Raw genomic sequence first — 144,179 nt, forward strand, 5'->3', positions numbered from 1 at the left:
TGCTGCGTAAGCAGTGCTCAACAACCGAGCAATGCCTTTTGCCAGAACTCTTTCTGGGAGAAATTTGCCACTCCAGCCCTCGTCCTTCAGCCAGACAATTTAGTCCCTCCTCATATGTCCCTGGCATCTTAGAGCCTGAGAGTTGGAGCTCAGAGCAAGTGCGTCTGTCAGTAAGTTCATACGTTGGCCCTTTAAGGGGAATGCCTGGGTCTCCAGCCACCCTCTGTCTTACTCAGCCACAGTCTTTGATGGTTTTCATAGTCAGAAGTTGTGGGAACTTTTCCTCATGGCACTGGAAACTTGAGCTTGGGAGCTTGGTGTGGGGCTGCGGCCCCTCACTCCTCAGGGGAGACCTCTACAGCTGAGATATCCATCCTGATTTTTAACCACCACATGTGGGTATGGAGACCATGATGTTCTTCATCTCTGCCCATCCTACCAGTCTCGACATGACTTCTTTTTTACATCTTTGTTATAGGTCTTTTGTTTGGATAGATTTCACATGATTCTCAATGATGGTTGTTCTGTAGTTTAATTATAATTTTGATGTGGTCAGCAAGGAGGCAAGCACAACATTTACTTACTTCTCCATCTGGACCAGAAACTGAGATATGTATTTTTTTATGTATTCATATGTTATGTATATTTATGTGTTTGTGTACTTAATCCAAATTAGAGGGTTAATAATTAAATATACAGAGGAACAAAATATGTTTTCCTGATTAATTTATTTGACATACGAACAAGAAATTTGAGAGTTAAAAGAGACTTTTGAGTTCATCTTCCTTAATCTCCCTTCTAATGTACTCAACCTCTTTATGTATGTGCATATGAGTGTACGTGTACATGTAGTTATTTAGAATTCAAGCACAACTCTTCAACACCTTTCCCTATTTTAACCTACACTAAGCTGTGAATATCTCTGAATGAGATTCCTACAGAGGCTTCATTGCATAGCTATATTACATCCCTGGTATTAATATTAGCCCATGGAGGAGATGGTCCTCAGAGTGAGATCCTTTTTTTTATTTTTTTATTTTTTATTGGGGAATATTGGGGAATAGTGTGTTTCTCCAGGGCCCATCAGCTCGAAGTCATTGTCCTTCAATGTAGTTGTGGAGGGCACAGCTGAGCTCCAAGTCCAGTTACCATTTTCAATCTGTAGTTGCAGGGGGCACAGCCCACTATCCCATGTGGGAATTGAACTGGCAACTTTGTTGTTGAGAGCTTGTGCTCTAACCTACTAAACCATCTGGCTGCCCCTCCGGAAGCTCAGCAGCAGCTTGTTTTGTCCAATCTAGTTTTGGATGGTGCAGCTCTCTGGCCCATGTGGGAATCGAACCAGCAATCCTGTTGTTCAGAGTTCACACCCTAACCAACTGAGCCATTTGGTCACCCAGAGAGAGCCTTTTAAATTGTCAGTTCATATGATTCTTCTCAAACTTTCTAATGGCCTCTCATCTCACTCATAATAATACTGATGAGACTATGATTTTATAAATGGTTTTAAAATCATCCCTCACATTATGTTTTATGCCTCATATTTGAATACTCTCATTCTCTTTCAGATATTCAGCTACTTTGGCCTCCTGGTTACTATTCCATCACACCATCATACAGAACCTACTTCAGCCTCAGGAATTTTGAACTTCATTTCCTACTTCCTAAAATGTTCTTTCCCCCGATATCTATATTCCTTTTTATTTATTTATTTATTTATTTTTTTAGGTTTCTGCTCGAATCTCACTTTACCTGAAAAGCAATTCTCATCCATCCATATGAAAATATATCTATCTCCATCAGATCCTATCCTTATAGCCTCTTTTATTTTTCTTTGTAACACCAATCCCCACCTATCATATTATTATATATTTTAACATTTGTTTGTTTAATAACAAGGGCCAGTGCCATATACATTGCTATTTGTAGATGATAGATTATATATTCAGCAGAATCAGTAGTGAGATAAATTTTGGATAGGAGAAGCCTAAGGTGTTGAATCAATGCATAACTTTATCCCTTCTACAAATGATTCACATTTAAAGGGCTCATCACACAAGTAATGGGAAACATTGGAAGTAATGATCCTTCCTTTAAAGCAGGGGTGTCCAAACTTTTTTCAACGTTTTTCACCAAGGGCCATATTCGGTAAAATACACAAACAGCCAGGCCACTCAATAGAGGTGAAGTACGTATTGCCTCACCTGGCTTATTTAAGTAAACTAAATATATTTTTGGAATTTGCTGCAGGCCAATAAAAAATGGATCGCGGGCTGCAGTTGGCCCACGGGCCGCAGTTTGGACACCCGTGCTTTAAAGTAAAAATTCTCTAGTCAACCTAGCTGGTTAAATGCTTCTTATGTAGTGAATGATCTCAGGTAGATATTAACATGAGACACAAAAATACACATATTTGTTAGCCACTTGTGTGGGTCCATTTATATTCCTTTTCTCTGATCTCATTTTTTCATATCTTTCAAGGCTCTGACCAACTATTCAACTCACTTCACTTCTCATTGTATATTTCTGTATATTTTGCCTTGGGCTAATCCTTTCTCTATATAAAATAAATAACCAAATATACCACTGATAACTCAAAATATCCTTGAGTAAAGTTGTAGAGCAACAGCAATACATTTTCAGACCCTTCAGTGAGCTGATATGTCCCCATCTACCCCAGAATATTGAGACAAGCATCTTTGTAAACACTGTTGTACAGAACTTCTGACTTTCACAGCATCTCCTGAATTGACACTTGATTGAACTGAATTTGTCACTTGTCTTTTTTTGTGACTTTTGAAAGAAGTTAACAAAGTAGTTAATAGTTAAAGCAATGAACAAAGTTATCAAAGCAGTTAACTAAGCAAGGCAAATAAAAGTTGTTCAAATGTATAATCTAAGGATATTCTTTCTCCTGTACTTTATCCCAATCTACTATAGATGAGTGTCTTGATGATTGTGTGAGGGATTATCATAATATCACTCCCCACCTAAAGCAGTCTTTCTTACTATCTAATTAGTGAGTAAAGCAGTTCTAGAATCCTTAGGGTCTGCTTGCTAGGGTTACCTCTATTAATAGTACCTTAGTTTGTGTACCAGAGAATTATTCAAATCATCACTGTGAGAGGCTTGTTTCAACTGGGGCCTTCTGAATCCAGTACTATTTGCCTTTTCATTTGCTCTTATTTTTTATTGATTGAGGATTGCCCTGGAAGGAGGCCCTCCAGTTGCTACAAGAGTCCATTGAGTAGGAGGAGTCCCAGGGCTGAAACGAAACAGTGACATACACATGAAGTGAGGATCTGTCAGCATCAGATGAGTCTTGGCCTGGGAAGGATGCATGATACCACTTACCCAAGTCTTGAATGGAATCAGAGATAGAGCCATAAGTCTATGTGATTGAGGCAACTGGTGTTACTATTATCCTGAGCCTCATAAATCAATTATTAGACAATTTGGTAAAAAAAAATTGTGAGTTATTGAATTCAGATATATTTATATAGTTTTCAGAATTTACTTCCACCCATTCTTTAATTAAAAAAAAAAAAAAAAAAATCCAGACAGTACATCCTCTCTCCAAACATTTTATAACTCAGTGATTTTACATGATCACAATCAAATTTTAACAGTGATTGTAGAAAAAACAAGGTAGCAGATTTAAGTTATAATCTTCAAATTAAAGAAAAGGAAAACTTTCTAGCTGTTGGTTGGGGCATGGATTGCAATTTCCGAATCTTCATTCCCATAGGTAGAGTTTTCCAAAATTGACAGGACTAAGAATCTATCTATGAACCATTGTTTTCCACCTCTCCTTTCACAGCTATCTTTCTGCTGTGTTGCAGAAGAAAGACAAGCTTATCATTGGCATCATACTGTGGCATGTTGTCCCAAGAATGGGACCCTGTTGGGGAACAAATAAAGGTGCAGTGAGGAATGCAATGCTCCTAAATCTGAGACCCACAGAAGTAAAACAAGAGAGATTTAATACGACATTTCGAGGACATTGACTTATTTTTCTTTTCTGTTTTAAACTTAGAATTCATAAGGAGAAAGTTTCCACAGAATAATTATTAACCTATTTATTAGAATTGCAAAATAAAGATTGTTCTGAAAGAAATTACTTCTGATTTAATTGGTTTGATGATATGGATGAACTTTTTCAACTTACATCTATGGCAGATAATTTCCAGAAATGAAATGAAATATCCAGCTTCAAGGTTTAATAAATATATATTTAATGAAATGTCACCACATATAATACAATGGGATGTAAGTTTTGAAGCTATTCAAACTTATGTTAAAATTCTGTATTTCAATTTAACTGTGTGAGGAATAACACAATTTTAAAAATAGATTAAGAGAGTAAATATGTTGAGTACAATTGAAGTTAGGGTTACTGATTACTATATTTGCATTTAATAGAATATTATCAATGAATACCTTAGAAATATTGGAAGAGATACTCATCTCCCAAGTTGCCCAGTGTAAGTGGGTTAAAATGAAATGTACTGAAGTATCCAGGATTTAAATAGGGAGGGAGCTAACATTGAATCCTGGCTTGATTTCTGCCATAACTCAAGAAACAGGTCATGGATCAAAACAGACAACTTATTGATTGAGAATATCCACCTTCCTACACAAGAGAGTGGATGGTTGAGGCTAAGCATTTATCCTCATCAGCGGCTTTGTTCACAGCTTTATACCATTGTGCACAATTTTAACTGAATGCTTAGGCGATAATCAGAGTGTAGCTTGGATTTCTTATATCTTGTCCATGGGGAACAACAGCAACAAGAACTTACTTCTTTTAACTTGGTCGTTTCCTTCTAACCTCTCTCCTGACTGTTGCAATCCTAAGCTTTTCAGCTAATTTTATATTCATGTGTTTGAAAATAAAGATGCTGAAACAGGATAATCTATGGAGCCATTACAATGTCATTAAGATTTGCTATACAGAGCTCTCTCTCTGTTACTACAATATAAAAAGATAATAATCCTACAATAAGATCATTATAAATTATTGATCATAATTTTTAGTAAAATAAAATTATTTTTATTTCTATTTTTTTGTGGGTTTGTGAAAGAACCTTGCCAAACAGCAACCCTGAAAGCAATCAGTCACTGTGGCCTGTTGACGCTAGTGATGGACTTTAAAACAAAACAAAACGGACAAACAAAAGAAAACTGACTACCAAGAAAAATAATTTTTAAAAGAATGCTTCTGATTTGGGGGTGTCTTTCTCCTATAGGTATTTGATATTGTAATCTAATGTGTATTTATGTGCATTTCAGAGCCCATACTTCTAACAAATTTTTATACGAAAGTGAAAGTTATCGTTATGTTAAAATATGGTTTTATTGACATATATGTGCAAGTAAGTGAAACATCCATTTCCAAAACAATGCAAAACAGTTCTTGATATCTCAAAAATTTTAGAGAAAATGGTACATAATTATATTAATACATTATATGTTACTGGTAAGATGCAGTAACATAGATCTTACTTACCATTGGCTAAGTTATGTGCTAAAGCATTCTATATACCTTATTTTATTTATCCTACAGTAACCTAATGAGGTGGGTTTTGTTAGAAATGTTTTGCACATGTAGAAACTGAAGGATATTAAATAATGTCTCCATATCGTATAATAAATGGGAGAAGTAGAATTTGAATGCTGCCTTGCTTGATTCCAAAGCTTGTGTTCTTAACCACTGTGTCGTAGAGTTTGTTCCACTATCTTGCACCTTCTACTTGAGGTTCCTTCATTAACTGGCCACTACTTCCTCATTCCTTCTTCTTTGGAGATGATCTTCCTTCTTTAATGCTTTGCCTTGAGAAATGACAAAGTAATCTAATTTTGTTTCTTCTAAGCACCACTGGGGCTGGCTGGAGTTTTCTGATTTAAGTTTGTAAATAGAAAATGAGAAGAAACCCATACGCACAAAATATGAGAAGCATAAACCTACCAATCCTGTATTGTGCAAATATTCAGGTGTTTGGACTGACTAGAAACCTTTCTCTGCTTCTACATTCTACCTGAGTATATAGCTGCACTCTGGCTTCTAAGAGATGATATATCGTATAAGATAAATGAGTTAGTTACCTTCCTTCCAGGCCATGCTTTGGATGCCTATTCACTTCTTACTACCTGAAAACAATCTCATAAAGCTCCTTTCAGATCCTACAGCTACACTAAAGAGTCCAGAGTCCTAACCACTCTCCTAGACCTTCCCTTCAATTCTTTGTCTGGTTCAAGAAGACTGAGGACTCTAGTATAGATAATTAGCTTAACACATCAATAGCTACTCATATATGCTTAGATGAGACCTCTCCCACTTGCATAGAGTGATGTGGGGAGTGGAAAGGATGTGCTACATATATGAGTACCTTAATAATAAAAAAATAAGAATAAATTTTTTATAAATAGGTTATTTTCATACAAGAAAACATTGAATAGAGTTATGTATAACAGAGCAGCATTTCAGTTATGCATGGACTAGAAGAAGAAGGTAGCTGGAAACCAATGCCATATCCTAATACTGTATTCTCTTAGTATTGGTGACCAATAGAAGACTTACTATGAATCTACTGAAGCTGAAATTGTGTCAACTATCTATATATTTATTTTGCAGTTATTTTCTAAAGCTTACTGTTGCTGGCTGGACTTTTTACACTTTCACATTTGATTCAGGATGTTTCTTCACTTATTTAGTCTCGTTACATATATTTAGTTTGCCGTGTGTGTGTGTGTGTGTGTGTGTGTGTGTGTGTGTGTTATGTAGAGAGCTTGGAGATACAATGATAACATTCGTTAACTTATCCATTAGTGAATAAATATTTAATTGAGTGTATGCTACGCTCAACACTTCAGTATATTGGGTATATTTCAGAAATGAAGACTGACAAAACCTGTGTCCTTGAAATATACATTCTCCTGGGAGATATACTCAACAAAATTAAAAAGAAAATACAATGTAATCAAACGCAGTAATAAATGTAATTTTAAAAAAAAGAAGCTGCTTAAATAGATGACTTGTGATGGAAGTTGGTGGTAAATAGTTTAGGAGGTAACAGTGACGTTATGGTTAATTTTATATGTCCACTACACCGAGTCATAGGGTGCTCAGGTATTAGTTTAAACATTCTTCTGAAAGTGTCTGGGTAGGTGTGTCCAAACGAGATTAGCATTTGAAATAGCAGACAAAGTGAAATACATTGTTCTACGTAACGTGGGTGGGCATTGTCTAATTCACGGAGGCCCTGAATAGAACAAAAGGCAGAGAAAGGGAGAACTCTATTTCTCTGCCTGTCTGGTTGAGATGGGACATCATTTTCTCCTGCCCGCAGGCTGGAACTCACACCATGAGCTCTCCTGGTTCTCAGTTTTTCAGAATTGGATTAGAGCTACACATCAGCTCTCCTGAGTCTCCAGCTTGCAGGGAAGGTCATGGGACCTTTTTATCATCATTGTAGGCAATTTCTTATAATAAAGACCAGTGTGATTGAAGCAAGTTAAATGGAAGGTGGACAGTGGAAGAAGATGACATCAGAAAAGTGGACAGAGTTAGCTGGTGTAAGTGGTAAATGATTAAAATTTTATTCTAAATGTGTTGAAAGATCAATAGACATGCTTATTGTTTTGAAACATTGCTCTGGTGATTGTGTGGTGAATGAACTCTTGAGAGGCAAGAATGAAAGGATCAAATGAATGGCCCAAGAGTTATGATGATGGCTTAGATTTGAGAGACCAGGAAAAGGGGACCAATTAGCGATATGAATATGAAGATAGAGTTGATAGGTATGAGTGGAGGATTTTACCTTGTGTATGAGGAAAAAAGCAATTAAGAATAACTTACACAATTATAGTCAACCTCCAAAGCAGGAGGAACCCCCGTTCAAAATTTGGTTTGGATGTCCAGATTGATGTCGCCAAATCCACATTAAGAGGGTGAGAAAAGTTTTATTGCTTACAAAATTGTGGTCTCTGGGGAGGGGAAGGTAGGCCTCTCAAGCAAACCCAAAATGGCTTAAGAACGCCAGAAAAGGACACTGGCTCAGGGTTTAAGTGTGGTCAGGTGTGGGCTGGTTTTTAGTTCCTATGCATGGTTTGAATCTCCCACCTATACCAAAGGAGAGAACACCTGGGGTTTCTTATCAGCCAGAGGGTAGGAACTACCAGAAAAGGGAGCTGTGTCTTAAAGCTGAGTCTTAAAAGCTGTCTATAAACATCAAGAATGGAGTCTGACTCCTTGTTATAAAGATCTAGACTGAAAAACTGAGTAAATGGTAGTGCTATTTCAGAAGGAAGGGAAATCTGAGGGAGGAACTGTATTGGCACAAGCTAGGGAGCCACATTTCCTGCTGTGGGCTATTAGGTCTGAGGTCTCCATTAGTTTTATTATTTTCCACTTCCTGTCTCTCTGCTCTCATTTCTCGCCACCTTCCCGTTCCATCTGTTATAATTAAATCTATTCCAGTTATATTAATAACTAAAGGTGTCTGGTAGAAATATGCTTAAGGATCTCATGGTCCAGTATGGTAGCCAGATAAGTAAACCAACAATCAAATCACAACATGTGTGAAAAATGCTATTGAAGCAACCATTATAGAATTCCAGAGGATCATGGGCAATTGGCACCCACAGCTATTATACTTGGACAAATGGGGGGAACGTTCCATTAGGGAAGTAACACTTGAGCTGGATCCTGAAGGAGTCAGATCCCTGGAGAAGGTGGAAGTGGGGTACAGCTTTCATAGGCAGATTTAGCAGCTTTTGCAAAGACACGAGAGTAATTATGAGTCAGTAAGTACAGAGCTTTGTCTCTTCCAATAACAGTAAATAATTTTCAAGCTGTGAGGCCATTTACTTACTGTTGAGGAATACTATTGGATCTCTATGCAGCTCTTCATCACAGATCTTTTTAACTCTTGCCTAACATTAATTTGGATGGTGAAAGTACACCAGATCTTTTTAAAATCTTAGGATCCATGAGCAAGGGGACTCTCTAGCGTGCTTTATACATGAAAGTAGAAATATTTGAGCCTCTGTTATTTGCACTCCAGGATATCTTGGGAATATCTGTGCATTCAATGTTGCCACACGCAACGTTTAGTATTAACAAAACTCTCTATAATTTTGGTAGGTCTATACTATTCAGTTCTATTCCTGGGCTAATAATCTCTGATAATACTGTGCCATTGATTTAGGCTAGACTTTTTTGTCTTGTTTTATTTTATGTTTCTTATTAACTGGGGAATGTTAGGTCAACTAAGTAGGTTTCAACTCATTTTGAACTATATTGAGCCACAAAAGTGACTCAAGAATTCTGGGTTGAAAAGCATCCTAGTTTGATGGGAAAGAAACGTTTGGTCAACTATGAGTCATAGTTGAAAGGTTGGGGTTGCAGTGATTTTGTGTCCCACATTTAGCATTCCTGATTTAAATGAAAGGGTAAAATAGGACAAATTCACCATTTCACTTTGTTCTTCTATTTCAGTGCCCCTGTTCTTCTAACCTGTTCTCATCCCCATGCCTGGTACCTATTCTATATCCACTACTGACATACGCTGACTGTCACATAAGGCTTAAGATCTCAAAATTAAAAAGAAAGAAAAGATGTAGCATCACCCAGAGAGTATTTGCCTTATAACACAGGCATAGAATTATAGAAATAACTTTATGTGTTATCTGAATAAAGGGATTTTAAAATATTTACATTGGTGTTTGGCATAGTGACCCTTTCATAATGATCTCCAGTCATCTGGTGGTGCCCACCAGTTTCCTAATAAGACTCCCTCTATCTCCTTAGACTTACTTTCAGATTCAAAGTTGTCTGATTTCTGGTTTGGTTACTCACAATTCCCTTAATTCCATTTTACTCACCTAGATTCTAGCTCCTATAGATCTTTTCCAGCTTTTCCAGCAATAATCAATTGATTATTATTTCTATTAATGCTCAGTCTCTGAACTAGCATGGATGCTTAATCAATATTAGTTATTAAACCAGTCAGAGTTAATACTTCCAGACACATAGGAGGGTTCAAGTTACTATTTAAATCTCACTACCAAATAGGATTGTACCATTTGAAATCTCTTACTCATTAGTGTTCATTATAACGCACAAAATATATTTCTTATCAGCAATCACTAATAGATAGACATGTCTTAATCCAGAGTACAATCTGTTTCTATACTAATTATGGACACAACTTTTTTTGGCAACAAAACAAATGTCCAAAGCACAATCTTAGATAATAAGTGCATGATGCCATTATATTAGTTTTTCATCCTTCATGTAGTCTTCATTTCTTTTATACCGGTAAGTGAAACTTCAACTTGTAAGGATAATTGGTTAAACTGAAATCTTTTCAAATATCAACATATGTTAATGAAATCTGCAGAAACACTCTAGCTGAGTAGAAGACCACTATGTTGTTGATTAAAGGAAAGAAAAGAGGCAATAAAGCAGAATAGATTGAATGTAGACATGAAAGAGGTAACAATAAATGAAAGATAGGATCCCATCACAGATATGAACTCAGAATCTAAAGTACTTTAAATTTATTCTGAAATTTATTTTTGTTGCTTTTGGACTGATGTTTCTTTCTCCTAAAAGCAAATGAAATAAATGGTTTCCTTCTACATTCTGACATTATTATAAGCTAAATTTTTAATGTATTATTAAATATGGTAGATATTCAGAATAAATATCATTATTGCCTAGATTCATGCAAACTTAGGTATGTTATTTCTGTTGAATAACGTTATTTGGGGGAAAAAACAACTTTTTTTTTTAGTTAAAAGTCTTTTCCTTGAGCACATTTTTGTATTAACTTTTGATTGGCCCCTCATAACCTTTCCCAAGGTTGTATTCTTACAGATGCAAATTTGTGAAAATCTCGTTTCAAAAACAACCAAGGATATATTAGTTTTATGATCTGGTAATAGAATGTCTAGTTTTACATGCTCAATTTTAATGAAAATGTGTTGAATGTAAAAAGCCTTTCAAACTGTCATCTTGTATGTCAAACACATGCAGTTACTGTTTGTATAGTAACATCCCTTCTGGCCTGACAGCATGCCTACACTTTTTTCTTTCTTTTTTTTTTTTTTTTTAATTAGAATACCCACTTCTCTTTACTCTTTGTCTTTCTGTGTCTCAAAGGGAACACTCTCAGTTACTATAAGCTCTAACCAGTTCTGGACATTACATCTTTTAAATTATCCAATTATAAGCATGCTGTTTTCATAGATATTTTCTTTCTCTCTTTCAGATGCTGTTGCATGTTCCATAATGAGGTAATAGGAAGGGCATTATCATCTACGTCTAGTATAATTTTGGAACAGTGAGGAAATAAGTAGAAGCATCTGTCGCTTTCCTAATTTTGACTAGTGCATAAAAAATAAGGAGAACAATAGTGAAGGAGAGCTTTTAAGGTCCCTTTCCCCATATCAGGCACAGAGCGTCTGGGCTGAGATTACTTTGTAAGCAATTCTTGATTTCTAACAGCAACAGAAAAAGATATATACGTGTATCCTTTAGAGGAAATTGATGTATAAATTTTGCTGTTTTAGGATTTAAACAAATGAATAACAGCATGTGTGGGAAAGATGTTCACAATTGGCCATTATCTAAATACAATGATATATTTCTCTGTACCAATTTCATATTACTTGGTGGCTCCTTTAGTTCTCAAGACTAAGAAGATGCTTGAAATTTTAAAAGTATTATATTGGTGGGTGGTGAAAATTAAATCCATTACAGGAAAATGAGTGGATATCCTTTGGTTGAAAAGCTGATAAATCAATTCAAACTTGCTTAAACCCAAATATTTTTTTAATCAAATAAAATAAGTTGATGTTTTAAACAACAAAAATCTGAAATGGATATTGACAGATTAGATTCACCCCCCACCCCTTCCTTGGAGAACTACTGATGAGCTTTCGAGAAGCTAGGTTAGTGTTTTATATATGTTTTAAATGTTTAGAAAACAAATATAGTATTAAAAGAGTACAGGAAGTTGTTGAAGTATACCATGGAAAATTAAATGAATTCAATTCCCAACTTACTATGTCTAAATTAGTAAGCCAAAGAAAAGAGTTATCTAGAAACACAGACCCAAAATGTGCTTCAGAAGAACAAGAATAGAGGATGGGAGAGAAGGTGAAGATAAACAACTCATTAATTTAAATTTTAATATGATACACAGAACAGCTACTGTAGGGTATACTATAGAATAAATTGGGACTACTGTGCACTCCTGAAAACATCTCTTCAAGAACAATGTATTCACATAACCTTTTATGACAAAAATAGGTATCAAACATACAAATGGTACTGGAATGCTGAAAAACATCAGAGGAGTAACCTCCTCTTATGGCTACTTTATTCTATTAGGAGCAGTGATCTTGAGTTTAGATTTGCAATCAGCCCCAAAGACAAAACAGGCTTCAAATAGTACCAAATTTCTTTAGTTTTTAGTTTTTAGAAAGGACTCTAGACAGCATACTATGGAACATCACCACTTAGAGCATAACGAAGATTTTATGACACACCCCAGGCACATCCTTGAATGTTTCAGTCCCTTGGCACTCCACACGTCAGAGGCACACAAGGAGTGCTTAGTCTGCATATGCAACCTCAGTTTAGAAGAGCCGGCTCCAGGGCCTCATTGTATTTATCGATAGCTATCTTTGTGGCCTCCCAAAGGTGTACACAATAGTGTTCATTCTTTTGTGCTTCTGCAGCTCACACATATGGGGCACATATGACTTTATAAACAATTTCACCAATAGATGCATGAATTTGATTTATTATATCTTGCTCAGATGCACTCTCATGTATCTTGGAGCTAGCATGAGTAACTTTCTAAAATGTTTTGAGTTAATATTAAAAGGAGTATTTAATCAACGATTAAATTCTTGGGCTTCCTTAAGGTTAGAGGAAAGACAACATAACAAGCCATTTACTTTCTTTCCTCTACTAGTTTATTTACTTTCTGCTTTTTAGGAGTTCAGCAATAATTTTTTGGAATTTCTATGTATTTGCTTAAATACATTAGTGCATCCTCCCAAAGCTTATTTTTGAACCATATAGGCCTAATGGCTATTGCTATTTTAGATTATTTGGATTTCATTGTTTCAAAAGTCAGCTACTACTCTTAATATTTAAAATTGATTTCTTATTTCTGAGGGGTGTGTGTGTGTGTGTGTGTGTGTGTGTGTGTGTGTGTAGACAAACAGAGAGAGAGAGAGAGAGAGAGAGAGAGAGAGAGAGAGAGAGAGAGAGAGAGAGATTCTCTTGAGATACTACCTGTATGAGTATTTTGAGATATTACCGGTATGATTTGCCCTTTAAGAGATCAGGCCAACCTAGCTTGAGGTCAAGTTCTGAAGCCTTGGATAAAGGGAAGAAGGAGTGAATCCTTAGGCCCAAGTGTGTGGATAGGAGAGTATGACAGGACAGCAATATGTATTTAAAATACTAAAGGGCTTTAATAATAATTTAAAAAAATAATAAAAAATAAAAGACTAAAGGGCTTGAAGACATTTCCACCAGTACAGAGGAGGCAGCCTGGAGAGCACAGCAGGCATTTTTCTGGGCATACTAATACACTGACTAGTCCCTAAATACTTTATACCACTCTTTCCTTCACATCCAGAGAGTATGGTACAAACATAGCTGCCATTTAACTTGTATACATGGTTTAGCAAAACCATTTTAACAGGGTTGCAAAAGGTACTTCCCTGAGCCCTATAAACACTCACTAGGCTTCCCTGCCCTTTTCTCCAGAACTCTGCTTTAGCACTCACTACGCACAGGGCCCATTCTGGTAGTTCGTCCCATCATATTTGTTCCCCCCCACCCTGCCCCCAGCTTTATTGAGGTGTAATTGACAAATAAAAATTACTTATATTTAAGATATACAATGTGATGGTTTGATACACATATTTCACATGATGAAATAATCACACAATCAAGTTAATTCACACAGCAATCACCTCACATAGTTACTCTGTGTGTGTGTGTGTGTGTGTGTGTGTGAGTGTGTGAGTGTGTGTGTGTGTGTGTGTGTGTGGTCCCATCATATTTTGAATATTCCTGTATCACTTCTGGAAGTTTCAGAAAAGGATCTGCTTTGTAGGATATTGCCCGTGTAGTATATCTCATCCCCATTCAATGTCCACATTCCACTTCAGCCCATCATGCTTTTTTATTAGTCTCTCCTTATTGGTGCTAAATTTCAGTGTCCCCCAGACTCTTGTCCTGATGTCTACCTATTCTTCATTTTCCTAACATTATTTCAGGACTTTACTCATCCCAAACTCTGTTTTTTGTTTTTTCTCTATCTTCCACTAGTAAATTATACAGGTGGTCTAACCTTAAATGAGCACAAATTTCAGGTATAAAAACAATAAAAATTTTAGAAAGAGCAGTGTACATATATAGTATTAGTGTGGCATTTCAAACTTATTGGAAATCTACCAATCTACCCATTTGATCTGATTACATCTCAGAAAAATAATGAACTAATATATAAATGAATACTTTTTTGGCGTACCTGATTAGCTGTGTAAATCAGGTTTGACTCCACAGTGGAGGGGATTGACTGTTTCTCTGAGATATGACTTTATGGATCTCAGAGGCTCTAAATTGCTGTGAGTAAATACACCTCAGTCTGGCTCTAGATGAGTCAGGCTAATTATAACTCAAAATCAATCTGATGCATTCTCTGTAAATAGGAGCATTTAACACAGCATTTTGTATATCTCTGGTTATCAACTGGTACCTCAGACTCTATAATTTGGGCTGCCTCCAAAATGTTGCCATTTTCAAGATCTTTTCTTAAGCTAGGTTGGGATTTCTGGTTTTTAACTGGGCAGGGAAAAATAATTAGGCAGTGTTTCTTTAAACACAGTTCTTCAAAGCCTATCATTTGTGCCTGTGAAGTAGATCTATTTAATCTATTTTCACCCTGTCATACTGAAAGCTTTCATTATGGTCCTAAAACTGATCTCTACACACTGGCTTAGGAGAAGGTCAAGAATACCAAATCAAATAGGTGGGTTGGCTCTGGGTGCAGACTTGTATTTTTCAGCAGAATGGGACTGTCTCCCACCTGTTTTATTATTAAGGCATTGTCTTCCATCCATTAGGGACCAAATGCAGCAATCATGATTGCATAAACCCTTTCGTGAAGAAAACTGAAGAGCTAAGGATAAGGTGACCTTCAATCTAATATAAGCTGGCCCTCTATAGTCATTGCTTTGTCACAGCCTCTTATAAGATTTAGGACAGTTATTTTTAAAAGAATAGTGGCAAGGCTTCCACTGAGACTAAAATCTTCATTTGCTGAATTCACTAACAACGCAGCAGGTAACTGTATTAAGCCATCTTACTAAACAACAAATTAGATTCCAGAGTCCAAGGCTTACTGAGAAAAACACTTCTCCCTCATTCATCTCCTTGTAGCAAACTGAACCAACCAAAGACCTAGGTGGCCTAATTTTTATAATATTGTGTTTTGTCCTGGCTGAAGCATCTGGCTCCTGACTTCATCAGGTTAGAAATTTTGAATTCAGATTACATCCTATCTTTGCTTGTCATTGGTAACTTCCTGTTGTATTTATTTTGGACCAAGTAGTAAAATGTCTCTGTTTATACTCTGTACTGAAAATTACCTTCACACACAGAGACTGAAAGTAAAGCCATGGGGAAAAGTTCATTAAAAATGGAAACAAAACAAAACAAAAAGCTAGGGTAGTAATACTTCTACCAGACAAAGTAGATGTTAAAACAAAGGCTGTGACAAGAGACAAGAACCCAGTAATCTCACTGCAGGGTATTTATCTCAAGAAATCCTAATGCTACTTCTAGGGGATATGTGCATCCATATGTTCATTGCAGCTTTGTTTACAATGGGCTAGATGTGGAGGCAGCCTGGGTGTCCATAAATGAAAGAATGGATAAAGAGGATTGGTACTTATATACACTGGAATATTGCTTGGCTATGGAAGAGAATGGCTTCTGGTCATCTGCAGCGGCATGGATGGACATGGAGGGAATTGTGCTGAGTGGAGTATGTCAGACAGAAAGACAGGTGCAATGTGATTTCGCTTACACAAGTAGTATGGTAATAATTATGTATAGTGCCAGGTGGGTACTAAACTAGTCAGGGGGATTGCTTCTTAAATTATATAAATGTCTACCCACTATGCTGTACACCTAAAAATAATGTAATTTTGAATGTCGACTGTAATTTAAAAATCAAAAATGGAGGTGAAAAAAGTGAAGAGGAATAAGAATTTTAAATTTCCAAGTATGAAACAAATAAGTCATGGAGATGTAATGTACAACATAGGGAATATCATCAATAATATTCTGATAGTGTGGTACGGTGTCAGATGGTTACTGGACTTATCATGGTGATCACTTCTTTAGGTATATAAATGTTGAATAACTGTACTGTTCATCTGAAACTAATATAGTATTGTGTGTTAGCTATATTTTAATTAAAAAAAACTTTTAAAAATTAATAGAAAAAAATTAAAAGGAAAGCAATACATGAGAGGAAATGTAATCACATTAAACTGCTTGGCTCTGCACTGAACAATATTTTTAGAAATCATGAAAAATGTAAATATTCATTATTATTTCATCAAAATAAATAAATGAACTAGGAGGACGTGAGAGAACAGTGGGAAACAAAAGAAGCTACATCCTCTATAAAGAAGCCAATATAATCTTTCTAAAATTGATAAACCATGAAATAACAATATAAACATATTATTAGAAATGTAGAATTTTAATTTAAAAAAAGGTGATACTCTCTTGGAAGCAGAACTGGAGGGTCAGAAGAGAAAGGAAGGGTCTTGTATATTATAATTACTATTTGATTTAATCGTAAAACCAGATGTGTTTGTTCCTTTGCTAAAAAATTATGAAATTTAAAAAATAGTCTGTGAGCTGCAGACACCGTGTGGAAGTGATCTTCTTTCTATTGTTTCAGTTCTACTTGTTGATATTTACAGCTAGTTGAGCTCACTGTGGACTCCTTACCTATCAGTACCATGCAACGCACAACAGGCTACAGGCTTGACATCAGTTTTCAGGGGCCAGAAATGGACTGGGAATGAACACACAGAGGGCACCCAACCCCATTCTTATCCACCTGGACCTCAAAGAAGCCACATCTAAATCACGCATTAAGGAGTAGTAGAAGATTTTGGTCATCAAATACAGCTTAGTATTCACAGATAATGAAATCATGCTATTCTCTCCACTACCATTCTCTTTCCTCAGGGTCAACCCAAATAGTTTATTCCTTTCAAAATAGAAATTACAAATCCAAAGTACACACTTGAAAATCATATGAACATATGTGGACGTTAGATTGGAGGGCAGACTGAGTTCAAATAGTCTAGAAGTCCTAAACATATGTAATCAATTCATTTTAACCATCTCTAGAAATGTATTCAGTGCTCTGTGGTTTAGCTCAGACTTTCATCATTCTCACCAGGATCCTGTTAAAACACACAATTGGACTCAATGCCCCCTGTAAGCCTTCCACATTGCTTCTAGAGAGCACTTTTTTTAAAGGCAAATGACATAATCCTTATTTAAAAACCTGAAATATTTCCTATTGCTTTAAGGATATTTTGTAACTTATTAGTTTGGAAAATTAAATCTAATTCATTTTTTCCCTTCTGTCTACCTTAGCTTTCACCATTTTTCCACTTACATTCAATACTGCAGCTAGAATATTTCTCTTCTTTTCTAGTTAATGTTTAGGCTGAAGCGTTTTGTTGGATAGACCCTTCATTTAGATGTTTGATGTCCTTTTGTTTTTATGTCTCTTGAGTTAGCTCCTAGTTCTTTTTCCACCAGTTTTCCAGAGTCAAAAGAAAATTGGATGCTTAAGATAAAATTTATAAAAACAGAAGAACTTTGGGTATCCACTGGCTGTTTGCAACTCTTCTCTTTGGGTCAGCATATGTATACCCTTGACTCTCTTCATTCCACACTCTCCCCTGCATACAAGACGACATGCTGACAGCCTCTCTGATATAGATCTCTGCAGCTACATATCTGCAGGAGTCTCTCTTCATGTTTAATGTCCTTCTCACTTCTCACCTTGATTGTTGCGTGGCTATACCTTTACTCTTGGTTCTTTTTTATTTTCTGTTCCATGCCTATTTCACCAACTTCATCTTCAGTCTTGCACTTTGCACTTTATTTTCCAGCTGTACTAAATTATTTGTTTTTGCCTATGCTGACTCCCTGCCTAATATGCTCTCTCTTCTTCATATCCCACTTGGATGGCAATTGTTCACCCTTTGGCACCATTCTTCTCCCTGACTGCTTGCAATGCAATTGGGGACCTTTTTAATGTGCTAAATCAGTGGATTTGAATAGGGAAAGACATTGTAGCCACATCATATGATTTTCTATTATTTGCTTTGTCTAGTGAGAGCCAGGGCTCTCACTAGAATATAAACTCCTGAAGGACAAGGCACAAAATGAATGTTGGATTTTTGGATAAACAAATATAATTATTAACTTATTCATCCACCAACAAATCCATGTACTAGACTCTTTTGCCTATTCCTGAAGCCTCAGGGAGATTTCCAGGGGCCTAGAGTCTAAACGAGTTATAGATCCTCTTCCGAATTTGAGCCCTATTTCAAAGAAAACCAACCTCTAAGAGCCCCTAAGCATTCACATTCTCTTGCAGTTTCAGCAAAGAAGGGTAAGCAAGATATACAATTACATGAGTTCATATCCACTCTATTAAGATCCAAGAACAAATCTCATATGCAGTTTCTGCCTTATACAAAGTTATAAAATTGGTTATCTGTTCTCAGTTTCCTCTTAACTTTTTCTTTTTTAGAATCTCTTACATCAATAAAAGAACAAAGGGTTAGTGCACACTATGGACCTGGCTCTCCTAAGTATCTAAAATACAATATTTTACTTATTACCTCCAACTGTGTTACTGTGAAATATGTGCTATGATTATAATTATTTTACAGGTGGGAAAACAAAGAGGTTTTTAAAGTCACCTGATTCCAAGTGATAGAGCTAGGATTTGGCCTCATTCAGTTGGCTCCAGAGCAATTTGCTTGATTACTAAGTTACACTTCCTTCCGCTTGTTATTTGCACGTCAAAACAGCCCAGTGGTGGACCCTCAGGCTTACTCATATTCCCAAGAATACTATAACATAATTATTTATCAACTGTGAATGACAACAACAAAAAAAGTAGAGACCATAAGGAGTTTTGTCAGAGGAGGGATGACAGTAAAGATCAGATCGCTATATGAGTGCCAGGCTCACAGGAAAATGCCCTTCTGCTCAGATATGTATGCTCCTTCCCAGGATGAACTGGGCCAGCCCATGTCTCTAGGTTTGGCTGATGAATAAATCAGCTTCTGGGGAAGGGTAGTTTGCCTTGGCCTTTCCTACAAAATCCATTTACAAATTGGAACAACAGATCGTTTTCAGAATAAAGGAGTGAATGGATGAATGAGCATCATTTATATTTCTGGTCTTTTTCAAAATTTCTATTAACACATTTAACGTCACCTTGTACAATTTGTTCTGCTGTTCCCTAAAAACAAAATGCCACATTGCCTAGAAGACCTTTGCTGAATAAACATAGTAAAGTTAAAACACAGCTATTGCATAGTTTTAGATAAAAGTTAATTTTAAATGTTTTGCTGAGATATTCTCTGGAAGAACACATTTCTTTTCAATTTTTGTTAGGGTATATTCCACTTTATTATTTTTAGGAAAAAAACTGTATTAGCTGATTAAGAACTTTTATCTTCTTAACTTACTTTTAAAGAATACTTCACTATTTCAAATTGGAATAAAACTATCAGTATATGAATATTTGTTAGTTTTAAACATCTATTTAATCTCCTCACTTTGAATGTCCTTCTCTATTTGTTTCATCTTATTTGAAATCACTTTGCTCCACAACTTACGTTATTTAACAAAATGCTGACTGTTTTATTTTAATAGTTTTGAGATGTAGGAATTTCACAGCAGGAGTAAAAGAATGACTTTTAGAATTTATTACACTCAGTGGGTTATAATGGAGAGCGTACACACTTCATATGCTGGGATGACCACTATAAACTCACCTGACACTGAATACTGGAGCTCAGTCTCGTGTTCTAAACTATCTGATTGACTTTTAGTATTTGCAATCATTTTTGTACTATGATAAAAAGTGAAAGAAAGCAAAGAAAAATGGTTGTGAAAAAATGAGAATTCATAAAATCCCAAGTATTAAACTTCTAAGCCCTGGGGATATTCCCCGTTGAGATTACTAATAAACTGTTAAGTTTAGAACTTTATTTGTAAATGGTTCTTGTCTAACCTCTTTTGGCATCATCATTCAACTGTTGACAATGTATTAATATTAATGGAGCATCATACTTATGATTATTAAGCTCATTTTGTACACATATGCAAACCACTGTTTCACGTGACAATGTTTCATATTCACTAAGAGTTTGATTCACGCTGATACCTTGGAACATGTTTTTTTTTTTTTTACACATAGTGTGATAGCAGTATTTTTCAGATTTATTGTGATTTCCTTTAAATACCTGGAAAGAATTGGGGTGGGGTGGTTTGGCTCCTAAATTATATTTTAACATTGTATGAATATAGGGCTGTCTAGAGAATTAAAGAAGCCACTTGTTTTGTAGATATTAAAATTTTGTGCACTGAATCTTACCACTTTTTTAACTCTATGAAAAATGCCCTTTCATAAAGACAAGAATGAAATGACAAAGATATTCTGGAGGTCGATGGAAATATCATGCTACTGATTAGCTCTTAGTTTAATTATTTATGAAGCCACTAAAATTTTATTTAGAACAGAGATAACTGATTTTATAAGTTGGCCCGTTAGCAATCAGGTGTTATCATTTGTAAACCTAGGGCAGAGTTTCACATTAGCCATGGACCTTGCCTTTAAGCTAAGGACACTGCCCTTAATAGCACTTATTAACACCACCAAGGTAGATGTGGGCTGCCATTTGCCAGGAAAATAGATCCTGTGCGTGAGATCCTGATTATTCATTTTAGTCATGTCACCTTTGTATACCCAAATTATAAATGACCTTTCATTTAGGGATTAATTATCTTATGCCTTGGCATTTTTGTGTTTGTTTCTATTTTCCTCTGTTACTACTAAATGCTGATGGCTGCCTGCTTTGGTTCAATATTCTTGTAAGAATGTGACAGAGAACAGCCTAGTACAAAGCTAAATGACACATTAGTATCCCGAGGAGAATAAGTGGCATATTGGCAAAGGGCCAGGGAAAACGGGATCCTTTGTGCTTTCTGCCTTTTAGAATATATGAATTATAGTGAAACAGGGACATCTGCTGTAGAGTAAGGATGTAAAATTAGCACACAAACAAGAGTAAGTTTCCTTAAAATTATAATAGGGTGTACTAAAGTTTTATGCAGATACTGCATATAAATCTTACTCCACAGAATATTAAACTCAATTTCATGTATATTTAAAGTATTTGGGAATAAAGTATATGATACACATAAAATATGATTGAAGGATAAATAGGCAAATATATCATGAAGCAACATGAAAATATAACAGTTGTAGAAAAGGTGGTAGGTATATGATATATTCACCAAGTGATTATTTTATCTTTTCTGCATGTTTGGAAGTTTTTATAGTAAGGCTTTTGGGGGAAAAAAAATAAATGTAAAAAATTCATTTAAAAATAAAATTAACTTCTGTGGAATATACAAATAATTAGTCAAAAATATTAGGTTGTGGCAAAAATAATTGCGGTTTTAAACGTTAAAAATAATTCCCAAAACCGCAATTACTTTTGCACCAGCCTATTACTAAAACTAGTTATAACTTGTGTACATAGAAAATGTTTTTATAAAATTTTCCTTTTCGATATGAATATGTTTTTGTCTTAGCTGTTTCAATATCTTCTGACATCACTTAGTAAACTACGGTTATGCTTTAATTATGTGCTTTTCTGACATTAATGTCCCATGATTTTTCTGCATTAAGAGTTAGAGTGAATATATAAAATAGATGAAAAAGTTTTACTTTATTCTATAAATAAATCTGTCTATCTATCTAGATAGACAGATATGGATGTATATATATATATATATATATATATATATATATATATATATATATATTCAAATTTGAGAATACTTTGAGATTTTAGAACTCACAGCAAAATCTCAAAATAACTTATGTTGGGGCGGCCAGTTAGCTCAGTTGGTTAGAGTGAGGTGCTCTTAACAACAAGGTTGCTGGTTCGATCCACACATGGGCCATTGTGAGCTGCGCCCTTAGATTGAAACAACTACTTGACTTGGAGCTAATGGTTCCTGGAAAAACACACTTAAATCAATAAAAAAGTTTAATTTTTTTTTAAATGACTTATGCTGTCCTATATCATGTCAAAATGTAATTACTGGAATTGCAAACATCTGGAACTTCAAAGAATGCTGTAATGATTTTGTGACAATATGTAAGACCTGGAATATTTTAACTTCAAAGTAAATCCATGAGGTAAAAAGCCTGACACAGTATTAACTTTTAATGTAATCTTTAATGCTATTATTTTTTCCTAAATTTTCATATTTCAGAATAGAGATGTGCAAGAGAATTTGGACACAGACAGTTTCTTCTGAGTGATTATGAAAGTCAGCTTTGTGCTCAGCACACTTAAAATACTTTACATTTTACATTATCCTTTAATATCTTTAACATTTAGACCCCATCTAAGGAATCTAATATTCAATTACTAATTAAGTGCCCCCCTTACTACAACTTCCTTCGTAACCCTATAAAAATTGAGAGAGTAAACACAAATTAATAAAAGTTGCTAAAAAGAGGTTCTGAAATTTGATCTGTTTTCATTAAGTGACATTCTGTTTAAGATCACTTGTCTTGTTCTAAAGTGGAGAAGTTTTTGAAAGTACCACTTTGATCCTGCTTTTCAAGCAGGAAAATGCATTTATTAGTCTGAACAATTATTGAATATTGTATTTTGAAAATATATAAAAGTGAATGAAATTGAGTTTTTATTACCATAAATGAGGCCATTTTCTACATGATATAATGCATAATATAATATTCCTCTTGTTTAGAACATTTTATCATATAAAATATAAAGTTATACAACTCTAAGTGACTGCTTCAGAACTTTGTATTCTTGTGCCCATTGAAAGTTTTTGAAATTCTTGAATTCTTAAAATCCTCATTTAAATACTGATTTCAATATAATTATTTTCTGTGTCAGGTGACTTGTTAAAACTATTTTGTAAAGAAACACCATGGGAAAGAAGTAGAGGAAAAAATCCTACTCCACCAGATATTTAAGAAATACTACAAAGCTTAGCAATTCAACTGTACAATGTTAGTTCAGGGACAGTGAGCGTATTGGAACATAAGGAGCCCAGAAAAATACAAATGTATTTTGTAATCTTGGTATAGGTAGGTCTGTGATTTCATATACCAATAGAAAAGAACTGATAAAGAAAATTATAATTAGCAGTCTTTTTCCAACCACATGAAACAGATGCCCATATTACTTGGAAAAATCAAGAAAATAAATATATGGAAATATATCATGAGAATCAAGAAAGACTCTTACACAAGATTCTCAAAGCACATAATTAAGTTATGTACATATGTATACATAGGTGTATGTGTATATATGTATATTATACATCAATATTAATTGACTAAATCCAAATGATTTCTCGTCACTGAAATAAATCAATAAAATTAGTGGAGAGAATATTTTAGGGAAGTTCACTGCAATATTGAAAAGCAACAATAGCATGAAGTAATATATAGAATAAAAATAAATTCCTTCAAAGGAGACTTAAATTGAAAACTGTAAAAAAATGGATAATCACTTTTTATAAATGGAAACTCATATGGTTAAAAAAATATGGAAAGATATACAACCTCAACAGTAAAGCAAATATGAATTAAAGCTGTAATGAGATACTATTTTATACCTATCAAATTGGCAAATATTAGAATATTGAATACCAACTGTTAATGGTATTAATAATTAGGCATTAATACCTAATGCCGTTTTGTATTATAGAACAATAGCACATTATTAGTGAAACCAATTATGGTAGTAAGTTTTTGGGTAAAAGTCAACCTCAAAAATCAGACACCTCTTAATAGGTTCAGAGAGAGTTCTATGGATATGCCCTCTTTCAGAATGGAGGCAATAGTTACTGAGCAGAAATGAAATGATCTAAAAAAAGCTGTATCTAAATATAACATGGAGATGTCATCACTAATGTCAAGAAAAAAGCCATAGTTGGAATGACTTAAATGATATTTTAAAGGCAGTTTATATTTTTAGAATATTTGTGTAAAAGCTCTTAAATATTTAATATTCATGAGATCATTTCTGTATTAATAAAAAATATGCAATTATATTTTTCAGTATTTAAGATAGACTGCTGTTTGCCTAAAGACTTCAGATTATGTCTCTTTTTTAGACGTTTAAAGAAACAAAATATGTTAGGTAAAAATGGTATATTAACTTTGAAAATTCTATAGGTGGTAAGTTTAATTCATGAATTTTAAGTGACAGAATTGTGTACAATTTTATGGAACAAATCTAATTAACATTAATTTTCGAAGATTTTGAAACAAAATGACAATTGATGTTTTCATTATCATCCCCTCCTCCAAGTCCTAATTCCTAATTTAAGAAATAGAAGAAAAAGGTTGTTATATAGGAACAGTATATGTTAAATTAAGTTTTCTACAAATGGAGTACATAACAACTCATTACGATTCTGAGAATCAATGAAGAATGAATAAAGGCTATGATGTACACCAAAAAAAAGTCCAGGTACAGTTAAAGTTACTATGGTTTCACTCAATGCAAATTAAAAAAAAAATTATATATATATATCAGCTGGAACTACTTAATAAAATAATGAAAGAGAGTCACAAGAAAGTAAAAATATAAGACTCAGTGAAATATTTTAGAACATATTTGTTATAATAAATATTATAATTTCAATAATAGCTAAGAAAACTAAAGTAAATATATATATATATATATATATATATATATATATATATATATCACGCAATACATTCAAATAAAGCTAATATTCAAACATGTTTGGAAGAGAGAGTAATTATGAAAATCTATATGCTATTATTATAGTTCATTTCCTTGGTATGACATAATATCCACTTTAAATCCTTTTTTTAAAGACATATTTGCATAAAATATCTCTCAGTGGATTCACAAGAAATTTGAAACTGTAGTTATCACTGAGGAGGAAATTTGGGAAACTGGGGTTGAATGAGGGGAGAGACAATTACATTTATGTCCCTCTTTTTTAATCTTTTGAAATATTTATTACCTTTACCTCTCCAAAATAAACAATATAACTAAACCAAGAAGGTAAAACAAAGCAAACTTTAAAAAATCCGTAATTAGTATAGAGAAAGCAGATTATGTAAGCTTTTATATTATTGATATACAATACTTGTTCTTGATATATATGAAATCTACTTACTTTTTAAAAGATACTTCTTTTAAATCATTGTGTTCACATCTCTGAAACTACCAAGACTAGGTGCATTAAAGTAAATGTCAGTCCAGTTGAAGTTATTCATATTCAAAAGGATAAAATTTTATAAGAATTTTTAAATATTATTAAATGTAAAGAAAATGCATCACTTATAAGTAAATACTGTATGTGCCTGTGAATCTGATCTCAAACACTATGAGGTTTGACTTATGAGCAGAGTTCCCCTATGTCCAAAGTAAGAATGCCAATTTTAAGGGCAGAGAGGCAAAAATCAGACTTGTGATATTTAAGAAAGAGTATAAAATGGCATGTTTGGTAATTCCTATACTTCTTTAGTGTAGTAAGAGCATAAGTGTGCTTGTTTTCCCTCTCTCCCTCACTTTTTTTTTTTTTAAAGCTCTATAACACAAAATGCATTTAAGAAAGAAATGCTGCCGTGTTTCCCCGAAAATAAGACCTAACAGGAAAATAAGCTCTAGCATATTTTTCAGAATGACATCCCTTGAACATAAGCCCTAATGCGTCTTTTGTAGCAAAACTTAATATAAGACTTGGTCTTATTTTTGGTGAAATATGGTAGGTAGGTGATTGGTAATTTGTATGTGAGAGATTGTCTGTTCACAGATTATTTGCCTGGGCTATAACATTTCTATAAGTCTCAGTAGAGTCATTTTTACTGTATAGTGCATGGCAAATATTCATTCTATGTTTTTCTTTATAAATTATTAAATTAATTGGTAAAATAACCTTAGGATAAATCATGTTTGTTTAACCTTATAATGGGGTTACAGTGATTAACTTTGACTTTCAAATGGAACATTGACAAATGTACCACAATATTTGAGAATTATAATGAAAAATTCAAACAGTTTTTTACAAATTGCAATAACAAAGTCCTTAGAATTCTAGTAGCAAAGCAAGCCTATATGCATAAAGGTAGAGCATGCATGCACTGATGCCCTTTCATTATTGCAGAGAAGATTCTAATGTTTCTGGCAGCATCTGAGCTCTATTTTCTAGGGGACTTGCAGAAGAATACATTCTATTTATATTTTCATCTTTTGAACTCAAGAATAAGAGCTTTCCTTTCTTTTCTTTTTTTTAGAGAACCATCTGATTTCACTGATATGTGGTATATAAACCGAAAACAACAAAAGACAAATAGCTGAAAGAACAACAACTCATAGACACAGACAATAGTTTAGGGGTTACCAGAAGGTAAGTGGAGGAGGGGGAGCGGGGCTCTAGAAGAGGGTAAATGGGGTCTAATATATGGTGATGGAAAGAGAACTGACTCTGTGTGGTGAACACACAGTGTGAGATATAGGTAATGTATTACAGAATTGTACACCTGAAATCCATGTAACTTTACTAACAATTGTAGCCCCAATAAACTTTAATTAAAAAAAATAAGAGCTTTCATGCAAATAAGCTCACGACCAGTTCTTGGAAAATCCATTTCCAGTTGTGACCTTTTGTGCTAATATAGAAGCCTTGTATTTAAGCATTTTACAGACCATGAGTTATCCTGTGTTCTGAAAACACTTTATTAAGAATGATGTATCTTGAATGAAATCTAAAAACCCTTATATATTTATAATAATCACGATTAATTTTAAAATTTATTCAGTGAGTTTCAAAACTCTTCAATGAATACTAGTTTTCCTTTGCTTTTCAAAGACCCAGGAACTCGGAAATACCCATTTCATTAACTTGATTGTGAAATTTACCGCCAGGGTTTCAGATACTATGAACACCTTATAAGGATTTTGCCATGTCTACAAATATTTAATTCTGCATCATAACAATTCCATCTTAGGTAGACCATTGTATAATATTAAATGCTTAATGATTTGATCATATAAGAAATCAGGACTACTTTTGAGGAAGAATTATATCAAAGACAAAATTATTGCTCTCAGAAGAGTAGTACAGAAGCTACAAATACACACACCCATACTTTGAACTATATATGTTTTAGTGACTGTACGAACTCAAAATATATTTCACTCTCTGTGACTCCATTTTTCAGGTTCCACATTTCAATTAGATTGTAAAAAAGCAAGGGAGAGTCAAAGGGAGAACAATTTAACAGGTGAAATCTCTGAGAAGTTTAAGGAGGAACAAATAAACGAGCTGGTAATTCAGAGTGTAGAAGAAAAACCAAGGTGATTGAAGAGCTCCCACAGTACCTGGGCAGGCTTTACTTCACAATTCACCAATTTTGTGCTTTTCCATCAAGGTGTGCAATCAGTGTTTGTTCATGAGAGAATTTTTGAGGAGAGATTCAATTATCTATTGAATATCAATATCAATTAATAAATATGTAAGAAATATTGGTATAAAGCAAAAGCACCGTTATACAGTTTTACAGATGCATTAGTAAAAGAAATGGTATCATACTAAACTGAGAAATATAGATTAAAATCACATAGAATTGGGATATGATTATTATTGTTTGAGCAGTTTGCAGCATACTGTGTTTTTAAACAATGGTAGAGTATGGATATGAAAATTAATCCAGGTGAAGTTTTTCCCCCCATCTAGAGAAAGAAGTGTAAAGAAAAATATGTTGACAATTACATTAGTGATTAATTTTACATAATAAAGTAGGATAATATAATTGAAACACAAATGAACTAGGTAGAATGAAGCAGTGGTGGTTCTTATAGTGTGTTCATTCACCAGACCAGAAGCACTAGCGTCACCAAAGAATTTCTGAAAAATGCTAATTCTCAGGCCACATCTCATAATTAGTGAATCTGAAACTCGACGTGTGGGAGCAACAGTTTTCTTTTAATATGTTTCTAATGCAGCTAAGCTATGAAAAGCACTAGAGTCAGGAGGATAATGGAATTTTAATAAAAGGGATGGTAGTCTTGTGGTACATCTAATTTCCTAGGGTAGTAAGAAAGACAAGATGGCATTTTGATGACTTTATCTGTCTTCATTTACTTAATCAAGGGACATCTATGTGCCTGAGTAGAGTTGTAAAGATAGTCTTCAGTTCATGACGTTTTAGGACAGAAGTAGTGAGAAATATAAACATTATTTTGCCAACTCAAAGATTCAAACTTTTTCTCTATTATTGCTAATGACGTTCAGACAATATTTGAGCTTCCACCTTTAGTCTATAGATCACGTATATAATGATATAATTACAATCCACTTCAAATAATTCTTAATAACTTCAATATTTTTCGTATTTCTTCATAAATTATGAAATTAATGTTCATTTTTGTACTTTCATTCAAGGAAATAGCTTAGGATGAAATCACTGGTATCATCTTTAGACTCTCACAAGGAAATGTGTCTTAAAGGGTTTAGAAATTTGGAAAAAGTTATGCTTTAGATGCTATACCTTAAAAAAAAAAAGTGAGATGTGGCAAAGGGGAAAATAAATTAGACTAGGGATTTGAAGCCTTAAGATACAATTTGGATTTTGCATTAATTATTTAATAACCTTAGGGAATTACCTGATCTTCTGAGTTATTCTTAGTTTATTTATAAAATGTGGATGGACTTTTAGGTCCTTTCTATGATTCAAATTTTAGTGGATTAGAATACCTCTATTAATACAGAATTTAGGATGGCATTGCCTGGAGATTGCATTAATCGAGCTGTTTTTGTTCTTCGCATTTCTGTATTCTTCTGTATTTGGTTCTGTCACATTCTCTGTGTATGTTGCCAAAACTCTATGTTCTTTACTAGCTCACATGACTGTTGCCTGCCTCCTGATTTAAGACAGCTATTTTAATTCACTTTCCTCAGACTTCAGGAAAACTTTGTTCGAAGTGTCAATTTGAAGAAAATAAATCAAACAAGTCCATTTAATATAAATCTGAAAATAAATCCTAAGATGTCTCTAAGGAATTTTCAAATGCCACCTTCTACTCAGCGATTAAAATTACAAGCGAGTTTTACTGCTTACCAAAGCTTCATTTAATTTATACAGCTATATTTGGTTTCTGAATTAATTATAAGGGTGGCATAAAATTTTAAACACATTACGTTTTTATATGTAAATCACAACTCTGAGCCTTATTTGGGCATCTCTTTATTTTTAACCACCCCATCGTATATGAAAAATGATTTGCAATACTTAAAAAAACTTTTGTTTAGAATGCCAGTGTTAGCTGAGTTATTCTTGGCAGCTCCGTTTTCCTTTCACATAACTACTGTCAGTCTTCTCTTTGGGCTGAGATTCTTCTCTGATATTGCGCCTGATTTCGATTAGCAGGATTTCTTCTTATATGGTTTTTGTTATGACATTTGTAGTTGGATAAATAGTTATAGAGATGGATCTTAGATAATTTTTTACAATTTCTATATTTATGCCACCAACAGAAATCAGTTTTAATGCTCTTATATATTTAAAATAACATAGATAGCTTCTGCATACTTAGGAAAGAATAAAATCAAAGCTGGCTATATATATATATATATATATAGCCAGCTTTGATATATATATGTGTATATATATATATATATATATATATATATATATATATATATCATATAGTGAAGTTAAGCTCATATTGGAATGTATATATTGGAATGTATATTATATATATATATATATATATATATATATATATATATATATATAGTGAAGTTAAGCTCATATTGGAATGTACAACCAACTAACTACTGAAAGATTGAATTATGAGTTTTGTGAGCATTAACAGTCAATTAAACAAGCAATTTTTGCCTATTTAAAAGCTACATGACTCAATCTGCTCAATTACAAATGTCAGACATTAGAAATAATTAGAATTTTAGAGAGAAAGAACTTGCTCTGTGTCACCTCTTAGAGTTACTTCTTTATTTATATGAGGACACTGCACCCTTGAATAGTTAAATAATTCACCCGGAGTTGTACATTATGGAAGTGGCAGAATCAACATAATCAAGGTCCTCTGATTCTCATTTGGCAGCCCTTTCTGCTAAAATGTGGCAATAGCTTCTAAATTAGGATATCCTTATTCCCGTAACACTTTTAATATGGTTTTTCTGGGGTTTTGCCCATCGAATAGTATTTTGGGTTTGGTACATGCAAGATCTGTGCTAAGTACTGATTTGTACCATTTAATGAAATAGAGTGCCTAGAATTTATAAGGTGGCCCTAAGAGTAGCACTGATTATTGCAGTAAAACACCAATTGTCATCTGTGTGGAACATTTCGGTTACTGCCTAGTGGTGGTTTAGGTCTCCTGGGACACAGTTTTTAAAAACTGAATCTTTATCTCATACATTTTTGAGAGTTTCAGTAACGATTTAGGCTATGTTAAATAGATGGTACTAATAGAAAATTAAGAATAATATAAGAAGCAAATTGGTATTAGACACCATATTAACTTTGCATCATGTCTGAAATATTTGTCTTAATAATGTAACAGTTTGGTTTGTACTCAAGGACACAAAGTGGAAAGCATAAAGTTTTTTCTTTATTTCCTAACAAATTTATTCTAACTTCCATCTCTGTGTAGGATATTATTAAAACTGAATAATATAGTCAATATATTGTATAAGTCAGATAAGGTAAAGTGGTATTCTAATGATATCAACTTGCAAAATACAAAGTAGACTTACATAATCCATCCAGATTTAGCTCATATATACTGGAAATTAATTTTAAATTTTGTGTTTGTATGATTTTTTTTAATGAAACTTTTATACGGAACTCTAACCAGTGAATAGTCCATTCAAAGTTAAGAGCTCTGATAATGAATGTTGGAAATTTGAAACATTGCAAGATTTGGAGTTTCAAACAAATATGTTTACAATAAAATATTTCTTAGCTGTCATTTTTTTTTTCATTCAGTATAGATAACTTGGGACCAGTTATAATAACTGTATTGACAGAGTGCTCTATTAATGATGTTTATTACCTTTCCTTAAACATCTTTTTAAATAAAGGTTTTTAAACCTTTATTATATTCTATTCAATCATAAGTTATGAACCTGATTCAGTTATAAATACATTCCAAGTAGGTCATTCTATCATGAGGCACAAGATAAGCTATTTGTCATTTACTTTTAAATATTAAAGAATTACATATTTGTGATATTCATATACGTGGGACTTTACAGAAGTGAAGAAAATATCATTTACTTAGAATTGTGAACATTTGAAATTCCAGTCACCTTTAAAATGAATTTATCACAAAAATAACAGTGTAGATACTTAAATCCTTTCTGAATGAAAATAAGGTGTGCATTACACTAATACAATTTTTATAGTTCATTTGACGATGAAAATTCATATTGTGCCCCAAAGAGACCAGAGTCAACCTTACTCAGTTGAAGTATTAATATGAGATGATATCAAATGTAATATTTAAGTAAATGCTTTTCTAACAAGGGAGATCATTTTTAGCCGAATGATTTAGAAACTGAGGAGATATGAGCCATTTCACAGTATTTTGAAAAATGAGTTTGTTCACAATTTAAGCATTGAAAAAGCATTATAAAACAGAAAAATATAATGAATTTAGGGAATCCTGGTTTCCATTATATTAAAAGAGTTTAAAATTATACTTTTCAGTCTTAAAAATATTAACTCTTCTTAGAATTTGGAAAATTAAATTCCACTTGTATATGGAATCAGAACCTGCTTACTGAAATACATATTACACTTTAAATACAGCAGTGGTATGAAAATCTTCTTAACATATTGGTGTATCAATTTTACAAATTATTAATGCCGGTACTTTCATTTTCTATTGCCTAAATTTATAAAGGGAGAAAGCAAATATTCTCAATTCCATTTCTTAGGTAAAATACTTTATTTGAAAGTCTGGGTGACACGGAAATAATTCCCTAAAACTTTTTCAACATTTAAAAATATATTGGAAGTTTAAGGAAAATTCTAAATATTACCAAAAAGGTCCAACGTTGTGGAATATGTAAATGCTATGCCTGCCTCCTCCCAGGATTACGAAAATTACAGCTAATTTTTAGAACAATCAACCTCAAGCATAATCTGAAGACCAGCTGAACAGAAGCCCTATAACTAAGGATATAAAGAAGAAGGATATCAAGACTGGTAGGGAGGGCAGAGATGTGAAATGGGCTGACCCCAAATAGTGGTTGATCACCTAGAGGAATACTTCAGCAGCAGAAGTCCTCTCTGAAGAGTGAGAGGTCTCAACCCGACACTGGGCTCCTCAGCCCACGGGTCTTGTGCAGGAAAAGGAATCCCCACAATACCTGGCAGTGAAAATTAGCAAGGATTCCATCCATCCACCCAGGTGAGACAGAAGGTGGCTGGAAATCCAGACGTTCTCTTAAAGTACCCCTGCACAGACTCAGTTGCTTGAAAGTACTCACCCTGGGATCTGGCAGAGGGACTGTGACTCGAGAGGCTCCAGATACACACAGGGAAAGACTGAGTTTGGAGCTTTAGGCCAAGGGCTAGAGAGACAGTTGCCTTTATCCCTGTGTGGAGCCTGCCTCACGTGTAACCTATAAGACAGTTCCATCTTTTCTGTGTTGAACTTACCCCTTTAGTTCCAAATCTGAGGTTGCATTGGTTTGGTAAAATCCATAAGAGCATTCACCATTTTGGTGACTCCCTTGGAACCTACCCAGCTAGTGGGGCATCACCTTAGGCACCCTCAGCTCCTGGGCAGCAAGCTCCATCATGCAAACTGTGGACAGCCCACAATAGCCTGGGAAACTTTCAGCGGCAAGTGGTCAGGCCTAATTTGAGCTGCAGCCCTTCTTAGGCAGCTCTTGGGGATCTGTGGGTCTGAGGCACATGGTGGGCTGTCCACAGTGTTCTTAGGGCATTTGGTGAAGCAGCCATAAGCTCTGCACTGGCACAAGACCTGAATCTGCGTTAATATAGTAAAACCACTGGGACCCCACCCCACCCTACTCAGTCAGCATCGCCGGGGACACTGTTAGCACAGGGTCAATAAGCCCAGCCTGTGACCTAAAGAAGCTCTTTCAACCTCTGAGCCTTATTGGCAGCTGGCAGGTGGCAACACCTAAGGTGACTCTGGGCCTTTTGCTAAGCTGCCCAGGCTCAATACAGTGGTACCTCAGTTTTCGAAAATAAGCCGTTTTGGAAGACTCTTCAAGTTCTGAAACTTTCGAAAACCGAGGTACCACTGTATTGGTGGCAGCTGACCTCAGTTCACAGTGAGGCCACCCCCACATGCCTCCAGATTCAACACAGGCAGCAACCAATTGCATATAGATTTGTAACCCCTACTGGGTAGCCCTGGGCCAATCACAGGCAAGGCTGAAATTGGCCTGCACAGGAGCCGCTTTCTTTTTTTTTTTTTTTTTTTTTTTAATTTTATTTTATTAAATTTATTGGGGTGACAATTGTTAGTAAAATTACACAGATTTCAGGAGCCGCTTTCAAGAAGCACAAGAAACAACACACTCAGAGGCAACCTCAGACCACAACAGAGCACTACCGACTTAGCACTACAAGCAGCATACCCAACAGGCATAAGAGCCCATAGGGAAAAATTCCACTTTGAGGGATCACCCCCAGCACAGCAGCTCAGACATTGTAGGCATTGCCATTCCTTACAGCTAGTTAGCCTGAGAGTCAATCCAACTCGCTGATGCACCAAAAGCAATTAAGGCTTAATTACAACAGGAGAATACACACAAAACACAAAAGGGACACTCCTGGGAGACACACAGGTGATGAGGGAGACTGAGCCACTGGACTAGACAGGACACCTACTACATAAGACCACCCAGCAAAGACCGAGAGACATAGATCTATCTAATACATAGAAGCAAACACAGAGAGGCAGACAGAATGAGGAAACGAAGAAACATGTCCCAAATAAAAGAACAGAAGAAAATTCCAGAAAATAGCTAAACAACCAACCTACCAGAGACAGTTTACAACAATCGTTATAAGAATGTTTAAGGAACTTAGTGAGAACTTCAGCAAGGAGAGAGTAAGAAGAAAGAAGGGCATAGAAACCATCAAAAAGATCTAGTCAGATATAAAGAACACAATAACTAAAATGAAGAATGCACTAGAAAGAATCACCAGCAGATTAGATGAAGCCGATGATCAGATCAGTGATTTAGAAGACAAAGTAGTAGAAAACACCCAATGAGAACAACAAAAAGAAAAAAAATAATAATTTTTAAAAATGAGGATAGTTTAAGAGACCTCTGGGACAATATCAAGTGTATCAACATTAGTATCATAAGAGTACCAGAGGAGAAGAGAGAAAGCAAGGATCAGGAACCTATTTTAAGAAATAATGACTGAAAATTTCCCTAACTTGGCAAAGGAAATAGACATACAAACCTAGGAAATTCAGAGTCCCAAACAAGATGAACCCAAATAGGCCCACACCAAGACACATCACAATTAAAATGACTAAATTTAAAGACAAAGAGGGAATACTAAAAGCAGCAAGAGGCAAAGATCTAGTTACTTACAAAGGAAGTCCCGTAATGCTATTACCTGATTTCTCAATGGAAACTTTGCAGGCCAGAAATGAGAGGCAGAAAATAGTCAAAGTGATAAAAAGACAGGGCCTACAACCAAGACAACCCTACTCAGCAAGGCTATCATTTAAAATTACAGGAGAGATAAAGAGCTTCCTATACAAGAAAAAAACTAAAGGGATTTTCTACCATCAAGCCAATATTGCAAGAAGTGTTAAAGGGACTTTTGTAAGAAGAAGAAGGGGGAAAACAAACAAATGAAGATCAAAAATATATTAGTTTCCCCCCTATATCTCTGAGACTATTTCTGTTTTATTTGTTTGTTTGTTCTGGTCTTTAAATTCCACATATAAGTGAGATCAGATGGTATTTGTCCTTCTCAGTCTGACTTATTTTATTTAGCATAATGTTCTCCAGGTCCATCCATATTGTTGTAAATGGCAAGATTTCATTCTTCTTTATGGCCAAGTAATACTCCATTGTATAAATGTACCGCAATTTCTTTATCCACTGGTCATCTATCGATGGGCATTTCAGTTATTTCTGTATCATGGATATTGTGAATAGCACTGCAATAAAAATAGGGGTGCATATATATATTTTTTGAATTAGTGTTTTGGATTTCTTCTGATAGGTACCAAAGAATGCAATTGATGGGCCATAAGGTAGTTCTATTTTCAATTTTTTTAGGTACCTCCATATTGTTTTCCTTACTGGCTGCAACAATCTGCAATCCCACCAACATTGCACAAGGGTTCTTCCCTTTTCACCACATCCTCTCCAACACTTGTTGTTTGTTGATTTATTGATGATAGCCATTATGACTGCGGTGAGGTGGTATCTCATTGTGGCTTTTATTTGCATTTCTCTAATGATTAGTGACATTGAGCATTTTTTCATATGTCTACTGACCATCTGTATGTGCTCTTTAGAGAAATGTCTTTCAATGTCCTCTGCCCATTTTTAAATTGGGTTGTTTGTTATTTTCGTGTTGAGATGTTCCAGTTTTTTGTTTTTTTTTTAGTAAATTTTGGATATTATCCTCTTATGAGATGTAACATTGACAAATATCTTCTCCCATTTAGTAGGAGACGTTTTGTTTTATTGATGGTTTCCTTTGCTGTGAAAAAACTTTTTAGTTTGACGTAATCTCACATGATGGTTGCAGGATGGGAGGGGGGTGGGGATGGGGATAAGGTAGAGGGATTAGAAAGTACAAATTAGTAGTCACAATATAGCCATGGGGATATGAAATACAGGTTGAGGAATGTAATCAATAATGTTGTAAAGATTATGTAGGGTGCCAGATGGGCACTGGATTTTTTGGGGGGATCACTCCATAGACTGTGTAGATGCCTGACCAGTGTGCTATACAACTGAAGCTGAATAATGTTGAATGTCAACTATAATTATATATATGTATATATTCACAGGATATGGAGTACAACATTGGTAATATAGTCAATGGAATTGTAACAGTTATATTCGATGTTAGAGGGGTAGTAGATGCAGGGGTTGTCACTTTGTGAGGGGTGTAAATGTCTAATTATTACATTGTTTTGTACACCTGAAACCAAAAAAAATAACAATAGAAAATATGTATGTTAAAAAGGCAATAACTAGTACCTGTCAATAATCTATTTAAATGTAAATGGATTAAATGCTCCAATCAAATGACATAGGGTACCTAAATGGGTGAGAAAACAAGACCCACACATATAATGTCTACAAGGGACCCACCTCAGATCGAAAGACGCATATAGACTGAAAGTAAAAGGATGGAAAAAGATATTTCACATAAATGAAACAAACAAAAGAGCTGGGGTAGTGATACATATATTAGACAAAATAGACTTTAAAATGAAAATTATAATAAGAGACAAAGAAGGACATTATAAATTGATAAAGGTATCAATCAAATAAGAGAACATTATCCTAGTAAACATATATGCACACAACATTGGAGCACCGAAGTGCATGAAACAAATATTGACAGAAATAAAGGCAGAGAAGAACAGTAACAGAATCACAGTTGGGCATTTTTTTTTTTTTTTTTTTTCGAGTCAGACCAACAGCTTTATTGAAAGATGAGGAGAGCCAAGCCCTCCTACCCCCACGATGCAGGTGGTGTCGGCCTCAAGCTTGGGACATCTGGGCAGCCTGCAGCCGGAAAGCCATATTAGGGGGTTTTAACACCCCACTGACACCAATGAACAGATTTTCCACCAAGACAGAAAATCATTTCGGAAATAGTGGCCTTAAATGACATACTAGACCAGATGTTATTTCATTATAAAAACAAATATATGAAGATACGGTTCATTTTTAAATTATTTTTTAATTGAGATATAATTAACAAATAACATTAACTAGGTTCAGGTGTACAACATAATGATTCTATATATTTATATGTTGCAAAATTATCACTATACGTCTACTTAACATCCATGACATCAAATAGTTATAATTTTTGTTGATATGACAGTTTTTCAATTCTACTGTCCTAGCAACTTTCAAACACACAACATAGTATTGGTAACTATAGACTCCATGTTATATATTACATCCCCCGAACTTATTTATTTCATAACTGAAAGTTTATATCTTTTGACCACATTTTCCCATTTTCCCAAGCCCTTACCCCTTACTTCTGGCAACCACCCATCAATTTGTTCTCTGTGTCTATGAATTCATTTTTGTTGTTGTTTTGTTTCATTTTATTTTTGTTAGATTTCATATACCTGTGAGATCATAGAGTATTTTTCTTCCTCTATCTGACTCATGTCACTTAGTATAATATCCTCAAGTTCCATCCATGGTGTTGAAAATGGCAAGATCACTATATCAAAGATGTGTTGAGGACATTACCACACCATCATTTGGGACATAGATTTGCTCAAAAACAACTTACTAGTGTAAACATTTGTGGCTTCTTCCTAGCTTTCTGCCCACTTGCATTTCTTTACTCCAGGATCATTTGCTTTTGATGCAGATTTACAAAACACTGAATATAGAACACCTAAGCTGACCTGAGTATGTTAGTTTCATTTACAGTCTGAAGTGATACAGGAACACTGTAGGACTTTATTACATTCTGTCATTTTAGGCTCATGTGCTATAGGAGAAACATGAGTTACAAAGACTACTTGGAGTTTGAAGGGTCATTTACTGAGTCTGAATCTTTCGCGAGTCACTTTCTCTACTTATAAGCTTGTAGTTTCTTCATCTGTAAAATGTCTACTCTGACTACATTAGGAGATAGCTAAATACAAAATTTAATAGAATTTTTTATAAGTTTTATACATATGCAACTTTGTATTAATAACATGAATTTTTTTGGTAAACAAATAGGACTATACATTTTGTTGATGGACGAAAGCTATCCAAAACTTTTATTAGACACTTCTAAATTACGTAATCTAGGCTTCACGCCTCGAGTTACATCCTTCTACTTCATCTTTTTGGACTGTTGTCACAGATAATAAAATTAAATCAACAAATGGGTGTCAATACAAGGAGAATATTAGGTGAACAAATTCTACTCTTGTGGACAACTTGGATAAAAAACAAGTTTAGAAAAGTCTTCAATATATTCACCTGATTGTTAGAGCCAAGGATAAATAAAGATGTTTGGAGAACTAAGTAAACCAGTCTTCCATAGTAACCAAATGAAATGGCTCTTTGGAATCCTTGTTTACTCACTTTGATAAAACAGAGGGGTGACAAAAATTCATTGTTGTCTTGTACAAAATTGTCTACATTGTATTTGCATAAAATTTCATTTGGATTCATAACACTCATTATGAATCACTTTTCTTTTTCTCTGCTGTAACAAATCTTCGCTAAGTAAAGCTAAACAAAAGGACAAAATAAGTTATCAGCCTGAACGCATATATGCCAGATTTTGCTATTGAAGAAGGCTATATTGCTCATACATAAATGCAAAATTAGCCACATCCAATAAGTTGGTCTGTATATTTTGAGCACTTATACTGTCCTGAATGAAATATTTTTAATTGTATAATATGAAGAAAAAGATTAAAAATGAAAGAATTGCTAGAGATTATATTAACATATACATTAAACTGTATTGGTTAATTTAAATTTTAGTAGAAAAAATGACTCATGCATCACTTTTTTCTATAAATGTATTACCCAAATACTTTCAAATCATTAATTTAGTATAATGGACTAAAACCTCAAATGTTAATAAAGATTTGAAAGATGAGTAAATACATATCAGTATGTTTTATATGATGTTTCATAAATATAAGCAACTTGCAATTTTTGTGGAAATGATTTTACCAGTCTTTCCTGTGTCCATTAGAAAGGACAAATCCTCACTGGCCTAAAAAGGAAACATTAGAATTTATAAATTAATAAATAGTACCTTAAGAATACCTCCAAAATAGAGAATTAGAAATAAAGATTTATTTTATTGTTTAAATACATTGATTGTGGGCCTTTTAATAATATGTAATATCACAAGTATGTATTTCCTTTTGTAAAATACTGTATTATCCTGTTGATTAAACAATACTAAGAATGTGATATGTGGAAATGATGTAAAAAATCCAGTTTCGAAAATATTTTTTAAAATTAGTATTTTTTTGGATTCATGACTTCATAATCAGTTCTTCCAAGATATCTCAGCTAAGAATATCTAAAGCTATATTTCACTTTTAATAGAACCGAGAAATTCTTCATGAAAACATGTATATTAATATTAATACTAACAGTAAAGTCATTTCCCTTCCACTGAATGTGTAAAACAGTAACAGATTATTTGTTTAAGCATTGTTTTCATATCTTTCTACATATAAGTATTTAAAGGGGATATTTTCAATATTTTTACAGCTATATCCTACATTTGACTAAAATCAGACAAGTAAAACATAATTAGAGATCAGTGTGTGTGACTGAAAATGAGTGTTAAAAACAAATAACATGGGGTTCAAAACTTTACTTTTAGTTTTGAGTACAAAATCTGTGTTAGATTGAGTCTGACATACAGGTTAAGCAAATCAATCTTTAAAATTTTGAAATTTGATATTTTGCTATGTTATGTATGATTTGCCATAGTCATCTTTGTTTTTTCGAAATTAGTGCAGCAGTACTCAAATCTGATAAACTCAACTTCAAGCTCTGGATTTCCCCAATTCAACCTAAATATGCTGTTGAGCTTGGGAAATCTACTAATGTTTTCTTAAGCCTCAGTTTTCTTCTCTATGAAATAAATGCAACCCTATCTACCATTTTAGATGCTACTTATCAGACTCAACAAAGAAATGCAAATAAATGCTTAGCATCTGATTGACATAATACTTTATCAATATTAAATATTATTATATTGTTTATACTCTCTGTACTTTGTGTCCCTCACAAAGCTCATTCATATGAGGTGTCAATTAGAGACTGAATGGGAAAGAAGCATAAATTATGTCCTGAATCAGATCAGGAGCACCAATCCTAGGTCTTCAAATAATGGGATGCTATTTTTTTCAGAGCAAATAGCTCTCTGGGTTTGTTTGTTTTTTGGTCATAATTTAACAGATATTTTGAATGAGATAATCTTTAAACTAATTTATAGTTCTAAGTAGCTGAACTTCTGACTCTTAAAAATGTATATTTAACTGTGACCACTTATCTCATTACTAACCCTAAATTTCCTAATGTTTGAATGCCCACTATTTCTTCAATCTTATGAAAAGTAAAGTTCAATTGATTCCAATGCCCAACAAGGCTTTTACCCCCTAATTCAGCATTTCTATTACTGTCATTTACATTCTGCAGTCACCAAGATTAAACATATTTGTCATTTATATTTTCCCCTTTCAAAACTCATATCTAGTCATCAAAACTATTGATTCATTCTTAAAACACAAACAAGCAAATAAAACCTTTCTGATTTGACCTTTTTTTTCCTTCTCCATTTCCACTTTTCAAGATAAGTTTAGATTCCAATTACTTTGTGTTTGGACTACTGTAATTAATTAGCATTAATCTTTCCACTTCTAATCATACACTGTTTGCAAAATTTGCTTGGCACAAACTGTACTGATTTTTTTTTGTCAGATTGAGATATAACTTACATTGTAAAATCCACTATGTTTAGATTTTCAATTCTATAGGCTCAGCAAATATATACACTTATAGAACCACTACCACAATCAAAATTTAGAATATTTTTATGATCCCCCAAATTTTCTCAGAGCATCATTGTTCAAGAAGCAATTCTGTCCTACCCCAAGGTTCAGGCAATCAAGGCACTGATTTCTCACTTGTTTTTATTGCATGCATCAGTATTTTTTCTTTTCATTGCTGAGAACTATTCTATTGTATGTAACACAAATTAGTTGCCATGTCAAGACAGGATATATTTGTGGGTTATTTAAAGCTTTTTATGAATATTGTCACAATGTACCTGTATGTACAAGTCGTTGTAAACACATATATTTTCACTTATCTTAAGTAAATACCTAGGAGTAAAACTGCTGGACATATGAGTAGTTTATGTTTAACTTCACAAAACAAGCAAACCAAAAAACTAACTATACCATACATCAGATATGTGCTGTACAAACTTTTAACACTATTCTGGCTTATATTTTCACTTTCTTAACAGTGTCTTCCAAAGATTAGAAGTTTTAAATTCTGTTGAAGTCAAATTTAATTTTTTTATGGTTAGTTTTTATTTTGCTCTAAGAAATATCCACCTAGTTCATGTTCACAAACAATTTTTCTCCTATGTCTTATGTATGAATATTTAAAGCTTTAAGTTTCATTTTTAGATCTATGATCCATTCCATGTTAATATTTTATATGATGTGAGGTGAGAATTGAGTTTCATCTTTTTGCTCAGGGGTGTCCAATTATTCAATCACCGTTTATTGAAAAGCTTATTATTTCTCTACATACTTACCTCAGAAGCTTGTCAAAAATAACTGACAAATGAGTGAATGTCTTTCAGCACTTTTTCTGTTCCATTGTCCTATAGGTCTACCTTCATGCCAATGACATACTATCTTAACTACAAAGCTTTAAAGATGTTTTAAAATCAGGTGGTGTGAATCCCATAACATTTTTTTTTTCAACATTATTTTGCCTATTCTCAGTTGTTGTTTTTTGACTACTCATATAAATTTTATTTGAACTTTTTGAATTTTAAAATTTTGTTTAATGTTTTAATAAAATCAATACATAGTTGTTGTGGGACATAAGAAAAAAACAAAGAATACAATTAGAAGTGATTCATTTGTGGATATCACTGTTGAATGTTGGCCTTTATTCTCCAATATTTTATGTAGATAATAGACTCTCTCTCTCTCTCTCTCTCTCTCTCTCTCTCTCTCTCCACACACACACACACACACACACACACACACCCCTTTTCTATCCATGAAACCCAGAAAAAACAATTAGGAACACACCTGAAATCAAACAAAGTTAGATTTATCCACTTGCAGCCACAAGAAAGGGTGAACCCCTGGAAAATAGTCTAAGTGACTCAAGGAAAGGGAGTCCATTTTGGCTAGTTTTAGCATTTGGTCTTGTGATAGGTGATATAGGAAAAGCCTCTAGGAAGTAAAAGTTTGTCATGCTTTAGGTGTTCTTCAGAGAGTGGGAAATTTGCAGATTGGAGTTTTGAGTATTTGTTTTATTTAAGATGTGGGGAAAATGAAGCATGACTAGAAATGTACTTTGTAAAGAAGTATTTACTAATCTTAGCCAGTATAAATGGAGGGTGAAGTGTTTAGAGTATGCTTTCTTTTGTTGTACTTTCCTTTTCTTCATCTTATATTAAGGCAGAATTACAGAGTAGTACTGTTTTGTGTGGCTTCACCATAGATACAGAATGACCTTTTCTAATATGGTTGCCATTCTACAAAATTGTTCATTTTTGGTAGAAAACAATATAACTAACCTAAGTGCCAACTGTCAGCTTCCATGCCATTTTTAAATTTTATTTTCCCTTTCTTAATACCTATTAAGGTAATATAAGTAATTTTCTCCACTGAAAAGAATCTCTTCAAGAATTTGTTTGCATTAAAATAAAATACAAATTTTATAATAGAATATTTAAAAGTAATGAAAACCTTTCACATAGATTTCCTTAAAATTTAGCAGCACTAGGGTTTTCAATGGCATATAGCATAGATCTTACTCCCAAAGCTTCACAGTCACATTAGAATTTAAACATCTCTCTTTTTTTTTTTAATCAGTTTACCCATGGCAATTTAGAATGATTTTTAAAGCTAAAAATCTTATATATTAAAATCCTTAGAAAATTGTTTTTATTTATTTAGAGATGGAATGGTTCTAAAAGGTAGTCTTAAAGAGATATTGTTTATTACCGAGCTGAGCACTCTGCTGGGTCATTGACTTAATATACAGGAATGAGTGTCATTACATACACAGATTACTGGGTAATGAGACTAATTTTAATAATCGGTCAGGGTTTGAGGAAGCAAGTTTAGAAATTCGGAAACAAAGTAGTCTAGGGAAATGGCATTTGGAGTAACTTACAGAAGTAACAAAGTCGGTAGAGATTTGGGTTTCATGTAATTGTCACTAAATAGCATCTGACACAGAGGAGGCACTGATCAACTAGGTGCCTCAATCAATTGAGATGATTTGTTCCATGAGGATTAAGCAGGCATTGTTCTCTATCAGTCCGGTGCTTGCAAATAAGTATATGAATATGATAAGCACCGTGGAGACTAAACATGGTTCCAGTGGCAGGGATTTGTCCCATTAAGACTGATCTAGCTGATGCCAATGCTTAGACACCTATCAGTCACCGCAGAGACTGAAGTGACATCATGATAGTGCACTTTTCGTTTCAGATCCTGGCCAGTCACTTTATCTCAAGTCAGCTACATTGTGCCCTTCCGTTCTGAATAGGGAAAGAGTAACACCCAACCCAGAAGTAACACCCAACCCAGAAGTCTATCACCTTACCTTTTTTGGCTCCTTATGCTAGTGAACAAGCAGGAAAAACTCACAAAAAAAGCAATTGCTACATGGCAATGATAATTAATTCTAATCATAAGATGAAACAAAAAGCGACCGAAAGGGAATAAATGTGGAATTGAGCTACTTATAGGGGCATCTCTGGGTCTTCCCTTCTGCTGATAACTTTAAGAGAGGAATTATGACAACAAATACTCTCAAAGTACAAGTCCCTCTGAAAAATGAAGATCTGGATAATTTCACCATGCAATCAATCTAAAGTAACTGAAGAGAAAGAAAAAAAGGTATGGGGACTCTAGATTGGATAATAGAGAATGCAGATGGTACATATTAATATTTGTCTTGAAAATAGCTCCAGATGTGTGGTCTATAGTTTATCTATTTAACCTTCCTTTCATCTATTATCTCTAATTATCTATCATCTATCTATCTATCTATCTATCTATCTATCTATCTATCTATCTATCTATCATCTATCTATAAATAACCACAACTGTAAAGAGTAATTCACATAGTAAATTTAATGTGAGGCATGAATGAATCTAAAGATACAAGGAGTGCACGAAAGCAGACATCTTCCCAACAATATTACATTACCTCATACTCCTGCTTTCAGCACGTCTGTAGTGGACAGTTCCCTGCTCTTTTCCCGCATGCCTCCTCAAGCATGCATCCTGAATTCTCCTATGTGCTATTTTTCTCATACCTTCTGTGGGTCAGGAATCTGAATATGGCTTAGCTGGGTCTTCTGCTTCAGAATTTCTCATGGGGATGCAGTAAAGGTGTTTATCAGAGCCGCGGGCATCTAAAGGCTTGATTGAGGGAGGATACATTTCCAAGATCACTCTCATGGCTTGTTGAACTGCAGACTTCAGGTTTTCACTAACTGTTCACTAGAGAACTCCCTCATTTTTTTTTGTTTTTTCTTTTAAATGCCACTTTGGTGTATCTTAGTTCAGCTCAGATTATAGCAGCTGGTTTCTATCAGATTGAGCAAATAAGAGGTCAAGAGAAATGAGCAGAATGGAAGGTAGAGATTTTTATACAATAATCTTGGAAGTGACTTATCACTTGTTTTGTGTACTATACATTAGAAGTAAGTTACTAGGTACATTTCCTTGTATTGGCTATAAAATAACTAGCAAAAACTAATGACTTGCAAATACAGTATTAGGATAGAATTAAGATAGCACTTGGGCATTTTATTGTAGTACCTATACACAAAAGACAAATCAGAACAAAATATATATATACATGTTTATATATAATTTAGTGATTATCCTCCAAATTGCCCCAACCTTGCTTGGTGAACAAAACAAGACTGTAAGGTAAATGGAGAAGGCTCCTAAGCCCTAATGATAGAGTTGACTTAACATGTTGGTGTCTTAATTTACCTGCTTATGTAATTAATATCATTCACATCTAAGTCATTTCATATAAAGAAATTGTGAACTATCACTTGAATTATGTTATTTTATAGTAAGTTATAATAATTTAATAAGTATAGTATTATCTTTGATTTATTTTTAACTAATTTTCAAAGTGGCTCTTTAGGTCTGCAATAACTTTTGCTGTTGCTTATTTTTAGCTGTATCGAACCTATTATAAATGTAATGTTTTGAGATTATATAGCCTGGCAGGTAAGTGTTGTGACAAACTCACTCATTGAATATAAAGTTCAAAAATAAATATTATTAGCTTTCCATTTCTTCATGCGTAGGAAGTGTATATGAGGCAATTTGATTTTCTGAAACAGAAATTAGGACATATGGTCCAATCTAGTGATTCAAAACAAAAATTCAAAATACTATAATCAGCTCTGTACTGGAAAATCTGACACATGTACTTGCCCTGTGCATATATGCAATTCTCTGAAAAATGCTTTTTGACCATTTTTCTTGAGTTATTTTCTGTATTTGCTGTCATTTTCTTCCCATTGAAACTGCAGTTAATTTTACTGAACTTGGTGCATTCTTAGGAATAAAAAATAGACAAAAAAATCTAAATTTAAAAATCAGTACTACAGTTCTACTAACGTATAACCATGTGTAACTTGTTGTGTTGGACAAGTGTTCAGATTTCAAACTGATGGGTTGTAAGAACATGAACTCATAAAACTCATCCTTTTTCTGCTCCCATCGTGCACTACCATATAATCAACATTTCATTTTCTTTTTTTTTTCTCTCTATCATTTCAGTACTTTAGAGAAAGAAAGCAAAAGTATCTGTGTTATTTTTATTTTTTGTTTTTTTCATGCTTCCTTCAAAGAATATCAGAACATGACTCATAAAGCCAGCAGCTTTGGAAAAAAGAGAGACTGGCACAATTAGAAATTACATTTGGTTTTATAATTTGCAACATAGGGGGCACTTTAGGACACAGTTATTTCCCCAGTGTCATTGGTTGTTATCTCTCTGCTTCTGTATTCCTGCCCTAAGGTCCTCCTAAAATTACTGTTACCTGAATTCTGTATACGTAGTTTTCTGCACAAAACGTGTTCTTATTGCCCCCAATATTTCTGATGTTTCCAACACTAAGTGTCTTCTCTTCATGCTTCTGAGAGAGATAGAGTTTACCTGTAGCCCTTGCTTTACATACTTTTAGATTTTTTATGTCCTTCCTACCCTCTCTTGGGAACAGGGATTGACCCCTCTTCTGTGAGTTTCTAAAGCAGTTGAGAATGGGGGACATGGTCTACAAGCTTTACATGCTAAGTATATTGATTATATAACATATTAGGATGAAGTATATTATAATATATTGGTTGGAACTTTGTTAAATGTTGAGAGTGTATAGTAAATTAGAGGACTTCAGAGTTGATCTAGGAAAAGACAGGACAACAACAGGTAATAACATATACGTGGCTCTATTGGGTGCTGTTTGGACAAGATTATATGAAAGAAGTCCCTTCCAATAAGAGACCTTCCAGACACAGCAACAAGAGGTCACCACCCAGCAGGGAAGTACGGTAAGGGAACTCCAGGAGAAGAAGAGGAAGTTGGAGAGGGGAAGTTATTGTCTAGGAGATATTGCTTAGCAGGTGGGAGTCCTTGGGTCAGAGAGCTCCAAAGGGGTGAAGAAGTTTGGAGTCTTTTATAGATATAGGATGTGTGTTACCTATGGCTAATAAATGTCAGATACAGTTGTGTGGGGTATACCACATAAATAGGCTAAAAATGGCTAAAAATATATCATTTGGACTATATTCAAAGTGATTAGATGTATAAGAATTTGTGGTTGGCACTCTGCCTTTGGGTTAACAGTCTGCTGTGAGGAAATAAACAGTGTGGGGGCCATTTTAGTCAAATACACGGCCCATTTGTATAGCGGAGTGTTTCAATAAAATAAAATGTTCACACAATAGAAAAAATGGAACTTTCACCACAGTATTGAAGGCTGGAAGGTAAAGAAAATACACCATATATTTATTTACGTAATGGATGACAAAGAAGGTGGAAAGTGAAAATGAATTCTGGGTACTATGACTGTTCTATGGGATTTGGGTAAATTTTGTGTTAGGTTGTTTGTACAATAAAGGATGAGGTCATTGTAACAGAAAGGGAAATACAATATGATGATTAGTAACTAACCCAGGTTACTAAACCAAGTCACTGATACTTTGTATCCTTATAAAATATCTAGTATAAGATACTATTTATGAAGCATACATATTATCCCACCTACCTACTCAGTCCCATGTGTTCTATTGTTCATTATCTCTACCCAAGGATACTGCAGTTTTATTGATCCTCTGTTACTACAACAGTATGAAATAAGAAAGGTCAACTTTAGCAAAAGTACAGCTCAAGAACACTATTTAATCACTGCGAGTGGGACTGGGCATGACAGATTGCTATTGTTATTGAACACCGAAGAACGGATCACGAGAGAAATTTAGAAATATATTGAGGGAGAAGTGCCAGTACTATAAGTTGACCTGTGCAATTCTGACATAGGGCACTTGCTAACAATTTCTGTTATGAACAAGATTCCTATGTAACTAAGGAATTGTCTGTATAACGGAGGGAACCCTGCAACAAAATATGATACGAAATATGATAATACATGAGAAAAATCTTCAATTATTTTAAACAAGTTTTATTAACATGGCCCCGAGGCTTTTAAGAAATATGTTTGTTTATTTGTTTTGTTTTGTTTTGTTTTTCTTGTGCTTTAGTAGTTCATTGTGCTCTCTGGTGCATGTGGAAACCCACAGAGCAGAATCACAGTGGGCTATTTGAGTTTTGGAATAAAGCCACGCCTTTTTATTTTATTTTTTTAATTGACGTATAATTGACATATAACATTATATTAGTTTTAGGTATACAGCATAATGATTTTACATATATATATATATATATATATATATATATATATATATATATATATATAGAGAGAGAGAGAGAGAGAGAGAGAGAGAGAGAGAGAGAGAGCGATGATCAACCCAATAAGTCTAGGTAACCTACATGACCATACACAATTATAGATTTTTGTTTGTTTGTGTTGAGAACTTTTAAGATCTACTCTCTTAGCAATTTTCAAATATGTAATACAATATTATTAACTATAGCCACTATGCTCTATGTTACATCTCCATGACTTATTTATTTTATAAGACTTATTTATTTTATAACTAAGCCACGCCTTCTTTGGGAAGTGGTTATTCCACTTCTGAGACAGTCGTCAAGGGTTGGTATTGGGTCCTGGTAGAGACAATGTTTAAACATGTCCTCCAAAGCACCTATATAATTTGAGCTGCTCTTTATAAAGTGGGTGTTTTCTTACTTACCAAAACATAAAGCTGGCACAGCCAGCAACATATGTATTCTGGCTCAAGTATGTTGAGAAATTACAATTAAGTTGTTTTAGCAGATGGATTTTTAATGCGTATATTCTTCGTAGTGGCATATGAATCCTTATCATAGAAGTTATTCATGTAAAGTGGGTGAATGAGGAAAAATTCAAAGCTGGTTTACAAGTATTTACAAAAAATACTATACTGACATTGGCTGAAATAGCACTGTTTTATGGTCACACTGATAACAGTGAGTAAGTAAAACTCTTTTCTGAATAGAACTGGAAATTGTACACAGGACCTGTTGTGAATGGAAAAAGAGATAGGCAGAAATTATAATCTATATAGACTAATAAGCAGTGATTAAAAGTTTTGCTGCATTAACAGGGAATTGAAAGAGAAGACAGGAAGATCAGTGACAAAGTGACAATATATTGGGAAATACATGGATGGACCTCTCACAATGGGCCCAGATTTTGAAATATTTGTGTAACGTGACAATACTCTCTCCATATTGCATTTGAATTAGATGACAAGAGGATCTGCCTTTCCCCAGCCACCCCAGTGTTTGCCTAATGAGCTCATGAACATGGAGGGATGGTTCCAGAAAAATTGGTGCTGGGTGCTGTCAACAATATAGACTCCCCCTCATTAAGGCCCATGTAACTGCTGCCACCACAGAAAGCCAAAGAACCAGTCACAGAGATCTATGTCAGATTCTTAATATGGCAAAATTCCACTGGTCAATCAGAGAGTCACTGGGTAGCATGTGATTACAGTGGACTTCCATCAATAAAAAGACTGCCATACTTCAGGTAACAACACCATCAAGGTTGTAACCCTCAGCTTTGTATCCAACAGAACATTGACACTGATAAAGGGATTGATTAGAGTAGCCCAACTAAGTAAAGCAATAGCTCACATTTATGTGACACTATTGCCATGTGACACGTTAGCAGAAGCAGCTGACCTTATGAAATGGTAGCATGGCCTATTGAAACCTCGATTATTGCACCCTCTGTAAGGCAGTGCCCTGCAAGGCTGTGAGGCCACCTACAGGATGCAGAACACACTTTCGATCAGTGACCAATATGTGGTGTGCCTTCTCCCGCAGGGGGAATCCATAGTCTGGGACCTAATGTGATGAGTCACTGGCAAAATATTCACCTTCATCCCAGAATTAGGTGCTCTGATGATTTAAATTCTCAGAAGCAAAAGGAGCCATCTTTCTACCAAGAAACACAGCAATGGCTTTATTGTACTAGACACCTCAATTACCATATGGCTTTTGGGACTCCTCATATCACGAGATCAGTAGGAAAGAAAAGGAGAATATTTTTATTTGGGTAAGGTGACTAATTTTTGTTACCAGGGAAGATAAGAATGATGCCACATATCGGATGCAAGGAAAAAAAATGTCCTGAACCCTCAATTCTTTGTGTCACCTCCTACTACTGTCAAGTCCAATGGTAAAAATTAATGGAAGACCATAAAGGAATATATTGCTACAAGAAAGACCAACTGATGTGTGCTAAAAATCAGTTAGTTTGAGAACAAACTGGTCTTCACATACTTCTAAAGAAACTCCCTCAAAACATTGCTTAAATACAATGAGAAAAATACTTCATAGTGGAGATATTTGGCAGGCATCACCTAGACCACACAATCAAGGTTTATATCACCTATAATGAGATGTATTAATAGATTGTACCCTTTGACATGATGCATTGAGAAGAGCACATTGCCTCTGTGGTATTTTTATAAAGACATAAGATCAATATAATCATGAGAAAATATCCCCAGAAAATATCAGGCAAACCAAAATGGATGGACCGTCTGAAAAATATATGCTTTAATTAGGTAGGACTATATTACTGTTACTATTATTTAAGCGTAAATGTGAGAATGACAGTGTGTATTAAAGTTGAGAAATCAAGAAAGGCGTACTCTGGTGCTTACTCTACTCTTGTAGTATATGATCCTCCATTCTTCTTCTTTGCTTATCTCTTGTTTGAAGGTTGGTTGATAAGTACCCTCCTGAGGTTTAGAAGCAGAGAGAAGCAATAAGAGACACCTGCTGAAACACTGAAATGTCTTGCAAATATGATAGAAGTATCTATTTCCTCTGGGTTCCTCCACAAACATCCACTTTCTAGAACCATAGCTGCAAAATAGTATGGGGTGGTAGGACTGGTGTTTTCTGCTGTTACAATCATGTGATATTGTTAGTAATATTTTTTTCTAGGTATAGTCCACTTGTTGCATTGCTTCCAGTTGTGTAAATTTACCATTAGATGGCTTTCAGAAGAGCAATTAAGACCTCTTGACAAGCCAGTATATTAATACAGAAGGTTAAATGTAGAGAATAATAATTCTAACTTGATGAAGAGTTTTAACTAAATCAGCACATAATGGTAAGAGCCCACATTGATGTAGCCCAGAGAGAAAGGGCACAGTGAACCTGGACAGCTTGTTGTACTTGCTCTGTGTTTACCTAGAAATTCTGTAATTACCTATATATGTGAATAGTTATAAATCCAGACTCTCCTGTTATATTATGAAAATGGAGTCTGTCCTAGTCATTGGCTGTATTAGCCAGGGTTCTCCAAAGTTAGAAAAGTGATAAGGATGTGTGTGTGTGTGTGTGTGTGTGTGTGTGTATACATGAAGTCTGACAATAAAATTTGCAAACTTGTTACAATGATGTTGCTAACCTTTTTTGATATTAGAGGGATTATTCATTATGAATTTGTACCAACTGGACAAACAGTTAACAACTTTACTATTTGATTAACAGCTGGGAAGACTGTGTGAAAAAGTGAGACGACCTGAACTTTTCGCCAACAATTTATAGCTCTTGCATCACAACAATGCACCAGCTTACATGGCACTGTCTGTGAGGGAATTTTTAGCCAGTAAACAGATAACTGTACTGGAACACCCGCCCTACTCAACTGATCTGGCACCCAATGACTTCTTTCTTTACCAGAAGATAAAGAAAATACTGAAAGGAATACATGTGATGACATTCAGGACATTAAGAGTAATACGACAACAATGCTGATGGTCATTCCAGAAAAGGTTTTAATATTGCTTTGAAGGGTGAATTAGGCACCAGTGTCAGTGCATAGCTTCCCAAGGGGTGTACTTTGAAGGTGACCATAGTGATATTCAACAATGAGGTATGTAGCACTTTTTCTAGGATGAGTTCTCTAACTTAATTGTCAGAACTTCGTATATGGTGCCAAAAAATATATACACATTTTAAAAAAGGAAAACTGTATTAAAAGTGTAATACTAAATATATACTGATAACAAAAGATGACAACAAGTCATGTTTGACTTCTGCAATTACAAGAGGTGTTCAAAGTGGTTACCATCAGTGTCCAGACACTTCTGATTACAGCAAACTGCTGCTTGAGCAACGTTGACCAAAGTGTCCACTTGTATAATTATTTATGAGCGAGAGAGAGAGGAGAGAATAGAAAGATTTATTTTAAGGAATTGGCTCACAGAATTGTGGTGGCTAGCAAGTCTGAAATCAGGGCAAGCCAACAGGCTGGAAGTTCAAGGAAGAGCTGATGTTGCCTTTTGATTCCTAATTCTTCAGGTCATGAGTGGCAGGCTGGAAACTTAGGGAAGATTTTTATGTTTCAGTTATAAGTTTAAATTCCTTCCTCCTAGGGTAAACCTCAGTGTTTTCTCTAAAGATCTTCAACTGATTAGATGGGGCCCACCCACAATATGGAGGGTGATCTATTTTACTCAAAATCCACCGATGTAAATGTTAATCGCATACATAACATACCTTCACAGCAACCTATAGACTGTTTTTTGACCAAACAACTGGGCATCACAGTCTTAGCCAAGTTCACAGATAAAGTTAAACACCACACAAGTCCACTAGATGTCTAATCCCATAATGCTGAGTGCTGGGTACACAATTTTGTGCTAAATTATAATGGGATTCTGACTCAGCGCATTTTACCTCATAGGCTAAAATCATTTGCAGACTAACTTGTAGATACATTTTGCCTGCAAATGAAGTCATATTTGTATATTAAAACCTGGCTAGACAGAGTAGAACTTCTTAGACTCTGTGCATCACACACGGATGAAGATAATATGTGAGACTTTTAGACTATAAAATACCAATACTGGTACCCAAAATTTCTCAAAGTAAACAATAAAAATTTAAAATTCCCTTCCAATTTCATGTTCTGAAGGTCTTAGATTACAGTTTGCTGGGAGAATATTACCTATTTCTGTACTAAAATTATCCACAAACCCTATACACTTTTTATTTGAGAACCTAGATTTTTTTCCCCCAAAAAGATCAAACTCCCCTTCTCTGGAAACATGGGTGGAAACTGATTGTTAATGATCGAGTAGAACTTATAATTTCAGAATAAAGAAAGGTTGAATTCTTTATTGTATGTAATGCATAGTTATATGGGTTTATTTGTATTTCTTAAGGACTCAGGTGATAGGTATTCTGAGTTGAAGAAAGTATTATAGACTGTGTTTTGAAAAACTCTAGGGCCCTTCAGTATGACCTGAAAAAATGGTGAGCTACAAGCATCAATAGTGGAAAAGGTTGTTTTAATGGAGGAATGAAAAGTTTAAATAAATCAATTTGTTACTGGTCATGGGGTCAATATTTGCATACAAATATCTGTATAGCTCTACTCATCAAGAAAAAAGTAAACATGTAGTAAAATCCATTTATATTCATAACATTTGATCTTATAAAATTAAGCTAGGGTATGGTAATTCTGTCTTTCTGACTTGCTTGACTTCCTCTATTATTGTTTTTGAAAAATAAAATTGGCTGTTAAAATATAATTGAGCTAATTAAAAATATAGGTAATTACAATAATCCCTAAATGTCTCTAGCAGTATTCTTTTTATAAGGTGAAGGAATGGAGCTTTGGCACTACGTAACCTCTGTCTGGCACGTGATACAGATGATTTAGGTGTAAAAGGCACGTGGGCAGTTTTATCATCTTGATTTAGAGACGTGCAGGAAGACACAAAAATACATGTTAGAAGAGATTAGTTAGCTGATTAAAATTCAAGCATAGGTGCATAAGAAAGAGGGATGGTCATATCCTTGATCCCCTTAGTTTTCATGGTAACAACATGATATTTTCAAATGAACTTAGCAGAAGGTAATGGGACAATCATTAACAATTTTGATTCTTTTTTTAGGTGAGGAGTCTTTGTTTGATTTAAACAAAACAGGTCAAACAAAAAGAGCACCAATGTAAAATTATTCAGTTAAATTTAGAACATATATATGAATAAAAGAGAAAAAGGAAGAATGATTCTTTAGTACCTCATATAGGAGAGCAGGTTATACACTTCGTAATTACTTTTCATTTTAGCTGAGAAAGTATTGGTTAGGTATTGCTGGGTAAAGCTGGGCAGCAAACAACCGTAAACTCCCAGCAGCTAGCGCAGCTCTTCCTTTCTCAGCTGGGCTCACGTGCCTGCCCAAGAGCTGGCTGTGGCTCAGCTGATGGAGGCTGATCAGGGCAGGTCATTTCTGCTTCAAGAAGCAGGTCTGACTGCGATTGGCTCCTCAGTGCTGTAGGCGGGGTTCCGGTCGGCTTCAAGTGTGTTCAATTAGGGAATTAAGGAGAAAGGAGCCATGGGCACTCAGGAAAGTCTTTCTCCTGGCAATGGGAGGGGTGCACGCGAGCAAATCCGACTCCATGGAAATATGTGAAGCCTCTCCTGTGTCACGTTTGGACAGGTAAATCCCACGGGGAAGCATGAGGTTGCGGGGTGACGAGTGGGAGTGAGGCTGTGCCTTTTGCCACCAGGAAGTCTGAAGCGGAAGGGAGTGAGATTTTTTCCACAATGATCTCGTTGACTGTATCCATTCCTCTTTTTTCATATTCCCTTTCCTTTCACCTGCAAAACCCACTGACCCCACTCCGTGATTGCCAAAAGTCTCATCCAATTACAGCATCCGCTCAAAATCCGTAATTTGGTGATTCTACATGTTTTCAGGTATTTGATTTTGAAGTGAAGACCTGCAACATCAACAGGTTGTATCTGTCTTCCAAAACCCACCACGTAATGTTAAAACAGAGAAGCTAAGACCGTGTTTCCCCAAAAATAAGACCTAGCCGGACAATCCACTCTAATGCATCTCTTGGAGCAAAAATTAATATAAGACCGGGTCTTATACAATATAAGTAAAATACTTATAGTGAAACAAGACCGTGTCTTAATATTTGCTCTAAAAGATGCGTTAGAGTGGAGTGTCTGGCTAGGTCTTATTTTCAGGGAAACAGGGTAGTAATGAAGACCTATTTTGAAAGAAGGGAAACATAGCAGCCACTGTTTTATGGCAAACCCAAAATCTCACTGAGGAAATGTTGATCAGGTCTCTCTACTATGATTTTAGGAAACTACCTTATTTAGATTTCTTAATAGTGGCTTCCTAGTCTATTTTTCTCCATGGTCCATTCATCTCCTTTTTTTGGGGGTGGTGGTGGTGGAATTTATTATGCTGCTTAATTATATCTGAAAAGGTTTTTGAATAGTATGTTCCTTTTGGCGATGAAGCAGCTTCTCAACCCGCGTCTTATGTAGAAACTTGGGTTCCAGAAGTGTTTTATCTTAATCTCATTCTCTTTTATTCCAGGCTAGCAGGGCTTCTGCTAATAAAGTTCTATCAAAAACGTTGAACTTTTCATGGCATTTTATTTATTTATTTATTTTTAGTGCAGAAACCACATGATAACTTTATTATAGACATACCTCTCCCTATATACTTAATTATGGGTATTTTAATGCACTAGGCTTTGGTGAGACCATGCCTTTAATCTTTCTGTAGCTAGTTTTTACCAGACAAGAAGTAACAAAGGAAAGATGTCCTACCGTTGGTTTGGTCTATGGCCATTTGTTATACCTTAATGCTCTCCATATTCTCCTGGGCTATTATTAATTAGAGAATCTTCTTGATAAAAAACACTGGTGTTATGAGTTGAATTGTGTTCCCCCAAAAGATGTTGAAGTCTTATCCTCCTGTACTTCAGAATGTAATCTTGTTTGGAAATTACAGAGGTAATTAAATTAAAATGAAGTCATTAAGGTGGTCGCTAATCCTATGACTGGAGTCCTTATAAAAAGGCAACATTTGACACAGACAGACATGGACAGAGAGACTATGAGAAATGACATAGAGAGAGAGAATGCCATGTGAAGATAGGAGTTATTCTCCCCCAAATTGTTGAATGTTTGGGGTTACCAGAAACTGGAAGGGGGAAGGAAGGATGTTTCCTCTACAAATTTCAGAGGGAGCGTGACTCTTTCAGAGCCAGTCAAGTGTCTGCTAACATTTTGCTTTTATTACTTCTAGCCTCCAGAACTGCCAGACAATAAATTTCTGTTGTTCTAAGTCACTTAGTTTGTGGTACTTTGTTACAGCAGCCCTTAAAAACTGATACAATTGAATATAAGAGGGGATTTAACTTTCTAACCTCTGAGGTCTGAGTTCTTTATATTTTTTCTAAATTCTGTGTGTTTCTTCTTTTTTTTACACTAAACAAGTACTTTTTCTAGGCTCATCTTTCTTTTAGTACCTGATCAAATGCAGCATTATTTTGAGGGGGGAAAAATGAAATAATATGATCAAGGGTACACAGAATCCCTAGTCCCAACATTAGTGGAGCCCTCAAAACTAAATGGAAAACATTTTAATCCTTTAATTCTTTTTGTTATTTTAAAGGTAATTCTATCACTATAACCTATGACCAAACTACTTAAGCCCTCTAACACACTGTTCACTAATTTTGAGTTGCAACCTGTTGTCCTCCTAATTCAGAATATAGGTTCTAGAACAAAACCCTACCACTTACTAAATGTATGGTCATCTGCTTGTTACTTTAGTTTTCTGTGTTCAGTTTCTCATCTGCAAAACAAAGATATTATGTATCTTCCTTACAGGTTTATTCTGAGTTTAAATGAACATTGAACACATTAGGTGTTCAATAGCTGTGAATTGTTACAATTAGTATTAGTGTAGCATATGTTCTTAGCTCCGACTTAAAAACATGAATAGAAGACACTAAACATTGAAGTTACTCAAAAATTGTATATAAATGAGTCTCTCCTCCCCTCCTTCCTTTCCATATAGGAAATTTTACTGTGCTTTTTATTTTTATTTGAACCCTTTGTATGTAAACATATTTCTCCTTAACTTTTAAAATCCCTTTTACACCAAGTTGGTAGAAAGGAAGTCTTGTCTCTACTTGCTATTTCATTTACTTCTTTTCTCCTCAGAATATTCAAGTCTGGCTTCTCCCCCATCTCCACCTTCCAAATATATATTACACTGCAGTTGATTTTCTAAGGCTAATTTCTAAATATAACTGACTTCTTTCTCTTCAACTTTAATTATTTTCTTTGTTACATTTTACACCATTTTACATTTTATTCTTAAATGTCACAAGAACATCATCCGTTAGCAGTTAAGGGCTGAGGAGAGACTCAGTAAATCAGCTAAAAGGAACATGATACACATTATACAGTAAGCAATACAGAGGTCCATGTGGCAGATTTCCCTGAAAAACAAACAAAAAGCATGTGTTCATAAGACAGTCAACATTTTGATTTATTTCACTAAGAGGGAACTTGGGTAGAATTATAACAGCATCTCTCTCCCTATCACCAATATATCCTCAACTCCAGTACTAGCGAAAAGTGCAAAAGTGGTATCCCAGATAAAAATTCTCTCCGATGAAGGATCTTGTTCTTTTAAATGTTGAGTATTTACTGAACATAAAAAGAGGAGAGCTTTCAAACTGATATCATGAATTTCTCAGTGTTCCTTTGTATTTGAGAGCTCACAATATTATTTACTAGTCTCTATTATGAAGTCCTGTTGTACCTTAGCTTTAGGCTTTATCTCTTTATCAGAATAGACTGTCTCTTCTCTTTGCTGCTCCATTAGCTTCTTGTTTTTATTGCCCCCTTTTCCCTGCAGCTGATCGATAACCATATTAGGCTGTGCACTCTAGCAACTTATCGTCTTTCTTTTAGAATTTGCCACTTAAAAAAAAAAAATCTGTGAGGGTAATACATTAGCCAAACAACATCTCCCTCCTCCTCCTCATCATCAAAAGCACTTTACTCATTACTATCATGGGTTTTTGTTCCTTGGAAGACAAGGCAATGATAGCACCCAAACATTCATGTTCACACAAAGAACTTGTTCCCATTGCTTGAACTCAAACCATTCCAGTATTTAAAGAAAAGCTGGTCTTCTTCATATTGGGACATAAAAAAAATCAATTCATTTTTTGTGGATTTCATGGACACAAAACATAATTCTTATTTCTATATACTTTTACCGCACATGAAACTAATAGACAAGTAAAAAGCTCTGTTTCAGAGCCAAAACAAGTGATGCTAGTTAAATCTAGCAAGTTAAAGTTCCAAGTTTAGTAAAGTTCCTAATATTTAGTAAGCAAAATGTTATTTTAGTGATAATTATTATATTTCAATGACAAATCCTGTCATTTTCTCTTATAAATGCTACCTTTCATCTTTTAAGTTTTAACCTTGAATATATGGCACTTTGTTTTTAAAACACACAAAAGCGTGTCGATTTTAAAAACTACATATTTTCTATTCATTCTTTAAACAAATTCTGTGTCAAGAAAGAGGAGGGATTTCTTCAAAAAAGAACTGTCAAGTTTGTAAAATTGCATAACTTATGACTTACTGTTTTTGAAGTAAAATGTTTTTTATCTTTAATGCACACCTGAGAAATTCTAATTCTGTCACAATATAGATACACTCCTCAAATAGTACCCATGACAACATTTGTCCTTTTGTGGTGGTTGTTAAATGAAAACCAGTACTAATTGAGGCACGTGTGAATCAAAGCTGAAATTTAAGTTTCCTGTTCCCCAAGTTCTGGTCTTTTATTATTCAAGACAAATAATAAATCTTCCAGAAGCATGAGAATTGTGTTAAACAAGCAACTCTGAAATTTTATTGTCATGAGGTTTATGATTTTGTCTTTTTCAAATCTCTAAATGTCTAATTTATCTTTCCTTCATTTCCCTTGATTTAATCACCTGCTACACTAACCATCCCCATCTCTATCCATAGATCTCTTTCTTGGCAAGCATCATAAATATGCTTAGGCAGCTTTCTATCACTACCACCTGTTTGTTCTAGCTTCTTGATCTTGAGTAGTTCTCTTTCTTTTCATTCTTATTTTCCTGAAATATATCCCATAATATCTTTCAATTAAAAAAATGTGAACAAAAATAACCTTTCTGTGTTGTTACATGTCTAAAAATATGTTCTGCTGTTCTCGCAGTTTCAGTTTGGCTGAGTACACTATTTCTAGAGTGAACATGTTTTCCCTCATCCCTTTGAAACCACCACTGTTGTTTTATTCAGTATTACTAATAGGGAATGTAATGGAAGTTCAGTTACTGATCCTTGTAAATGAACTGCTTTTTTTTTTTTTTTTTTGGTTTGTTTTTATTTTTTTCTCTCACTTTTGTAAGCACTTAGGATCCATTTGTCTTTGGAATTCTGATATTTCTCAAGGGAAATTATAGTATCTTTAATTTATCCTGCTTGCCATTTGATAGCCAATTTAAGTTTAAAATTCCTTGTCTTTCTTAACTAATGAAACTTTTTTCTTAAAATTTCTCCAATGGTTTTTTCCCCTTCTCTAGTCTCTCATCTCTCCAGAAACAAATATGCATGCGTGTTACTTACTACATCTGGAATTTTACATCTCTAATAGTATTATTTTATAGTTTTCATTTCTTTTTGTGTGTGCTAAATTTGGGGAGTATTTACAGATTTGACCTTTATGCCAAAAAAAAAAAAAAAAAAAAAAATCCCCTGTTCACTTAGGCCATCATGCTGGTCTACCATCTATTGAGAATATTATTTTTGTAATCAATATTTCTTCTGCTAAATATAGTAGATTAGTTGTTATAACATATTAGTACTATATCTCATTAAGATAATTAGTACTATATCTCATCAAGATAATTTGTACTATATCTTGACTAAATACAAAAATATTTATTTCTCATATTATTATTCACTGGAAATCAGTTGAGGGCTCCCTATTTCACACACACACACAAAACACTAGCTCTTTCCATTCTGTGGTTCAGCCATTCTTTGGTCCTGCCGATTCCATTGGGCCCACTGCATCTGTTTGGCAACAGTGAAAGAGAGACAATATGGAGTATCTCAAGATAGGTTTTAAGGGCCTACTAGAAATGTTGGCGTCATGGGAGAAGAAATTAGGTTTCTGATTAGGAAAGCCTTCTGTGTTACACTAACGAATTTGGATTTTTACTGGAGACATTAGCCTTGGAAATGTAGTAAGACTTTTAGTACCAACAGTTGTGTGATTTAGAAAATTCACTCTGGCTACTCTGTAAATGATAGATATCAGTCAAGTACAGACAACTCTTAGGAGAATGTCGTCCAAACCAGGTGATAAATCATAGTGTTTTGGCCTGAATATAGGTAAGAAGAGAAGGAAAAAGGCTGAAAAGATGGTATTAAGGCAACAACAGGTTCTGGTGATAATTAGGGGTTAGTGCTGAGGAAGAATTAGAATTCAAACAGTACAGATTAGTTTCTAATTCTCATAATGGGGTGGATGTGTTTGTTGAGATTGTTTTTTGTTTGTTTGTTTTGTTTTGTTTTTGTTTGTTTGTTTGTTTTGAGGAGCCCATTAGAAGAAGGATTTGAGTGTTTGTGGGGAGTAAATGGAGATGCTCAGTAACTCTTTGGGTTTGTAGTTTTGCAGCTCAAGAGAGACATAAGGGTAGAAACATAGACTTAGAAGGTATCATTTTATTGACCCTAAGAATGGAAAAAGAATAAATGGGAGTCAGGTATATTTTCATTATATTTACAGCACTTAGACAATTACAGTTATTAAATGTTTTTCTCTAAAAATATGCAAGATGATGGGAATAATGTTTATGGTGGGAGATTTTAAACATATTGAAATACTGATGAAGAGCTAGTAAAGAGGAAAGATTGTAATTAATTAGTAAGTAAACTAGTTGTTATTTGAGTGAAGACAGAACCTAAAGCAGGAGTAAAGGAATTTGTCTTGGAAGGTAGTGATGAGGGGACACATTTGCATAATAACCAATAGGTTTTAAGAATTAATGAAGTTCTTATGTCATAGTTGGTATTTCTCTGTAAAGTTGAGTGCAGAGTAGTAGGAAAAGATGTTTGACAAGTGTGAGATTTTAAAAGAGCTACTGTGGAGATGACAGAGAAGACTCCATTAGGGAAGATATACAAAAGATTTAATATCCATTTGTGAATAGTGCAAAAGAGTATTACAAGAACCAGGCTGTCGCACAAAGGGGACATAGATCCACCCTAATCAACAAATCAAAAAAATGACTTACCATTATGTATAGCACTTTTTTTGAGAAGCTATAGAAAGAATGTGGTTTCAATACAGAAAATACAGGGGAGATGTCGAATGATCAAGGACATACAGAAATAGACAGGTAGGAATATTCCCCAAATGGCTCATGGTTCTATGTATTATCAGTTTAGGGGCTGGAAGAGGAAAAAAGTGGCTTAGTTATGTGTGGGCTCGACCATCTAAACACTAAATGTTCTGATGAGGGGTTTTGATTTTATTCTGTCAGTTCTAATGTTCCAAGAAAAAAACAAATTAAACATACTAGATTTGGGGGGAAGGAAGAAGGGAGTAGGTATCTGAAGATGCATTATAAAGGGTTTTGGTACTTTGTCCTTTAAAAGTAAATAGACATCTTACTTGAATTTGCTATGCATCCTCATAAAAATAATTAATAATTCGAATAGAACTGTGTTTCTTTGTTCCACTATAGGAACAAAGAAAAACAAAACAAACAAAAATGCCACCACCATATTTCCAGAATCTTGGACGAATTGTCACTAACTGTATGCTAATTGTACTGCGTTAAGTAAAGAAGCACTGTTGACATTTTGCACAATTGTAGCTGTCCTATGCAGAGCAAATCTACAGGTGTATTTATTTTGCCTTCATATATATATATACATGCATACATATGAGTACATACACACATATGTATGTGTGTACGTATACGTACATATATGTATATATGTTATATATATGTTATATATAAAGTCCATATATGTGTATGTGTGTGTGTGTGTGTGTGTGTATATATATATATATATATATATAATATATATATATATATATATATATATTATATATATATATAAAACAGAATCTGCATCTTAAACATTGTAACAAATTAGACAAAATAAGGAAAATTGGCAACAGTAAATATTAGGAATATGGGATTTTCCTGTTCCTCATTCATGTAATAGGTATAGAACAAGGTTCTACCTGAGTCCAGAGTAGATGGATTAGATTAAGTCCTATGGGAAACTGGGAATTGGGATGAGAGTTGAGTGTTTTCCTGTGTAGGTAGGTGAGTTCTGAATGAAAAGATAACCGATGGCCAAAATATACAAAGCGTCTACCAGGAAATATCAAACTTGGATAGCTCTTCTCACTTAATGCTAAATAAAGTGGGGTTGTATGGGTCCCCAAAAAATGCACCCTAAAGTAAGAAAAAAAAAGGGATATATTTCATAATTCAGAAGAAAAGCATAAATTTGGAAATATTTTTTATGGAAATTTGAATAGTTTTAGAAAACAAATTGACATCAATACACTCCCTGTATGATGCTTGAAGGAGAAATCATTTAGGAATAAGTAAGATACATGAAAAACAAACCAAAACTAAACAAAAAACAAAACAGAAATAAGAAGACATAAGAAACTGGATGGCATAAGAATAAATTAGAATAAATTCCAAGGGGAAAATTCCAATAGTAGATTGAAAGCTACTTTGGAATAAAAGAAAAAAAAAAATAATGGAATGCAGAGGGAATTTTTTCAAAAGAAAGATGACAACAGGATGAATAGGGAAATATAAGAGAGACATTCCTTAAGGAAATATTATTTCATATATGCAAATCTAGGGCTGTATCTGATTATGTTTTTCTGAAATGGAAAAATAGTTCTTTTAGAAAATATTCAATGAAACTATAGATCTCAGGTCCTTGTAATCCAGGAATTATACATGATAATGAAAATAAGTAAAGACATTGCTGATATACTTAATTTCCCTGAAGAAATATTTTACTGGCCTTACTGTTTTTTAGAAAATGCATTACATAGGTTTCTACTTATTGTATTTTATCACTGAGTTGTGATAATTAAAAAAAATAATGAATTGAGACATAAAAAAAGAAGAAGTGGAAAGTAGCATTCGAGACCCAGCTTTGCCATTATCTTGAGAAGTTTCCTTGGAAAACTCATCAAATATTGTTTAAACTGTGTCCTGGTTTTAGTGTAACACATTGTGAGAACTGGAGAGAAGTATTTTATGACTTGCTTCCCTGCTCCATTTTTCTCTATCCTGCCATCTGGGGTCTCTAGAGTATTTTTAATTATTTGAGCAAAACTGTGGTAATAACAACAAACTTTTCAACATTGTTTAAGTGATTAATTTATGGGAAGCTTTATAAACAGATAATTTATTTACCAAGCCTTCTGATGTGACATCATGAATAAATACATAATGATGAGGAAGGGAATACAAACTTTTACATAGACCCTCTGTACTGGTTAGTTTTGCCTTAGGAAATACTAAATTATACTGTGGTTGTTACTTTTTCTATAGTTCCAGAAGCCTAAAACATTTTAAAATGTTGGTGAAAATATTTTTTTTCATTGCCCAAGTTTACTCCCATATCTACAAACACACACACACACACACACACACACACACACACACACACACACATTATCAATTTCATTATAATTTATATTTCTCATAATTTTTAGTAAGAGTCCCAAATCTGGAGAAAGGAAAATATTTCAACTAATGGTTTTTATCATTTTGCCATTCATATTTCATGTATAAATTAAAAGCTCCCATATTATACTAACCAGAGTATCTTGACTTAATGTAAAAAAGTAATGTTGAAAATTTTTAAAAATCAAATAAATATATAATGAATGGATATGGTAACTGGAAGAAACTGAAAGACTTTATGAAACTATTTATAGTACATGACCTTAAGTATCTTCATGAGATAATTGCAAAGTCCTCAGCATTAAAATTTTTAAACATTCTGCAGATATATCTTAAGAACACCAAAATAGGGCAAATTATGCAATATTTGGCATATTATGTGAAGGAGCAAAAATACCTGGAAAGCATATGAAAAATACAAATTCTTCAGACTCTGTGGACACCCACTGAATTAAAATTCCAGGGATAGGCCTTGGACTATATGTATTTACTTAGCAATCTAGGTGACTTATCCAAATAAATAGCATCTAAAATTAATATTGGACTTATATATGAAGAGTTGTAGAACAGTTACATGAGGTGCATCTCTTAGGGTTGCTGTATATTTTAAATAAGATGAGAGATGTACTTGATAAGCGTAAGTTAAAATTTTAAAAACTCACTAGTAAAACACAAATTTAAAACGAGAATATCCTTTCTTATCTGTCGGGTTGGTTATTTTTAAAATAGTAGTATGCTAATTATTATGTCCCAAGATTCTATTCTAGGAATAATTTAGCTAGAAAAAATAAAAATCAACATAAAGGTCTGTTGGAATTGGATACATATTATATTATATTATATTATATTATATTATATTATATTATATTATATTATATTATATTATGTTATATTATGTTACAATCTATAATTATATTATAATCTATATATGTGATTAGAATATTACATTATTAACTGATGTAGAAACTTAATAATAAACATGGAAACAAAAAATTAAAAGTGGGTTATAGTAGATAGTACGATCATATTTTTCAAATAAAACACAATAGAAATATTTTATAGTCAAATGTAGGGAGAAAAGAGACTATAAGTTCTGTGGTGGTTTTCTCTATTGAGTTTCATTTTTTATTTTGCTTAATTTTAAATTAGCATGTTACCTATGTTGTATGTGTATGTGTGAGTATTAATTGCATAAATTACACAATGATATTATTAATGACAAAATAATTGCAAGCATTTTGTCCCACTTAATAACTGTTTTAAGTACCTTACATCTATTATTCAATTAGCTCTTTAACTAATGCTATGCCTCCATGCCATTATTAAATAGGAAGGTCAACCCGATCAGGTAAAGTGACTTACCCAACTTTGCACAGCTAGTGAGTATTAAATATTACTTTAAAAATTCTAAATTATATAAAAGCAATTACACATTCCTAGTTTATATCTTCTCTTTTACCTTGTTGCTTGTATAAATTTTTGTTAGTAGTTCAAAGTGTCACCTTTTTTTTAAAGATGTAAATGATATAGTTAAAATATAAAGTTTATTCTTTATGGTCAACCCAAATTTCAGATGGACATTCAAACTAGTATCTGTTTGATTTAATATTTATTAACTTATTTCTATATCTATACCACATCACGTTACAAGAACCTACAAAAAGCAACCACCTCTAGATGCTATCAGAATCACTCAAAATGCAAACTGATTTTCAAAATCGAGTGTAGAATATATCCTGCGTGATAGAAGAGCATCATTTACTCGTTTTTCTTCCTTTAAGTTTACTTCTTTTTTTTTTTATTAAAGTTTATTGGGGTGACAATTGTTACTAAAGTTACATAGATTTCAGGTGTACCATTCTGTATTACATCATCTATAAATCCCATTGTGTGTTCACCACCCAGAGTCAGTTCTCCTTCCATCACCATATATTTGATCCCCTTTATCATCATCTACCAACCCCCTTTCCCCTTACCCTCTGGTAACCCTAACCTATTGGCTGTGTCTATGAGTTTTTGTTTTGCATTTGTTTGTATTGTTCTTTTGTTGTTTTTGGTTGTATACCACATATCAGTGAAATCATATGGTTCTCTGCTTTTTCTGTCTGAATTATTTCACTTAACATTATAATCTCAAGATCCATCCATGTTGTCACAAACGTTCCTATTTTATCTTTTCTTACCGCCGAATAGTATTCCATTATATAGATATAGATATAGATATAGATGATATAGATATAGATATAGATATAGATTAGATATAGATATAGATATAGATATAGATATAGATATAGATATAGATATAGATATAGATACAGATATAGATATAGATATCACAACTTCTTTATCCATTCGTCTATCAAAGGGCATTTTGGTTGTTTCCATAAGTAAAGCTGCAATGAACATTGGAGCACACGTACCTTTATGGATAAATGTTTTCAGACTTTTTTGGGTAGATACCCAGGAGAGGGATTACTGGATCACACGGTAATTCTATTTGTAATTTCTTGAGGAACCTCCACACTGCCTTCCAGAGCAGCTGCACCAGTCTGCATTCCCACCAACAGTGTATGAGGGTTCCTTTTTCTCCACAGCCTCTCCAACACTTGTTACTATTTGTCTTGTTGATGATAGCCATTCTGACTAGGGTGAAGTGATATCTCAGTCTGCTTTTTATTTGCATTTCTCTGATGATTAGTGACGTTGAGCATTTTTTCATGTTATTTGCCATTTGTATGTCCTCTTTGGAGAAATGTCCCTTCAGGTCCTCTGCCCATTTTAAAATTGGGTTGTTTTTTGTTGTTGTTGAGTTGCATGCGTTCCGTGTATATTTTGGATATTAGCCCTTTATCAGAGGCACTGTTTGCAATCTTCTCCCATTCAGTTGGTTGCCTCTTTATTTTGTCGATGGTTTCTTTTGCTGGGCAGAAGCTTTTAAGTTTGATATAGTCCCATTCATTTATTTTAGCTTTTACTTCCCTTGCCTTTGGAGTCAAATTCATCAAATGCTCCTTGAACCCAAGGTCCATAAGTTTAGTAGCTATGTTTTCTTCTATGCAGTTTATTATTTCAGGTCTTTTGCTTAAGTCGTTGATCCATTTTGAATTAATTTTGGTACATGGTGACAGCAGTCCAGTTTCATTCTTTTGAACGTAGCTTTCCAATTCTCCCAGCACCATTTATTGAAGAGGCTGTCTTTTCTTCATTGAAAGTTTTTTGCTTCTTTGTCAAAAATTATCTATCCAGATTTATGTGGTTTTATTTCTGAGTTCTCAATTCTATTCCGTTGGTCTACGTGTCTGGTTTTCTGCCAATACCATGCTGTTTTGATTATTGTAGCCCTGTAGTACAAGCTAAAGTCAGGGAGTGTGATACCTCCAGCATTGTTCTTTTTTCTTAAGATTGCTTTGGCTATTTGGGGTCTTTAGTGGTTCCAAACAAACCTGATGATTTTTTGTTCTATTTCTTTAAAAAATGCCATTGGGATTTTGATGGGGATTGCATTAAATCTGTATATTGCTTTGGGTAATATGGCCATTTTAACTATGTTGATTCTTCCAATCCATGTGCACGGAATGTCTTTCCATTTCTTTGTGTCGTCTTCTATTTCTTTTAAAAATATCCTATAGTTTTCAGCGTATTGGTCTCTCACAGCCCTGGATAAGTTTATTCCTAGGTCTTTTATTCTTTTTCCTGCAAATGAAAAAGGAATTTTATTTTAGTTCTTTTTCTGAGATTTCATTGTCAGTGTATAGGAATGCAATGGATCTTGTACGTTGATTTTGTAGCTGGCAACTTTACTGTATTCATTGATTGTTTCTAATAGCTTTTTGGTGGAGTCTTTAGGGTTTTCTATATATACCATCATGTCATCTGCAAAGAGTGACAATTGATATTCTTCATTCCCAATTTGGATGCTTTTTATTTCTTTCTCTTGCCTGATTGCTCTGGCGAGGACTTCCAACACTGTGTTGAAAAGCAGAAGTGATAGGGGGCAGCCCTGTCGTGTTCCTGAACGTAGAGCAAAGGGCTTCACTTTTTCACCATTAATTATGAGATTAGCTGAGGTTTGTCATATATGGCCTTTATTGTGTTAAGGTATTTTCCTTCTATACCTATTTTATTACTTCTTTTAATCATAAATGGATGTTGTATCTTGTCAAATGTTTTTTCTGCATCAATTGATATAATCGTATGATTTTTGTCCTTTATTTTGTTTATGTGATATATCACATTGATGGATTTGTGTATGATGAACATCCTTGTGCCCCTGGGATGAACCCCACTTGGTCATGATGGATAATCTTTTTAATGCATTGTTGCTTTCGATTTGCTAGAATTTGTTTAGGATTTTTGCATGTGTATTCATCAGAGATATTGGTCTGTAGTTTTCTTTTTTTGTGCTGTCCTTACCAGGTTTTGGTATCAGGGTAATGTTGGCCTCATAAAATGAGTTAGGGAGTACTGTCTCTTCTTCAATTTTTTGGAAGAGTTTGAGCAGGTTTGATATTAGATCCTCTTTGAAGGTTTGGTAGAATTCACTATTGAAGCCATCTGGTCCCGTACTTTTGTTTTTGGGAATGTTTGGATGACTGATTCAATTTCATTACTGGTGATCAGTCTCGTTAGATTTTCCAGTTCTTCACGGTTCAGCCTAGGAAGGCTGTATATTTCTAAGAACTTGTCCCTTTCTTCAAGGTTATTGAATTTGGTGGCATATAGTCCTTCATAGTATTCTTGGATGGTCCTTTGTACTTCTGTGGTGTCCGTGATAACGTTCCCTTTTTCATTTCTCATTTTGTTTATTAGTGTCTTCTCTCTTTTTACCTTAGTGAGTCTAGCCAAGGGTTTGTCAATTTTGTTAATCTTTTCAAAGAACCAGCTCTTTGCCCATTAATTTTTTTTATTGTCTTTTTGTTCTCTATTTCATTTAGATCTGGTCTGATTTTATTATTTCCTTTCTTCTGCTCACCTTGGGTTTCATTTTTTCTTCTTTTCTAGTTCTCTAAGGTGTAATATGAGGTTATTTATTTGGTATTTTTCTTGTTTCTTGAAATAGGCCTATAATGATATAAATTTCCCTCTTGAAATTGCTTTTGCTGCATCCCAAAAATTTTGGTAGGATGTATTTTCATTGTCATTTGTTTCTATGTATCTTTTCATCTCTCCTCTAATTTCTTCTTTGACCTGGTCATTCTTTAAAAGTATGTTGTTTAATCTCCATGTATTTGTGGTTTTTCCTGCCTTTTTTTTTTTTTTTTTTTTTTTACAGTTGATATCAAATTTCAAAGCTTTGTGATCAGAGAATATGCTTGGTATTATTTCAATCTCCTTAAATTTGCTGAGATTAGTTTTATGTCCCAATATATGGTCTATCCTTGAAAATGTTCCATGTACACTAGAAAAAAAATGTATAGTCTGATGTTTTAGGATGAACTGCTCTATAAATGTCAATTATGTCCATTTCATCTAATGTGCCATTTACGGCTGCTCTTTCATTATTGATTTTCTGTTTGGATGATCTATCCATAGCTGTCAATGATGTATTTAGGTCCCCTAGTTTAATTGTGTTTTGGTCAATTTCTCCCTTTAGTTCTGTTAGTAGTTACTTGGTATATTTCGATGCTCCCTGATTGGGGGCATAAATATTGATGACTGGTGTGTCTTCTTGTTGTACAGTCTCCTTTACCGTTGTGAAATGTCCATCTTTATCTCTTGTTACCTTTTTCACCCTGAAATCTTTTTCCTCTAATGTCAGTATAGCTACACCTGATTTTCTCTGGATACCATTTGCTTGGAGTGTCAATTTCCACTCTTTCACTTTGAGTCTATGCTTGTCCTTTGTAGCTGAGATGAGTCTCTTGGAGACAGCATATATTGGGATTTAGTTTTTTGATACAATCTGCTACTCTGGGCCTTTTTATTGGTGAGTTCCGTCCATTTACATTTAGGGTGATTATTGATATGTGAGGATTTCCTATCATTCTATCTTTAGTTCTCTGGTAAGACTGTGTCTCCATTGTTTCTTTCCCTTTTTGTTGTTGTCTATTATTTCGGTGTGATGGTATTCTATGATGTTTCCCCCTGTTTCTAATTTTATTACAGTATATATTTCAGTTCTGGATTTTTTTTGAGTGGTTACCCTGAAGTTTATCTAAAAGAAAGTTTGATATTTAGACTATTCCATTTTCTTCAGCATGCCTACTTTCTCCATTCCCATGTTCTGGTTCAGGCCTTTACTCTGCCCCTTTTTATGTTTCGGTTGCCACAAATTATCCCTGTTGATGGTGGTTGAATGGCCTCCTTTAGTATTTCTTGTAGTGCAGGTTGTGTATTAGAAAATTCCCTCAGTTTCTGTATGTCTGGAAAGGTCTGTATTCCTCCTTTGTATCTAAAGGATATCTTTACTGGGTATATTATTCTTGGCTTATAATTTCTCTCTTTCAATAGCTTGAATATTTGATTCCACTCCCTCCTGGATTGTAGTTTCTGCTGAGAAATCTGATGGAAATCTAATGGGCTTTCCTTTGTGGGTTAACATCTTCTTTTTCCTGGCTACTTTGTGGATTGTTTCTTTGTCATTGATTTTTGACAGGTTCAATACAATGGGCCTTACAGAAGGCCTGTTGGGGTTGAGGTTATTAGGTGATCTACTTGCTTCTTGAATTTCTGGATCCAGTTCTTTCCACAAGTTTGGGAAGTTCTCATCGACTATTTGTTTGAATATACTTCTGTTTCATTCTCTCTTTCTTCTCTTTCTGGTATGCCCATTATTCTTATATAGCTCTTTCTGATGGAGTCAGAAAGTTCTGGTAGAGTTCTTTCATTTCTTTTAAGTGTCAAGTCTCTTTCTTCTTCCATCCGTGTCATTTCCAGGTTTCTATCTTCGATGTCACTGATTCTTTCCTCCATCTGGTCAACTCTACTACCTAAGCTGGCTATTTCATTCTTAATTTCGTCTATTGAGTTCTTAATCTTCAGAAATTCTATTTGGTTCTTTTTTAAAATTTCAATCTCTTTGGTAAAACCTTCATGTTGTTCTTTGATTGTGTTTCTGAGTTCATTAAACTGCCTTTCTGTGTTTTCTTGCATCTCGTTTAGTTTTTTCAGAACTATAATTGTCTGTCATTTAAGTCACATATTTCCATATTTTTAAGTTCATTTTCTGGAGACTTTCCACTTTCTTTCTCAGCTGTCTTGTTGCCTTCGTTATTCATGGCAATTAAATATTTATCATTTCTCTTCCTAGACATCTACAGGAGTGGGTTCTGCAACAGGTTGATAGGAAGAGGTCTTTCTTTTGTTTTCCAGTACTTATTGGTTGAATGTTTTATTTTCTCTCCAACCACAGCCTTTTTTTTTTCTCTCTGACACTCTAGTGTTATGTTTTCTCTGCATTATTCTAGCTTCTCATACAATGGGGGTATTCCCTGGAAGGCAGGCTTCTCCTCTGTTAACAGTTCGCCTGGGTCATAGGGCACCGCATCCTTGTTGGGATGCAGAGAACTGTTGAAGTTCCAAACGTCTTCCTGCACCAGATTCAGAGAACATATGTTTCAGCAGTTCTTTTACTTCTGTAGGGATCCACCCAGATAATTGGGGACAGAGGTGTGGTGAGTTGTGAGAGGTGGCCAGGATCAATGGCAGCAACCACCACCACAGCGGGTCCTGCTCCAAAGCTCCCTCCCTTTTGCTGGAATTAGTTGGGCTATGAATCTGTGTCTGTGAACCACAGTTCTCAGAATTGCAAATATTCTGTTCTTGTGATCTGACAATGCTACTTTTCTGTTTCTAGCCCTGGGCAGGTGGGGGTGGGGCGAGCTCTGGGAGAGTAAGTAAGGAACAGCTAGTCTCAGTGCCTAAGGCTTCCGTTCTCTGCTCGGCAGTGAGGGCTTAAACCACCATTTTCAGCCTTCTTCCCTCAGTCTTTGCTCCGAGGTCTCTACCATGAGCGTTGAATTCAACCCTGTTATATGCTGTCCCTTCAGCTCTGTCGGCCATAAACGGAGCCCTAGCAGTCTGAGTTCTTCCCTCTCCTGCAGCTGTGATAGTTCTGGGATGCAGCGAGCTCAGAGCACTGGGCTAGGTCTGCGGCCTGCGCCTGCGTGGCTACGTCTCCGCACTTCTCCTTCTCCCCTCCCCTGTTCTCGCAATTTGCCCACCTTTAGGTGATTTCAGTAGTGAACCTCTTGGTCTTGCCTGTCTGCTGTGCAGGGAATGCTTTGTTGATTTATAGTTTTTCAATTTGTTGTAAATTCCAGGGGACATTTCCAGAGGCTCACATCACACCGTCATTTTGATGACATCTAAGTTTACTTCTTTTAGCTTGTGTATATTTGTGTTTTTATATCTCCATTTTGAAAAATTAAAGAAATATTATTAAAGAGAAGATTTTTTACAAGTGAGGTCTAAAAGACTAAATATACTGTATTTGGTGATATTCATACCGTATTCGTTTTTTGTTATTAAAATTTATTGTGGTGACAATGGTTAATAAAATTATATATTTTTCAAGGGTACAATTCTGTAATACATCATCTATATATCACATTGTGTATTTCACCACCCAGAGTAAGTTCTCCTTCCATCACCATCTATTTAATCCCCTTTACCCTCTTCTATCACTCCTCCCCCGTTACCCTCTAGTAACCACTAAACTATTGTCTGTGTCTATGAGTTTTTGTTTCTTTATTTGTTTGTCTTGTTTGTTGCTTTCAGTTTTATATTCCACATATCAGTGAAATCACATGGTACTCGACTTTTTCTGTCTGATATTTTGCTTAGCATAATATTCTCAAGATCCATTCATGTCATCACAAATGGTATTATTTCATCTTTTCTTAAGGCAGAATAGTATTCCATTGTGTATATATACCACATCTTCTTTATTCAATCATCTATCAAAGGACACTTTGGTTGATTCCATGTCTTGGCCACCATGAATAAAACTGCAATAAAAATTGGAGCTCATATATCTTTATGGATAAATGTTTTTAGATATTTTTGGGTAGATACCCAGGAGAGGGATTGCTGGGTCATATGGTAATTCTATTCTTAATTTTTTGAGGAACCTCCACACAGCCTTCCATAGCGGCTGCACCAGTCTGCATTCCCACCAAACTGTGTATGAGGGTTCCTTTTTCTCCACAACCTCTCCAACTCTTGTTATTATTTGTCTTATTGATACTAGCCATTTTAACTGGTGGGAGGTGATATTTCACTGTGGTTTTTATTAATATTTGCATGTCTCTGATGATTAATGATGTTGAGCATCTTTTCATACGTCTGTTGGCCATCTGTATGTCATCTTTGGAGAAATGTCTATTCAGGTCCTCTGCCAATTTTTTAATTAGATTCTTTGTCTTCTTGTTGTTGAGTTGTATGAGTTCCTTATATATTTTGGATATTAGCCCCTTATTGGAAGCGTTATTTACAAATATCTTCTTCCATTTTGTTGGTTCCCTCTTTATTTTGTTGACAGTTTCTTTTGCTGTGCAGAAGATTTTTAGTTTGATATAGTCTCATTCATTTATTTTAGTTTTATTTCCCTTGCCTTTGAGGGTCAAATTCATACAATCCTCTTTGAACCCAAGGTCCGTAATTTTAGTCCCTATGTTTTCTTCTATGTAGTTTACTGTTTTAGGTCTCATGTTTAGGTCTTTGATCCATTTTGAGTTAACTTTGGTCCATGGTGACATGCACCGTACTATATTCTTGACTGATGTTCAGAAGGTGGCAGTATATGGGAAGAATGAAGTGAACCAAAACATGATTGCCTGGGATGCCAGGACACTTCCTAAAGAGGACTATGGGGTGGAAAAGTTTCAAAAATGTCTAAGAGAAAAAACATTGGGCTGTTATATCAAGTGCAATTCTAAAGTAAAATAGCTAACACTTCTCTTAATGTCTCTACTGCCTGCTTAGCAGTATATGTATTTTTTAATAGATACTACAACCAGTAGGAGAACATGAAGCTGAGAATTTTTCTGGAAGGTTATGGTTTTGGTCAGATTAATTTAGACTACAAAAACTTGTAATACAGAATTAAAAAATATTATACAATTTATGAATCAGTTATTTGCTTATTTTAATTTAGTTTAGCCCAGGTACTGGGTTAATTGCTGGGGGACAAAAAGAAAAAAATATATATATTGTTTCTCCTTTGAGGGGCTCGCTGCTTAGCTGGAGAGAGAGAAACTTTGTTTTGTTTAATTTTGTTTTTTCCAATCAGAAACAACAGTAGAAATAAATGTGAGAAAAGAACAGAAACAGGAGTTTGCAGGTTTGCTCTATGTAAATGTTCTGTCTTGGAGCAAATGTGGGTAAAATGTGAGTTGCGTCCTCTAGTGACACATGCAGGCCCTAGGTGTCTATGTGTAGTACTGCACACAGATTTGTGGTCTTCTTGCATAAAGTGGCAGGAGGTCTGGCTGGGAAGTAAGGGGATGCATCCCTGGGGACTTGCATGCCATCGTCCAATTTGTAAGTAGGCACTAGGCATCTTGGTGATAAATAAGCCTGTGCTTCCTCCCTGCCTTTACCATCATAGCTGCAAGAGGGATTAAAACAGCTAACACTGTGGGGAGTATTTTATGGATCATCTCATGAGATTGCATTGTGGTATGCATTCCCTGGTACCCAATGGCCTGCCAATTTACTACATTCTTTTATGTCACTGAACAAAAATATATTGAATGCCTTCTATTTTTAAACGTTATCATAGGTGTAGATAACACAATAGTAGACAAAATAGAATCCCTGCTCTCACAGAAGTGACTTTCCAAGGTGAGTACAAAATGAGTAATTCTGTAATGTGTTAGCTGGTGGTACATAGCATAAAAAAAAGTAAACCAGGGTAACATGGTCCAAGGTGAACGTGGTCTAAGGCCTAAGCCATTTTTCAAAAGGTGTGAAAGAAGGCCTTCCTGATGGCAATACAACTTCAAAAGGGTCTGGATGAATGTGTGAACCAAACAGATTGTTTGGGAGGGAGAAACCCAGACAGAAGGAAAGGAACTATGTCCATACCTTCCATGAGACAGTGTGCTTGACTTATCTGAGGAATGCAGAGAGACCTACTGGTTGACAGAATGAGGGGGGTGATGAGAAATAACCTCAGAGGGACAGGCTGAGGACCAAACACACTTCAAGCATTACAGTCTTGGGCAGCTCTCCAGTTTTCATCGGTAAATATGAATGACAGTACCTACTAAAAACACAGGGTAAGGAAAATTAGATCATTAGAGTCAATGAGTTTATTAAATATAAGTTATGATAGAAACTACTATTTTCAAATTCTTAACTTATCAGACAGGCTAGGTGAAGAAAAGTTTGGATGGTATATTGCTTTTAATTTTATTATCACTATAACATTACTCTCTGCATCTTAGCAAAGTAGACTGAGTAGGAGAGGTATTCATATTTATTTATTTATTTATTTATTTATTTATTTATTATATATTTACATATAATTATTGTATATGTAGTATATATTTATTGTATATATATTGATCACATATATTTTTTTCAGATTTATATCATAAAATTGCTACTATGAAATTCCTTGCAGATATTTCCTGTTATGTAGGTGCAGGAATATCTCATGGATATATACCTAGTAGTGGCATTGTTATGTCATAACCCTTTGCTAGCATTAGATTATCTTTTAATAAAGAGACATGATTTCTTTTACTACAGCCATGTTTATAAATGTATTTCTTTACATTTATATTAAGCCTAGCTTTTAAAAAGTACATAAAATTGCAAATAATGCATGCCTAACTTGAGATTGTATACAATATTCCTATTTGTTTTCTTCCAAAGGCTTTAATATTTTTTCTGTTTCATTTAAGACTTTTTAAAGTTAGGTATTTACCCCAATGAGTGGAAACATATTCACACAAAAACGTGCACATGAATGTTTCTAGAACCCTTATTTATAATTGTCAAAACTCTGTTGAAGGACAACCTAGATATTATTCAACAGATGCATGGATAAACGAACTGTGTTGCATACCGACAATGGAATAATACTCACTAATTGAAACAAATTGGAGTATCAGGCCAGGAGAAAACAGGGCGGGATCTTAGATGCATATTACTAAGTGAAAGAAGTCAGCCTGAAATGACTATACACTGTATGATTCCCACTATATGATTTTAGGGAAAAGGAAAAACTATAGTGACAGGAAAAATAATTAGTGGTTTCTAGGGAGTCAGGGTAAAGGAAGGGTAGGGTGAGGCCTGAATAATTGGAACATGGGATATGTAGAGCAGTGGAGCTATAATAATATGGTACCACGTTATGATGGATAGTGACATTATACATTGGTCAAAAATCTATGGAAATATACAGTACAGAAGCTGGGCCCTAATATAAACTATGGTCTTCCGTTAGCAATGATCTATGTATCAATATTGGTTCAACAAATGTAACAAGCATACCATACGAATAAAAGATGTTAATAATAGGGGAAATTATGTGAAATGGTAGAGTGGAAGGGTAAGACTGGGGAGAGAAGATATATGGAAACACTCTGTACTTACTACTTATTTATTTATTTATGTATTTATTTATTTACTTACTTATTTGTAAACTTAAGCCTTCTCTGAAAACCAAAGTCTATTTATAAAATATAAAAAGGCTATTTATAATATTTAAGAGGGTAGGTAGGTATTTATTGTATTGATCATATTTCTTAAGAAAAAACTTTTCAAACTCTATACCTAGCAAAAAGGCTGCCCATAAATTTCTTTACAGTTTTTCTCATTTTGCATCAAGTGGAATTATTAAAATAGGAAGAGAACATATAGACTACCCATCCCTCACTGAGAGCTGTTACCTTTGTGTGGTTTGTCATAGTACTGTCAAGAGGAAATGAATAACATTCAAAACATGATCAATAAGCGTATCCTGAGAGCTAAACCTGAGTGTTTCCCCGAAAATAAGACCTAACCGGAAAAATAAGTCACAGCATGATTTTTCAGGATGTTTGTAATATAAAATAAGCCCTAATTTATCTTTTGGAAGAAAAATTAATATAAGACCCAGTCTTATTTTTGGGGAAACATGGTATATTACTGTAGCACCTTGGTGATACTATTTAGCAACAAAAAACAAATAATCATTTGGAAATTAGGAAGAATTGAGCCAAATTCTGTCTTTGATTGGCGTATTTAATTGAGGTGATATTTATTTTGAAAGCTTAACAATTACCAATAGTTGAGCTTTTTTCTTTTTATGTTTAGAAGATTATTAGTGAAATATAGACCCAAATGTCTACTAAAAGTTGTTTTTCACTTTTTTTTCATTTCAGAGAAGCAATTTATGATTTACAATTATTTAATTTCTTTTAGGTATAAGTATACAAATTCTGGCTTTCAAAAATCCCAATTTTTATTTTCAACTCAGTTCATTTTTAACATTGATACATATGATCATAAAACTGGTTATAACAGACTAACGTCAACACACCATTATAATTAATAAAAATGTTCAAGTTTGTAACATAATTTAAAAATTATTCTATATGCCTTAAGAATTTTTAGTTTTACATCAATTATTAAAACATTAATACTAAAATCTTTAATAAACAATTTTCCTTTTAAATGTATTCAGATTTCTTGAAGGCTTTTAGATTTTGGCTCTGGATTATTTCACATAGTTGATAGAAGATTTAAAAAATGTTATAGTTAAATCATAATTTTTTTCAGAATGCTCTGAGTGTATAGTTATTCTAGATGTTCCATTTTAAAATTTTTGTTTTATTAACTTACTTAAGGGTTGTCAAAATTAAGTAGAAATCAAGTGAACCAATTTCACAGGAGACTGATTAATGAGGCACAGTGACTGCTTATGAATGTGCAATGGGCCATACTGCCAAATTAGCTGGCATAAGGAACTCTGTCTAAGTGGGGTTGAGTAGTTGAGTATATCTACTCAGGAAAACAAATGATAGATAAGATCATTGCCTGGAGAGCATTGAATTGGAACAAAGATAATTTGATATTCTTTAAGAATTATTTTTATTATGCTGTAGTAATAAAATGCATATCCTTTCACTCCTCTAGACAACTTCCTGTCTGAATACCTGGAACAAACCATACAGATTTTTTTTCCTTTTGAACAATGCTGGGGAAACAAGGTACGTTTTACTTTATAGCTCTGTTCACTATTTTCTTTTAATGCAACAAAATGTCTGCTATTAAAAAAACCTCTTGTTGCAAGTTACAATTATTTAAATTGCATATAATTTGATTTAAATCATGGAATAGTATCTTTTTGAAGTTATTTTAGGATAAACCTTAGGAATGCTGGTAATTTGGGGAAAATACTTTGGTTTCATAAACTTTAATATACTATGTGCTCATGTACATTCTCTTGCAAATTTTCTACAGATGAGTAATAGTAGGTTTTTTTCTCACACTTACATGTATTTCCAAAGTTATTATTTCCTGATCGTATCCCTAAAATCTGGAGCATTATTCTGTGTCACTTTGTTGCCATTTTTCAATAAAAATAAATTCTATACCAGTCCTTGGTGGTATTTCTAGCTTCAGGCACACACTATAGCTTATGCCATTCATTTGGCTCCAACTCTTGTCGTTAGTTATTTTCTGAAATTTGCTTTCTTTGAAATACCAGGAGACTGTAAACTATTTGATAGCAGGTTTTATACTTACAATGAGTTCAGAGGAATGAGAATTTCCTAGATAAGTAAAATAAAGATTTCTGGTTACCAGAGGGGAACGGGGGGGGGGGGGGGATTGGTGAAAACTGTGAAGGGGAATATAGTCAATACTATTATGACAAGTTTGCATGGTGACACATGATTACTAGAATTAATGGGGGATCACATCGTAGGGTACAAAAATGTGAAATCACTACATTCTACACTTGAAACTAATATACCTAATATTGTATACCATCTATACTTAAATTTAAAAAAAATTAAAAAAATAAACAAATAAAGGAAATTTCTCAGATAAGTCTGTACTGAAATAGGACCTTTGGAAATTTATCAAGGCAGATAGGAGAAAAGTAGTTAACCTGAATGTTGGAACTAATGAAACAAAGGCACAGAAATAGTGATAAGGATCTAGGGACATGATAGCTGCTTGAAGAATTTATGAGCATATGTAGGTTTAAACTAAAGTGATGGCATCAGTAAAGAAAATAAAGAGGTACCCGGGTATAAAATTTAATTTAGCGGGAGGCTCTGTAAAATAAATTCCATTGAAAACTTTTTTTTAATTGAAGTATATTTGGCATGCAATGTTATATTAGTCTCAGGTGTCCAACATAGTGATTCAACATTTATATACCTTACAATGTGATCACCACAATAAGTCTAGTAACCATTGGTCACTGTGCAAAGTTACTGCAATATTATTGACTATATTCTCTGTGCTGTACAGTTCAACCCCATGGCTTATTTATTTTAACTGAATGTTTGTACCTCTTATTCCTTTTCCCCTTTCTTACCCCTCGCCTCCACCCTCCCCTCTGGCAACCTTCAGTTTGTTCTTTGTATCTTTGAATCTGCTTCTGGTTTGTTTTATTTTATTTGTTCTTTAGTTTTCTTTTTAGATTACACATATAAGTAAAATCATATGGGTTTGTTCTTTCTCTGACTTATGCATATTTAGCATAATACCCTTCAGATCTATCCATGTCGCAAATGACAAGATTTTATTCTTTCTTATTGTTGAGTAATATTCCTATATATCTATATGTATATACAGATATATTTCATATCTTCTTTATCCATTCATCTATCGAAGGACACCTAGGATACTTCTGTATCTTAGCTATTGTAAATAGTGCTACAGTGAATGTAGGGGTGCGTGTATCTTTTTGAATTAGTGTTTTGGATTTCTTTAGATAAATACCCAGAAGTGGTATTGTGGGTAATATGGTAGGTCTGTTTTTAATTTTTTGAGGCATCTCCGTATGGTTTGCCATAGTGGTTGTACTACTTTGCTATCCCACCAGTAGTGCAGGAGGGTTTCCTTTTCTCCATATTCTCACCAGGACTTATTTGTTGATTTTTCGTTATAGTCATTCTGACAGGCATGACACTGTGGCTTAGATTTGCACTTCCCTTATCATTAGTGATGTTGAGAATCTTTTCATGCGTCTGTCTGTTGGCTATAGGTATGCCTCCTTTGAAAGAATTGTGTATTCAGATCTTCTGTCCAATTTTTAATTGTATTTTTTGTTTGTTTGTTTGTTTGGATGTTGAGTTGTATGAGTTCCTTATATATTTTGGATATTAACCCCTTATCAAATATATCATTTGCAAATATTTTCTCCCATTCAAAAGGTTGTCCCCTGTCTCTGTCTCTGTCTCTCTCTCTCTCTCTCTGTCTCTCTCTCTCTCTCTCTCTCTCTCTCTGTCTCTTTCTCTCTCGGATGGTTTCCTTCGCTGTACAGAAAATGTTCAGTTTGATAAAGTCACTGATTATTTTTTGTTTTGTTGCCCAAGGAGACATACACAAAAGATATTGCTAAGACCTATGTCAGAGAGTTTACTGCCTGTTTTCTTCTAGGAATTTTATGGTTTCATGTCTTATATTTAAGCCTTTAATCCATTTTGAGTTTATTTTTGTACATAGTGTGATAAAGTGGTTTTATTTTTTTGCATGTATCTCTCCAGTTTCTCCAATAGCATTTGTTGAAGAGACTGTGATTTTCTCATTGTATATTCTTGCCTCCTGTGTCATAAATTAAATGACCAAATATGTGAGGGTTTATTATTTGTGAACTGTATTATATTGCATTGATCTCTATGTCTGCTTTTATGCCATACTCTTTTGATTACGGTAGCCTTGTAGTATAGTTTGAAATCAGGGAGCATGATGCTTCCAACTTTATTCTGCTTAATATTGCTTTGGCTATTTGGGATTTTTTTTGTGATTTCATATTTTAGAATTAATTGTTCTAGTTCTGAGAAGAACGCCATTGGTATTTTATGTGCAGGAGAACTTGAGCCACTTACCATCCATGTTACAGTTCAACATTCTATAGTCCAGAGATTGGCCAACTGATTTCATATCACAGGTACAGTCAAAATGAGGTGCAAAGCAAGAGAACAAAATTAAAAGAAGACTGATTAATAAAACAGAATCCCTGCTTATTAGTCTAATGACAGACCATTATACCTAAGCAATATAGCTCTAGTCATTGCAGTGGATCCTAAGGAACCTATCTCGGTGAGGTTGGCTGTATCTACACAGGAAAACAAAAATTAACTTTAATATTAATTGTTGCTTTTACTCTGTGCTCCTTGACCCTAAATCTGAAGTTAGAAATTAGTTTCAATGCACAAATTTAAATATCGGTTTGATTTAAACTGTACCTGAGAGAGGGGAATTGGGAACAGAGGTATTTGATAATAGTTTCAGTCGAAGAAATATTTCACCAACGATTAATTCCTGATTATTTTTAACTTTTAGCTGACTAATCAATAGTTGAAAAGCAAGGTTATAAATTTTGTTGGATGACCCTATAATATTAAATAAAGCTTAGATCAAGAAGTACTGTCAGTCCTCTAATTTAAGTGTGCATACACTTAGTAATGAGTTATCTTGGTTGGAAATCACCAGTGCTCATAGCGGAACATGTGGGAATGCATTGCTGAGGACTTTACAGGCTAAGATAGGCTTTTGGTAGCATGTGCTTCAAAGGACTCCTTACTAAAATGTATCACTTCTAGTTTTATTTCCATAAAAATCCCTGGAAATTTGATTCTTCACTTTTTTTGTATCAATTGAAGTGTTAAGCAAATTGTTTTTGAGGAAAATAGTTTCCTTACCTATGAATAAATTTTTGGGAGCTGTCTCTCTGGAAATTGAATTAGTTTTCTGAATATTCTTAGGGGATGTTTATCATTCCAACCCACTTGTTAGACTATTAAAGCACATCACTCTAGCAATATAGAGCAGCTCTATTCTCCATACCAGTTGGAGCGTATGATTTTGAATTTAAATTCCAGCCAGTACCTACTAAATGTTTAGCTACAGAAAACTAGTATCTGGTATTAGTCATACTAGGACCCCAGCTTCATGTGGATCTTGGGTAAATATAAATTAAGAAAAATATATTTTCCCAGAGATTCATCAAAGATAATTCATCAGAGATTTAGGAGATTTTATCAACCATTGCTTTCCAAAAGCATCTCAGGAAACAAATTATCTTAAACTTGTTTGAAATATGCCTTCAACTTGTCTGAAAATTTTATCTAATAAATAAGGTGTCTGAGACCACAATACTCCTGACATGCAAAGCATTGCTTAATTATTTCCACTTTCAGTCTCTTCCACAGCAACATAATCTCCTACGTTAGTGTGCTTATATTAGGATAGCAGAACAGAGGTTGGGGGCAGAGTGCAAGGCGCTCACCAGTGCTGGTGGAAATAATATGATTGTCAGAACATCAACACTGATTTCCAATTGTCTGACTTTCTTTGCCTCTCTGAGCTAAAGTTGACATTTTACTTTTGCAGCCCTCATTTTACCTACCAGAAATTGTAAAATCTTCAGGCAAGGAAAGTATAGGTAATCAGCAGAGATATTCTAAGTCATTAAAATGGAAGACAAGCGAATAGAAATCTGAACAAATCTAGGCAGTCATACTATTATTCTGTATTAGGGCAATTATCAGCGAATGAGGGGAAAAAGTTAAGTTGGCCTGGCATTTTTATAATTATGCCTCTGATTATTGATATTGTATGCTGATATGTAGCTGATAGTCTTCCACATACATAAATATAATTTTCCAAAGGAAATCTATTATTCTATAACTGTAAAAAAAACAGATTTTTATTCAAATATCTCATTGGAGATATTCGTATTTGGAATAGGATATTTTGTCACTCTAAACTGCTTTTACTCATTTGTATTAATGACTGTTGCCATATGAAAAACATTTCTAAAGAATCCTATGAAATACTGAGAATACTTGTAATTACTGTGCAGGTGTCATTGTGTGTTTTTTTTTTTTTTTTCCTATTATTATGGCATTTTTAACTACTTATTATGGAAATTTCAAATATTCAAAAGTAGAGAGACCTGTATTAGGAATCCCCAAATGTCTATCATTTAGTTTCACTCAATTTCACTCATAGAGAATCTCATTTCATTTATAACTTCCGTTTCACTATTTCCCTACTGAATTATTTTTAAAAAGGTCTTAGACATCACTATAATTATATCTATAAATATATATGTTGTGTCCCTAAAATTAACTGCATTTTATCTAATGTAGCCACAATTTCATTATTATACAAAAATGACAAATATTTCTTAATGAAATATCTAGTGGTCAAATTTCTATTGTCTCATATTTTTATATAGATTATATATAAATATACAGTTTCAATATTAATATTTATATGTACACACATATAGATATATAATTATTTCTATCATCTAGCTAGCTAACTAGCTAGCTAGCTATCTACCTATCATTTATCATTTATCTATACAATACATGCATACTATATCATACATGAAAGCTTTCCAGGATCCAAAATGTTTACGTATTGCATTTGCTTCAAAAGTTTCCTAAATATCTTTGAATCTACAGATTCCACAATTTTCCTTTGAAATTTATTTGTGGAGGAAATAGATTGTTTGTCCTCCATTGTACCCCCATATTTTGGACAATGCTTTAATGCATTGTTTTGTTTTAATATGATTTTCTAAACAACATATTTCCAACATCTGTTAGATAGATCTAAAAAGTAGATCAGATAAAATTCCATATTATGGGAAAAGGACTTCATTGATGGTGCTGTGTTTTTTTGTTTTGTTTTGTTTTCCCAACAAGAGGTTCTTAATATGCAGTTGAGTCTCTTGGTAATGTTAGTTGTCAATGAGGGTCATTGCTAGATTCATTATTTTCAGAGTTTGCATTTCTTTTTTGTTTTTATACATTTTCTAAATAAAGAAGAACCTATTATTAGTGGTTTCAGACTTCTTATCGAGGTTTAATTTTCAATTGGTGAAGTGCGAAGATCTTAACAGTGTGTTTTGACAAATGTTAACACCCATGGAACCGAAACCATGATCAATATTTAAACTCTCTGTTCCCACTTTGTTCCCTGGAAAAGGCAATGATAAAATTTTTATCATTGAAAATAAGTTTTATCTGTTATAGGATTTTATATAAATAGACTCACGCACATTATCTTTTAAATCTGATCATCTGTACAATGAATATTTTGAAGAGTCATCTGTGTCATTTCTTGTGTCATCAGTTTGCTGCTTTTTATTGCTTAGGTATATCCTATAGTGTGGCTATATTACTGTTCAAAAATAAACTGAGGTATATTAAAATTTTAAGTGTTTATTTGAGCAAAATTTAATTCACATTGGGCAGCACCAAACTGGAAGTGGTTAGGGATGCTCCCCAGACAGGAGTCAGGAGAAATACTTATTCGGGTTCTCCCACTAACCAAAATGAACATGTTCCTATGAAACCTTTCAAAAGCCTAAGTGGTATAAAGCAAAGAGAATCCCTGATTCCCAAAAGTTTTTTTCACAAAAAGGTTTTTTTATAAAAGACCACATTAGTACTGGCTTTTGCTAAATAAAATAAATCTGAGGAGTTTTGTTTTTAAGGAAAAAGCTATACTATATAACGTAGGTCTTTTATAAAAGGAAAGTGGCTTACCATGAACTTTAGGAAAATGGGATACCCATATAGAGAAAATGTGGTAGAAATGAAGGAACATTATTTTATTGGCTGTAGCTTAAAACCTAGTTGACTTTGACTGCTTCTTCTAGTGTTTTCATTTTGTATCCTTTTACTATTTTTTAAATTAATAATTAATTAATTAATTACCTTTTAAACTAACGTTTATGGGGGTGACTGGTTAGTAAAGTGTCCACTTCTGTACTACATCATCTATATATCACATTGTATCCTCACCACCCAGAGTCAGTTCTCCTTCAATAACCATATAGTTGATCTCATTTACCCTCATCTACCACCCCACTGCCCTCTTACACTCTGGTAACCACTAAACTATTGTCTATGTCTATGAGTTTTTCTTTCTTTATTTGTTTATTTTGTTCCTTTGTTGCTTTCAGTTTTATATGCCACATATCAGTGAAATCATATTCTTCTCAACTTTTTCTGTCTGACTAATTTCGCTTAGCATTATAATCTCAAGATCCATCCATGTTGTCACAAATGGCACTATTTCATCTTTTCTTATGGCAGAATAATATTCCATTGTGTATATATGTACCACATCTTCTTTATTGAATCATCTATCAAAGGACACTTTGGTTGTTTCCATGTCTTGGCCACCATACATAAAGCTACAATGAACATTGGAACACATATGTTCGTCCGACAATTAAGTTCACGAACTTATCCTAGAAGAAGTGTTACATACCTCATTGGTGAGTATCACTGTGGTCACCTTTGAAGTACTCCCCTTGGGAAGCTATGCATTGACACCAGTGCCTAGTCCACCCTTCAAAGCAATTTTGGAATTCGTTTTCTGGAATAACCATCAGAGCTATTGTTGTATTACCCTTGATGTCCTGAATGTCATCAAACTGTCCTCCTTTCAATATTTCCTTTATCTTTGGGTAAAAGAAGAAGTCATTGGGGGCCAGATCAGGTGAGTAGGGAGGATGTTCCAATAGTTTTTTGTTTACTGGCTAAAAACTCTCTGACAGGCAGTGCCATGTGAACTGGTGCATTATTGTGGTACAAGAGCCATGAATTGTTAACGAAAAGTTCATGTCGGCTAACTTTTTCATGCAGCCTTTTCAGCACTTACAAATAGTAAACTTGGTTAACTGTCCAGTTGGTACAAATTCGTAATGAATAATCCCTCTGATATCAAAAAGGTCATTGCAACAAGTTCGTGACCTTAATTATCAGATCTCATACATTATGCATAATATTTTTATAATGTAATAAAATAAAAATTAATGGCTGAATGATTATAATAGTAATAATAACAACAGTTAACATTAACCTAATTAGGATATGCCATGTACCAGGCATGGTTCAGAAAGCTTTATTTGCATGGACACATTTAATCTTCACAACTGTTGTATAAAGGAAGGATTATTAGTGTTCTGCCCATTTTAAAACAAAGGGAACTGAGTTACAGTAATGTAACCAGCCCAAAATCATTCTGTTAGTAACTGGTTCTTTAGTTCATACTCTAAAACACTGTAACATTGTTCTATCTTTGTTGCTCCATAATTAATTTAACTGGCTCACGAAAGTTGGAATATTTTTGCTGTGTCATGTGTTTAGCTATTTACAAATAGCCTGGAATTACAATCTTCTACCTACATCTTTTCACATTTAGTTGTTTCCTTAGCATAAATTCTTAGAAGTGTTTTTGCACAATATTTTGACAATTTGATGACAATGGAAACCGTATCACCACTAAAAAATCATTTAGGGAAATCAAATATAGTGCTAAAATGGAGTTCATTTAAATAAAAACTGATTGTCTGATATTTTACATCCTCTGTGGAGATGTAAATCAAAGAATTAAAATATCATATGTTAGAGCTATTTCAAAGCATAGAGCAATACAAAAAGATAGATATTGTGCAGAGAAATATTAAAGGTAAAAGAAAAAGAAAGGCTTGAAGGGTACATTCAGGGTATTTAACATATGAATTATAGGTGTCCCTTTGCTTGAAAAAGAAGAGTTAGATAAAAAAACTAATTTAACAAATAATATAAGACATTTTTCTTAACCGGAAGAAAGACTTCAGTGAGTGACTTTAAGGGCTGACAAAGTTCCAAACAAGATTAATGCCTTACCTGAGCTTTTTTTTTAAAAAAACAATAAAGAGACTTTAATATGAGGAATGGTTAAGTATGTGTAAAGTTTCTTACTAGGAAATTGAAAAGGAAAAGAGAATTCTAATATCATGGAGGCCACAAGTATAGGAAGCAGCTACCATCCTTATGGCAGAAGGAAAAATAAAAAAAATATTTGTAATTATTAAAATTTAGAAACTTAGTGAAGTGTCCCACAGGGCAGGATACCAAACCTCTGGTGAGAGAAAGGAGGATGCTGATCTAGTGCTGGTTGCTATGATGGGGACCATGAGGCAGATTTTACAATTATTGTTAAAACAGCAATCTGGTACTTCTACTTCAGAGGCACCTACTAATACTAGATGAGAAAGTGTTGCTGGGGTGACACAGGAACTGCAAGGAAATAGAAAATCTGCAGGAAGCAAATAGGGAGGGTGAGTCCCGCCTTCCTCCAAGCTTGTAACATTTGGCAGAGCCTGACAGAGTGATAGAGGACAAGCGGAAATGCAGTTTTCAAACCCCAGCTCTTGCCTTACAAAGAATAATATGAAAAAAATAAATTTGAGCTGAGAGACTGAAATAAAATGAATTATTTATTATACTAAATATGAATTCCCTAAATTTTCTTATAAAGAGCATAAACAGTATATATATATATATATATTATATATATATATATTATATTTATATTATATATGTATATGTATATATATATGTGTGTGTGTGTGTATGTGTGTGTGTGTATATATATATACACACACACACACACACACACAAATTTATTAAACCCAAAAACAAATAGATTCTAAAGAGAGGTAGCCTATACTTTTATTATTTTTCCAAGATTTTCTTGAAAGTTTTATTGAGTGTTATTAAACAGTAAAATATAAACATCGAGGATTAGAATAGGACTGTGCTGGAGAGATAATGCAGCAGGAAATAAAATGTACAAGGGAAAAATTTGATTTAGAGTTCAGTTAGAAACCTTTAGGAAGATTAAAGTAGAATCTAAAATGTGATTCAATTCTAGGGAGTTGTAGGGAAGGAAGTGGAGAAAAATGTGGAAGTTCCAATGAAAAAGGAAAATACTGACAATACCTGAAGACCTAGTGTTGTCAAAGGTATGAAAGAAAACAAACAAACAAAACAAACAAACAAAAAACAAAAACAAAACACACTTTTTGATGCCTATAGGGGAAGTAGTGTCCTCAGGGAAAATCGATTTTAAGTTGGAGCAAGAAATGAGACAGGAAAATTTATTTAACAAGAGTTTAAGAAAAGGGATTTTTCTTATAACAATCCGTGAGTTTCATCTCCAAGTGTAGAGTTTCAGAAACTCGGAAGGAATGAGAGATATGGTTAGAGTGAGCAGTGCCCACAGCAATATGGAGCTCAGAGTGTGGGAGAGGAGTGCTGCTGACCCAGGCTTCCTGCTGTAAACAGACAAACAGGGTGAATGGTTTTGTCGTGATATTCTCATGGCAGAGAGTGAAGGTGAGGGAATCTGTGTGGATGAGAAGGGTGTGCTTCTACCCAGTTGGTTCTATTTATCTTCAAAGCATGGAAGTAGGACACATGGTTTTGAGCCATCAGCTACCTAAAACCATGTAATATATATCTTATTGACAAAGAGAACCAGGTAGGATGGAACAGTAGCATTCTGAGACATTTTGAAACAAGAAAATTGAAAGGAAATCCTGCAGAAAAACTTGCCCAGATCATATACCTAGTAAATAGTAAAGTTGGAACAAAATGCTAGACTTTTTTTTTTCTGAATGTTGTTGCTAGCCCACCAAACTAATTGCAATCGGTTGCAGGTTTAGCAGGTTCCCTCTCAATCTAACAGACAGGTAAGTCCTTATAAAACACAAAATATATATATTATGTATTCTTTACATGGGTTAATTGGACCCAGTCTGTTTGTACTACCCCCATGCTTAATATTAACAGGTAACATTTTACCATTCCAGATTCAATGTATAAATTATAATCTAATTATAAAATTAAATCTCATCTAAATTTCAGTTAATTATTAAGCAACCTGGTAAACTCTTGGATGTTAATTAAATATGGGTAAGTGTTCATCCAATGAGAAAATGAAATGCACATAGAATCATTCTCAACTGCAAATTACACTTAAGAATCTTTTGCAAGTAACTGAGAATGATGCAATTTATTATTAACTTGCCCTCTACCTAAGACTTTAACAATCTATGTGTAGACTATATATCTGTAAAAATAGGATTTCTTATTTAATGCTATAACATTCCATTGCCTGTGGTACAACAGTGTTATTGGTTTTTTAGGTAACTAAATCTATAAATCATTGTTTATAATATTTATGTATTGATTAAATACCAAAAAAGATATCATTTTTTGGTAGGCAGAATTCTAAGTTGGTCTCTAATATTTGTGCCTCATGATGATAAGCACAACATAGTCTTCTTGCCCCTCTTGAATATGGGCCTAAACTAGGGAATTATATTCATGAGAACTATAGTCATGAAAACTCCTGTGATTAGATTATGTTTCAGGAAAAGGTTGGTTCTGAGAGACAAAGAGAGAATGTTACTACTGAGTGTGGCCTAATCAGGTGAATCCTTAAAGAGAATAGGAGTGTGAGAGGTATTCAAGTTGAGGAAGAATGAGGGAGATTCTCTATAGCTACCTTCAAAGATAAAGGAGACCACGTGGAAAGATGAATAAGAAAGGTCGATGGGGCCTGAAAATGGCTCTTAGCTAATAAGCCAACAAGAAACTAGGACCTCAGTTCCCTAAGAGTAAGGAATTTAATTCTTCCATAACCATGTGAGCTTAGAAGAGGATACAGAGCTCTAGATGATAAAAATGCTTGGCTAACACCTTGATTTTGCCCTTTTGAGGCCCTAATGAGAAAATACAATGCCATGCCTAGATCTCTGGCCTACAGAATTTTGAACAAATACATGGTCATTATTTAAGTCATTAACTTTAGGATAATTTGTTACACATCAATAAAAATACAAAAACAAAAACAAAAACAAAAAAAGAACACACTTTTTTTAAAGAAAAGATCAAACATGCTATTTAAATTAAAAGGAAAACATTTAAATGTGAATCCCTGAACATTTAAAAAATTAATCAGTGTGAAAGAAGAGCTAACAATTTATAATTCATATTGTTTACCACATCAACTCACATTATTTTTACAGACCTTCATGTTCTTGTTTAAGATTTATCATTCCAAATGACAGTCATCAGAAGTCATCATGCTCATAAGAATCATCTTATAGGAAAAGTTGAGATGTGGTTAAAGGAGTATATTTTGTTTAAGTGATGATAGATTAAACCATGACCTATTTCTAACTATTTTTTTATTTATTTTACAAATATTTGCTGAACACTTAGTATATTTAGTTGTTATAATGCTAATGATGTAATAGTGAATAGGATATGCAAGATTCATACTCTCATGAAACTTAGATTTTAAAGGTGAGAATGCAGCCAGTAAAAAGGAAAGAAATGAAAGATAACGCCAGGAAGTGGCAAGTTCAATAAAGGCAATAGTGACAGATAGGGCTATTTAGATTGGGTTATTCAGAGAAAGCCTTTCTAAGGACCTGACATTTAATGGAAAATCTGAAATGATACAAATATCAGTCATGCAAGAAGCTCATGGAAAAATGAGCTTTTTGTTTTCAGAAATCATACCATGAGTAACGACTGGAAGGCAGAAAAAGCTTGATGAAACATAATAGGCCAGTATGGCTGCTGTGTAAAAAGCAATATGGAGAAGCTGAGTTTAGGAGACATGGAAACTAGTTAATATGTAGCCTTGCTTCCTAAAATAAAGAACTAGAGTTTAAAGCACAGTGTAAAGAAACATAAAGATTTTAGCTAAGGAAAGAGCATGACATGACATGGTTTGGAAAGATTATTTAGTGGGTTTCTTATGAACCCAAGGGTTACTTCATGGCATTTTAATATGTTGTTTCAAGTTTTGTTATACTTTTATAATATAATTTTTTCTGTTCTAGTGTCCTTTGATTTTTGTTTTTATTTTTATTTTTTTAGACACCCCTATTATAATTATATTGCTTTTCTTTTCCTGTTATCCATCTAATATATTGTTTGAGATAGTCTAAATAGAAATTTAGGATCCATTTGCAAAATCTTGAGTAAGAGTAAAATATCACATAGACTTAGAATAAAGCTTTATGTTAGAATTGTACTAAATTCTTTTTCTTTTGATTAAAACTTAAGTGTCTTGCTATACTGGTTGTGAGAAAATGCTGAAGATAATTAGAAAATTCATGTTTACTAAACTTTTTGTATAGCATTGGAAGTACGTGGGAAAATTTTGATCCCATTAATAGAAATGATACAGAGGGAAGAAATATGTTTGCAAGAAAGTCAAAATATCATATTCAACATAATTTGTAGTTTAAAACAAGTTAGCTGTATATTGTTTCCTGTCTCAATGAGTTACGTTTATTTTCTAAAAAATATACAATGCCAAATATGTTGTCTTTAGTCAGAAGATGCAACATTACTATGACAATGAATAAATGTGAATGTACTACTATGTTGCGGGGAAGCGATTATTGGGCGAGAGTCAAAACTGTAGCCTTAAATTATAATCAAATCCTACTCTAGCTCTCTAATATCTCTCAATACCCTGAAGGACCTGTTTCTTAGAAGTATAACCTTAAGTGCCTCAAAACAACATATTCTTTGTTTTGTGTGTTTTTAGTATATTTTCTTATTTCTTGTGTCTTTTAATAAAATGCTAGTTTGATAGAGCTTAACATAAATATCAATACCTTCATAATTTTAAAGAGTATTTCATATTGTGTATATCCTGCTGTTACATTAAAGAGGCTGTATTTATAATACAGTACTTAAAAGCCTACAGGTGCTGGATAAGATGACCTGGGTTCAGGTTTTTGTCTCACTACAAAATAGATTTGTTAACTTGAGCAAGTAACATCGCCTCAGTATGCCTAAGTTTTCACATTTATGAAATAGAGGAATAGTAGTATCTACCTCCTAGATTTAGATGAAATGACTTTAGATTAATGGGTAGATAAATTGATAGATGATCGATAGATAGATAGATAGATAGATAGATAGATAGATAGATAGATAGATAGAACTTAATAGGTCATCTGGCAAAAGCTAAGCATTTGTTAAAAGTTTGTGATATTAACAATATAATTGGGATTATATGGTGTGATCGTCACTAATTGCAATTACAGAAATAATTTGTATTAGTATGTTATGACTATTGAAGTTCAAGTGCATACATAAAACAAAAAAAATCTTTACTTCTGTTCATTAAGAAATTCAAAATTAATGAAAACAAACCATTTCTGATCGTTAATAAATATCAATTACCTTGACATTCTATTAATTAGAGCAAGGCATTTTACTTAAACAATAGCTTAGATATTCTTTTTAGGCTATATTGGGCTTTATCCCTCCACACTTGAGAGGATCCAACATTTTTTTTTATAAATCTTGATTTATGCCTTAGAGAACAAAGTATAAGCCAAGGATAATTCATTGACCTGACAAAAACTAAAGCAAAAAGAGAAAAAAGTCAATGGGACTTGGTGATAGTTTATCACTCACGGTGACTGGGTTTATCTCTGGGCCAAAATCAATAATGTGAGGAGGACAAAACCGAGAAGAATGCACTGAATGTCTGACTAGTTAATATGTCTATCTGTTTTTCTTTAACTCCTTTTTTTTTTTTTTAAATCCAGAGCATTATTCTTAAGGAGGCACTAATGCATTAATTTATGAAGAATACAGTTTATCTTTGAATTGTGACAAACTAAAATTAAAGTTAATGGCTCATCAAGTCACTCATATATCTAGTCACAATTATATTAGTGAATTAAAATTGATGGGACATGTAATTACATTAAGTATTGTTTAACCTCATAATTATAGCTCTTGTATACCTTGCCCATAAAGTCATGTCAGTTGGCACTAGTATTGATATCTTGCATGTAGTGTGTTACTTAATACATACAAAACCATTATGAGAAGGAAACTAATATTTTCTTTAATTTATAAGTGAAGAAATTGGTGAACCAGGACCAAATCCCCACCTTACCTCTTATTTTCAAACCACTCTAGAGGTGTAACATGTGTCTTGCAGGGGTAGCCCACAAAGATCCTGCTTAACCTCTATATTCAAAAACTAAAATAAAACAAAATAAAATAAATTAAAGCAAGAATGGAAGAGTAAGAGTGTAGTTGCCCCAATAATACAGTCACAAACTTCGTTAATGACTGAAGAGTGAGATATTTTACCCTACTTATAAGCTTGACAAGTTAGCTTGCCACAGATCTCTAGAAGCTAATAGACAACACAAAGCTTTTGGGTCAAGGGTGAAGGAAAGTTTATTACTCATAGCAATAGTGATAGCTAGAGTACCAGCCTTTTGGGGGTAGTTATTTAAGTGCCAATTTACATAGAGTAACAGAAAGAAAGCCAGGTAATACCCGCACATGTGGAACATTTCAGGAGTGGATCCCTGAACTTAGGAATTTTTTTTTTTTTTTTTTAATTATTATGGATACTAAATAAATCTGTCCTCTGCTTTGGAGGGGTAAACTATCCCTTTATTTAAAGGCTGTTTGCTGTACAAACACACTTGGAAAGATAGTCCAATACAAAGGGCAAGCAATACTTGTCTTCACAAGATTGTGTAAAAATGTGAAAGCCATGGGAAATTGTTCCCTGATAGCAACTTTCTCAGGTCACAGACATGAGCCTGAAGTGCTGGCCAAGTCCCTGGGAAAAATCCCCTGCAACACCATGGGAAGTATACCAAGATGGTTCCCTAAGTCCTTCTCCAAAGGATCTATAACTAGATTAAAGTCCACTGGTAAAAATGGGACACTCTTAGGACTCAAACATTCCCAGCACTGCTAAGTTAGCATTGACACCCAAATAGTCTCGGCCCTCCTGTTAGATTAGGGGCCTACCGAAGCCAGAAAATAGAGTCTTGGCTAACTTCTGACTGACAGTTTGTTCACAGATTCTGCAGGTATATCCAATGGTCATCTGCTCTGTCTATGAGTGCATCATTTGAACCGAATACCTGACATTTGGAGTAACCTCTATACTGTTCTGTTTTGTGAGAATTATCACTGTGAAGAAGGACAACAGCAAATCTCTGAAAATATCACCCATCATTGCCAGTTAATAAGTCAATAACATTATTGTATACCCAATGGAGTTAGAGAGATTAGTGCCACTATGGAGAATTACGGTAGCCCACCATAAATTATGCATGTAGTTGCCCTGTCACAGCTGCTGTGCCAGATGGGATCTTCTTGCTAGAGTAGATTTTAAGGCCGTTGATTATTTATTGGCTTAACATTGATTGGTAAGTATATTCTTTTCCATTCCAGTTAAAACAAGGGATCAGAAATAGTTCTTGTTCACCTAGGATGGACAAAAATATTAATTTACAGTTTTGTGTTAGGGTTATGATAACTGTCCTTTCCTATGTTATAATATAATCCAGAGACCTGGACTGTGGATATCCCACAGAACATCACATGGATTCATTATTTCAACAACACTGTGATAATCTGATGATTGGGCAGAATGGTTAAAAAGAAGTAGCTGGTACGATGGAGTCTTCCAAAGATACTCGTATCCCTGAGAGTGTGAGATGGACCTTATGTCGGTCAACTATGGTGACGTTTTAGGATTTCAGTAGCTGGGAGTTGCTGAAACGTCCTCTCCAAAATAAAAGAACTTTTGTTGCATTTTGAATTTAATACACACACACACACACACACACACACACACACACACACACACACTATATTTGCAAGGCCTCTTCAAATTTTGGAGCAAACACATATTCCAAAACCAGGAGTAGTGCTTCCGCTGGTATCTTGGGTGATGTCAGCCATCTTTGAGTGTGACCCAGAGCAGGAAATGACACTGCCTCAGGCAGACACGATGGTGTTGGATGTGCCTGCCTTGGGAGAATATTCAGAATGGAGACTGTAGTCAGTTCCAGTGAAAGAAGCCCAGTGTAGGGTATTTTGCAGTGAAGGTCTGCCACGCACAGCAGAGTTATGTATCATTTAAGAAATAGTTTTTACCCAAGAATGCCATGTTAAACAACCATCCAAAAATCAATTAATTTAGTATATCTACAGACTAAAGGACAAAAAACACATGATCATCTTAATCGACACTGGAAAAGAATTTGACATCGTCATATGGAAATAGTCAACAAACTAGGTATAGAAAAGAACTGCCTGCTTCGACCTGACAAAAGCTTCAACAAATGACCCAACACTACTGTCATATTTAACGTTGAAAGAAAAAATGCTTTTCCCTCTCAGCAAGACAAAACAAAACAAAACAAGAATGTCTGTTGCCACTTCAACTTAACATTCTACTGGAGATTCTAGGCAGGAAAATTATGCAAAAAAAAGAAAAAGCCTCTTGATTGGAAATGAAGAAGTAAATATATTTCTATTAGCAGATGACATAATCTTGTATATAGGAAACTAATACATCCACAAACAAAACGTTATAGTATATAAATACATTCAGCAAGGTTGAGGGATACAAGATCAATATAAATCAATTGTGTTCCTATACACTTACAATGAATGATCCAAAATAAAATTAAGAAAATAGCTCCTTATCACTAGCAACAAAAATAGTAAAACACTTAGAATAAATTTAATAAAATAAGTAAAATGTTTATACATTGAAACCTGTAAAGCTTATTTAAAAGAAGACCTACATACATAAAAAAGCATGCCATATTTATCCATTAGAAGTCTTTCTATTGTTAACATGAGAATATTTTTTAAACTGCTCCAGAGATTCATCGCAATCCTTATCAAATTCCCAGCTGGCTTCTTTGCAGAAATTAACATGCTGATCCTAAAATTAATATGGTAATTCAAGAGTCTCAAAATAGTCAAAACATCTTTTAAAAGAATGAAGTTGTGAACTCACATTTCCAAATTTCAAAACTTACGACAAAGCTACAGTAATTAAGTTAGTGTTGTAGTGACATTAGAATATACATACATATATATAATAGAATTAAGAATCCAGAAATAAACTCATAGGTTATGGTTAACTAAGTTGTCAGCAAGGGTATCAAAGAATTTCAATGGGAGAATAGCCTTTTTAACAAATAATGGGACAACAGTATATCTACATGCAAAATAATGAAATTGGACTGCTACTTTACTATATATGCAAAAGCCCAAACATAAGAGGCAAAAAACAATAAAATCTTAAAGAAAAACCTAAGGGTGAATCTATCTGACTTTGAATTTGGCAACAATTGTTTAGACATGATATTAAAAACATAAGCAACATATTAAATAGATACATTGGATGTTTTCTAAAAATTAAACATTCAACTTGTTTTTTATTGAGGTTTAATTATCATATAAAATATATTAGTTTCAGGTGTACAACATAATATTTTGATATTTGTATATATTGCAAAATAATCACCTTAATAAGTCAAGTTAATATCCATCCCCATACATAGTTGCATATTCTTTTTTCTTGTGATGAGGACTTTTAAGATCTACTGTCGTAGCAACTTTCAAATATACAATACAGCATTATTAACTATAGTCACCATGTTGTACATTACATCCTCATGACATTTTATAATTGTGAGTTTGTACCTTTGACCCCTTTACCCATTTTTTGCCCCCACTCCCAGAAAATGTGATTCAATCAAAATTTTAAAATTTGTACTTCAAAGGAGCATAGAGAAAGTGAAAACACAGCCCAAATAGTGGAATAAAATGTTTATATATCACATATCTGTTAAGGGACTTATATCTAGAATCTATAGAGAATCCATACAACTCAATAATAAGACAAAAGCAAAATTTTAATTTTAATTACAAAAAAACCAACAACAATCCGAATGGCATTTCTCCAAAGATATACAAATAGCCGATAATCACATGAAAAAATTTTCAACATCATTAACTATCAGGGAAATGTAAATCAAAACCACAATAAAATATCACTTCACACTTATTGAGATGCTTATAAAAAAAAAAACAGGTAATAACATGTTTTGCAAAGACATGTTCATGTATCTCACTGAGATTATTCCTTTATGCCACCCCAAATTCATTATATGTATGTCTGTGTCCGTGTAGGATATTATATTTATTTCTTGTATACTTTTGGTTTTTATTTTATACTACTGTTAGCCTCAGGTAATTCAATTTTTATGGTATACTTTGTAAAGAATTGTTATTATTTCTTCCTTAGTTGTTTGATAGAAATCATCAGTGAGATACCTGGGTCTGGAGTTTTTTTTTTGTTTGTTTTGAGGAAAAGTTCTTAACCTCAAGTTTAATTATTTTAGTAGCTACAAAAATATTCAGGTTGTCAATTTCTTAATTAAGGTTTAGAAGTTTGTATCTTTCAAAAATTTACAAATTTAAACAAAAGATCAATTATATTAGCAAAGTTGTTTATAATTATTATTCTTTTAATATCTACATGAGTTGTAATGATATTAAAAGAACAATCAAGCTTTGTTTTAATTAAGGATAGCCAAACACAGCTTTTTCCATCCTTTCTTTTCCTTCTAATCTATTGGTGTCTTTACATTTACAATGAGTTTTTTTTAACAGATAGCATGTTGCAGGGACTTAACTTTCTTTTAATCCAATGTAACAGTCTTTGCCTTATAATTGGGTTGTTTAGACTATTTAATATGATTATTGACGTTTGGTTTTAAATTGCCCATCTTGCTACTTGTATTCTATTTGTTCCATTCGTTCTTTGTTTCGCTTTCCCCCACTTTTTGTTTTGGTCTTCTTTTGGCACAATTATAAATTTTACTCCAGTTTTTCCTTTGTTGGCTATTATTACCTTTAATTGTTCTTTGTCTCTTTCAATGGTTGAAGTTTATAGTACACATTTCTAGATTGTCACAGACTAACACCAAGTAATATCCCACTTGATATATACCAGGGGTGCCAAAAATGTATACAGATGACTTATATTCATCTTTAGTTATTGGTATGTATTGAGTATTACAATTTTAATACAGTTTTTTCCTTTCTTAAAATGTGTATACTTGTGATGGAAAGAGAACTGACTCTAGCTGGTGAACACACAATGTGAAATATAGATAATGTATTACAGAATTGTACACCTGAAATCTATGTAACTTTGCTAACAATTATCACCCCAATAAACTTTAATTAAAAAAATGTATATACATTTTTGGGCACCCTCTGTTTTGTGATAATCCTCTAACAGCATATTTTTATTTTCCCCACCTGGGCCTTGTGTCACTCTTGTCATATATTTTATTTCCACATAGCTTATAAATTTCAATTATACTTTCATTATTTTATCTATAAAATTCAAAGTTAAAGAGATGTTAAAATAAAAATATACAGGCAACCCCCATATAACAAGGCACTTCTATAACATGGTTTCTCTCTAACACGGTTTGAGAATGAGAGAAATTCCTGAACATCATGGAGTGTTAATGAGAGCTTTTACGAGCAAAAGATATCTCATTTGAAATTTTTCATTCGAGCATGGATGCAGAATTTTAAAATGTATTAGAATTGTAAATCCATTTTGTTCGTGGAGTATTAAGTACATACATTTTAAAACTTTGTGTTTTTCATTTTACTACATTGTACATAGAGTAACAATTTAAGACTAATTACATCAGGGAATCATTACAATGGGTTTTGAATACAGTTGACGATAAATCTACAGAAGTTATGGAGGCATGGAAACTTTTTACAATTTTGGACTATATTATTCTCATAAATTTATCCATCAAAGAATTAAAACCAATAATATTATGTGCTTGTTGAACAAATATATGGCTGGAGTCAATTCAAAGTGAAAATCTAATGGAGCCAGCAGAAAACACAATGGATGCAATAGTAGAACTTGCTAAGTCTCTAGGAGGGGAAGGTTTTGACCATATGATTGTTGATGATATCCAAGAATTACTGGTGGAAGAAGAAACTAATGAAGCAAATTGGGTGGAAAAGACGTCTGGAATATGCCAATTTAATTCAGGGGACGATAGCACAGGTGAAAACGAAGAAGTTAAACACTTCACTCTAAAAAGCATAAGGAAAGCCTAGACTTCGCCCAACAGTTGGAGCTACATTTCCTAAGTGAAGATCCTTCCACTGAAAGAAGCAGAGAGAAAACTTCACAAGTGCTACTTAGCACCATATGTAATGAAATGTATAAAGATCTCTCAGCTAAAAGCAAGCAATCTAAAGTAACAGATTCTTTGCAAAAAGTACGGAATAGAAGTCAAGATAATGCTGAAGAAAGTTCAGAGGATGAAGATATCCTGTTAAAAAGAAAAAACCCTCGGGTAACGGTGCTTAGCAGTGATGATAAAGCAAACATATTTAATAGATATTAATATGCTATACTTTTGGTGAAAATTGCTTTAAGAAAGATAGTTCTCTTAATTATAAAATAGTCTGTGTTCTTTTTTTTAATTTTTGGAAACTAACCTCCTTTTTTGTACTAGTTATTTACTTCATATAACACAGATTCATATAACACAGCATTTTTTAGGAACCTAACAACCATGTTATATGGGGGTTACCTGTAATTATTTTATGTTTGCACACACAATTACTATTATGAGTGACATTTATTCCTTTGAGTAGAACCAGATTTCCATCTGCTGTTACTTTTCCTGTATATAATTTTCTATACAGCTGGACTACTGGTGATAAATTCTTTCAACTTTTATATGTATGTAAAGAGTTCTATTTCCCTTAATTTTTGAAAAACATTTTTACTAGGTAGAGATCATGTTTCCCTGAAAATAAGACCTAGCTGGACAATCAGCTTTAATGCATCTTTTGGAGCAAAAATTAATATAAGACCAGGTCTTATTTTACTATAAGACCAGGTCTTTAATATAATATTACACCAGATATGATATAATATAAAATAATATAATATAATACCGGGTCTTATATTAATTTTTGCTCCAAAAGACGCATTAGAGCTGAATGTCCAGCTAGGTTTTATTTTCTGGGAAACATGGGTTTTCTAGGTTGACATTTTTTCCAATTCTTCTCTAATACCTTAAAAATGTTGTTCTGTGATCTTTTAGTCACTTTGCTTCTGTACAGAATACTGTTGTCATTCTCTGTGTAATGTTTATTTTGACACTGGCTGTTTTAAATTTTTCCCTTTACTGCTGGTTTTAAGCAATTTGATTATGATGTAGCGATCTTCATATTTTTTTATGCTTGGTATCCATTGAACTTCTTGGAACTGTGGACTATTAATTTTCATCAAATTGGGAACATTTTCACCTATTACTTTCTTAAAAGTTTTTTTTTCTCTTCATCCTCTTCTCTCCTTAGGAAATTCCCTCACACTGTATTTAGCAAACTGAAGTTAACCTGTTTCTCTTTAAGTTTTTAAAAACATTGCTGAAGTAAATTTTCAAACCAAAGCATGGTGTTTTTTAAGTGTACAACCCAAACTTTTTAATGAATTTACAGCACTGTGAAATTATCACAAGCCACTGTTAGAACATTTATTTTATACCCATAAGATCCCTTATGCTCATCTGCAGTCACTTCCCTTTCTTGTCCCTGGGACCAGGCAACAACAATCTATTTATGTTTTTATAGGTGCGCCTTTTTTGGACATTTCATATAAATGAAGTTATATCACATAAAGGGTTTTATATATTTGGATTTTTCACTTAACATGTTTTTAAGTTTCCTCTATGTTACAGCATGAACTAATAATTTCTTCTCTTTTATGTCTAAATAATATTCCATTGTATGAATAAACCACATTTTGTTTATCCATTCATTAAGTTATAAACATTTAGATGATTTCCAGTTTTTGTTTATTACCAATAATTTCCCCATAAATGTTTACATAAAGCTAATTATGTCGATATTTGTTTTCATTTTTTTGGAGGGGGGATGTAAATACCTAGATTTGGAGTTGCTTGGCCATATGATAAACATTTTAAAACTGCCAAATCATTTTCTGAAGTGTTTCTGTATCTAAAAGCAATGTATGAATGTTCTAATTTGTTTGTTCACATTGTTATTAACATTTGTTATTGTCTTTTTTTTATACAAGTCATTCTATAGGTTTAATGTCACATTTCACTGTAGTTCTGATTTACATTTCTTAATGGCTAATGTTGTTGAACTTCATATGCTTTTTAGATATCACATATCTTCTTTAGTGAAATGAATTTTCCAACCCATGGAAACCTAATATGACTTCAATTATTTAGGATTTTTTAGAAAAATTAATTTCAGTAGTGTTTTTTGTAGTTTTATTATACATGTATTTCATTTATTTTGTTAAATTTATTCTTCGTGATTTTATACTGTTGATGTACTATTGTTAATGAAATTGTTCCTTAACTTTATTTTCATAATGTTTACCATTATTGTATAGAAATAAAGTATAAATGCTGACATTGTATCTTCTGACCTTGATTAACTTGTTTGTTAATTCTAGTCCATTGAACATTGTGTATATTCTTATTTATATGTTGCTATATTTGCTTTGTTAATATTTTGTTGATGATCTCTGCATCAGTAGTCATGAGACATATTGGTGTATATTAGAATTTTCTTGTGATTTATATTTCTGACTTTGGTGTCAGGATAATACTTTCCTCAGAGAATGAATTTTTGTTCTTGTGTTTTGATAGACATTTTTCTTCTATATATTTGATTTTTCTATTGACATGTCTCTACGTTTGTTAAACTTTCTTCAACAGTGTCTAATCTGCTCTAAATCCCAACAGGTATATTTGTTTATTCTGAGACATGGTAATTTTTATCACCAGAAGTCTGATTTCAGCCCTTTTCATACAGTCTCTGTTTCTACTTATCATGTTCAAGTATTCCTACACCTTAAACATATGGAATTAATAACTTTCAATTGCCTACTAATTCCATCTAATTCCTTTCTGTGTCCGTTTCCATTGATTACTCTTAATATTATCGGTCATATTTTCCTGCTTTTTTGCATGCCTTATAATTTTTTTTGGGTGACAGATATCGTGAATTTTACTTTTTGGGGTGCTGAATAATTTTCTATTCTTATAAATATTTTTAAGCTTTATTTGGGGGCACTGTAAGTTACTTAGAAATAATTTGATTCTCAAAAGCTTGAATATAAACTTCATTAGACAGAGCCAGATCAAAAACTAATTCATCAAAAGCTAATGTTTTCCAACTCTTGAGGCAGTAACTTTTTGAATACTTACTCTGTGCCCCGTCGATTACAAAGATCTTTCCCCTCTTACTGGTGGGATGGGTCACAAACTATTTCTAGCCCCAGTGTAAGTTGGGAGTGTTCCCTCCTCTTTCATGTGGTTGTTTCCCCCATCTCCTATAGTTTCCTCAACTGCAAACACAAATGACTATTCAAGTGAGGACTGTAGATCTCTGTGCAACTCTCTCCTCTTTAGTATATTGTTTCATACAAACTGTAACGTTATATCCTCAACTCAAGGCTTCTCCCTGGTTCCCCTGCCTTCTGTGCCAGTGGAAGATTCTTACAGACAGTGAACAGGAACAATCAGAGTGCCCACCTTCATTGTTTCCCCTCTGTCCGATCACATTTTTTACTGCCTAGTGTCCTAAATCTGCATACTTAAATTTTGTTTAGTTTATACTTATTGTAGGAAGGAAGATAAATCTGGCCCCTCCCATACATTTTGAAATTTAGGAATCTCTTACACTCATGCTGTTCCTACTAACAACATAGAAAAACACTGGAGAATTAAAACAATATATATTTTCTTTTAAAAAAGTGAGAATACTTATTTTAATCCAGCCTACCTATAAATAGAAATGCCAAAGAGATGATAGGTGACTTGCCCCAAATGATGCTAATGTTACAGACAAGAAACCATTCTAGGACTTATTCTATTAACTCACAATTATTTGAAATATTAATGGAGTTTACAAGAATCAAATAGAATAATTATATAGTTTTAAATATATTTTAGTTTAAATAAAATGCATTTGTGGGCAAAATTCATGAAGGCTTCTATATTCTAAAAACAAAATAAAATTTATCAAACCTCCAAATGTTATGAAGTTAAATAACACTATAACTTTTCATCTAATAAGCAATATATTTTGGAAAAAATAATTTAGAAAATTTGTTATTTTCATTTTTGGATTAATAGTACTGACAATTGTCACCACAATAAACTTTAATTAAAAAAAAATTACAGAAATGAAGGAAAAAAAGGAAGGTAAAATGAAATATTTATTTTACAACCTCCCAGATCAACCTCTGAAGTACCCAAATACTAAAGAATATCAGAAATAATGATAAGGAGCATTGCTTTTAATTAGCAATCAGCACATAAATTGTGATGATATATTTATTCCCTAATGAAATATGTATGTTATAAATCTCATTCATCTTATTCACATTAGCAGCTTAGTTTTTGGGGCACCAGTAAATAATTTACCTCAGAATTTATTTCAGTTATTATACTTGTTGACCATTAGTTTACAGTAAAGTGATTTATTAGGACTAACAAAAGTATTATTTGTAGCTATTCATAACCCCCCATCTTATTATTATGATAAATTTCAATAGACCAAAAACTTAGGTGAATATCCTGAAGAGATGTAGGTGGCTTCCATTAGATCTAGAAGTCATGTTACTATAATAACCATTGTATAACTGAGACATTTTAATCCCATGTGCTTGGGATTATAATGGGTCCAAGGGCAATTCAAGCCAAATTTGGCATCTTCATTTGCAAGTACAGGGCAATGCTGAACAGCCCACATTACCAGACCTGAAAGTTCTTGTTATTACAAGATACAAATATTTAATAATTTTCCAGTAGATCCATAAGAATCCTCAATGAAAAGGTAATTTTAAGATGAATAGATTTCACAATCCATGAACAAGATAATAAATTATATAAATATTAAACCAAGGTAGACTCTCTCCAAACTGGGCTTAGTTGAAAACTGGCAAACTTGTTCAATATTAAAATATCAGGATCACTTTGGACCAAATAATGTGCTATTGCTGGAACAACAATTATGGGACTACAATACTGTAATATGAAGAGAGACTTTTTATTCATCTATAAATAACTGAGAAACTATTTAAGTGACTTCTTGGCCAAAGAAAAGGAGACAGGCCCCAAATGAAATGTTTATTTTCATGAGGCAGGCAGTCAAATATTTAGCACTGTAAGAGAGACTTCAGTTAAAGTCATTTTTCACCAAAGCCATTTTTTTTCCTACTCAAGATCATATTTATTTATTGTCTGAGGTTATTAACAGAAGGGAGATTTCTTCAAAATTTTCAAAATTCTGAGCAATGGAGAACTCTCTTCTATTGTCTTAGGGGAGACACATAATGTAAACTTTATCTGTTGACAAACTTCATGTTTGAGAAACACTCACTGTTTTTCTAAGAGTGAGGCAACTTAAAAGTTTTTTTTTTAAATCCAAAGTGATTGATCCTATTACATTGTTTTCTTTCTCATTTTGGTTTCTGGGGTTGGGCTACAGGCAAAAACAGTCCAATAAAATATTAGTCAATGTCCAATAAAATATTACAAAGAAGCAAGCATATACAAGCTATCATGATGTAAAAGAGAATATGATATGGATACTTTACAAAAACATTATGCTTTCTAATGTGTCAAATTAACTATCTCTTGGAAATAGACTAGTCCAAGCTTTGTGGTACTGTATTTTTCACATTGTATTTTATACTTTTATCTTGTCCCAACTTAAATTTCTATGGTCATCTCATGGAAAATGGCCAACAAACTCAATGCCTAAGGTAGCACTGTCCAAATTTCCTCAGCACAGGAAAATAAATCTGTTCTTAGTAAATGTGTATTTTACAGTTTAAAGTATGCACAATACTTTATCATTGTCTTCTTCATCATCACAATAGTCTAGAAGAACACATTGATAATGTCCTGTTCTACAGATTAGAAAACCTCAGAGGCTTAAATGAACGTTCCAAGATAGAGCAACCAATAGGCAAATAACTTTAAATCAACCCTTTGTGTTTTATATTCTATCCACAATGGACTATTAGTTGTGCACCACATGGCAAAATGTAATGGTGTGTGAAGGTGTAATTGTGAACTGACAGACACAGACAGCCATTAGTTTAAAAAATATATGGAGTATTATATTTATCCACAATGAAAACCAAAAATCATGTACTTATGCAGCATACATCATGTTAACTCCTATGAGTATGAAAGTACAAACAAAAATAAAGCATTTAAATTAGGACAGATGAGATTGTTGTCCTATTTTTATACTTTTTCAAAGAGGAATTGAGTAGCATATTCACAACAAAATTGTTACCTGTTTTTTTTTTACCTTTTTTATTTACAAAGATCAAATCTAGGACTGATTGTTCCCAATGATCTAGGGTTATTCTATGAGTACATAGCATTTTTTTTTTTTTTATTTAAAAAACTTAACTTACTACTAATTACTATTTTTTCTTCAATTATGATGTAATTTTACTTTAATAAATATTTTAAAAGCTAGCCTGAGGCACTGTTTTATTTTTCTGTAGTTGTTCAGAGAGAGTGTGGGAAGAGAAAGAATATAAGGGAAAGGGGAAGAAGATGATAAAGATGAGGAGATAAAAAGAAGAAATGGCAGATTGCATTAATTTAATGAAAGAATGAAATAATTGGAACATAACTTTTTAAAAATAACTTTAATGCTAGGGAACATTTTCTTTTTATTTAATCATCATTTATTTGATGTCTATTTATTAAGACTTTTTTTATAGATTTGGCCCTGGGCTTGCTATAGAGACGTAACAGTGGGTAAGAGAACTACAGTAAAAATTTTAGTTGAGTTTTTTTCTGTTACTTTAGGATGTCCCTGATTACTTAAGTTGTGTGGTCCAATGGCTTACTACTATAATCAATATGATCTACAGCAAGACTTGAAGTAGTTGCAACATACACTGCAAATGGCTTTATCTTATTAAATCATTGAAGGATTATACATTAAATAAGTCATGGGGATGTAATGTACAGTATGATGACTATAGTTAATAATACTGCGTTGCATATTTGTAAGTTGCTAAGGGAGTAAATCTTAAAATTTCTTATCATGAGAAATTAAATTTGTAACTATATATGGGCACAGATGTTAACTAGACTTACTGTGGTGATAATTTTGCATTGTATGCAAATATCATATCATTATGTTGTACACCTGAAGCTAATATAATATTATATGTCAATTATACCTCAATTAAAAAGACTAGTAAATGTTTAATTGTCCACCTGATATACAGGCTATTGCTTTGATTTTTCTTTTCTTTTTTCTTTTTGCCATATTGCCTCTAACATTGTGAGAATAGGTTATTTTTCTCAAACATTGCATTAGTTTAGAAAATATTACTGTGGTTTCAGAGTAGCATCTTCTCCTAAAAGTTAAGCAATTGAGACACTCTAGAATGCTTGGTATGGATTGCATGTTAGCATCCAGAAATAATAAAGTTGTGGGCATATCCTTTGTAGGATATGATTATGTGACTACCCATAAAGCACTAAGAACCTACAACTTCCAGAGCATTTAATTATTATAATAAGGCTAACAACTTATTATTGTTTTATTTTCTTTTAGGGTGTCTTTCAAGAATGCAAGACACGTTTCAGACTTACATATGTATCAGCTCATGATGAGCTACCTGTTTTGTTAGATATTTAAGGAAAGACATTGTCAGAAAAATATTCTGGCATATGGTGTAACTACTGAATCCATCACAGTACCACTTTTCATATTGTTTTATGGGCAGTGAAACAAGGCACATTATGACTACAGGGAACAATAATTCACCGCAGGTTCTGTTTTTACTTAGCCTGCACACTAAATTATGAAGGCAGATTGCTTCTTGGTGTTTACTGAAATTTATGGCAAGTACATATTTTTTCTGTAAATGCCCTTTCAACTGAAAGATGTTACACAAAACTCAGGGGGAGTTCTTGTTGGATGATGGGTTGGGGAAGGGCGATAACTGATTTACATGGCATTCTGACTGTTGTTTTAAGCAGGTATAGAAAATCTTTTAACCTCAATTCAACAAATGTTGAATGAAAATAAATACAACTGGCATAGGTAAAGCACAGACAGCTTGCGTATGATACATTTAAAGTCTCTGAGATATTCTCTTATCTGACTTAATCCTCCCCATTCAGTGCACTCATGTCCAACATTTTTAATTGAGCACTAATCTTTTTATTTCTCAAAAATTCATAAGACATAAAATGCAAATACTCTCAGGAAAAGTAAATTTACACTTAATTTCACACTACTCTGTAAATGTACGATAACATATCATATCCTGATTACTGATGAGGCTTTACCTACCTTATGACATTTAAAACCTGATAAATTTATCCTCGCGTGGTCAATGTTAGAAGTTGCACTGTTCATACCACTTTGCACTTAGAATTCAAGAGAAGTGAATTAGGTATCAAATTTTCAGATGAAGGCATGCAGAAAGGAAAAAAAGCAAAAAGCTGTTAGAGTTTCAATTTTACTCCTTGATGACTTTTCCAGTGCTTTCTCCAAACTAGTTTTTTCTCTCCTCACACGTAGTCTCCAATAATTTTAACTCATAACCATAATGGAATATATAAGTAAGATACATAGAATCACTTTGGAGAAATGCCAGGAAAATCTGCAGAGATAAAAAAAAAATACAATCCTTAAAACCTAATAATTTTCAAATCAATAATGAAACTTGAGTGTGCACTAAATCTTCTACATTGGAAAACTCAATATATATCCCAGCCTTTGTTGTTGTTAATGTTAGAACAATAAATAATGACCACTGAAGGGAAACAACATCATCAGAATTACTTGTTTGGGAAAAAAGCAATGCAGTTATTGGGGAACTACACTTAGAAAACAAAGGATTAAAAAACAAACAAAAAGAAAACTTGAAACGTCTAAGAAAGCATTATTTAGGAGTTTCCATAGCACTAGCCCTTTTCTAGACATTGTGAGAAAATGACGTTTCTGGGATCTTGTTTATAGTGTGTAATTTCAAGAACTATGGTGACTTTTTATGTTATATTTAAATTGAATTCATAGAAAAAGTTAAAATGTTCCTTGTCAAACTAAAAATTATTTATATTATTTGATGACTCAAACAAAGAATCATCAAAAATATTCCTGAGTTCTCACATATTCTAATCTATTAACTTCATTTAACAATAAAGATATAAAGACATAGAAAGGGTTTGCTATGTCTAGTGTTGTAGAGATAGTAGGCTGAAGCAAATTGAACTCACATCTCATATCTCTAAACTCCTTGGTTAGCTCCTTTGATATACAAAATTGATTTTTAAGAGAACCGTAAATAGATGCTGTTAGCGTTAGATAATCCATTATTATCTCATATGTCAAACCAAAAAAATAATTGTAATGCTGAAAATAACGATCCAAAGAAATAGCACTACAAATTACTGCCCCCTGGAAAAGTCATTTTATCCTTATCCCCTTTATTTTTCAGTAGTACGGGGGTAATATAAAGGTAATCAGAAGATTTTCTAGCTACATTTAAATAAATGATCTTTTCCCCCATGAAAAAATAAAATATTCCAAAGAAACATTGCTTCCATGACTGGGTTGCATCTTGCTTTTTTCATAATTTTTCACTGAATGTGTTTGAAAAATACAATGGGATTCAGCTATGACTATTCTACAGGATTTTAAAATACTGGGGTGCCAAAAACATGTATACACATGACTTGTATTCATCTTTTGTTATTGGTGTATATTGAGTATTACAATTTTAATACAGTTTGTTTTTTTTTCCTTTTTGAAATACGTGTATGTATTTTTTGGCACCCTCTGTATATTTTTATAAACACTGTTATTACTATGCAAAGACAGCCTAGCATCTTTGTCCAAAGATACAAAATATACTCACAACTGGCTTCGGACTTCTTAACAGATGCTTAATGGTTGTAAGACTATTAAGAGCTTAGTGAAGTTCATAACAAAATTAGTCCACATTTAAAAAATAAATTCAATAGTTATTTAAATATAAACAGCAAGTCATTTGGTAATGTTAGGTATTTGGGCTAGGTCTATTTGTTAACATATTTGCATTTATGTTTAACATTAATGGTTCCACTAAAGTTAACTTTGGCAGGTAGTTTTCAGATAAAGGATAGTCCTGTAGCCCTGTGTGGGGAGGGATTTATGAACTGTATTTTGTCATTGATCATTGGTTATGATGTGATCAATTTTGCAGTATTATAATTCAGAATAAACCTGGTATTCTGTAAATTTATGATTTATGCTTTATATCTTCATGTCATTTTCACAAAATAATAATGTTTAAGTTTATTATAGAAGAGTTGGAAAACGTCTTTTTTTCATTGTATATTAATGGAATATGAATAGCTTGTTTCTATTAAATACACCATTATTCATTATGACCTGCATTCTACAAGTATGAGATCTGTATGATTCTACTGTAGAGTGTAAAAACCTTAGATTTATACCATAAAAAAAAGAAAAAAAAAAAAAAACAAGACTTATGTAATCTTGATTCTAAGTTGCCAGACTTAAAATTGCATTACTGTGGAATTTATCATATTTTATAATTATATTTTGCATTTAGTATTAATCGGAGAGCCTAAGATTTTGTCCATTTAATCCTTGCAAAGATCCAATCATGCTTATCTTTAACACTTTCATTTTGAGTAAAATTGAGGTATCCTTAACAATCAGAAAATTTCCTCTTCTAACTATTCACTTCTGTGAGTTTTGACAAATGTATAAATTCACGAAACCAAAATACATAGAACATTTCCATTAATGGAAAAACATTCCTTTCTTACCATTTCTTATCAAACAATCCCTGTTCCCCCAATATTTGGCAACCATTGCTCTGCTTGCTTTTACCGGAATGGCACAGAAGGGAATCATTTTGAATGTAGCCTTTTAAGATCACCTTATTTCACTTAGCATACTGCGTTGGAGAATCACCCATTGTGTTGCTTGCATCAACCATTTATTCCTTATTGTTGTTGAATAGTATTTCATTGTATACGTATACAGCAGTTCTGTATCCATTCACCAGTTCAAGGACATTTGTGTTATTTCCAATCTTGACAATTATGAATGTAACTGCTATAAACATTTGTGTGCAAGTTCTTGTGTAAACACAGGTTTTTATTTCTCTTGGGTAAATACCAAAGTGAATTTTAGCTCTTATGGTAAGTAGATACTTTAGTAATAAAGTGCCACAATGCTGCCTGAAGTGGGTGTACTCTTTTGTTTTTCTACCCCTATTTTATGAGAGACCTAGTTATTGCACATTATACCTGCAGTTGGAATTTTTATGTGTTTTTTTTTTTCTGTTGTTATTGTTGGGTTTTTGTTTGTTTGTTTGTTTGCTTTCTTGTTTAGCCATCATTATAGGCATAGTGGAATTTCATTGTGGTTTCAATTTGTATTTTCCCAATGACTGATCAAGTATAGTATTTTTATCCATGTCTTGTTTGCCATTAACTCTCTGGTAAATTGTCTTGAAATATTTTTCCCATTTTAATTAGATTGTGCTCGTACTTATTTTCTGGGCTCTTCACATATTCGATATATAAGAACTTCATCAGACACATATTTGAAATGTTTTTTCCCAGTCTATGGTTAGTCTTTTAATTTTTTAACATGTCTTTCAAAGAGAAAAACTATCTCTCTCTCTCTCTCCCTCCCTCCCTCTCTCCCTTTGTCCCTCTCTCGCTTCCTCCCTCTTTTTTCTTTCACATACAGATATATAATTGTTCTATCACCATTGGTTAGCAAAAAAATTGTTCTTTCTCTAATGAACTTTCTTTTCAGCTTTGATAAAACCCAGCTGTGTAAGGTGTGGGCTGGCTTGCCAAATAGTCTGTCTCAGTGCTCTTGCTTTACTTTAACTTTCCATCTTCTCTACATGCCTATTTTCAGATGTAATTTCTCCCCATACACTTGCCCCTCCCTCTGTAGTTGATGCTATTGTTTAATAATTAGTGCTGGTGTGTGAGTGTGTGAGTGTATGTATGTGTGTGCACAGTGGGAGGTGGGGACATGTTCTCTCTTACCCTTGTCTTACTTCAGTCTTAGACTGTCTAGCTGTCTCCGCATCTTAAGATCATTTCTCAGTGGTTCTGTCCATGGTCAAATTGTACTTTGGATCTTTGGTAGATCTTATTAGGGAGAGAGATTTCTATACTCCCATCAGCAAAAATGCTTTTATGATCTGAGCCATGACAGATTCATGCCCTTTCCTAAACCACAATGTGACTCTGTGTCCTTTGTGGATCCTAGCCCCAAATCAGTACTTATCTATCAAGGTTTGACATCAGTGCACTGAATTTTTGACCAATCTGAACTTTATCTATTCTTTTTCATACAGACATCATGAGTTTATTAATTATCTACAGTGCCTGACAGAAACCATATCATCTCTCTTTTTTTTTAAATTTAAGCCCAGAAAAGGCAAATATAGAATACCATATATGAGTAAGCAATCAGTGAAATATTACAAGCTTTATAAAAATATTACAGTTCAAAAGTTGGAACCCATTAAAGTAATAAGAGAAACTATTTCTTTCTGTATAGACTTACAGTAATTTCTCATTTATGTTAGAATAAAATTTAAGAAATTCATTACATCCATGAACCTAGAACTAAGTGGCAACAATCTTCTATTAGGGAAAACATACAGAAGGATAAACATCATAATTGCTGAAATAAAACTACATCAGTAGCCCTGATCATAGATACCATGAAAACAAGTTTTGGTGATGAAAAAGCCTAGTGATACATTCTATCAGAAATAAGAAAATTAGAAAGTTAATAAAACAATAAGAAATAACAGCGTTTAGAGATCCAAAACTCTAGATTTCATGTAACGTATTCTAGATAAAAGAGCAAAATTCACTCCATGAAACAATGAATAGTACCAAAGTATAATTAAACTAACAGTTTGAATAATAAAACAAAACAAAACAAAAAAGACGTAAATCTAGAATTCAAAAGGGCAAGTCAGGAACCCAACAACTACTTTTACAAATAAAGCAAAGCATTTTATAAACATTTTAGCCTAAAAGGGGTTTGGGACTTAATGGAGGCTGGCTGGTAATCCTCCTAAAGGATGAAATCATACTGAATTCAGTATGTTACTATCTTAAAAATATCAACATGATCCTACAAAATTGTCCCACATATTTCTTTTATTTGGCGGCATAGAAACTCAAGGATAAATTTGTGACAAATCTTTAATAGCTGTTTAGGACTCAATGAAATGTGTACCCATTTATTGCCTGACTTCATTTTATGGTTCTGCTTCATTTTATCTTTGCCTTGATGCTTTTGCATTATTTTTCTTATATCATTTTTAAAAGTTATGTTAAATAGTTTTATCATACAAAATTATAAATATATTAGTTATTTTAAGATAGACATTTATGCTATAATAATACATACCAGGAAATAATGGAAAATAATCTATATTTTTAGGATAATATACTGGGAACTGAGATCTCGCTAACAGAAAAAAAATGTTTATGTATATTTGCAGTCTAGTAAAAGATACATTAAGATTTTCAAGGGGTTTTAAAAGTACCAACCAATGAAAAAGATATTAATCAATAGTAAACTTTAGCCATCCAGGAAATCTCAGTCAGCTGAGACACTATAGAAACATTTATAAATGAGACACTAGAAATAATATGATAATGACAATGTTAGAGTATAAAAATATATTAGTTATCTATTAGTTCATAACATATTACCCCCTAAAGGCAGTAACTTAAAACAGCACACATTTATTATCTTACCCTTCCTAGAGGTCAGAAATCAGGGCATGATTGAGATGGATACTGTACTTGAAGGTCTCTAGTAAACTGCATGCAAGATATCAGCTAGGCTGTAATAATCTTAATGCTCATATGAACATAATCTATTTCCAAACTCACACGGTTGTTGGTAGATTTCAGTTGCCTGTGGGATTTTAGACTGAGGGCCTCAGTTCCTTGTTGGCTATTGGCAGATGTTAACACTCATCTCCTTGCCATGTGGATTTTCCATCATTGAGGTTTGCTTTATTAAAGTATAAAAGCTGCCATGGCAATAGAGAAGGACTGCTAATTTGGTGGAGGACACAGTCTTTAGAACCTAACCAAAGAAATACCATCCATGACTTTTGCTGTATTATATTAGTAAAGATGAAATGATTAAGTCCAGCCCTCATACAAGGAGCAGGAAGAGTACAGGAACATGAATATCAAAAGGTGGAGATCATTGGGGGCCATCTTATAATCCACTACAAAATCTCATTCCAAGCTACAGTTCCACTGAAATATAATGCCTGTGTTGCATTGCAAATGTTATTATAAAGCAATGGACTAGTCAAAATAATTTTGCAATATATAGGCATATATTATAGAAAAATTCATTTAATGATTGGCATGATCTACATTTCATGATTATTTTATGAAATATATATGACGAGACATTGGGATGTAAATGCATGCAATATATTCTATTTTGTCTGAGAGAACAAATGGAGAGATGATTAGTTAGTTTTATTATTTCTATTGATAAATTTTAAATTTAGGTATAAATGATTTTTTTACATTTATTGCATTTCCTAAATGTTCTACAAAGTGCTTATATATTTTCACAAGTAGAAATAATCAGTATATAGTATGAAAAATGAATAGTGATGTAGCATTTGATAGCACTTTCTTGTTAACATTTACTTAACAGATATTATCTCAAATTCGAATAAATCTATAGTGTTACTGATTGATGACTAATGTGAAGCTCAGAGAATACAACTTGACTTGCATAACAAAGTCAGCCATTAGCAAGCCTAGGACTAGAAACTTGGCTTCATAAATAGTAAAGCACTATCATTTTCTATTAATCCACATTAAACATTACATCAAAGAGGGTAAACAGGGATAACAATTTATAGCTAAATGCAATTAGTGTTAGAGTGTCATTATTGAAGCTTAATGTTTACGTTTACAAGGATATTTTCTGAATATGTTGCTTTCATAATTCTTCCCATAATGATTAAAGTTTATCATTATAAAGTGTGTTTGAAGCACAATTCCAGTACAATATCCCTTTGACAGACATCATTAAAACTTTAGATTTTATTTGCATTTGTATTTTTCACACTATTTAATGAGAGGCTTTACAACTTGTACTCTTGTAATACAAGCTTAGGTCAAACTCATTCAAATCTCCTGTGATAGATATACATTACCATTGATGGTGATACATTTGATTTGATGGTGATTAATTAACAAATGCACAGATGGTGTCACTTTAATTCCCTCAATACAAAAATCCAAACTGGAAACAAATTGAAATAGTATAAACCTTTACGTATTTAAATATATTAACAATAATGTCCTTATTGCAACCTTTATTGTGTAAAATAGAAATTCATAATTTCTATCTAAAACAGAATATTAAAAATTTATTTAAACTTCTTGCATATTGTTATAGTCTCTTATGCTATTGGAGAGTAGGCTCAAAACACTCATAAAACTGTAATATTAAAACTTATATTAAAGGGAATGAATACTAACACTTATGAAAATAATAATGTTTGGATTTAGAATAAAAAAGGGATAGAAGATTCAAGAAATGATGGAAATTTTATATGGTCTACAAGAGGTAAAATCAATTACATAAAAACTGAAAAAAATATAACGGGTTATCTTTTACCCTGGATATGAAGACACCTAAGAAAATTTTGTTCTCCTAATTAGAAAGCCACAAATAGTTTAACTAGTATTTTCTCTAAGAACAGTGATTAAAGAAGGCACAGGGTTTTCTAGAATGCTTTGTTTCACCTATTTTTAAGGAGATCGCTGATGACATGTGTCCATTGCTAATGTCTCATAAGGCTCTGCTTCAGAAAAGAAATATATATATTTTCCCCAAAACATACAAAAATTCTCTATTAAAAAGAATAAATAAAATGCACGTGTTGATTTATTTCTTTAATCTTATAAGCCTTTCCAAGTTTATCTTTCTCTCAAGATGACATAAAAATCTAAATACAAATTTAGTTCAAGTCACAGGGATGATATTTTTAATAAACTAGCACTGACATAATTCTCTGAACTGCTTCAGAGTGATATAGCCATTTAGAAAGATAAATGAGTTCTCATTTAGTTTAACATGTCTCATTTTTTTCTAAGATTCATTGAAATGTATAGTATCCACTATTACTTGTATTGAAACATACCTTATCCGAATGTTCATATATGCGATAATTTGATAAAGAATCAACCTCAGTTGGTTTCATATGAGTTTTCTAAGTTCTGCATTTTTTATAATCGATTGAAAGCCAGTCTTGATTTGGCCACATTTTAGCCATTTTCCCTTAGTTGAATCTCCTATCTCGTATATAACTCACACCAAACTACCCTTTAAACAAGCCACATTTTGCTCCCTTGGAATCATTCTTAAAATATTCTCACTCAGGGAATATATTCCAACTCTGATTCATCAATATAAACATTACCAATATTTAATATATTTCCCTCCATTAAGGTTATTCTGATCCTCAGTTAGAAGGCATCTTTTTTTTTTTTTTTTATCTCTCTTACTGTTGGCATTATACTTTGAACAGCTATTAAGTATTTAAAATATGCTTCCTTATGTCATTATAACACACTATATATGTCAGATTGTCTCTTATCTATTAGCTTTTTGAGGGCATGAGTCAATGACTTTTTTTTTGGTAATTTACAGTAATATTCACAGAATATAGAAGTAGTTGCTAAAATCAAATAAAATGTTTCCCAAATTATTAACTGAGCTGTTTCAACAGTCATTTCACAACATCCTTATTCAATAGAAAGTGAATAAATATTAAGTAATTTCCCCACAAAACATGCCAAGATATTATTGAGTCAGAGTTTAGGAGTAAATGGTTCATTAAACAAAAATTCAAAACTGAGTTTTATCTTTATCAACCAGTAAAAGAGTCTATAAATATGTAGAACGGGGGAAAATGCACCTTCCTAAAGTGGCAGACCACATCTTTATTTCTTTCCTTACTAGGGTGACAGAGAACAGTATTGAATCTTTAAACAAGGGTGATGGCTACTGAGTAGTCAGTCTCAACAGACGATTTTAAGGTGGAAAGGACAGAAAGAGAAGGACTGTGTGAGCCCCGTTCTTGTCATGTAGATGTAGGCTGGCGGGAGAGACATGCACCAAATGTCCTATGGACGACCTTTTCCTCGCCCACTTGTGCTGGTTTACACCTGCTGCTGTGTCATTAAGCATCAGTTGCAACCATCTACCGTGTATCATAGTTAGCAAGCTCTCATACAATTATTTTTTTTAAACTGTACAACTCCTAGTGCATTGCATTTAATATGTGACCAATACCCATTTACTGAAAAATGGATACAATCAGTCAAAACATCTGATAAGATGTTCAAGAAGTAATGCTATCACATCTGTGATAAAAGATCCCTATTTACGTTTGTTTAAAAAAAAAAAAATGTTATTTCAAAGCAGGAAACAACCAAAATATGGATGAAGTGTTTTATATTAACATTTACTCTAACAATTGAAAGACAGACAGGCTAAAAAAGAAAAAGTGAAAAAGAAAATCAATATAATAAACCTTTTTCTTATCATTGAAAGAAAGGTATTTCATCCTTAGGTTGATTTGCTTATTAAACCAGGAGATAAAGCTAGTTTCTTTACTTTTCACATATCACATTGAGAATGACAATTTTTTACCTACCATTTTCTATTCAAAACAAAAAAGATTCATTTATAATTTATACACTCACATTCATGTGAATGTGAGTTATAGATATAGCTCTTTTCATTAAATAATAATGCTTCAAATTACTTCATATTTTTCTTCCAAAAATTTCAAACTGTTTAACTGACAATTAGTATATCATTATCCTCATTTTCCACATGACACTTTCTTTTTTTATCTTTTTAACATTACCTTGCAAGTATGCTAAAAAACAAAAATGCTTCATAGAATATAAATTAACAGATGGAGTGCAAGAACGGAGAGGTTAAATTATTTGTCCCAAATCACATAAGTAATCAGTGGAAAAGCTTGATTTTTTTCCCTCTTGTGTTTAGAAATGTTACTCTTCATTCATCTTAACTCATATCCAAGAAATCCAATATTGTAGGTTACAGCTTGAGTGCAAGAGAAGACAGATGCCCCATCTCAAAAGCAGAAGAGAGTGAATTTTCCCCTACCCGGACTTTTGGCTTTTGTTCTATTTAGGCCTCCAAGGGATTGGATGAAGCCCACACACATGGTAGAGGACAGCCGGCTTTACTCAGTCTACTGATTCAAATGTCAATCTCATCCAGAAACACCCTCACAGACACACCCAGAATAATGTTTATCCGAATATCTGGATGGTAACCCAGTCATGTCAATATAAGATCAACCATCCTGTGTGCCTCTTGTCGACTTGGTGCCCATGCACATATTTTCACCATACTTAATCTCCAGCTGAAGACAAAAGCAAGGTCAGAATTCTGTCGTAATATAATTACCCTGCATACAACCAAAAAACAGTAACCCTCTCTCCAGAAGAGGAGATGTAGTCTTTGCGTTACGTTCATTCTTATCCTTCGTATCCGATATCTTAAGTACTACAATGTAAAATTAATAATATTTAAATATTATGATAATCAGTCAATACATCTTATATTACATGAGAATGCAATAAGATAGAGAAAACAGGTATTTTATATCTACCTACCTATCTACATACACATTCATAACAAAAGGATACTCATTACAACTACAGCCCTAATTTGTGTAACTGGTTGCATGGCTGGAGCTGAAATTTATAATTACCTTCTGCTACTACCCACTCTGTATTCCCTTCAGTAAGCATCTCAGCTAGTCATAGTTCTTCACCTGGGTGGAGTGGCACAAACCTTTATTCCTGAAGGGTCTACACCATAGTAGTCCTGCCTGGATTTGGTTGTTGTACCTTTGCACTGACCTTAATCAGAGGACAAGTTCATACTAAAAGATGCCCTACAGGATCTCTTGTATTCTGGACAGCCTCTTTCTTACCTCATTATGGCAAGTAGTCTAATTTCCCCTTGGCAGCCAGGATCAATCACCCCACCCCTTCCAATATCTCCCTCCCTTGCCTGTTGTTTCAGGGGCATGAAGAGTCCAGAGTAGCCAGCTGGCAATCTTAATTTCTGGTTCAATGGAATCATTGTTGTATCTCCTGATAGAAGCATTCCCCTCATTGACCTGTGAGTCCTAGCTATGGGAGAAATAGCACCATATAGTGGACAGTGATTCAGAGAATACACAGTCTTCTGGAGAATCTTGCCCCAGCACTGCTAGGTATTGTCACCTCACTGACACTATAACTGAGCCTTCAAAATGCTGTTCCACTGTTCTACCAAGCCTGCTGTTTTAGGATGATAGGGAAATGTCTGTGAAGTGAGTTCTTTGATTAGAAGCAATGCTGTGTGGAATAGCATTATGGTGGATAAACCATTCTCCAAGTCCATGGATGATAGTTTTGGCAGAAGCTTTGCATACACAGAAGGCAAATCATATCCAGAGTCTCTATTCCAGTAAGGATAATTACCCCTTCCATGATGGAAGCTGTCCAATGGAATCAGCCTAGCTGATCACCCCAGGAAATAGTGCCTTATCTGGGACTCGGTATTTGCCTCTGCTGTGGGAAGACTGGATACTCAGCAGTGACCATGACTAGGCCTGCCTTGGTGACGGGAAGTCCATGTTGCTGAGCCTTCTATACCCTCCATCCCTGCCATAATGGCCACTTTGTTCATGAGTCCATTGGGTGATGACAGAGGTGACTGGGGTGAGGCTGACTGGAATCTACAGAAAAGGTCACATACACTTGATCATTAAAATCCTCCTCTTCTGAGGTCACCATTTGGGAAGCATTCTGTGGGACACAAATATCTTTACATGGTTTCCCATTCATAGAGATCTATCCACATACTTCTTCCCCAGATTTCCTTGTCACTTATTTTGCAATCATGTTCCTTCGACGTCCCTGACCATTTAGCCAAACCGTGATCCATGGCCCATGAATTAGTATATAATTGAACATCTGGCTGTTCATATTTCTGAGCAAAGTGACAGAGCAGGTGCATTACTCGATGTTCTGCCCACTGAGAGCATTTTCCTTCACCACTTCAGGGATGTGCCAGAACTAGGCTGTGTATTACATCTATCTAGTTTGAGTGGTGCTTGCATATCATGCAGAACCATCTCTAAACCAGGCCTGGGGCTTTTCTTCCTCTGTCAACCAATTATAGGGAACTGCTCATGAAGCCTTGATGCATGCAAAGAGGTTGAAAGTAGTGTGACAGTTGTAAGGGTCGAGGGCATTTTTGTCCCCTTCATGTAAGATACCGACGTCTTCAGGGCCTGCTCAAACCTGTCTATACCACTCAGTCATGTATATGTCAATACCATTTGATGATCGAGTACTGTTTTACATGCCCAGCTTTATGGCTTAGTGAGTCAGCTGACACCGTGTTCATGATGGACAGCTCAGGCTGCATGTTAACTTGGTGACAAGGCAATTTGGGGAAGAGGCATATGGATAGAATTTTCTGAATGGGATGTCTGTCAAAACAGAGGTTATGTAAAGGGGGGAATTTAGTATTGGTATTTGAATACAACTATTTGAATAGAACTCATTGAAATTTAGTCAAATATATTAGCATGTCTTATTTATGTATATATAATATTTGACCCAACCTAATGAAAAATCACTAATTAAATGTAAAGTTGAGGGTCTATTGATCACAATAGGACATGGCGACCAACTGCTCTATTAGGTTGTGTCATATTTTATTGTGAGTGGGCAGTTGAAGCTGTGCAAGACAACTGGACAGTGTGCAGAATCTTTAGGCGTCAGGTTTTACATTTTATCATTATCTAGTTACATGTAGTTGATAGCAAAACTCACGCATTAGATATTGCCTAAAACACATGAATTGTAATTTAAAAGAAATGTAATTCTGGGTTGTTGCCAATGAACCAACTTATTCAGGGTAAGTGTCTTTTCTGAGCTTCAATTTCACTGTACGTAAAAAGGTATTGAACATATTTCTAATAATTTCTATTGGACTTATTTCTAATAGATACTGTGATAATGAGATAATGAAAAATATATCATGTTTTTATACCTGAACAATATGCATGGTCATATTATTCTTCCTTACATGACCCTAAATGTTTATGTGGTTTTTTATGTATTTGTGCAGCATTGTTGATTTCACATTTAATGTAGTGGTTGACAGAAAAATAAAATTGTTATGACAATAGATAATCAAGGGAAATTGATGTTCATCGTCTTGCTTCAGACATGAAATTCCTGTTAAAAAAGAAGCAGCAGACTGAAAGACTGTCTCGTATTAGAGGAGACTAAAGAGACAAAAACTAAATATAGTGTGGTAACCTGGATTGGATCCTTGAAAGGACAGCAGGGGAAATGGGTGACTTTCAAATAGGTCTGTAGTTTAGTCAATAGTATTAACCCATAATGATTTCTTGGTTTTGATAAATATGCTATGATTATATATTAACATTTATGGAAACTGGGTAAGGGGTATACAAGAAACTTCGCTACTTTTTTTCAACTTTTCTCTAAATATAAATACCTTTAAAAGTATTAACAAAAAGTAACTTTCAAGCAAGTTAGTTTAGAATTTAAACTATATGTTTGTTAAACAACCTGTTTCAGTATATTCCTAAGCATTGATTTGACTCTAAGATATTTTTCATATATCAATATTGTAAAGATAATTATAGGAGCAGATTTCTATGATGTGTAGAAAAAAGCACTGGTATATTCCTGGTGATACATAATTAACTTTGAATAATACACATATTTTATGAGGAATTTAATGGCAATGATGAATCATTATGATTACTAATTTCTAGCATATAAAATAAAAAAAATGTAGAGAGTCTATAAGGTCTTCGTGATTTCTGATAATTATTTCACCCTACAAAGCATGATAGACAAGCTGGGTCTTTGTTATTGAAAGTCATACAATTTCTATTTTAACTGAATATAATTTTATGTCTTGGTAAATGCAATTAGATATCTAAGTGAATGAGATATTTTACATTTCTTCCTAAGTAGAATTGTTGAGCATTATTCAGATCTTAGTATCTGTTTCACTCTGCTTTTATGTTTGCATTTGCAATTGCACTTTTTAGTGTTGCATCTCTATGTGTAGTTATGCTTTGAACTAGCATGAAGAAATGCTGCAACGACTTTTTGGGCTGTGTCTCCCTCCAGAGGCCCACAGAGAGGAATCTTTTCTAATACTGTTTCTAGTGATTTTTGTATAGACAGAGAAGCACAGATACACATAGTGTTTATAGGTTTATGTAGATTCATAATATGATTAATCAGTTGATAGGGGTGTACCCAAGTTATTTGGATCCTAAATATTATATAATGTGATGGATTTTCCTGAAGAAAAATATTAAAACAAATCAATTACAAATTACTACAGCTTTGGATATGACCTATGCATTTGAGGATGCCTGAAGATTAATCTTCATTAATTTCAGATATATGTACCCACAATGTTTGATTTTTGCATTCTTGACAGTTTTTCTATAAATTTTAGGAAAAAGCTATTTTAAAATTTAAGACAAGACATATAGAAATTGTTAACAATATGGGGCAAACTATTTCTGAAAACAAACATTTCTAAAGTTAAAGTACACTAATGTCAAATGTTTTAAATCAGCTACTCATCATACAATTCTAGTTTTCTAATGACATAGCCAGAAAAGTAATTATTTTCAATTAATCCATATCTAATCATTAATATCATTTAGTGGCTACTTTGTGAAAGAAGCTTTCCTGGAAAACACTTTTTGGTGGCTGTATTTTGCACTTAACAACAGCTGTATGAGGATTTTAGCCCAAGAATCTTTGTCATGCATTGAATGCTGATTCAACTCTTAGTATAACATAACTTGACTTTTCTCCTTATTATTTCTCACCACTGCTCCCTCAGACCGGCACATATTAAACAGAGAGGCCAGCACATCCATTTCGCCACTTTAGAAACTTTTAACATTTTCGAAAGTAGCACTGGGAAAACAGCAAATCAGGCAGTACTTTCAATTTTGCACCAAGTAAATTGCTTTCTAGAGGAGGACCAGGTAGCTCCTGGGATAGGTAATGAGATGCCGAGCCTCTAACCTCGAGGTCGGCCTTTGCACCTACCCTGGGCTGGTGGTGACAGAATGCCATTAGCTTTTGAGTGCTGTTTGCTGACCTGTGTGAAACGAGCTGATGGCTTTCATTCAGTTTCTAGTGGACAAGTTCATGGATCACACTTGGCAACCTTGTTGATAGTTCCAGAAAAATAGAGATGGATTGAGTGGGCTGTGAGGTTACAGTACTGACCCACCAGATTAGGGTTGACTTTCCTTAGAGGGGAACTTTGCTCTTTCCTGGTCAACACTCCATACCTGCTCAGTAGGTAGACTAATAAAATCACGTAAGGTACTAGGGAGTTCAAACCATTACTTTGAATATGCTCTACTTTTCCTTAATACCATGAAGTAACAACTTGATCTTATTTTTGAGAGTTATTTTCTTCTTGCTGGATAAATGCTTTGAAATTAATATAAAATTTTACAGCCAGTAGTACAGTCACTTATTAATCAACAAATATATATATATGAAGAATGGCAACTTTTGCTTTTTAATTGGTATTGTTTATAATTATTATTATTTTTTCTCTAGCCACTCTAATCTGAATTGTTCTATTCCTAAAAGAGAGAATTCACAGATCCAGTTTCTTACCTTAGTTTATCTTTTTGCCTTCACCAGGAATGCTCCATGTTTTCTATGACTGCAAGTCCATCCCCTTACATCAGTTCCTAAATCAAGTTCAACTTTCATAATAAAGCCATCCCAAAATATTCCAATCCACCCAAATTTAATTCTCCTTTAACCACTGTCTGAACCACATGATTGAATAGTACATAATAGTTTCTCTGATCTTGTTTTCTTATTTGTTATTTTCTATATTATTCTTAACTTCCCTAATAGGCAATAACTATATTGAAAGTAGGAATCATGATTTTTATTCATTCTGTATTTCTTAGGTTATCTAGCTGAGTAGAATTTCACAGGCTTAATTGGGTAAAATGTTATGCCATTTTCCTAGACCATTTATTTCTTATATATTCACAGAAGTATGTAAGCATTGTGACTTTCACTGGTGTCACCTTTTATTTTTAATAGATAGATACAGTCATAAATAAGCATTACCTTTAGCAATGTAAAATTCCCTGGAGAGGATGTAGAGTGCGACAACATATCCCTGTTTTTTTGTAATTCGTTACATAGAAACAATAAACTGGGGCAAATCAATAATTCCCCTAAACATCAGTTGCTTCATGGAGATTATATATACATGCATATATATATATATATATATACACACACACACGCACACACGCATAACGGAGGTGCCATAAAGTTTACACATGACTTGTATTCATCTTTTGTTATCGGTATATATTTAGTATTATAATTAATACAGTTGTTTCCTTTTTTTAAAATGTGTATACATATACTGATATATATATATATATATATATATATATACCGATTATTGCACCAGATGATTATGAGAAAAATAAATGAGACAAGGGTTGGGCAAGAACTTGCTAATTGTTATGTTATATAAATCTAAAACTTTTACTAAGTAATGTCTAAATAAGTATTGGATAAATATTTATTTGACACTGCATCTGTTAAGGGTTGATTGATATTCCTGAAAAATTCATATGTTGAAGACCTAACCACAGGTATCTCAGAACGTGTCCACACTTGGAATTAGGGTTGTTGCAGTTGTAATTGGTTAAGTTTAGATGAGGTCATACAAGAGTAGGGTGGGACTCTAATTCAATATGACAGACATCCTTATGAAAAGGGAAAATTCAGACACAGCCACACAGTCCATGGGAGTGTCATGTGAAGATAAAGGCAGAGATCACACTGATGCTTTTACAAGACAAGGAACACGCAGTGTTGCTAGCAAACCACCAGAAGCCTGAAAGGCTTCCTCAGACATCTTGATTTTAGACTTCTAGACTTCTGAGCTATGAAATATAATTTTCTGTTATTTAAGCCAACTAAGTTTACTTTGTTGTGGCAGCCCTGACAATCTAAATACAAAACCAAACAAAGAAAAATTTATAATGGAAAAAACAACAACAAAAAACTATCATATTCCTGGATGAGAAAAGTCAATATTGTATAGATGTAATTTCTTCTAAATGGATTTTACATATTAGGTTGAATCACAATGAATTGTTATTTTTGTGGGTCTTAAAAGGGGAAAGATTAGTAATTTCACATATATATATATCTATATATATATATGTGTGTGTATATATATGTGTATATATATATGTGTATATATATATGTATATATGTGTATATATATATGTGTGTGTGTGTATATATATATATATATATATATATATATATATATATATATATATATATGAAACAGTCCCAAAACTATTTTAAATTAATGAGGAAAACTTAATCTTTATTTTAGATCATTCATAAGAGAAAATATACAGAATAGTCCATGAAAATTTGTTTAAAAACTCAAAACTAGTAAGCTAGGACTTGACTTACTATGTAATCTAACATTATTTTAAGCTACAGAAATGAGAACTATGTGGTTTTAGTGCAGAAATAGAGATGTCTATTATAGAAAAAAAAAAAAAAAGAAGCAAGAAAGAAGCTAATTTATGCATGGCAAAATAAGTTAAAGTCCACAAAAATTGTTTTTGTTTAAAAAGTAAACATAAAAAACTTGAAAATGGAATGAGAATCTACAGGCAATAGTCAATACTATAAAAACATTAAAAGAAAATATAAGGTGACATTATGATAAGCATGGAGACTTAAGACACAAAACACATTTTATAATGGAAGAGGTTACTAGAATGCATAAATTTTAAAACTTGTAAAAAAATGAATGTATAAGCAATTGATGTGGAGAAAATTTTCACAATATAGTGATAGACAGATTATTTGGTCAAAAGTGTTCTTTCTTTTCCACTTTTTTTAATGACTGGACAGGGCCATGTAACTTGCTTTAGTCAATAGTATGTGAAGGAAAGTATGGGTATGCTTTCCAAACAGAGCTTTTAAATGCGTTTATGTGTTCAGAGATTTTTTTTTTTGTTGTTGTTTTTCTTTTTTACTTTTTGCCATTAGAACAAGAAAAAAACATGCCCCATTAGCTAATGGTTTTTAGAATGAAAAATGCAAAGGACACCTGAACTTGATTTCCAGACTAGAATCAAGCCCAGTCATTACCAATCAAAATTTCCCACAACCTAGCCAATTTGTGGACTTATGATCAAGAAAAGCTTGTGACTTTTTGTAAGTCACTAAAGTTCAAGATTTGACTAAAGTGTTATAACAGAAACCTGATTATTATAATATCTCACAAAGCATTCATAAATATATGCAGAAATATTTCTATAAATATCTCAATATATTTAATATGTTATCCCATTTTGTATAATATATTGGCGAATTTTATAAAAAAGTAAATTAAAGGTCTTCAAATTGAGAGGAAATGGGGATTTTCAATGTTGTAAAATTATATGAGCTACTGAGATGCAATTTAGATGCCATTGAACTATCAAGTATGCATATCATTTGACACATACATTTAGTCCTAGAAATTTATAATTCATATGCATGGGTGTGCAAATGTATTTTTTAAATGTTTCCTTTGTAATACAGCTTATAGTGGGATAAAAATGGAGGGGGAGTATTCATATGTTAAATGGTGTATGATATAGACTGTGAAATTGCATGGAAGATTTCTCAGACATATTGTCAGGTGGAAAAAATGTACACAAAAATCTATCTTGTATAACTTATCTACTATGATTTATGTAAGAAGGAACTATATGAACATAAATGTTAGAAACAAGTTAGGAAGATATACAACAAAATTTAACAGTGTATGCTTCAGAAAAAGTAGAAGACTTAGAAGATTGAACTAGAGGTCATAAATTTGTGCTCTTTGTTCTAAGGTGGTTTTTCCCTCACAAATAAGAAGAACATATTAAAAATATAGTTATTAAAAATGTAAGTTAGATAGGGGTTAAAATAGGAAGTTATTCTCAGGGTCATTACTTCCTGGAGTCATTAATGTGATATTTAACACATTGATTTCATGACAGCATTAGAATAAAAATATTAAAACATATTAGAAGCCCTCGTATGCTAATTCATTAGAGAATTATGAAACATATTTAAAACTGGACAATTCCAAATACAGAAGTCATCAATCTCTGAATTGTGTGACTGTAGATCATTTGTTTAAAGTAATCAGTCATGGTGTTACAAAGACACAATTTAAGCAGACTTCTCACTGTGGAAATCTCATTCTTGAGAATTCTCGAAGGTAGCTCTGGGCATAGAACCATTATGAAAATTGGCATTTTGATAATTTTGCCATCTAGATTGTGAAATTATTAACACAATGGTGGATATGTCTTCTTAAATGCCATCTGTTCTTCACTTTGCAAGAAAGAGGCCAGAAGACAGAAACCCAATAAAATTTTCTAATTTGTTTTACACAATACTATTTGAAATTACTGAAGAATATGGATATTGTAGATTTTCCGCTTGAATTACATGTTAAAATTTTCAGCCGTTATGGAAGGCAGTGTGGAGGTTCCTCAAAAAATTACGAATAGAATTGCCATATGACCCAGCAATCCCTCTCCTGGGTATCTAACCAAAAAATCTGAAAACATTTATAGATAAAGACACGTGTGCTCCAATGTTCATTGAAGCTTTGTTTACGGTGGCCAAGACAAGGAAACAACCAAAATGTCCTTCGATAGATGAATGGATAAAGAAGTTGTGGTATATATATATACAATGGAATACTATTCGGCGGTAAGAAAAGATGATATAGGAACATTTGTGACAACATGGATGGATCTTGAGAGTGTAATGCTGAGCGAAATAAATCAGACAGAAAAAGCAGAGAACCATGTGATTTCACTGATATGTGGTATATAAACCCAAAACAACAAAAGAACAAGACAAACAAATGAGAAACAGAAACTCATAGACACAGACAATAGTTTAGTGGTTACCAGAGGGTAAGGGGGTTGGGGGGTGGGAGATGAGGGTAAGGGGGATCAAATATATGGTGATGGAAGGAGAACTGACTCTGGGTGGTGAACACACAATGGGATTTATAGATGACGTAAAACAGAATTGTACACCTGAAATCTATGTAATTTTACTAACAATTGTCACCCCAATAAATTTAAAAAACAAATTAATTTTTTTTTTCTGTGGGTTTCTTCATACTTTTTAAAGATTATTTCTTTCATTGTTCCATAATGTGGTTGTCATCATAAAATCTTGATGTCCATATTACTGTATAGAGGATTTGCTTAATTCTGCCTCTCATTTATGCCTTCTGAAAAAAAAAAAAAGAACAAAATGAGACAAAAAACTACCTGTATTTTATTTATAACATTTAATATCTATATTTCAAAATTATACAGATTTTTGTGAACCATGTTTTACATAATGAACAGTTTATGTATCTTTAGTTTTAATTCAAAAGAATAACATATTTATTTTTTCAATTGTTGAAATATTTATGGTTCAAACTGTAAATATTACCCTTGTGACTTTATTCCTTAATTTATAAATTCATAGATCTTACGGCTCTATTTCTTCTGAGTGTCCTTGTAATAGTTGTGCCTTTATTCCTGTGTCTTTTAATATATATATATTCAAAAATATAAATGAGTAACATTTTTTAACCCATAGGTATCATTTTTGACAATATATCTTTTCTAAAAAATCTTTGGGAAATTACAAAATTGTTCTGTATGTTGAAGGAAACATTTGAGTGAAGAAGTATATAAAAATTTTTTCTTATGGTTTGTGACACAGTATGTGTTAATGTCTGAACAAACAACATTCCCAGTATCAATAGTGCATCTTTCTTAGACAAAATACAGAACAATGAACCAAGTTTTAAAAATGGTGAATTGTTCACCCATCATTATTTCACTGACATTCTTCTAGTATAGAACATTTAACAATTCAGTTCTCTAAGATTATTTCTTCCAAGGCTCTCTGTAAGTTATCAATTTAATCACATTCTGTAAATTTTAAATTTCTAGACTATAATTAAATAATATGTTATTATACTTATTTTAAAATATGACTTGTAATTATGCCTAGAATATAGCACATATAAAGATATTTTTGAGATTATTTTAAATTCCTCGTTTTTAAAACTGGTGAGATTAATTTAAGTAAGAAGGATGATATTGTTCCAAATCTATGATGTTGACACAAAACACATACATGTAGAAATGTATATGACTATGCTAAATTATTGTACAGAAAAATGTCTGTAAGAAAATCTAGATACATACTAAATATAAAAATATTGCTTGCAATGTTAATTTTTTGTTGGTAGCATCACTTTCATTTGCAGAGGGCTTTATAGGGATACTGCAATCTGTCTTACTGCACATTCAAGTACATTTCTCTGGTTACAATATCCACATTGCTGTCCAAGAGAAAAGAATATGCAAGTATCTGATTATTATTTCAGATCCACTTATTAAATATTCAATTGTTGACACTAAAAGGTGACAGGAAGAATCTGAGTATTGGTTAAAAATATATGCATATCTAAGCATTTATTTACTTAATTCATTAAAAGTTTAAATATATAAAAATTAGATAATGTCAGAAATACAGGAAGGACCTGAATAATAATAGAAAAAAAATGTTAAATAATTATTGATTCAAGGTTAAAAAGTCTTTGGGGAAAAATGTGGCTTTTAATAATGTAACTCTTTTATGTGAGTATGCATAAAAGAAAATAGTTATTGAAAATGAGATGATTTTTTGTAGTGTTAATCAAATGGAAATACTGCATACAAATAATGGATAGTCTATAATTGAAATGTAAGAGCATACCATAAGAAAATAAAAATTTTAACTTTGAGCATTATATTCAAATATTCAAAAAATTTTATTTTATTTTTTTACACTCAAAATAAGTCTTTTAAAATGTATTCAATATCTTTAATGACCATGACCAAGTCATAGGGACAAATTTGTTGACTTATTCTTACTGAACTTTAAAAATTGTATTTAGTCAGGGGCATCAATATATTACTTTCTCAATAATTAATCACTACATTATTAAGAGACACCCATATATAAGATTGTAAATTGGATTTACACACACATATATGTATATGATTTCTTAAAATTTTATTAATGAAGCTTATTAAGTTGAACAAGAAACTATAATTCCAGGTATACTCTTTTTCATATTGTAGTTTAGGTGCTAAAAATACAAACTCATTTGAGGCATATTTAGCAAAGAGGAGGTAGAAAACAAAGGCTTAAACCAAATGGCATACTTTGTGGTAAGGTGATTATACTAACATACTGTCTATGACAAGTCAAGTTATATTCAACTTAAAATGGTATAGCTGAAGGATCTATATCTAAAAGAAAAGCGGGTAAGGAACCTTAAGAAACATTTATTGAACACCAAAATACAAGTGCTTTACATACATATGTGTGTATATGTATATATAGACATATCTATATATCTATATATCTATATATCTATAAAGAAAATATATGTATATATGTATACACACACACATATGTATGTATATCTGTATTTAATTCTCACCTCAACTTTAACAGCTGAAGTTATATTCATGTTAGAGCTATGGAAATCTGGGCTCATTAACTACACTTCTGAAGGTCACACATACTCCTTGACAGTTGTATATGAATGTAGATATATTTCCCTGAATCCTAATGTGATTCTCAATGTGGTGCAGTTCTTCAGCTTATACCATGTTTAGGTGACTTCTTGTAGAAACCTTACACAGTTACTCAAAACACTAAGAACAACATATCAAGGAATCTTTACCAGGATTTCCAGTTAGACACAAGGTGCAAATCGCTACAAAGGAAAAATATTATCAAAGTAAACTGATTTTATCAAATAAAGGGGAGTAAACACTTCAGATGCTCTTTAGCCCCATAATGGTGGTCCCCTAACTTAATTTTTAGTCTCTGTATTTAAAATACCTGTAGGCTTCACCAACACTGTACACAAATGTTCCATTTCTCCTGCTTCAGGACATTTTGGTTGATTGCATTTCTCAACTCCCTTGAAATCAGAAAGACTTTTCTGAGGATCTTAAAATCCCATCCTGTAGAGCAGTGCCCGCTCATTAGTTTACCCAGGTTTTATAATTCCAAAATGTTTAAATAACTCTCTGGATCACCTTATCTAACTGTTTGTTTCAAGGTTCATATGTCACTGTAGATTTCTATAATCATTTTTGTCTTACTGTCAAAAACAACCTCAAAAGGAAAATATAGACATAGGATGCCAAGACCAATAATTATTTGTAGATAGTTATTTGGGAATATTTTTATATACCTCCATCAATATTGATCATTAAGAATTGAATGCATGACAAAATATTCTCTTGGATTGTTTAGTTATCTTTAATGAAGTCTAAACGAGAAATAAATTTTACCTGAAAGAGTTCCAGACAAAATAAAGCATTAGAAAGAGAATATATAATGCTAGTAGATAAGATCTGATATGGGGAAGTAAATCACATTCGAACAGATTAGGTTTGTGAATTTATCTTTGAGCTCAACAACTGTGTAGCTGCTTTTTTCTTTTCTCTCCAATATCACATCTGCAAATTTATGCAGCTAAAAGGTATTCCCTTCTCAGCTAGGTTGCTTCGCCACAGTATTGAACAGACTGTTGGTGCCCTCTATTGATATTTTCAATTATTCAGATCATTTCAGTAAAAGAAACAGGAATGATTTTTTAAATGTCTCTGAAAGAATTTTCTATAAAGGAAATGGGAATAATTTTACTATTTTCATGATATGTATTTCACCCTTTAAAATATATGTAAATACATTACTGTAACATCAGCTTTCCTTTCATCACCTATAGATTTCCTTAACTGAAAGTGCTTTCACACACACACAACACACACACACACACACACACACACACACACACACACACACACACACACTACACAGGAAGTTAGCCTGATTGAAAATGAAAACTCATTATGAAATTTAGTAGATTAGAACACAAACGATAGATTGTCTAAATAAATAGATAAATAGCTGAGGAAATTCTAGTCACTGCATCCTGCAGCACAAACAGTAAATAAACATTTTACTGTGATGCTTTGGAATTACATTATGGTCTGTAACTAAACTCAGGAAAATATTATGCCTGTACGCTCTGATCCAATATCACATCGTCACATTAATCATTAGTCATCCTTAGTTTTGTTTGTTTGTTTGTTTGTTTGTTTGTTTTTCCTCTAGGGTTACATGCTTCAAAAACTTTAAGTATGAAAGTTTTATTTCATTGATTTTTTTAAATGTGTGTCTCTTTAATATAAAAATAATTATTTAAAGCTTACTCAATTTTCTACTAATAAACTTTGCAGATAAAAGATGACTTGATTTTAATATAACGAACTAACACAGGCTCTGCAAAAATATTTGTATTAACATTTTATTCTTTATTCTTTACTTCCACCTTTTTTTAAAATTTATTGGGGTGACAGTTGTTAGTAAAATTACATAGATTTCAGGTATACAATTCTGTATTACATCATCTATAAATCCCATTGTGTGTTCACCACCCAGAATCAGTTCTCCTTCCATCACCATATATTTGATCCCCCTTACCCTCATCTCCCACCCCCGACCACCATTACCCTCTGGTAACCACTAAACTATTGTCTGTGTCTATGAGTTTTTGTTTCTCATTTGTTTGTCTTGTTCTTTTGTTGTTTTGGTTTACATACCATATATCAGTGAAATGATATGGTTCTCTGCTTTTTCTGTCTAACTTATTTCGCTTAGCATTATACTCTCAAGATCCATCCATGTTGTCACAAATGTTCCTATATCATCTTTTCTTACTGCCGAATAGTATTCCATTGTGTATATATACCACAACTTCTTTATCCATTCATCTATCAAAGGACATTTTGATTGTTTCCATGTCTTGGCCACCGTAAACAAAACTGCAATGAACATTGAAGCACACATGTCTTTATCTATAAATGTTTTCAGATTTTTTGCAGATACCCAGGAGAGGGATTGCTGGGTCATATGGCAATTCTATTTGTAATTTTTTGAGGAAACTCCAAACTGCCTTTCATAACGGAAGCACCAGTCTGCATTCCCACCAACAGTGTATGAGCGTTCCATTTTCTCCACAGCCTCTCCAACAGTTGTTACTATTTGTCTTGTTAATGGTAGCCATTCTGAGTGGGGTGAGGTGATATCTCATTGTGGTTTTTATTTGCATTTCTCTGATGATTAGTGATGTGGAGCATTTTTTCATATGTCTATTTGCCATTTGTATGCGTTCTTTGGAGAAATGTCTCTTCAGGTCCTCTGCCCATTTTTCAATTGGATTGTATGTTTTTTTGTTGTTGAGTTGCATGAGTTCCTTGTATATTTTGGATATTAGCCCCTTATCGGAGGCCCTGTTTGCAAAAATCTTCTACCATTCAGTGGGTAGCCTCTTTATTTTGTCGATGGTTTCTTTTGCTGAGCACAAGCTTTTAAGTTTCATGTAGTCCCATTCGTTTATTTTAGCTTTTACTTCCCTTGCCTTTGAAGTCAAATTCATAAAATGCTCTTTGAACCCAATGTCCATAAGCTTAGTACCTATGTTTTCTTCTATGCAGTTTATTGTGTCAGGTCTTATGCTTAAGTCTTTGATCGATTTTGAATTAATTTTGGTACATGGTGACAGATAGCAGTCCAGTTACATTTTCTTGCACATGGCTTTCCAATTCTCCCAGCACCATTTATTGAAGAGTCTATCTTTTCTCCATTGTATGTTTTTCACTTCTTTGTCAAAAATTATCTGCCATGTTTATGTGGTTTTATTTCTGAGTTCTCAATTCTATTCCATTGGTCTATGTGTCTGTTTTTCTGCCAATACCATGCTGTTTGGATTATTGTAGGCTTGTAGTACAAGCTGAAGTCAGGGAGTGTGATACCTCCAGCATTGTTCTTTTTTTTTTTTTCAATTTAAAATTTATTGTTCAAATTTACAAACACAAACAAATGTAAAAGAAATATAAAGTTTCATATGATTTATTTAAGTTTGTAGCAAGCAGTTAAATGTTTGAAATTATTAAAAAAAAAATTTTATTTAAATTTATTGGGGTGACAATTGTTAGTAAAATTACATAGATTTCAGGTGTACAATTCTGTATTACATCATCTATAAATCCCATTGTGTGTTCACCACCCAGAGTCAGTTCCCCTTCCGTCACCATATATTTGATCCCCCTTACCCTCATCTCCCACCCCCCACCCCACTTACCCTCTGGTAACCACTAAACTATTGTCTGTATCTATGAGTTTCCGTTTCTCATCTGTTTGTCTTGTTCTTTTGTTGTTTTGGTTTATATACCACATATCAATGAAATCAAATGGTTCTCTGCTTCTTGTTTCTTAAATTGTTTTGGCCATTCGTGGTTCCAAACAAATCTGATGATTTTTTGTTCTATTTCTTAAAAAATGCCATTGGGATTTTGATGGGGATTGCATTAAATCTGTATATTGCTTTGGGTAATATGGCCATTTTAACTATGTTGATTATTCCAATACATGAGCATGGAATGTCTTCCCATTTCTTTGTGCCTTCTTCAATTTATTTTAAAAATGTCTTATATTTTTCAGCATATAGGTCTTTCACATTCTTGGTTAAGTTTATTCCTAGGTATTTTATTATTTTTGCTGCAATGGCAAAATAAATTGTCTTTTGTATTTCGTTTTCTGAGATTTCTTTGTTAACATATAGGAATGCAATGGATTTTTGTGCATTGATTTTGTAGCCAGCAACTTTACTGTATTCATTGATTGTTTCTAATAGCTTTTTGGTAGAGTCTTTAGGGTTTTCTATATATAGCATAATGTCATCTGCAAAAAGTGAAAATTTAAATTATTCATTCCCAATTTGGATGCCTTTTATTTCTTTGTGTTTTGTGTGTTTTTTTTTGAATGTGTTAAAATTTTATTTTACCATTTTCATTTTATTTAAATTTTATTTTATTAAATTTATTGGGGTGACAATTGTTAGTAAAATACATAGATTTCAGGTGCACAATTCTGTATTACATAATCTATAAATCCTATTGTGTGTTCTTCACCCAGAGTCAGTTCTCCTTCCATCACCATATATTCGATCCCCCTTACCCTCATCTTCCACCCCCCACCTCCCACCCCCCTTACCCTCTGGCAACCACTAAACTATTGTCTGTGTCTATGAGTTTCTGTTTCTCATTTGTTTGTCTTGTTCTTTTGTTGTTTTTGGTTTATATAAGCCTTTTATTTCTTTCTCTTGCCTGATTGCTGTGACGAGGACTTCCAACACTATGTTGAAAAGCAGAGGTGATAGGGACAGCCCTGTTGTGTTCCTGAACGTAGAGCAAAGGGCTTCCGTTTTTCACCATTAACTATGAGATTAGCTGAGGGTTTGTCATATATGGCTTTTATTATGTTAAGGTTTTTTCCTTCTATACCTATTTTATTAATTGTTTTAATCATAAATGGATGTTGTATCTTGTCAAATGCTTTTTCTGCATCAATTGATATAATCATATGATTTTTGTCCTTTATTTTTTTACGTGATGTATCACATTGCTGGGTTTGCGGATGTTGAACCATCCTTGTACCCTGGGGATGAACCACACTTGGTCATGATGAATAATCTTTTTAATGCATTGTTGTATTTGATTTGCTAGACTTTTGTCTAGGATTTTTGCATCTACATTCATCAGAGATATTGGTCTGTAGTTCATATCAAAAATTCAATAGCATCTGAATGACTCATTGCTATCCAAGGAAGATGCAGTCAATTTTAAGGGGATCATGTGAATGGAAAGCAAAATTTTGTCTTCTGCAAGGCTCTAGTGTCTTTTGTTTTAATATAGCTGAAGAGAAGAGAAGTGGCCTCTGAAAACTATTGAATCTGGCATTATGGCAATATGGGTGGACTTCACTGTGGGTAAATTCTTAACCATAACTCCAAAAAAAAAAAAAAAAACACCTATAAATAAGTGTACTTGGAACACATTTATTACAATGTTAGATGGGCTAGTGAGGGGTTTAGAAATTTTATCAATGTTAATTCAGAAAGAGAGAGAGCGAGAAAGATCATTTTCTAATACATTTTTGCCTTTTCAACTTTAGCATCTCACTTTCATAATGATGGAGAACATTAGATGACATTAAATTTATGTTGTTTGCATTCTGTTATGCAATTATTCAAAAATATCCCAAAATATATCATAAATTATAACTGTGCAACTGCAAAAATGTATTATAGGCACAGTAATAAATAGTAAGATAAATTGAATAATGTATAAATGATAGAAACTGACCACATATATCCTTTATACAGTTGAAACTACAAATAGAGTTGAAATTTCAAATGAGAAAAAGAATAACATAATTTTGGATAGAAAATAAAAACTAGTGAATTTGAGTTTTTCAGACAAACTTAAAATGAGGTCCTGATTTTACACAATAAATTAAAATAAATTCCAGACACATTTAGACTTTGTTGTAAAGTATGAAATAGTAAAATTACTCAAATATATATGAATTATTATTTATATAATTCTGGAAAAGAATAGGCATTTGTAAGTATGTCCATATGTAAACACCATAAAATGCATGTGTATATGCATATGAGTATGTATGTACGTGCACCCACAAATAGTACAATATTAAAAGGGTATATATCCAAATAATAACATAATGATTTTTAGATAATTCATCTAAATGTTTTCTTTTACTTTGCTGATATTTTCTAAATTTTCTGAAATTGATATTAATTTTTTGGAGAAATATATTGCTTGAAGTCTTTGGTATCCACTTTCTTTGCTTTTGCTATCCAACGGTAGGTAGGTCCATATTTGTGTACTGTCTATAGGAATATACTTTATAATTGCTGTTAAGAAGATACATTCCAAACAGTAATAAAATGACTATTTTATTTCCTTATTTCATGTTTATGAAGTGAGCACTAAGGTATATTTAGTTGAAAAGTACATTGTAAATAACTTTACAATGTGACACTTAGGCTGTTAATTATAAAGTGTATTTGCTACAATGGAGCATTATGAATAATAGGTTTGTTTCTAAATCAATAATACTTTATGTCCTCTTTCTCTTTTCACATTGACTGCTATTACAGTGAAGACTGCCTGGCATTTTGTAGCTATTAAATACAGCACAGAATTCTTCTAAACAAAAAATAGCGACTAAAGATTTTTTAGAGTTAGCATACATAGAGAGTAAATCTTCTTTGTCTAGAATTTGATACAGCTTTTATTATCTTTGCAAGTAAACTTTTTTTTTAATCTCTTTATTTTTGTAGTGAAGGATAATGTATCAAAACTTTTGGAAGCCCTTTTGGTTGTGCATTTTTATCAGAAAAAAAGACAATATCAAATACATATTTGTCATTGTTGTTTGTTTGTTTGTTTGTTTGTTTTGTTTTCTGATGCATTCCAATCATCACTCTGCCCTCCAGTTGTTTATCTGAGAGTGGATATATATGCTACTTTCAACCTATATATTAAATATGAAAAGAGCTTAGTTACTTAATGCATGCCATCATTATTCATTTGGTAATATGAAATACTTATCATTTTATTAATTTTCACAGTGTTTCCTTCTAATATGCCAATATAATCACTTTAACACATGTTATACAGAGAGACAAAAAAAAAAAAAATGCTGAATATGTAACTTCTCTACAGATAAAATTTATTTCCAAAGAACACAGAGTTAAAATTGTTTATAAACCATCTAAATAAGAGCAAATGAATTCAGTCAGCAATGACAAATGTACCTGAAAACATGGGTGGTTTTTCTTCAAACTTTATGTTTGAATGAAATGTTAAAATTGTTGAGATTTCTCTTCTGCTTTATAAGTCATCTTGTTGTAGTGAAGTTACTTTGGGATTTATGCAAGGAAAAGTCAGTCAAGAAAATGTAGATGTATTTTAGGAGTACATAAACTTTTTATGGAAATCCAGGAAATGGTGAAAGTAGGCTTATGTAATAAAGAAAAAGCCATAGCTCTAAGCATGAATGACTTTCTTCTTGATTATTCATTCCTGAATGTTTTTCTTTGTTTTCCTCTTATTGGAAATTCTAGTTAATCTGTTTACCCAAGGGTATCTCTTTGAGCCAAGTCATAAGTTCCTAGCCAGTCTATAAATAAAACAATTTTGTTTTCTGCAGTCAGTACTTTTGGAGAGATGAAGAGAAATTAGCACCAGGAATGTGGAATTCCAAATAAAAGGCGTTGTGGGTGTAAGTTCTCCCAGAAAGAAATACGGGGGGAAAAAGACACTTTCAATATTCTACTGTGATTTTTTTGTAGTATTTGTTTATTATAACTACAGTACTTACATATTTCTTTCATTTTAATGTCAATCCATCACATTTAGCAAAGTAAATGAAGAAAAATATTTCTTCCCACCGGTGGACTCCAGTCATTTCTAGTAGCCTTAACCATATTAGATATTGTTTCTCTCCAAAAACAGCAAATTCATATGACTCAGTATACTATTAAGTCCTTTACTACAAGAATTGCTCTATTGGTATCACTCATTATTCTTGTCCAGGTAGAAAGGAACTTTCACAAAACCATATTGGGCTATTAACAACTGCCTTATTTGTAAAGGGAGGGTAATGGGAGTTAGTGTCCCTTTATGCTGAAACTCTCTGCTGTTTCTCCACATTTCAGAAACTTATTCAGCTTCCATCTCTGATTTATTTGAATAACTACCAGCAATTGAATGTGCAACTGGCACATTTGTTTGTTCTTCTGTTAAGGCACGTACAGAAAATTTGAGAGCACATAAAAACAATGGGAAATACCAGCATTAAAGCATTTGCAAATAATTTTCCTCATTATCTCTTTCTCTCTGGACCCCTAATCAAAATGGAGTTGGTGTCCATCAAGTAATGAATGGATAAAGTAGGCTAGATCTATAACAATATTATTCTGTAATAAAAATATATGAAGTACTGATACGTACTACAGTACATGCGAATCTTGAAACCATTATGCAAGTCAGAGAAGTCAGAGGACCACATTAGTGTAGAATTACATTCAGATGAACTGTCTAAAATATAGAAATGTACAGAGACAGAAAGTAAATTGGTGGTTGCTTATTACTGGTGAGGATGTTGAGCAACAAAATAATATCCAAAAAGACTAATATGTAAAATATTCTGGAGACAAGAGAGGCTAAAAAAAGACATGTAGTTTTAAATATATTGTAATAAAATTAAAGATAAATTACTGACTTTCTAAATTACGGTAGTAATCAGAGGATTGGAAGGAAAGATATTGAGTAAAGTGTTAGGGATTAGCAATTGGTAGATGCAATAGTTAATAAAGAGATACAGTCAAGGTTAGCTGGAGATTTAAAACCTGATAACAAAGAGAATAGTGGGGATATTTATTGACGTAAGTTTGGTGATGGTAGTGGTATGTGTGTGTGAGTGAGTGTGTGTGTGTGTGAAAGAGAGAGAGAGAGAGAGGGAGAGGAGAGGAGAGGAGAGGAGAGACGAGACGAGAAGAGATAATAAGAGAGAGAGAGAATAGCTTTTGAGAATATTTATAATGGATATCTCAATGGGAAATGCAGTAGTGGGACATGAAAATTGAAATCTACACACATAGAAATAGAAGTGATTCAGAGAAATAGTGGAGTTGAAGTTAGGATATTAGAGTATATTTCCCAGACACAAAGAAGAGAAGAAAGCTGAGAATTCATTCTTTGGGAGTTCTCCTATTGACTGGATAAAATTTATAGTTGACACTCAATATTATTTTATATTAGTTACAGATGTACAGCACAGTGGTTAGGCATTTATATAACCTATGAAGTGATTCCCCCTGATAGTCCAATACCTATCTGTCACCTGATGTCGTCTGTTGCCTTACAGTTGCCAAACCATTTATCCCCCGCACTCTTCCCAGGATTTCACAAGGGAGTGCCTCAGCAAACTGAGGCCCGATGGAGAGATATCGAAGAACCTTCCTTGAGGGGATGTCTCAACAAACTGAAACACAATGGAACCAAATCGGTCCCTCCCTTTCAATGGATCCCCTGGGGATGTGCGTGTGTGTGAAGGCAAAGTACAAGCGGGAGCACAATGGGGACTTTCGGGAAGACAGCCCGCAGGCACCTAATTCACAAATCTTGAGATTGACAATCTTTACCTCCTCAATTGCTAACTAATAAAAGCCATGCATTGGCCTGATTTGGGGCTCAGTCCTTGAGACTTGAGTCCCTTGGCCCTGCTTGCACTCTATTCTTGTCTACTGTCTATCTTAGCCCTGTACCGCCCTTCTCGCTTCCCACAGCTCTTGTGCAGGACAAGGCAATAGTGTTTACAACATTCTTGATTAATTCCCTATAATGTAAATTTCACATCCCTGTGACTATTTTGTGACTACCAGTTTGTACTTTCAATTCCTTCAACTTTCTCAATCATCCCCCTAACCATCCTCCCATATAGAAACCATCAGTTTTTTTCTCTATATCTATGAATCTATTTCTGTTTTGTTTGCTCATTTATTGTATTCTTTAGATTCTACATATAAGTGAGATTATGTGGTACTTGTCTTTTTCAGTCTGACGTATTTCACTTAGCATAGTATCCTCTAGGTCCATCTATATTGTTGTAAGTCATAAGATTTCCTTTTTTATGGCAGAGTAATACTCCATGTATAAATATACCACAATTTCTTTATCCAGTCGTTTACTGATGGGTATTTTGGTTGTTTCCTTATGTTGGCTATTGTGAATGGTGCTGCAGTAAACATAGGAATGCATATATTTTTTTTCAGATTAGTGTCGTTTTGTTTTGTTTTGTTTTGTTTGGATACATACCCAGTAGTGGTATTGCTGGGTCATAAGGTATTTCTATGTTTTAATTTTTTGAGGAAGCTCTATACCATTTTCCATAGTGGCTACACCAGTTTGCAATCCCACCAATAGTGCATGAGGATTCCCTTTTCTCCACATCCTTGCTAACACTTGTTTGTTGATTTATTGATGATCGCTATTCTGACATGTGTGAGGAATATCCCATTGTAGTTTATATTTGCATTTCTCTGATGATTTGTGACGTTGAGCATCTACTCATTGGCCATCTGCATGTCCTTTTTGGAGAAATAGCTATTCAGGTCATCTGCCAATTTTTAATTGGATTGTTTGCATTTTTGGTGTGGAGTTGTATGAGCTTTTCAGAAATTTTAGATATTAACCCCTACTCAGATGTATCATTGGAAAATATCTTCTTCCATTCAGTAGCATGTCTTTTTGTTGTGTTGATGGTTTCCTTTGCTATGAAAAAACTTTTTAGTTTGATATAGTTCCAACTGTTCATTTTTTTCTTTTGTTTCCTTTGCCTGAGGAGTTATATGAATAAAAATATTACTAAAGGTAATGTCTATGATTTTACTTCCTATGTTTCCTTCTATGAGTTTTATGGTTTCAGGTCTTACATATAAGTATTTAATCCATTTTGAGTTTATTCTTGTGTATGGCTTAAGAAGGTGGAAAGACTTATAATCTTTTAAACATAAGAGTTTTAAACTAGAAAGACAAACCTTTGGGGGGGAAGGATACTACAAACATAAATCAATACGAGGAGTCTGGGATCATCTTAGAATCTACCTACCACAATCAGAGCTACTGCGAAGAGTGCTTTAGAAGAGGTTAGCAGCTTACATTGGCTTAATTCTAAATTTCTCTCAGTGCCAGTATATATTTTTTAATTAAAATGTCCAACAAAATACTCAGAACACGAAAAAGCTTGCTTTGTGATTATATGCAAGATATATTTTCAAAGTAACTCCTGCCCAGCAGAATCATATGTACTCAGAAAGACACAAGAATTTGAATATGCCTATTACTTTCATTTGTTCATTGATTCATTTAACAAATATATGCTGAGTAACTACCATGCCAAGAAAATGTTAAATAATGAAAATATACTGGAGAAGAAAATACAAAAGTGTCTGCACTCATGGAACTTATTGATAGTTGGAGAGAATCACAGAAATAAAATGTTTAGTTGTATTTAGACTTTTCTGGACGAAGCCATTAGAGCCCTTATTCTTCTCCTTCTCCTTCTTGGTCTTCTTCCCACAGATTTAGATATACCCAGGGGTTAATTTGTGTTTAAAACATACTGGTAATACACAGTAAAACCACACCTAAACTTGGTTAGTTTATAAGTGAGTGTTTGACGCTTTCCCTTACCATTCACATTATTAAGATGTTACACTGTATCATAGTATGCGTTTATTGGATTGGTACACCTACAACAAAATAAACTGTGGTAGATAACATATGCTCTGTATTGGTTTGTGACAAAATGTTTTCTGATGGGCTATGATACTCAGTTCGTGGATTAAAAGTATAGCAGCATCAAATCACTTTGAGGCTCATATAAAGCATCATTAAAATTCATGGTAAACATAGAGGAGAGACGGCAAATATGTTTAAACTCACTGTCAAGAAACCATTGCCATCCTGCCTGAAATTGATAAGGCCCATATAAACAGATCAAGGAAAAACTCTTTCCCTTTTCTTTCTTTCTTTCTTTCTTTCTTTCTTTCTTTCTTTCTTTCTTTCTTTCTTTCTTTCTTTCTTTCTTTCTTTCTTTCCTTCTTTCTTTCTCTCTCTCTCTCTCTCTCTCTCTCTCTCTCTCTCTCTCTCTCTCTCTCTCTCTCTCTTTCTTTCCCTTCCTTCCCTCCTTCCCTCCTTCCCTCCTTCCCTCCTTCCCTCCTTCCCTCCTTCCCTCCTTCCCTCCTTCCCTCCTTCCCTCCTTCCCTCCTTCCCTCCTTCCTTCCTTCCTTCCTTCCTTCCTTCCTTCCTTCCTTCCTTCCTTCCTTCCTAACTTACATCATATGTAGGAGGGAAAAAAAAAAAAAAAAACCCTTCAGAAACATAACAGTATAAATTGTAGTTATTCCGCAGACACTCTGCGTAATTTGCTGACATAACTTTGTAAATGTCAGAATATATTATTTCTTATCATCATTGCTTTTGGTATCTTCTATCTTGGCCAATTTTCTAAGCATTCCCAGTGGAATAGATGAGACTAGGCTGCGTGAACTTTTTCTCTGATGTGGATGACAGAAACTTTTGTCTTTCAAAGGAAATTAAACAATTGCTAAGGGATTGAACCTACTTCCAGGCTTATTACTATGCATATCATGGACTAAAAGAATGGCCTAGGAGGTATTTCAATTGCTCATATTTTTAATAGAAGGTGCCTCTATTTTTTTTTAAAGTTTAATGACTTGGGCTTTCATTTACACCAAATAATAAGAGCCTGTAAAATACTGCAGATTTTATCTTGGGTGTTGTCATGCACTGCTGCACTTGATAGATAATTTATTCAGAGGCTTGGAAGACAGCTTCTTAGAAATAACTGACACTGAGGATGCCAATAAACATTCATGCCATACACATGCCGGCTTCAAAATCATTAGTAGGTGAAACACCCTGCCGTGCAAACAGCTTCCAACTGACTCAGTGAGAGATGTAGTTTAGCCAAAGGCATAAATGAATTCATGAATTTGTCCTATGTATAGTTCTCTGTCTAAGTTCTGTCTCTTAAATTTTTTATTTAGTCATTTTTTTATTGATGTAGGTTGGTGGATATAGCATTTGAAAAAGCAGGGCTCTCTATTCTTTCATATTTCCTAGCTGGCAATTGTTATTTCAGTTCAATTAATGAAAAACTGCCATTACAAATCTGCTTTTTTTCTAACTAGGTGGTAAATGAAAAGACTAGTTGAAATTTTGCTTGGAACTTTTTATTCAGGTTAGGTGATATTATTGAAAGACATACTGAAATAGTGATACCGGTTTTGTGATGAGAAACATAAACATATACTATTACATTTCTGCTACAAAGAATCCGGAGGAAGAATTAACTTGTTTTATATATCTGCAAGGGTAGAAACAACATCTGTGGACCCAAGGTAAAAGTCAGATTTTAAATAATGGAGAATTTTCTAAAGATTTAGCTGACCAAATAGAAAAAAGTCTTTTTCTGTAGCCAGTGAGTTTCCTGTCCCTGAAACATTCACATAAATGCTGGCAGATAGCTACTTGGTAGCCATGCTGTATTGAGAATGTAGGCTTCAAATAGTAAGAATATTCTACCTGGTGACTTTAAAGGTATTGTCCAACCTTTGGTTTCTATCATGTTTCCACATAGAATATTCCTCCAGGCTAAATTTTAGTTCTACAGTATTAGGAGAGGTGAAATGAAATATTATGGCCAAGAGAAATGCAAAATTGAATTCCCCACACTGTAATTGAGAGTACTAGTTTCCTTTCTTATATTCCATAACAAAATCTTCAGGGGGGAAAATGTACTAGGAAAGCAGCTATGAATTTGGGTCTTCTGGATTATTCTTGTAATAAAGAACTACTCATTCAACAGGTTGTTTATTTTTACTTAACTATGATTTATGTTCCTTTTCTCCTTTTCCATTTCTTTGCAAAAGTATCCAATAAGTGACTAATAATTTTTAAGATTCATGTTTGTGAAGCCACACTATTATCAGCTAAATGCAACCAATTTCACAGTTAATCGCACACTAATTAACATTTTATTATATTAAACATCTTCTGAAAACATTTTTTAATACTGCAAGTGAGACCAGGAAATGTAGGGGAGCAGTTGGCTCTTTAGTGAGCTGTGACTCTCTCTACTTAAAGTACACAGATAATGAAAAATTGAGCCTAAAACTTCATATGTAAAGATGCTTGTGGAAGAAATGTTATGCATCTGTAAGTTGAAAGAGCAAGGTAAGTGTGATGGAGTTAAAGCATCAATCTAAAAATATGATCCAATTTTACAAAACTGCACTTAACACCCTATAAAAGAAACTAAACCTCTCATTAATCTTGTTTTATATTTGGCATTCCAGAATTTACTCATCAGAATAAGACTTGAATATACTTACCTTCAGTTTTAGAAATTACAAAAAACATAATAACCTTTATATTATAAGTATATAATGACTCTATATAAAATGCATTTTAAGAATTACATTTCCTTCTGAGTGAAAACAATATAGGTGGGAGACATGTCACAAAACTCATAAAATTGGAAAGAACATTGTGGTAGGAAACATTATATAAAAATCCCAAAATTCTAAATTTAGTACCAGAATAAGTGTTTTTTCTGTTTGTTTTTTTTGTTTGTTTGTTTGTTTGTTTGTTGGTTGGTTTTTTTCCAATCCAATACCTAGTTTATTGCAGGATTATCTTTGGAGAAAAGTATCCCAATGCTAAATGCCCAGTTTATGATTATGCACAATAAATGTGTCTCCT

This window comes from Rhinolophus sinicus, chromosome 17 (assembly GCF_057876585.1).
Source record: "Rhinolophus sinicus isolate RSI-liver-muscle chromosome 17, RSI-T2T, whole genome shotgun sequence".
Classification (NCBI taxonomy): Eukaryota; Metazoa; Chordata; class Mammalia; order Chiroptera; family Rhinolophidae; genus Rhinolophus; species Rhinolophus sinicus.